The sequence below is a fragment of the Hemicordylus capensis genome, chromosome 4, assembly GCF_027244095.1.
Source record: "Hemicordylus capensis ecotype Gifberg chromosome 4, rHemCap1.1.pri, whole genome shotgun sequence".
In the NCBI taxonomy this organism is placed as follows: domain Eukaryota; kingdom Metazoa; phylum Chordata; class Lepidosauria; order Squamata; family Cordylidae; genus Hemicordylus; species Hemicordylus capensis.
The window spans coordinates 29,691,305-29,835,483 of record NC_069660.1 but is presented as its reverse complement, the minus strand read 5'-3'; the positions used below and the strand labels follow the sequence as shown (position 1 = coordinate 29,835,483).

Here is a 144,179-nt window from a genome sequence, read left to right as displayed (position 1 = left end):
AGCATGGCTTCCTCAAAGGTAAATCTTGCCTCACAAACCTTTTGGAGTTCTTTGAGAGGGTCAACAAGTGTGTGGATCAAGGTGATCCAGTTGACATAGTCTACCTGGACTTCCAAAAAGCTTTTGACAAAGTTCCTCATCAAAGACTCCTGAGGAAACTTAGCGGTCATGGGATAAGGGGACAAGTACATGTGTGGATTGCTAACTGGTTGAAAGACAGGAAACAGAGGGTAGGTATAAATGGAGAGTTTTCACAATGGAGGGAAGTAAGAAGTGGGGTCCCCCAGGGATCTGTACTGGGACCGGTGTTTTTTAATTTATTCATAAATGATCTAGAAGTAGGGGTAAGCAGCGAGGTGGCCAGATTTGCAGATGATACCAAACTCTTTCGGGTAGTGAAATCCAAAAAGGATCATGAGGAGCTCCAGAAGGATCTTTCCAAACTGGGGGAGTGCGCGAAAAAGTGGCAAATGCGGTTCAATGTTGGCAAGTGTAAAGTGATGCACATTGGGACGAAAAACCCCAACTTCAAGTATATACTGATGGGATCTGAGCTGTCGGTGACTGACCAGGAGAGGGATCTTGGGGTCGTGGTGGACAGTAAGTTGAAAGTGTCGACTCAATGTGTGGCAGCTGTGGAAATGGCCAATTCCATGCTAGGATGAAAATAAAATGGCTAATATTATAATGCCCTTATACAAAACTATGGTGTGGCCACACCTGGAGTACTGCGCACAATTCTGGTCACCACATCTAAAAAAGGACATTGTAGAACTGTAAAAGGTGCAGAAGAGGGCAACCAAGATGATCAAGGGCCTAGAACACCTTTCTTATGAGGCAAGGCTACAACACCTGGGGCTTTTTAGTTTAGGAAAAAGACGACTGTGGGGAGACATGATAGAGGTCTATAAAATCATGCATGGAGTGGAAAAAGTGGATAGAGAGAAATTCTTCTCCCTCTCCTATAACACTAGAACCAGGGGTCATCCCATGAAATTGATTGCCAGGAATTCTAGGACCAGCAAACGGAAGTACTTTTTCACACAACACATAATCAACTTGTGGAATTCTCTGCCATGAGATGTGGTGACAGCCAACAACCTGGATGGCTTCAAGAGGGTTTGGATAACTTCATGGTGGACAGATCTATCAACAGCTTCTAGTTGGAGGGCTATAGGCCACCTCCAGCCTCAAAGGCAGGATGCCTCTGAATACCAGTTGCAGGGGAGTAACAGCAGGAGAGAGGGCATGCCCTCAACTCCTGCCTGTGGCTTCCAGCAGCATCTGGTGGGCCACTGTGCGAAACAGGGTGCTGGACTAGATGGGACTTGGGCCTGATCCAGCAGGGCTGTTCTTGTGTTCTTAAGGGGCAGAGCTGAACTCACAAAGGATTTCTCTGTGCCATTTGGATCTTAAGAACATCTCTGCTGGTCCAGCATCCTGTTTCACACAGTGGCCCACCAGACAGCCTCTGGGAAGCCCACAGGCAAGAGGTGAGGGCATGCCCTCTTTCCTGCTGTTGCTCCCCTGCAACTGGTATTCAGAGGCATCTTGCCTCTGAGCCTGGAGGTGGCCCATAGCCACCAGACTAGTAGCCATTGATAGAGCTGTCCTCCATGAATTTGTCTAAGCCCCTTTTAAAGCCATCCAGGCTGGTGGCTGTCACTACACCCCATGGCAGAAAATTCCACAAGATGATTATTTGTTGTGGATAAGTGCTTCCTATTTTGTCGGTCTGAAATCTCTTGGCAATCAGTTTCATGGGCTGACCCCTGGTTCTAGTGTTATGAGAGAGTGGGAAAAATTTCCCATACCATGCCTGATTTTATAGACTGATTTTATATCCCTGCCTCTTGCAGACAAATACAGAAATGCCTGGGGTTGGTGGGGAAGTCAATCATGTTGGTGCCAGAGGGCATGGCTTGAAGGCATGATTCTACTCCCTCCTCATGAATTCATTGAACATGGTGTGAAGTGGGATATTGTGTAGACAGCACTAAACTTCTAAATCTCCCCAGACATATTTTGAGCATAAGTGTGTGCCCTGAATGAATATACACAAGGTTGTTTTTAATTCTTTGTATAAATCTTGTTGGCTGTTTTGTTTTTGTTTGTTGTTTGTTTTTGGCTGATTTCAGGTATGTAGCTTGGGAGTGCTCCTGGATCCCAAACTCACTCTGGTTTCTCAGGCTGAGGCAATGGCCAGGAGTGCTTTTTTATTAGCTTGGGCTGATACATCAGTTATACTCATTTTCTGGAGATAAAACAGACCTTAAAACAATGGTGCATATGCTGGTGACCTCCAGGCTTGGCTACTGTAATGCACTCTACATGGGGCTATCTTTGCACATAGTCCGGAAAGTACAACAGGTACAAAATTTGGCAGCCAGACTAGTCTCTGGAACAACCCGAAGGGACCATATAACACCAATTTTAAAAGAACTGCACTGGCTATTGCTATGTTTCTAAGTGAAATACAAAGTCCTGGTTATTGCCTATAAAGCTTTCAGCGGCTTGGGTCCAGGGTACTTAAGAGAGCATCTTCTTTGTCATGAACCCTGTTGCTTGTTAAGATCATCTGGAGAGGTCTGGTTACAGTTGCCACTGGCTTGTTTGGTGGCGACTCAGGACTGGGCCTTCTCTGTGGCTGCTCTGGGGCTTTGGAATATACACCCCGTCAAAATAAGAGCATCTCTGATTGCTTTTAGGAAGACCCTCAAGGCACACCTGTTTTCTCAGACTTTTAAATAAATAAATAAATATAAATATCTCTGCCTTATTCCCAAATTAGAATAATGAGCAAATATTGTTTTGGGCTCTAGTTTAATCAATGTATAGATCAATTTTAATTCTTTTCTAACAAGTTGCAGTTGATTATGCTCTCTTCTATATGGTGCATCTTTGTGTCCTTGTTTTAAACTAGCAATCCACACTGCACAGCTTCGACCCTCCAGCTTTTGCTGGGCTAAAACACTCGTCATCCCTGACCATTGTCCACTGTGCTGTAGTCCAACCACAGCTGGAAGGCCAAAGTTGTGTGCCCCTGTCCTAAACTTTGGATAAAGTTTGAAAGTTGTTGCTCTTTCTTAAGCATTCTCTTTTCTTTTAATAGCTATATGACAGAAAGAGAGGAGAGCTGGTCTTGGTGGTAGCAAGCATGGCTTGTCTCCTTAGCTAAGCAGAGTCTGCCCTAGTTTTGCATTTGAATGGGAGAGTAGAAGTGTGAGCACTGTATATTCCCCTCAGGGGATGGAGCCGCTCTGGAAAGATTAGAAGGTTCCAACTTCCCTCCCTGGCATCTCCAAGTTAGGGCTGAGAGAGACTCCTGCCTACAACCTTGGAGAAGCCGCTGCCAGTCTGTGAAGGCAATACTGAGCTAGATAAACCAAAGGTCCGACTCAGTATATGGCAGCTTCCTATGTTCCTAGAATATAAAACCCTTATGTGCATTCCAGATTATTGGAAATGTTTAAGAAAGGGATCTATCTACCTATCATCTAAATCCCTACAACTGTTTATTGATCATTGGCCCTAATGACAATGCCTGGCTCCTCACTCGTCCAATATCCTATTCCAAAACAAATGGAGTATGGTCAGAAACAGCCTGGGCATCCATCTTGCAAAAATGGATTTGATTTGAGGGTTTTTTTCTTGATATAAAAATATAATCAATATCTGAGATTGACTGGCGGATAGTGAATAAAAGAGAAGAAGAGAATAAAAGAGAAGAGAATAATAGGTATAGTCCCTTTGTGTTCTGCTCTTCTCCATGCATCTATGGGATGTTATTATTTGACAACAATTTCTCAACATTTTCTAAGAGAGTGATGTATTAAATGCATCGAGAATGGGTCTATTACTCTGTTCATGTCCCCACTTTCTCTTCTCTAAATACATCTAAATGAATAATCAATTGCACAAAAATAAAAGCAGCATTTTGAGGGCCAACTGGGGCACAAATTGATGTGAAAATAACTTTCTCACTTACAATTCTGACTTTAACGAAAATATAGCTATCTTCTGCAACAACCTTGCTTTCATGCACATCTAAGTTAACACCCTATTAAAGCCCTTCTTTTAAAAAAATTATTATTATTACATTTATATCCCGCTCTTCCTCCAAGGAGTCCAGAGCAGTGTACTACATACTTGAGTTTCTCCTCACAACAACCCTGTGAAGTAGGTTAGGCTGAGAGAGAAGTGACTGGCCCAGAGTCACCCAGCTAGTTTCATGGCTGAATGGGGATTGGAACTCGGGTCTCCCCGGTCCTAGTCCAGCACTCTAACCACTGCACCACGCTGGCTGAAATTAATTGCCCCTTTAACATTTTACTTATAAGATTTTGTTTTATATCTTTAAAATGGATCTCTTGCAAAAATACTATATCAGTGTTCACTTTAAAGGGTTCCTTTTAAATGTTTCCCTTTTTATTGAAACAGTCAATCTATTCATATTAGGGGAGGAAAAAACATTTAATTTCCTAAAGATCTATACTAAAATTAATTGTTACACACACATATACATACATACATATATATACACACTAAATCATTCAAACTATCCTTTTGTTGTTATTGGGGAAATTGCTTAACTACTCCTTCCTCGTTCTTGCCCAGTTCTCCTGCATTATTGCTTCTTTAAATCTGTGTGTGAGGAACAAGAAGCATGCATCCACCAATTAAATAAGTTACATTTTGTCATGCGATATTGGTCGTTCTCTGCCCTCTGCTGGTTGTTTGTGGAAAAGAACTCAGACATTCATTTGTAGAGAAATGACTATGAGCACTATCCATGTACCTGGCACTTGACAAAATGAGAGGTCTCTGCCCCAAAGGGCTTACAGCCCTTACAGTTTAGATCAGAGCTGCTCAACTTTGTCCCTCCAGCTATTTTTGGACTACAACTCCCATAATCCCTAGCCAAAAGCCTGGGATTATGAGAGTTGGGGCCAACAACTGCAGGAAGGTAGAAAGTGAGCAGCCCTGGTCTAGATAATGACACAAGGGAGACAACAAAGGAAAGGAAGGGAAATTAAAACATGGGTAAATGGGAAGAATATATGATTATTTCAGTTATAGGCACGCTTAGTTACAGTAGGGCCGGATTTCCCAAACAGTGGTACTTGAGATGCTGCAGAACTACAACTCCCATCATCCCTTACTACAATTTATTATGGCTGGGGATGATGGGGGTTGTAGTTCAGCAAAATCTGGAATACCACTGGTTAAGAGCCCCTGCAGTAGGGTATGGGGATTGAGAAAGTTTAAACATATAATTTTATTGTATTGAACCCCTGGCAGTTCATACAGTGTGAAGTCTATTGAAACCACCAAAACATCTTTTCTGAGGAAGGCTGAAGTTGAGACACATCAGTGCATGTGCACCAGTTAAGTAGTTTTTGTTCTGCGCAGCTGCCCGAGGTCTGTCCCCGCTTTTTCCATTTTGATAAGGTGCTGCCCACTATTTTTCACTTACACATATAGTGCATAAGAACTTAACTGATATTTCTGAAGTGTACCTTGTCTTCAAATTGCTGGCCTGAATGGATTGATCTGCCAGATTGAATTTTGTTTTAAAACACACACACACACACACACACCTATTTATTTACATTTTCATCTCACTCCCTTTTGTAGTTTACAGCAGATCCTACAGCAAGGTGAGTTCAGGTATATGTCACTTAACAGGTATAGATTCTGTGCTGTCAATTTGATTTTGGTGTGATTGCCTTTATTTTATTTACTGCTATTGTTATGGGCTTGTTATTGGTTTTGTCAGCTTTCAGAAAGAAGAGCAGGGTAAAAATATTTAGAAATAAATAAAATGCCACAAATGTTTGACATGTGATGGCTGTTTACACTAGCTGTCAATAATTAACAGTGATTGACAATAATTAACAGTATTGACAGAGAGGCTAAATTCCTAGACATGCTATATGACTGTGCTTTAAAACGGTTGCAGAACCAACCAGAGAGATGGCAACCTTGGACAACCCTGAGTGGTACCCAGGACCTGGTGCGAGATGTCAGAGTTGTAGAGCCATTGGGGAACAGTGACCAGAGTGTGATCCAATTCAGCTTATATGCAAGTGGAGCATTGCCAAAGAAGTCCAACACAGATATGTTGGATTTCAGAAGAAGAAATGTCTCAGAAATGAGGGGGCTGGTAAAAAGGAAGCTGAAAGGAGGGGAGGGTCAAATCACTCCAGAAAGCATGGAACTTATTTAAAACCACAACAAAGGAAGCTCAGTTGGAATGCACACCAAGGAGGTAAGGTGCCACCAAGTTCAGGAGGATGCCAACATGGCTAACAAGTGGAGTCAGGGAAGCTACAGGTGAAACTCGGAAAATTAGAATATCGTGCAAAAGTCCATTAATTTCAGTAATGCAAATTAAAAGGTGAAACTGATATATGAGACAGACGCATTACATGCAAAGCGAGATAAGTCAAGCCTTAATTTGTTATAATTGTGATGATCATGGCGTACAGCTCATGAAAACGCCAAATCCACAATCCCAGAAAATTAGAATATTACATGGAACCAAGAAGACAAGGATTGTAGAATAGAACAATATCGGACCTCTGAAAAGTATAAGCATGCATATGTATTCAGTACTTGGTTTGGGCCCCTTTTGCAGCAATTACTGCCTCAATGCGGCATGGCATGGATGCTATCAGCCTGTGGCACTGATGAGGTGTTATGGAAGACCAGGATGCTTCATTAGTGGCCTTCAGCTCTTCTGCATTGTTTGGTCTCATGTCTCTCATCCTTCTCTTGGCAATGCCCCATAGATTCTCTATGGGGTCAGGTCAGGCGAGTTTGCTGGCCAATCAAGCACAGTACACTGTATACTTTTCAGAGGTCCGATATTGTTCTATTTACAACCCTTGTCTTCTTGGTTCCATGTAATATTCTAATTTTCTGGGATTGTGGATTTTGGGTTTTCATGAGCTGTACGCCATGATCATCACAATTATAACAAATTAAGGCTTGACTTATCTCGCTTTGCATGTAATGCGTCTGTCTCATATATCAGTTTCACCTTTTAATTTGCATTACTGAAATTAATGGACTTTTGCACGATATTCTAATTTTCCGAGTTTCACCTGTATAAAAGGGAGAAAGGCTTCCTTCAGTAAATGGAAATTCTCCTGCCCAAATGAAGAGAACTCTGGCAAAAGAAATGCAAGGAGACAATAAGGGATGCAAAAAAGAGAGTTTGAGAAGCATTTTGCCAGAAGCGTCAAGGGGAATAACAAAAACTTCTTTAAACATATCAGAAGTAGAAATACCTGCCAGGGAGGCGGTTGGACCCTTAGAAGATGAGGGCATGAAAAGGATTATGAAGGAGGATGAGGAGATTGCAGAGAAGCTCAGTGAGTTCTTTGCATCTGTCTTCATGGTGGAGGATAATGACCATATACCATCTCTGGAACTGAGGTTCTCAGGTTTGGAGGTGGAAGGATGAGGTCATTTTGATGTGATGAGAGAGCATGTTCTAAACTTTCTTGAAAAACTAAAAATTAACAAATCTCCAGGGTCAGATGGCATCCACCCAAAAGTTCTGAAGGAACTCAAATGTGAAATTGCTGATCTCCTAGCAAAAATATCTAACTTGTCCCTGTAATAAGGATCTGTACTAGAGGACTGGAAAGTAGCTAATATAACTCTGATTTTCAAAAAGGGATCCAGGGAGGAATCCCTATGAGGAATTCAAAAATACTTTAACAATTCACCAATAATCAGAGGAGTGTCCAATTGCCTTGGGGTTTTGTGGGTGGTATGCACCCCTGTCTGTCTACCACCCACCCTGCTTTTGTGCCCCTAGGTGCTCCACAACAGGGGATATGGACCGGTTCTGGTCCCATTATACTCTATGAGAAAAATAATTGAAAATATTTCAAATATTCATAAAAAAAATCATAGGGGTGTCTGATTGCTTCAGGGTTTGGGTGGTTGTTGGCACCCATGGGTGCTCCACAATAAGGTATAATGGTCTGGTTTGAGTCCCATTATACCCTATGAGAAAAAATAAAAATATTTTTCAAAAATTCATTAAAAATCGTACGAGTGTCCAATTGCTTTGGGGTTTGGGTGGCAGGTACCCCTGGGTGCCAGCTACCATCTTACCAATTTTTGGATGTCTGAACCAGTTCAAACTGGTTCGAATCAAACCACCTCCTGGTTCGGTTCGAATTTAAACCTGCAGCTCGAACCTGATGGCTGGTTCAGTTCGAATTCGAACCTTCGAACTACCCTGGTTTGAATTCGAACCAGTTTGAATTCGAACTGGTTCGCACATCCCTAAGATGGACCTATGGTCTGACTCGGTATATGGCAGCTGCTTATGTTCCCAAAGTAATCATAGCCGATTAGATGAGAGGCATGCTCTCAGAAAATTTAAAGAGAGGAACAACCTGCAACGCTGCACATGGGAATAATAGAATACAGCCACCCCGCGCCAACCACGGGTTTCTCAATCACTGTTTTGAGTATTCATGACTGGGAAATTCTGGCAGGTCTCGCTAACCATGACCTGGGTATCTGCAGTTTGGTGAGATTTTTTTGGCACTTTGGGTTTTTGTGTGTGTGTGTGTGATTTTCGGAGGTAGGGGTGATTTTTGAGGGTCAGGGGGTGATGGGAGGGGTTTCCCCTTCACTGCTCTTACTTACTCGTGGTGATTTGGAGGGATCTCCCCCTATTTTTTACAGTATTTTACAGTCCTTTTGTGACCGTGATTCCCCTCTTTGCCATTGATTTCAATGGCTTGCTAACTGCAAATTCACCAAATGTGAGGTTTTCCCAGAACAGAACCCTTGTAGTTGGCAAGGGATTACTGTAATAGGGAATGGCCCACAGATGCATTTTTCCTTAGGAACTGCACACTAGCCCTATTCACATGTTGTGTTCGGCACTCATGCAGTAAGTGCAGTCTACACTACTGAGATCTGTTTGCAAGTACAGTCATTCACATGTTTTGTGAATGATTCACAGGTTCACTTTTAAAATGAATACAGCCATTCACACAAAAACATATACTTGTGTGCAGACATCTGAATGCAGGTGCACTGCAATGTCTGCATAGTGCTACTATTCAGACATTTTTTGTGTAAATGATTGTACCTGCATTCACTTAAAAGGAACCTGGTTCCAAGCCTCCTGAAATGCAGGATATAGATAGAAACAAGTTTGCCACTGTGGATAACTGTACCTGTCTATCTATCTATCTATCTATCTATCTATCTATCTATCTATCTATCTATCTATCTATCCCTCCCTCCCTCCCTCCCTCCCTCCCTCCCTCTCTGCTTTCCCTTGCATTAGGAAGCCATCAGTGTTTTTGTGACATCATCAGCCATTATATCTATATCTCCATCTCCATCTCAGGCCTATTTGCATACTTACAACCAACAGCCCTAACACTGAAGAAAGAAGGAAAGATCTGTATCTGGGACAGGCCTGGCCTCAACGGGCATTCAGGGGATCAGTCTGGCCAGCTGGTGACTAGATGCAGGGTCTTTCCAGTGGAGGTATCCTGAAGTGCTTTTTCCAGCAATACTTAGCTGGAACTGTTAATATTATCTCCATAGCCAGCAAAGATACTTCTTTTCTCCTAAGCTTTTAACAGATATTTTTAATCTGCTTCTTCTGGCTCCACCATGATAATTTCATATTGCTTTTCTAATTTTTTTTATTGCTGCCATTTATCATTTTATTGCTGTTCATTGTTTCGTCATTATTTTGCTGCATTAGATGTAAAGTAAAGTGGGCCGTTGAGTCGGTGTCAACTCCTGGTGACCCCAGAGCCCTGTGGTTGTCTTTGGTAGAATACAGGAGGGGTTTACCATTGCCAGTATGAGATATTGCCTTTCAGCATCTTCCTATAGTCAGTCAGTCAGTTTTTATTACAGCCATTGGCCAGCCAAAAGATAAAAAACCATCTCCCTATATCACTGCTGCCCAATATAGGTGTTCTCCATAGTCTGGGAAACATACCAGTGGAGATTGAACCAGCAGCCTCTGGCTTGCTAGTCAAGTCATTTCCCCACTACGCCATCAGGTGGCCTTGCTTTAAATTGTTGTTATTACTTTTTGTGACCCACCTTAGAAGCACCTTAGAAGCTTAGAAGCTTTTGGCCAAAAGGCACCTGTTCAAACCAGCAGTTCTCAAACTTCGGTCCCCAACAACCATCACCCCCAGCCAAAGGCTATGGTAGCTGGGGATAATGGGAAAGCCATGTTTCTATGGATGGACAAGTGCAGTTGGGACCCATGGAGAAGCCTTTACTGTAGTATCAATGGGTGAGCTGGGGTTCTCAAATGTGGGCCCCCAGATGTTGCTGAACTACAACTCCCATCATCCCCCACTCACAGTGGCCTTCGTCCTTTGTGGGTGGGGATGATGGGAGTTGTAGTCCAATGACACTGGGGGTCTGCGTTTGAGAACTCTGAATCCTGTGTTAGATAAACACATGCAATGCAGTAAAACGGACCAGGGAAGCCAAAGTGGCCAGCAGCCGCGTCATGCGGAACCAACAAGGGCCGTTCTTGTGGCTGCATCTTACAGTCAGTTAAAGCTCCAGCCTGCCCACTTGGGCTGCACGGCTGCCGCATCCCTGCTCCTAATGACTGCCATTGCTCAGAGGTTCCAGTCGATTAGTTAAAAGAACCAGAGCAGCTCCCACTGGTCATTTTAGCCTTGAGGCCCCTCGGAAAGCGAGCAGTGTGTGTTGCCATTCAATCTTCCTTGGAGGTGAAGACGCCCTTGGTGGTTCTCTTTAGCGCTGGGGCTGCCTGAGGAGAAATTAGACTCCTCTCTGCCAGCTTTTGAAGGGAGAACAAGTCTTATGCTTCCCCCCCGCTTTTTTAGAGCAAGCCAAGAAGAACCAACCTGGGCACTCTTTAGTGGGCAACTGCAGGTCTTGCAAAGCATCTGAAGCACAGGCAAAAAGCCAGCGTAGATTTCAGTGTGATTGAAAGGAGAGCAGAGGCCCCGATGTCCCTATTTAGCAGAGTCAGTCGGTCTCCGTTTTCTGGGATCTGTCTCTGGCAAATCACTGTCCCTATCTTGTCCCTGTTTTCCCTCTTGGGGGTGTTGTGTTCTTTTTTTTCTTTTCTTTCTTTCCCCCCAAAAGAATCCACTCATGACTCTATGGAAATATGAGCATTATAAAGAAATCCTCAAAATCCCTCCCAATATACAGTGGCACATTTAATATAGACCATGTAAACACTATTATTTAAAAGCATAAAATGTACACCATCACCCACTAAAAACCTGATAAAAGTGAAATAAATAAAATCCTACGAAATCCCCATGTTGTACAAATGCTGGTATGTTATATCCAAAGTCCAAAATTATGTGTCTAAAATTATGATGACATTCAATGTATAAAGGTCTTGGAATTTTGATGATTTCTTTATCATGTTCTAATTTACATAGAGTCATTAGTGGATTTGGGGGAGAGGGTTGTCATTTTTGTTTGTGATCCAAATAAGATTGTCTTTGTGTCTTTGTGTGTTTAAACCGCTCACCCCGCCCCGCATGTGAATTGCTGGCTTCATCATTCTTCCAGATTCCATTCCCTTCCCAGAGTCTCTGGAAATTAAAGTGGGTGGGTGGATGCATCATGTCTCTTGTGCATCTGTATGTAGAAACAATGCACAACATGAAGGCACTAGGCAGTGCACAGCATATAGCACATGAAAACCAGTCTTGAGCAATGTATCATAATGGTTGTGGGGGCTTAGTAGTAATCCCTGGTATAAGAATTTGTTGCTGTACTTGTATCCCTATGTTCATCTGCAAAATGTTGGGAGGGTATAGGCTTGATTTAGTTGCCTTTGTAATCCAGAATAATGTGCCCTGCATGCACTTTATTACTAGCTTTCCATTTGTGGGCATGCCTGTAGTCAGAATTGCACACCAGAGGTGCTCGGACCCCAGGGCTGAAGTCCAGGGCCTCCACGCCGCCTGAGCCCCCCCCTGCCCCCCAATCCTCTTTAGTCTGTCCTGGGTGGTGTGGCTGCCATACTGTGCCAGGTGGCCAAGCGTGACTTCTACTTTAGAGACGGGGATGGGGGGAGTGGAGAAAGAAATATGTGGGATGTGTGTTGTGTTTGGGATTTGTGTTGTGGGATTTGTGTTGAAATGTTTCTGCTAATGCATATTTTCGTAAATATACCTGTTTTATATTCTTACATTCTTGTGAGTTCAATTGCTGTTTGTGCCCTCAAGAACTCACATGTTTAAAAATTGTGTGTGTGTGTGTGTGTGTGTGTGTGTGTGTGTATGTAGGTGGATGGTGCTTAACTTGCAGTGGTGTCCCCCCGCCACACCCAAAGACCTTTAGGTCCAGGCTCCAAGATTGTCTAGGTGCACCTCTGACCACACCTCCCAGGTTGCTTAGCCACACCCCCATCCATGGAATGCCACGCCTCCCAGATTGCTTGGCCTCCCCTTCTATTCATGGCATGCCCTGCCTCCCAGATTGCTTGATCATGTCATTCAACGGCATAGGGAGGCTGGCAGCGGCCCATGTATGGCTGCCACCATGGCCCCCAGGCCCCGCCTCCCGCATCTAACAGCAGACGCAGGGGCCAGCTAGCCACGCCCCATGTCTGACGTCAGACGTGGGGGATGTGGTCTCCCTCCCGAATGGGGAGTCTTCAGGAATCAGCATCATTCTCCAAAAGACTATTGGAATGCTTGTGGCATCATTAAAACACACAAACCAAATCTACAGGGCAATTTTGCAGCTCAACAAAGAAATATAAATGTGCCCCTTTAAAGTAATTTTTAAAAAGTGGACAGGCAAGACTGATAACTTATCCAGAATTCAGCTTGTTGAATTGTACATCAAGAATGCAGAAGAGGCCGTGAATCTGGGCTCACATTGTGATAAAAATCCTTTATGACTGTGCTTAAATATGTATGTCACTTATCACTGTGATGCTATAGTGTAAGGTAGAGGTTAGATCTGGTGGTTAGGGGTCCTGGGAAAGTAATTTCAGTGGGATCAAATTGAAATCTACTGCTAATTAACTCTCATGGGGTTTTGAGCCACTGATTTCATCTGTGTTCAGTGGATCATGGTGGAGAGATTTATGAGAATACCCCCCCCTTCCCATATCCTTGACATTCAGCAATACATACCAGGTTGTATTTTACTCAGTAACGTTACATATCATTTGAAGCTCTTTATAGAACACATTCTGGACACATTTGGAGGTTTCTGATATCCAAGTTTTCATGCTCAAATGAATGCATATAGTACCAAACAGCTCATGAAATGGATTCACAATGGATTTGGATGGCTTTTGCATGTGAATAGACACTGTGCATTGCTTGGGAATTGATGCTATAAATGGCTAACAGTGAAGCATCAGAGGTTAAATGTAGCAGGTAATAACATGTCTTGCGCTATAAAGATATGGATGTGACATTGAAAGAGGTAGTTAGCTACTGTCCTATTCCTATTCACAGCTGGTCTGTGAGTCAAAGGGTGCTAAGTAATTTCAAACTGGTTTTCCGATGGGCTATGGGGTGGAGACTGCCTTGGTCGGCTTGATTTATGATCTCCAATTGGCAGTTGACAGAGGAAGTGTGACTTTGTTGGTCCTTTTGGATCTCTCAGCGGCTTTTGATACTATGGAGCATAGTATCCTTCTGGAACATCTGAGAGAGTTAGGGGTGGGAGGCACTGCTTTGCTGTGGTTCTGCTCTTACCTTTCTGGCAGATTCCAGATGGTGTCTCTTGGAGACTGTTGCTCTTCAAAATCTGAGCTTTTATATGAGGTCCCTCAGGACTCCATACTGTCTCCAATGCTTTTTGATATCTACATGAAACTGTTGAGAGAGATCATCTGGAGATTTGGTGCTGAGTGCAATCAGTATGCTGATGACACCCAAATTTATTTCTCCATGTCAACCTCATCAGGAGAAGGCATATCCTCCCTAAACGCCTGCTTGGAAGCAGTAATGGGCTGGATGAGGGATAAAAAACTGAGACTGAATCCAGACAAGATGGAGGTACTTATTTTGCACAGTCGTCACACAGGAAACGATATCGATCTACTTGTTCTAGATGGGGTCACACTTCCTCAAAAGGAACAGGTACACAGTCTGGGAGTGCTTCTGGATCCACACATTCCCTGGATCCCCAGGTTGAGGCAGTGGCCAGAAGCGCATTCTATCAGCTTCAGTTGATACACCAGCTGTGTCCGTTTCTTGAGGTCCATGATCTCAGAACAGTAGTACACTTGCTGATAACCTCCAGACTTGATTACTGCAATGCGCTCTATGTGGGGCTGCCTTTGCTTGCTACTACAAGACCAGCTCTCCTCCCATAGGATTATCTACACCTGGGCTGCACAGCTTCAACCCTCCAGCTGTTGTTGGACTACAACTCCCATCATCTCCAGCCACATTGGCCAATAGTCAGGGATATAGGTGTTTTCCATAGTCTGGAAAACGTACCAGGAGAGATTCGAACCAGCAAACTTCTGCTTGTTAGTCAAGCATTTCCCCGCTATGCCACTTTGGTCTAGTAACAAGCTGGTCTTGTGGTAACAAGCACATCTTGTCCCCTTAGCTAAGCAGGGTCTGCCCTGGTTACAAATGAATGGGAGACTAGAAGTGTGAGCACTGTAAGATATTCCCCTCAGGGGATGGAGCCGCTCTGGGAAGAGCATCAGAAGGTTCCCTCCCTGGCATCTCCAAGATTCCTGAGAGAGATTCCTGCCTGCAACCTTGGAGAAGCCGCTGCCAGTCTGTGAAAACAATACTGAGCTCGATAAACCAATGGTCTGACTCAGTATATGACAGCTTCCTATGCTCCTATGTTAACATAGGTTTTAGATTGTGAGCCCTTTGGGGACAGACATCCATCTTATTTATATATTATTTCTCTGTGTAAACCGCCCTGAGCCATTTTTGGAAGGGTGGTATAGAAATTGAATAAATAAATAAATATTAATAAATAAAATTAACATTGCATTTGCACACATGTTATAGAAGAGTAAGACCACTATATTCAATAGGTTTATGCTTGTATAACACAACTTCTGTAATCAAATGCAAAGTTACTAGCCTGACATATTGTTGTGCAATATGTCAGCTGTTTGTAAATGCCACTGGACTGGCAAATGTGGTGGATGTCTCATAGCATAACCTGTAAATCTCCAATGAGATTGCAAATGTGCTGATCTGCAGTCTCGTGCATAAAAAGCGCCTTAGCTGTATAGACGTTGCATCCACACTAGAGCCATTTCATGCTGCTCAGGCTTAGCTTTTCTGCAAGCAGATGGAGATGGAATTAAAAGATGGTTCCAAATGGTGCTGAATATAGCACAACATTATTTGGCAATGCCCTTGTCCATGGTAGCATTCTTCTATTGCGTTTTTTCAGAAGTAAATCCTGTTCAGCAATCATTTCCTGCAGCTTTCATTAGAAACTTCCACCTTACAGCTTCTGTCTCTAACTGCTTTCTCTTCTGCCTGTTTGTGACATTACTGATGGATTGCTTCTTAACTGGTCTTTTAACTACCTGTTTCCTGTGAGGCAGAAAGTAAACAAATAATTAAAGCACTCTGTAGGGAATGGTAACTGACTAATTAAAGACCAATCAAGGGGCATTTCATCTCATTCAAGGTTAATGAAGGGGCAGTTCAGCTAATTCCTGTGTAGAACAGGAACCAATCAGAAGCAAAAGCTGTAAGGTGGAAGCACCTAATTAAAGGGACAGTAGCCCCGAAAAGCCCAATTGTGCTTTGCCAGTCCACACTAAACAGGCTGGTGCTGCAATTGTATTTTAAGTCAGAAATCTGCCAAGAAGCAGAAGTGGAAAAGGACGCAAGGACAACACAGAAAACACTGAAACAAGTAGGATTGGCATCTACATTTTTTGGATTCTCTATAAAAAGTGAATGAACAAAGAGTAGCAATTTCAGACTCAACAGTGAGAAAGACTCCTGCCTGAAACCTTGGGGTGCCACTACCAGTCAGTGTAGACCAGGGGTTCCCAAACTGTGGTATCCCCTTAGGGGATGGGGCCACTCTGTGGGAAGAGCACCTGCAATGCATGCTTGCATGCAGAAGGTTCCAAGTTCCCTCCCTGGCATCTCTAAGATTGGGCTGAGAGAGATTCCTGCCTGCAACCTTGGAGAAGTCGCTGCCAGTCTGTGCAGACTCTACTGAGCTAGATGGACCAATGGTCTGACTCTGTATAAGGCAGCTTCCTATGTTGCAGATGTTGCTGAAATCACCCCCATCACCCCCAGCTACAATTTATTGCGAGGATTCACACAAGCAGCAGAAACTGGGCTAAGGGAGCCCAGTCCGGTTCCTGCTGCTCATGTGTAGCGGAAAGCCCGCCTAAATGCCCTCCCCCTTAAACGAGGTTAACGAGTGCTGCGTTAACCCCATTTTTGGGGTCACATGTCTGTCACGGCTGCTTGCAGACTCAGTGGACACACTCGGGGAGGGGGGACCTCAGAAATGCACCGCACACTTGCGTGGTGCATTACTGGGGCTACGGGGGTGTGTGTGTGGCACGGCAGTGCTTCCCTTCACCCAACCTGCAGAGCTGCTGGACGAGCCGTGGCCGGACGCAGGAGCTCTTGAGTTCCATGTGATCGTCTTTGGGGAGGTAAGCACTTTCGGGCTTCTTCTCCACATAACAGGGTAGCCTTTCCCACTTGGTTGTGGGAAGAGCTTCATGGTATTGTAAACTCCTGGTGTAGACAATACTGAGCTAGATGATCTGATCTGGTACATGGCAGCTTCCTATGTTCCTAAACTCTATGTAATCCTGCATGGTGAACGACTGACCTGAATGCTCTCAACCATTCAAAGCAGAGGCCATCTCCTTTGCTTCTGGTCTCCCCCATGCAAACATATTTATCCTGCCAGCGTATTGCACCCAACCAGCAGCAGGTGGGTGGTGGCATATTGCTGATTGTTTTCTCCAAACCTTCAGTTTAAATTATTAACTACACCGGAGTCAAAATATTTTCTGTCTGAAGCCGCAGTTTAACATTCCAGCCTTGCCTGTTGTGTTCTCAGCCAATTATTCAGGCTTTTAATCCAAATGACATGTATAGGGGAAACTACATTTCAATTTAAGCTCAAGTTAATAGAAGTGAAAGTGCAGGCATAGTAGGCCAAGCTGATACTGGCTGTTTGATGCTGTATAGATTTGTTTGCATCAGCGTGGTTTTAAATTGCCCTATTTGCATACATAATCAGGGACCGTTTACTTGCAAATGAGGCTGGTACCTTGGCAAATGAGGGCCAAGATGTCTCCTTCACAAGCGCCATCTGATTGTAATGAGAACTGCAGTTTCGGCCTGTTTCTATTAACAGTCATGCATCTGGGGCATTATTTTTATTGTAACTTTCTTCTTAGCTTGCATTTGTTTGGGGTTTTTCCGTACAATACTTAGTATGATCACAACAATATGGAGCAGTTTGGTTTCTTTTAGTGCAGGGATAACGAATCTGATCAAATGAGTGCCATGCCAAAAATATGACATTAGGCATGTCTGCACTACTTAATCAGATTTATACCAGTTTAAGAGGCATGGCTTTCCCAAGAGAATAGGAATTCCCTGATAGAGGGGAATGCCCATAAAGCTAGTTCAAGGCACCAGTGTAGATGTCTATGGGTCCTCCTTCAAACAGCACCACACAATTACGGAGTCTCCCCCAGATGCTGGTGAGGTTCTGTCCTCACCTTCTGCAACTCTTTCGGCTAACCATCTTCTCACTTCCTGTGAGAAAAAGCTCCTTCCTCTGCAAGTGGATAACCACAAGCCTCTTTAGGCATTGCCAGATAATTGTGCATTGCATAGGGAATATATAGCCAGGAAGTACTTGCAGGGGATACATATGGCTTCCATGCATAACATGGGTTGTCTAAATTATTTTTGCCCAACCAGTGCATTTATTCTGGAGAAATCACATTTCCCCTGTACTTAAAAAAAACACCAACAATGTTATTTGGTCATCTCGGAGAGACCACATTACTCCTTTGTTGATGGAGTTACACTGGCTGCCAATAGGTTTCCGGGCAAAATACAAAGTGCTAGTTATAACTTATAAAGCCCTAAACGGCTTAGGCCCTGGGTATTTAAGAGAGCGTCTTCCTCGCTATGAGCCCCAACGCCCATTGAGGTCACTTGAGGAGGTCCGTCTCCAGTTGCCACCAACTCGTTTGGTGGCTACACAGAGACGGGCCTTCTCGGTCGCTGCCCCGAGATTGTGGAATGCGCTCCCTGCTGAGATACGATCCTCCTCATCTCTCGCAATTTTCAGAAAACACCTGAAAACACACCTCTTCAACCAGGCTTTTTCAGCTTTTAAAACTTGTTTTTAAATAGTTCTGAATATTTAATTGTTGTTTTATGATGTTTTTAATTATTGTTTTATGTTTTATAATTTTTGTTTTAATGATTAATTGATTTTAATGGTGTTTTAATGTAAACCGCCCTGAGCCTTTTGGAAGGGTGGTATAAAAGTAGTAGTAGTAATAATAATAATAATAATAATAATAATAATAATAATAATAATAATAATTTTTGCTGGGAAAATGCAATTCCCATCCTAGTATTTTTGGTGTTCCATCTAGAGCATAGTTAAGCATGTCAGATAGTAGAAGAAGCTGTCTTGCTATACCAGACCAAAGGCCCTCCCAGGCCAACACTCTTTCTTCAGCAGTGGCCAACTAGTTGTCTCTGCTGACCCCACAAACAAAGCTTGATGGAAATGACCACCCAATTATTTTTGACCAGCATTTGTTCAGTGTCCAATTTAGCCAAGCAATTCCAATGTCATTCTCATCCTTATAGAAAGCCATCTATTTATTTATTTTTTAAAGCAAGGTTCTGAGCACCAGAGCCAGCCCTATCACGGGGCAGGGTGACGTAGTGCACACAGGGGGCAAATTGGGGGCCAGTTCTCAGGGGCAGAAGAAAGCAAAATGGCACGACACTGTTTTTCCTCTTCCCTTCCCAACAGAAAAGGAAGGGAGGGAGGAGCTATTTGAAAGGAGGAAGGAACTGGGGATATGTGATATTTGATGGGGGAAAGAGAGTTCTCTGTGCTAACTGAGCAAAGAGGCACCTTTTCAAATGGGAATCTCCAAAACATTAGACTTAGACGCAATACTTCATTACTGACCCTCAGCAACAATAGATTATGGATTCTCCCTTTAGAAATTTTTGAGTGATCCCCTTCGATTTTAGAGTATATAACCCACCCATCAGAATGAGTACTTTTCCAGCATTGTTCAGCTTCAACATTGGTTCGCTTTGTCCAGCTCGCCAGCCTACCCACAAATCTTCTCCATTCCATGCCGCTGTTTGTAGGGATTGAGGCGGTGCCTACCCTTGTGACTTTAACCATCCACCCCATTGCAAAGCCCAGATATAGAGTGCATGTTCTGTAAATGAGGGCCAGGGATTCCCAACCCTGAGAATCTCTGGTTCAAAGAGATTGAAATGAAATCACTATTTTTGGGCCCCTCGATCCCTTGCAAGACACTAACCCTAATGTGGAGGTCCCCTCACCAAGCGGATCACCAGCTTCGTTGCCCCAGCCCAGGAAATCTACAACAAAGACAGATAGAACCCCTTGCTGCATTCACTCACCTTTTCCCCTCCTCCTGTCTCTGTCTCTTTCCTATGTTTTACCAGTAAAGTGAAGTCCCCAGCCAAGGACCCCTTAATTGGTGTTTCTTTGATCACGGGCACCAGAGGCTCAGGACCCTAATTAGCCTTTGCCTGCATAAGAACAAGAACCCGTCCATATGCTCTACCCTGGTTAGCACAGTGGAGAACCTTATTCATGAATAGGTTTCTCCAGCTACAATCAAGGTTTGTCTAAATTACCTAGAAATCTCCACCTTGACCTATTTCACTAACACCCTAAATTATAGTGACCAACCGAGGAGAACTGCTCTCTCCTGCTTGTCCTCTCTCTAACCCTAACCTCCCCTCCCTCAAACCTGTGTGCAGCTGCTGCAGACAAAAATCACCTGGAGGCTTTACAGACAGGGCTTCTACCCCGTATCTCCTTCAAAAGAGAGTGTGTGAGTTCACTTCACACACCAGCCAAACCTACCTCAAAGTCCCTTCGAGATCCTTGGACCCACTCCACACACAAATTGGGTTTTGTCTTGCAAATTCTAGCTTATCTTGATGCATTTCCGAGTTTTAAAAATGCTGGTTTTAAGCTACTTTTTCTGAAAACGCCGGAGCAAATAGGGAGAGGCACTGATGTATAATCATTAGCATGATAAGAGGAATACTCTCTTTAGAAATACAGATATAGCCCTTTAGTAATCTTCCTATCTCTCCCCCACATTGGCTAGAAGGAAAACAGAGGCATGTCATGTAAACTTGCATCAAAAGCAAATCTGAGAGCGGAAGGGAGGGGCTGCTTCCCTCAATGCCACGAGTGTGATTCGAAGTGGCTTTGCTCAACACTTACCCCAAAGCATGAAGCCATGTGCAAATAACTCCTTGGTCTAATTTGATCGCACCTGCAGTACATTAACTTGTTTGCCTGTCCCCTCCTTTTTTAACCACTTGGTCCCCCTGATTCATTGTTTTTCTTGTCAATTAACTTCACATCTGTCTCAGAAACCACCCCATGTAGTGTTGCAAAGCTAGCAGCTAGTGATACAGCCAGGAAACTTGCTGGGAGGGAGTCATGTCTTCCAGAACTCAATACTTGCCTCATTCATTTCAATGGCTGTTATCGAATCCCTTGCTTTTCTGTGTTGATCTTCATGCAAGTGGTTGTATTCTATCTGTTGGAAATTCTCTGTGGTGAGAGAATCCCTTTCTCATTATAGCAGAGTGCACAGAAGCACAACACAGCGGAATTTAGTTAGGCATGCATGTATGCTGAGAGTAAAGTAACTTGGAGCCAATTCATAGTTTCAAATCAACATATAAGGCATTTATTAAGGAACTCCATTCTAGATAGGAAAGTGAGGAGTTAGGATCTCTAATCTAGCTAGCTAGCTGGATGCAGATGGATTCTGCATCTTCTCTGCACACATGGTGCAGGGAGAGAGGAGCTTGCCATGTTGCAAGGACAGGTAGGGAAGAGAGAGAGGAAGGAAGTTAATCCCTGAGATTAGCAATCTACATATCCAAAGGGATAGTGTCAGAGCAGTGGAGAAGGGATGACCAATGTCTTGACCCTCTAGCCCTCTGACTTACTAGTCTGTCCTCCACTGTCTGAGACAAGAGACAACGCAAAGTCCTTTAACTTCCAACACTATCAAATACCCCACATTAACAATTTGCTTTGCTAGCAGTTACCATCAGAAATGTATTTTACTGGTTCCCCAGATGAGATGATATATTCTGATTGCTTTTCAAGAAATGTTGAATATTTTGCAGGAGAAGCTTGTTGTCCCCTTTGGTACCATTTTTGTATCCTTTTGTCTGAGCATGGGGTTAGCCCTTGCTGCAAAGGTTCCTTAGTGCACACAAGTCTTGCCCCACAAGTTGTAACAATACCAAGGCAAACCTTGCTTAGCAAAGGGGAGAATTCACACTTGCCACCGAAAGATCAGCTCTCCACCCCAATGTGAAAGAGGTGTACATCGTACACTTGTTATGTGAGTGTTCAATATAATGTGTGATTGAGGTTTGCTCAACCAGGCCTGCTCAACTTCAGCCCTCTAGCAGATGGTGGCCTACAACTCCCATAATCCTTTGCTATTGGCCACTGTGGCTATGGATTATGGGAGTTGTAGTCCAAAAACAGCTGGGGGAGGCCTAAGTTGAGCAGGCCTGCTCTAAACAGACAACAGTCCCCCCTCTTCCCTATGCAGCATTATGCCCCCTCCCCTGCCTGCTGCAGTTCTCTGCCCCCTCCTGTACTGGTCCAGATTGTGCTAATGCCCTCCAATATCCCAGTGCAGACTGTGGCCCACTTCATGGATCAGTCCCTGAAAGGAGAAATTTGAGTCCCATATGCAGACCTTTGCTAATCATTTGGAGAAATTGTCACCACGAGAGGGCAGCTCTTTCCCATATTATGTACATCTCTTTGCTTTTAAGCAGGAAAAGGCAAAGTTGCCTGCGATGCCGGGTACCCAAAGGCTGTTGTAAGTAGCAGAGAACACCCAATAATCCACCAAAGAGGCAATGAAGGGACCTTTTGCACAGCACCTGATTAAGATCCAATATGCAGAGTGGCAGGATAGAGTCAAACACAACAGCTGCAGTATCATGGAACCAACAGCAAGAGAGACTTCCTCCTTGGACCTCACGGAGAAACCAGCCATCAATTCTGATGAAACTGCACAACAGCAGTTCTCAAACTTGGGTACCCAGAAGTCCCAAAGGCCATTGTGGCTGGGGATTATGGGAGCTGAAGTCTAACAACATCTGAGGATCCAAGTCTGGGAACCCCTGTTGCAAATGATTGACAAGTCTGGAAACCAATCATTTTGGAACTTTGGTGGATCCCTGGGGTGAAGCCTTTTGAGTCAGGGGTGGAGCCCAGAACTGGTCCAGAGAGGGAGCTATGGGTGAAATCAAGGATAGTCCAAACCATTTTGCTGCCTGAGCTGAAGGACAATATGACACACCCATCTGTGAGGGGGCAGTGCTTGCTGCCCTCTGTGCCCCTCTTCACACTCACATCGGAGACAACTGATTCACCCTGCCTCATGAAAGGGCCACCCCTGGGGGAAGAGCAGCTGTCCTTCTTCAACCCCAGCAAAGTGACCCCCCAGCGGCTAGTGTCTCTCTTATGCTTCTTTTTAAACAATAAACCTTTTTTGAATAGGAAACTATTCTTCTTACTGGTTTTTTTAAAAAATGGTAAGTGCTCTCAGAGCCTTTTCTCTGAAAAGTAGTAGTGAATAGTAGTAATAATAACTGGCTGACATCCCCACCAACAGTGCAGAGAAGTCCAATGAAAAACGCTCCCACAGCATTTTGTAATCCAGAGTCCAGCTGCAAGCATGGGGTGGGTGTGGTTTTTTGCTGATCTCTCCTTCCACTGGAAGTACTTTTTAACAGCCCTAAATATGTCCCTGATGGTTGCTCAATTCTCAAGGACACATATAAGGGTGTTAAACCACACTTCTGGGGTGGAAGAAGAAATTGATGGAAATATTTTTCTGCAGTATATGCAGAGGGATTAAACACTGTGGATGCACTTTCCACAGAGCACCTCTGCACTGTTAGTGGCGATGTCAGTTGTTGTTGTTGTTGTTGTTGTTGTTGTTGTTGTTGTTGTTATAACTGAACCCTGGGGTTGCTTGACACCCAGGTGACTTTCACATACTGAAAATGCTTTTAACATCCACCAGTCCACCATTAGAGGGAATCAGTATAAGTAAAGAGTGGTTCCCCATAGGCTAATTTCCATTATGTTTAGGATGGGATCATGAATGTATCCCAAAGTTGGTCAGATGATTTTTATTCCTTGATTGGCTGGCAAGCCAAATACTGCCCACCTACAGGAGCAGATGGCGGAAGAACTGGAATAATCATGAGCCATCACATAAGATTTCCAGCCACACAGTAGTAACAGCAGATTAAATCTCCCAGAAAATGAGATGACAGAACAAATCTGGAGGAAGTGTTCACTCTGCTGAAATCCGGTGATCTGATCTGAGTTCACAGTTTGCTTTCCAGGCGATGGACAGCAATGAGGCCCAGTGGAGCCAATTTCCTTGAACTGCTCTTCAAGAGCTCTCTCAGTCCAGACAGCTTTCTGCAAAGCTCTGACAACTTTCTGGTCCTTTCTGGCTTGCCAGTCAAAGTGAAGCAGGCAGCCTAGAGCAAGGAAGTTAGATCATCTAAAATCCCCTTGCCAGGAGTGAAGGTTGCAGTGGGGAAGTTGGCACTTGGAATAGAAATGAGGAGGGAGGTCAATGTTTAAATATTTGATGCTTGATCCCCAAGCAAGGTGGAAAGGGAGATGGAGAAATGGACGTCTTTGCAGCTTTGTTGCAATGTTTCTGATGCAAAGGGGTGGTGGTGTAAGTGTGGCTGCTGGACTTGGTTGCGGCTAAAAGCCCTTCCCTGCACATGCATGCAGGGTCGCCCCTAGGGTTTTGGGTATCCTAGGCGAAGTGTGACTTTAGCTGAGAAGTGCAGAGCTCCGGCTTTACCTGGAGCCAAGATGAATGTCCAGCCTGTTGGAGATCCAGCTCCAGGAGCATCTCGGAGAGCTGGTCTTGTGGTAGCGAGCATGAATTGTCCCCTTTGCTAAGCAGGGTCTGCTCTGATTTGTATTTGAATGGGCAACTACATATGTGAGCACTGTAATATATCCCCCTTAGCAGATGGAACCACTCTGGGAAGAACACCTGCATCCTTGCATGCAGAAGGTCCCAGGTTCCCTCCCTGGCATCTCCAAGATAGGGCTGAGAGAGACTCCTGCCAGCAACCTTGGGGAAGACGCTGCCAGTCTGTGTAGACAGTATTGAGCTAGATGGACCAAGGGTCTGACTTGGTATAAGGCAGCTTCCTATGTTCCTATGGCTTTTTACACCTTCTGTCCTATTGACCACTACAGGCATTAAGAACAGAGATAGTAAGCAAGGCTCTTCCTCTTTGTTTCCCCACTTCTCTCTCTCTCTCTCTGCTCTGGCTTTTGATTGGTATAGACTGATACTCTCAGGTCTCCTCCTCTCATCTTCCTACTTGCTTATTGAGCAAAGAGGCACCTTTTTAACGTGGTGAGTCTCTTTATTTAGGAAGGGGAGAGTAACTGGCCTTATCCACCCCCAGCACAGAACTTCCAGAACTTCCAGTGATGGTTGCTGGTGTCTATTTTATGTTTCCTTTTAGATTGTGAGCCTTTTGGGGACAGGGAGCCAGCGTGGTGTAGTGGTTAGAGTGCTGGACTAGGACTGGGAAAACCTGAGTTCAAATCCATATTCAGCCATGAGACTTGCTGGGTGACTCTGGGCCAGTCACTTCTCTCTCAACCTAACCTACTTCACAGGGTTGTTGTGAGGAGAAACTTAAGTATGTAATACACTGCTCTGGGCTCCTTGGAGGAAGAGCGGGATATCAAAAATAAATAAAAATTAAAAATAAATAAATATTTATTTATTATTTCTCTATGTAAACCACTTTGGAAACTTTTGTTGAAAAATGGTATATAAATATTTTTGTTGTTGTTGTTGCTCCTGCTGCTGCATTTAACTACTTCTTCCTCCCTTGATCTGCTCTTGCAAAAGACATACTGTAAAGTTCAGGGACACAGGCTTTCTATCCAGGTATATAACTTTGTTAATAAGCTTTTGGACTGTAAAGGTCTGTTTAAAGATACTCTCAATGGGCTCGGATCTTCTCATACATGTTTGCTCTGTTTGGATTGGGATCATTGAAAACTTTCCCTACAAGACAGCCCATGCAGATGATCCGTGAATAACTAGCCTGCAGTGGTTTGGAGATACAGTGAGAAAGAGAAAAGAGCCCTTCCAATGCCCTCCCTTCCGCTAACACTGCTCAGTTTTTGTAGCATTAAGGTCGTACACATGACCATGAGAAGGATGGGGAAGGCAGTGGGGAGATGGAACCTACCTTCCTCACAGATGATCGACCATCTCCTCTTTGGCGTGTTGCCTCACACCCACAAAAACTGCACTGCTCCAAACAGTGCAGATTACCGGAGGCTGGGAAAATGAGTCCCGGCCTCCAGAAATACCAAAATGCACCACACAAGCAGCCCAGTGCACTGGGGGATTCCCTCGTGAGCTGGGTGAGCTAGGTGTGCAACACTGTGGGCACTCAGGCTGCACGCAGCCCCAACACACACATGATCCCATACCTCGGGTGAAGGGCATGCGCGCACCCTTTAACCCAGGTTGAATGAACTGGCCTGAGTGCAGTGTGCAGTATGCATGTGCATAAGTGCGCATGCGAGAAGTGGGAGAAGCACTGAACTTATTTGTGCAAAGGATTTTTGATGATTGAGCCCCAATCCTGGTGCTTCACACGGGCAGCCAAATGCCCAAGCCTGAGTTTGGCTGCTTGTGTGAACAGCCTCAATGTTTTTTCCTCTCAGTTCTTTCTCCTGGACCTGCAATAGTATCAAGCCAATAAGTTCTTCCATCCACTCTTAATTTATCCTTTATGGGCACAGGAGCCTCAGAACAAAGTGGAGCTCCACACCTGCAATGCTTCCAGCTTTATTTCAGCTGAGGAGGCAGCTCAAAAAGCAGGCAGCCTTGCTAGTGGCTTGATCACAAATTTCATGAACAGAATCTCCCCCCCCCCCCGAATACTCCATCTATAATTACACACACTTACACATTTGATGGTTCTTCAGAAAGTTAAGGCTGAAAACTATTACTTTGTTGAGCAACGTGATGGCATTAGAGCAGGACCTTCTCCAAATCCAGAAGATGAAGATCTCCCGACCCTTCACTTTCATTTTAAATCTCATGATTTTAAAGCCCAAATCAAAATTTTGAGGGAGATGGGTCTCCTTGTTTGAACAGTGGTGTCGATCACTAGTGAGCTGGCCTGAGTGCAGTGTGCAGTATGCATGTGCATAAGTGCGCATGCGAGAAGTGGGAGAAGCATTGAACTTATTTGTGCAAAGGATTTTTGATGATTCCACCTTGAATAATTTCCAAGCAGCAGCATAATGGAGAGTGGGCATGCTTCTTGGTGTGGTGTGAAGAACAAATTAACAAGACTTGCTGTACAGCATAAGATAAGCTTCAAATGAAGATGCTTGGAAGATAAACAATGAAAACGGCTGATAAGAAAGCAATTAGAATTAACTGCTCTACATTAACAAAAAGGCTGCTAATCATTCACCCACCAATAAAGCAGAAAAAATAATTGTGATTCCTCACAAAGAGAACTTTAAAAGCATGTTGGATTTGCTTGGAGACGCTTTTCTTTTGCTGAGGGACTGCTGTGCTGATGATGCAGGTTATAGGCCCAAACAAGAACTTTTTAGGACAGAAAGTGTTGGGTTTGTCAACTGGAAAAAAGGCGCATTGGATAAGTCAGGGGTTCTCAGTCTTGGGTCCCCAGATATTGTTGGACTACAAGTCCCATCACCCCTGCATTCTACCATTGTGACTTGGGATGATGGGAGTTGTAGTCTGATGACAACTGGGAACCCAAACTTGATAACTCTTGGATTAAATCAAGAGCATGTCCAAAAACAATCAGAATATAAACAGTAACTAAGGAAAGATTCACTCATTAAGTCTTCCGTACCCAGATATACTGTACATGGGTGCAAGAAAGAAATCTGTGCTATTAGCAGGGGATTCAAGTAAATACATATAGTGAAACAGAACCATAAGTATAATCCTCTTATATCTTAGTGCAGGGAGAGTAAGAAGATGATTTGCCGTAGATTGGCAGGCTTTCTGACTCCTGATTGATTAACAATAGCAGCAAACTAGGTTGATGAAACAAACAAAGCTTGGGTGAAAACTAGGATTGGATTTGTTGAATATTGCAAGCTGTCTTGCAATGAGTCAGACCATTAGTCCATCTAGCTCAGTATTGTCTAAACTGACGAGCAATGGCTCTCCAGAGTTTCAGACAAGGGTCTTGCCCAGACCTTTCTGGGAGCTATTCACACATGGCTCCATGCTTCCGGGGGGGGGGGTGTAAATGTTAAGCAAAGCCACTTCATTACACTTGCGGCATTGAGGGAAGCAGCCCCTCCCCTCTGCTCTCGTGTTTGCTTTTGAGGCAGATCCACATGACATGCCTCCATGTTTTCCTTATAGCCAATGGAGGCTGGGGGGCGATTTCTAAAGCCTATATCTGCATTCCTAAAAGATTGTATCCCTCTTATCATGTGTTAATGATTCTACCTCAGTGGCTCTCCCTAATTGCTCTGGAGCATTTTTCAGAAAAACCCATTTAAAACCAGCATTTAAAAAACCCAGAAATACACCAAGCAAAGCTAGAATTCGGAAGACAAAGCCCGATTTGTGTCTGGAGTGCTTCCAAGGTTCTTGAATGGACTTCGGGGTAGGTTTGGCTGGTGTATGAACGCACACACTCTCTTTCGGAGGTGATTCGGGGTAACAGCCTTGTCTGTGAAGCCTCCTAGAGATGCCAGGGACTGAATATGGGACCTTCTACATGCAAAGCTGATGCTCTCCCACTGAGCTACAGTCCCCTATATGTGGGGAAGAACTATGAATTCATTTCTGGTAGTAAAAGCAAATCCCTGGGCTGAGCATGTGCTGAGAGGCACTGTGTTCCCTAATGCTGACGATGTGTCCACTCCACTGAGTCAGCTGGTAAACCTTGAGGTTCTAGTAAAAAATAATAATTTGCAAATCTGAAGCCTGTCTTACCCCATCTTAGCAATGCAGATGGGATTTTGTCTCTTCTTGCATCAGCGCACACCACTGTAGAGAAAACATCATGTGTGAAGAGGCCCCCTCCTAGTAAATCAACTTCCTCACATTTTACAGCACTGGACTGAAAGTCACAGTGGAGCCTTGGGGTGAACCATGTTTACAGGTCTCCCAAGAGTCTGTTTGTATACAGATGGTGGCTGATGTGCTGTAATGCAGCACGCACACAGTTGCACAAGTACACTCTTGCACGCATGCAAAAAATGTGCAACTGCAGCGCCAGAACAGCCATGGTTGCAACCATGTGCAACCATGGTTGCGCAATATTTGCTTGTGTGCCAGGGCCATCATTAGAGGGTGGCCCATGGGGTGTGGGCCCCCAATGGATTGCCCAGAGCCCCAAATCTCATCAGCCACCTCCCTCCTCCATGACCTCTTCCAGAGAGGAGGTGCAGCAGTGGAGGCAGCTGCGCAGAACACTGGAGAACTCCAAGAGCCCCCAGCTGCTTCCACCTTCAGAGGTGCTGGATTATAATAGAGATTTTAAAAAAACATATGTAACTATTCAGGGGAGGGGTTAGAATGATTGAGTTAATGATCAAAAGGGGGGCTGTGGGCCTGGATCCTTTATGTACCTAGCAACACCCCTGGTATGCGCAAGTATGTAAGAATGTGTGTGGCAGCATGGGCTGCTAACATTTCCGAGCTCTGGAGGCAGCACTGCAGGTCAGACACACTCTTTCTTCTGTACAAGCCCCATTGAAGTGAATGGGAGTTGCAGAAGAGCACCACTCTTTTTGTCAGCCTTGGCCAACCCACTCTGTACGTGTGGCTGAATGAGAGGACAGACTGCTAAAGTGGGAGGATGGACTCATCACCAGTGTTCCCTGTAACAAGAATTTCCAGATGTTGTTGACTACAACTCCCATGATCACCATTCAAAGGCCACTGCAGCTGGGGATGATGGGAGTTGTAGTCAACAGCATCTGGAAATTCCTGTTACAGGGAACACGGCTCACCACTTCATTCTGCAGAGGGTGAGGGTTAGCAGGTCCCCCTGCTAACTGAGCAAAGAACAGCTTTTTAAAGTGGTGATTATCTTTATTTAGCAGAGGGAGAGTAACTGGCCCTATCCATCCCCAGCACCATCTCCATCTCCAGTGGCTGTTGCTAGTGTCTATCTTATGTTTCTTTTTTAGATTGTGAGCCCTTTGAGGACAGGGAGCCATTTAATTTATTTTAAATTTATTTATTTACTTGTAAAACGCTTTGGGAACTTTAGTTGAAAAGCAGTATATAAGTATTCATCGTATTTGTATATCTTTTTAGAATGCCCCTGTACTTGAAATAGGCCCTGCAAATAGATACCTAGCAAGGTAAGTGAAAGATTGGCCTAGAGCCTTTCACGCCGTTGTGCTAGTCTTCTCTTCGTGGGGAATTCTTCATCAGAGGGCATATTCAGAAGGGGTACACTCCACTCCACATCTCAAGCAGTACAGTCGATTCACCCACCTCAGTGTAGTACCACCTCATGTGCTGTCTGTGAAGATTCAGCCCATGTCCACTTGGTTTAACAGGCTTTTGTATTATTATTTCTTGTTTACACAGTCAGACAGGTGTTATTGACTGGTTTGTTTTATCCAGACATCGAGTCCTTCCCAAGGACCTGGGATGGCTGAATTTTATTGGCAGTTGTTATAGATATCGTCACAGAATATAGGCTGTTCCCAGTAAAGCTGCTTTTTGTAATTGGCTGATGGTGATTTCTGTGGCCCCTATGGTGTTGAGGTGCTCTTCAAGGTCTTTTGGAACTGCACCCAGGGTGCCAATTACCACTGGGATTATTTTGGTCTTCTTCTGACACAGCCTTTCAATTTCAATTTGTAGATCTTTGTATTTGGTGATTTTTTCTATTTCTTTTTCTTCTATTCTGCTATCCCCTGGTATTGCTATGTTGATTATTTTGACTTGTTTTTCTTTCTTCTCGACTACAGTTATATCTGGTGTATTGTGTGGCAGATGTTTGTCTGTCTGTAGTCGGAAGTCCCATAATATTATTACATCTTCATTTTCTTCAACTTTTTCAATTTTATGGTCCCACCAATTTTTGGCTACAGGCAGCTTGTATTTTTTGCAGATGTTCCAGTGTATCATCCCTGCTACCTTGTCATGCCTTTGTTTGTAGTCAGTCTGTGTGATCTTTTTACAACAGCTGATTAGGTGGTCCACGGTTTCATCTGCTTCTTTACAAAGGCAGCACTTGCTGTTTGTGGTGGATTTTTCGACTTCTGCTCTTATTGCATTTGTTCTTAGGGCCTGTTCTTGTGCAGCCAGTGTTAAACCCTCTGTTTCTTTCTTCAAGTTGCCATTCTTAAGCCATTGTCAGGTCTTGGTGATGTCTGATTTTCCACTTATATTGTGCAAATATTGACCATGCAATGGCTTATTTTTCCATTTTTCTGCTCAGTTCTTGACTTGTTCTTTCTTGTAGGCCTGCTTTGTTTGATTGGTGTTGAATAGTTTCTCGTTATTGACCATTTGAAGTAAATCTTCTTCACTGTCCTTTACATATTCTTCAAGGCTTCTTTTCTCCTCCTCTACTGTTTGACGGACTTGCAGCATTCCTCTTCCACCTGAGCTGCGTGGGAGGTATAGCCTATTGACATCACTGCAGGGGTGCAGAGCATGATTGATGGTCATGATTTTCCTGGTCTTACGATCTAGCATCTCTAGCTCTGCCTGGGTCCAGTCTATTATTCCTGCAGTGTATCTGATAACAGGTACAGCCCAGGTGTTTATGGCTTGTATGGTGTCCCCATTATTATTTTTATTGTATGGTGTTCCCGTTATTATTTCTTGTTTACACAGTCAGACAGGTGTGATTGACTGGTTTGTTTTATCCAGACATCGCGTCCTTTCCAAGGACCTGGGATGGCTGAATTTTATTGTCAACGTTGTTTCTGTTATTATAGATATTGTCGCAAAATATAGGCTGTTACCAGTAAAGTTGCTTTTTGTAATTGGCTGATAGTGATTTCTGTGGCCCCTATGGTGTTGAGGTGCTCTTCAAGGTCTTTTGGAATTGCACCCAGGGCGCCAGTTACCACTGGGATTATTTTGGTCTTTCCCCCGATGTTGTTGTTATTATTATTATTATTATCAGGGGCGTAACTACTATTAGGCAAGGGGAAGTGTCTGCCTGGGGACCCCCACGCCTCGAGGGGCCCCCCATAGGCAAGTCACATGTGAAGTGTGTGTGTGTGTGTGTATCAGCGAGGGGCCCATTTTAAAATTTTGTCTCTGGGCCCACTCCAGCCTTGTTACACCCCTGATTATCATCATCATTATTATTAATTCGATTTCTATACCGCCCTTCCAAAAATGGCTCAGGGAGGTTTACACAGAAAAATAATAAATAATAAGATGGCTCCCTGTCCCCAAAGGGCTCACATTCTTTAAAAAAACACAAGATAGACACCAGGAACAGTAACTGGAGGTACTGTGCTGGGGGCGGACAGGGCCAGTTACTCTCCCCCTGCTAAATAAAGAGAATCACCATGGTAAAAGGTGCCTCTTTGCCCATTTAGCAGGGGAGCAGTATTACTGCGAGCAGTACATCAGAAAAGCAGAAAGGAGCTCCCAACACTGCAGCCAACGCTGTAGAAACCAAAGCATGTAAGCTGTGGTGTTTTTGGTTAACCCATTCCTTGATCCATGCCAGCTTTTGAATGGGGCTTTAGTTACTTGCATTCCAGTCCTGGAGTAGAGGCAGAGCTAACAAACAGCCAGCAGCAAGAGCACTGAAAAGCAGTTTGCACTTCTCTCCCTTTACATAATATTAATTAATTAATATAATATTAATTATATTATATTGTTATATAATCAATATCAATTATATAATGATGATATTAATATAAATATTAATTAAACTATTAATATTCCTGATTCCACTCCACTGCCTTGTCCTTGTGTTCCTCTAGATTCTACATGGGTATCTATTGGACAGGATTCGTGTCATTCCTGACAATGAGGAACTCCACCCTTCCAAGGTCACTACATGCTTGTGCATGCATATCTGCTATTTATTATGTAGTATTATGTAGTCTCAAATTTGAGTCCCCAGGAGGCTTTACAGACAGGGCTACTACCCCGAATCTCCTTCAGAAGAGAGTGTGTGCGTTCACACACCAGCCAAACTTACCCCAAAGTCCATTCGAGATCCTTGGAAGCACTCCAGACACAAATTGGGCTTTGTCTTCCGAATTCTAGCTTAGCTTGGTGTATTTCTGGGTTTTTAAAATGCTGGTTTTAAGCTACACAATTAGGGAGAGGCACTGATGGAGAATCATTAACATGATAAGTGGGATACACTCTTTTAGGAACGCAGATATAAGCTTTAGAAATCTCTCTCCCATGCCGCCGCCCCCCCCCCACACACATTGGCTATAAGGAAAACACAGAGGCATGATGTGAACCTGCACCAAAAGGAAACCCAAGAGCAGAAGGGAGGGGCTGCTTCCCTCAATGCCGGCGAGTGTAATTTGAAGTGGCTTCGTTCAACATTTACCCTGCAGCATGAAGCCAGGTGTGAATAACTTCCATATGCTGTTGTAATACAGCTCCCATAACCTCCAGCCACAACAGCCTTCAGCCCTAGGGTGTCTCATGTGTTAGCCCTGACACTTTTGTCCATTGTGGATGGGGATGATGGGAGTTGTAGTCCATCAACACCTGGCATCCCAAGTTTGAGAACTTCTAATATAGTCCTTTTAAGAGGAAGTAGTTTGAAGCTACGTGCTCTCCCATCACTAGGTTTCCTTGTTCATCAAGATCAATTTTTATTCAAACCACCTGTGACCCCCTCTCCTGAAAGTTAGTCAATTTCACAAAAAATCTTTTCTACGAATATTTTCTTAGTGAAATTGGCTAATATAGAAGCTGTTTCTGATCCAGTCTAATCAGTTTCACACCTCCATTGACTTATTATCAGCCTGGAGCATTCTGTTAAATTAAAATGGTAACGCTAAAAATGGCTGTGAGCTGGAGCGACTCTAGAAAAACCCATTTGAGGGAGCAAAGAACACTACTAGAGGAGTGAGGATTTCACTATATGTTACATATTTATAGCGTTAAGGTAATTAATGCTTGTTAGTTTATTTACCTTATTAATGAAGCTTGCTTGACATTTTCAAACTTACTCAGAAAAGGAGTCAGATTCCTCTTAGAAAATACTGTCTTTTTGGATTAGGCCAAACTATCCAGTCCTTTTTCCATGCTACCTTTCTCTTCCGTTCCTGTCCAAGACCATGTGGCAGGGAAGCCTGGCGTGGGGAGAGAGGAGAGTACCATACCAGCTGAAAGTTGCAGGGGAGATGACCTTGCCCCTTCCCTGCAGACATGGTCTCACCCAGTCCAGGTCCTGGCCAGGAAGGAAGTGAAAGGGTTGACCTGGCTCCTGGGGGGCTAGAGGAGCTTCCTACCTTCCTGGCTGTGCTGGTTTCTGCTGCTTGTTCTGGGATAGAAGAGTGAGGCTTCTTTAAACAAGAGAGACTTTTTAAAATCATTAATCCAAGCGATAGGAGCACAATATACTATGATTGCATTGTTTGACACTTTGCTGCCAAGTTCCAGTCTGGTGGATAGATGAGTGAAAGGGGAAGTGGGAAGTATTCCAGGAGAAGTGCCTCCTACTCCTTGCTATGTGTTTGAGTCACCCTTGGCCTTCAGCTTTTCTCGTACTTTCTTGTCAACCATTTTCTCACTGCGTGCGCACAAGTGAGCCAAAGCAAAGCACCTTCAACAAATGGAAATCAATGGGAACGGAAAGTGCTTCTTTTTGTCAGGATTGTTCCCTTTCTCTCACATAAGAGTCGAGGCATCCTCTTGGCAGGTTTGCTCTCCTTGACCATGATGCTCCATAGAGTTAAAGGTCTTGGCTTTCTCTCTCAGACAAGGCATCGTGTTGACCTTCTCTGCCATTTATTTAAGGCTACAGCTCTTTAAAAATGTATAAATGTGGGAATGGTGGTGGAACATAATAGGACCTCAAGTTTGGCTGGCGGTGTGGTTTCAGCACTACGGATGGAGTGACAGGCATCAGCTGCAGAGAAAAGACCTTGGCATCCAGCCCTCTCCGGGGAGTCTCATGCATTATTAGTGTCACCAGAGCGAAAAGATGTTCAAGAAGGAGACTTCTAGGAAGGTTAAACCTACACCGTGACTTATGGTAGGACTCGGAGAGCTTTTTCTAACACGTCTCTCAGAGTCTGAACCCTAGACTTTGGAAGCATCTGTTCAAAGAGTCATTTGTGATTTTTAAAAAAGGGGGTTAACTGATGCAATGTCTGTATCAAATAAGACTTTTAATGAAAATTCAGAGGGAAGGGAAGAAAATCCACTCTTAGTATTACCACATCTAGTAGCTCAAGGTTACTTTCTTTGGATCACACAATATAGGCCCTTTCAGACTAAGTTTGCTTCACAGGGGGAAAGCAAGGATTGCCAGCTTCCAAACCAGCCTCCAATAGGAACATTGGAAGCTGCCTTATACAGAGTCAGACCCTTGGTCCATCTAGCTCAGTATTGTCCACACCTACTGACAGCAGCTTCTCCAAGGTTTCAGGCAAGAGTCTTTCCCAGCCCTACTTGGAGATGCATAGGAACATAGGAAGCTGCCATATACTGAGCCAGACCATTGGTCTATCTAGCTCAGTATTGTCTTCACAGACTGGCAGCGGCTTCTCCAAAGTTGCAGGCAGGAATCTCTCTCAGCCCTATCTTGGAGAAGCCAGGGAGGGAACTCGAAACCTTCTGCTCTTCCCAGAGCAGCTCCAACCCCTGAGGGGAATATCTTAGATCACTCACACTTCTAGTCTCCCATTCAAATGCAAAACCAGGGTGGACTCTGCTTCGCTAAGGGGACAAGTCATGCTTGCTACCACAAGACGCAGAAAGCAGGTACTCTGCCACTGAGCTACGGACCTGTCCCCAAATAGTAGCCGTTTCATCTGCAGCAATTAACAGATGATCATGTTCATCTTCATAGTGCTAAACACAAGACTCCTGTTGACACATTATGTTTAACTCATGTATCATCTATGTACATGATCTGTATGCACATACAGTTATTTGCACCTTGTGTTCAACGTGCATACAGTAATACACTTTGAGGGGGGATGTACTTGGGTTAATTTATAAAATAAATGCATGACGCACACACAAAATACACATGCATATAGATGTGTGTACACACATACAACATAATATTGAATAGTGCTAAAATTACCTGCTGATTTCTGTAAACTTAAAAGCACAAAAGCAGACCAGCTGTTTTTTTAAATTCTCATCCGTTGGCAGCCCTATGGAGAACTGCAAACTCCTAATGCATTGTTCATTGATATATATTCTTTTTATTGTAGCAGTTTGGGAAACCTTCACATGCACACACTAAGCCTTGGAGAACCAGTTCAACAAAAATCTTGGTTAAAGAACACTTTGGTTCTAATAGATGAGGCACTGCTTTCTACCATGAGCTAGCAGCTGAACTGAAATGAAGGACCCATACAGTAACTAAATGGAACTATAATATCTAGCTGTGCTTTGCCTCGTGGCCAAATCCCTTAATGGCTACTTACAAGTGAATTCTGCAAAGGTCCCTGGCGACTTCTACTAATATTTAAGGTATTTAAATATTAAATTGTTATAATCCATTCTTTTAACTTGTTATAATCCATAGGGCCATATAATCTCAATCTCAATTTGCCTTTGAAATTATAAACTTGCCTAAAGCCTCCAGAAAGTGGTCTTGCGGGGGGAGGGGAGGCAGGGGAAGTAGACAGTAGACTTGGAACATGTGCAAATCCTTGAGTTCTTTCTGGGTGGGTAGGAGAGATGCTCATGCATCCTTCCACAGCATTGAAATCCTTCCACACCATTCCAGGCAACCAATGCACTCCACCTACTTTGCTTCACACTGGCTGCATTCACCTGTAACAAGAAACCAGAGTTTAAGGGCCCCCCAGTTACAATTTGTGTACATTTGAAGGCGAGCAGCGGCAGTTCCAACTGAAAACGAACCCATGGTTTCACTCCCCAGACTCTGATTTGTATCTTTGGTTTGTAGTGAGGTTCCCTGCCTGGACCTCCAGTTTAGCGGTGTCAGCGTTACATCCAAAGGTGGCACCACATTCTGCCTGTTCTGCAACCTGAGTAGAGAAAAAGCTCCTCCCTCGCTCCAGCTGCTATTGGCTGCTGGGGCTGTCCTTTAGTCAAGAAGGAAGCCCAGAAAGCCAGTTCCCTCTGCACTCTGCAGTCTTGCTGACTGCAGAGAGTGTGCTCCCTGTTATGTCCAAATGTGGACGGGAGAGCAGCCGGAAGGGGGAGTGGAACCGCGGGTCCACTGAACCCGTGGTTAAGCATGAATGCAGCCACATCCTTCCCCCTCCTGGTGAGCTAGGGTGACTTTCCCTAATTGTGTGTGGGGGTAGTGTGGGGGAAAGTCTGCAGCACCCCTCTATGTGTTGCTACGGGAGTACCATGGGTTTAGCAAGCATGCAAAGTGGAAATGCTATGTTATTGTTGTGTGGTCTTACCATGAGTCTGTGTAGTTGCCTAGAATTTCTTAGTCTATTTGTCATAGGGGTTACCCAGAAGCTGATTGTATAAGCTCTCAGCCGACCGAAGCAGGCAACTCACCCCTCTGTTTAAGTTGAATTCCTGGGCTTGCCGCCATGGAAACACTCCAAGAAGGAGCTCTTGGAAAAAACCTGAGAAGTTAGAGAAAGTCACAGGTCTTACCTAGTAATCATATTTCCATATTCATATCCTTCAGTAATCCATCCCCTGGACTTTGATCTCTATTTTAGAATGTATTGCTTTAACTTGTTTTAATGTCTTAACTGTTTTTTATTCTGTATTGTAAGCCGCCCAGAGATGTCAGTTTTGGGAGATATACAAATACAGCCATCCCTTGCCAACCAGTATTTTACCCACTGTGGTTTTGAGTATATGCGTATGGGAAATTGTGACAGGTCCTGCCAATCACAACTCGAGTATCCAACTCTTCCTGGTGTCTGAGGTTGAGGCAGTGGCCAGAGGTGCCTTTTATCAGCTTCGGCTGATATGCCAGCTGCATACATTTCTTGAGATAAATGATCTCAGAACAGTAGTACATTTGCTGGTCACCTCCAGACTTGACTACTGCAATGCGTTCTATGTGGGGCTGCCTTTGTATGTAGTCTGGAAACTGCAGTTAGTCCAGAATGCAGCAGCCAGATTGGTCTCTGGGTCATCTTGGAGAGACCATATCACTCCCAACTTAAAAGATCTACACTGGCTGCCAATAAGTTTCAGAGCAAAGTACAAGGTTTTGGTTATAACCTATAAAGCCCTAAACAGCTTGGGCCCTGGGTATTTAAGAGAATGTCTTCTTTGCTATGAAACCTACTGCCCATTGAGATCATCTGGAGAGGTTCATCTGCAGTTGCCACCAGCTCATCTGGTGGCTACTCAGGGATGGGTCTTCTCCATTGCTGCCCGAGGTGTTGGAACACACTTCCTGCTGAAATAAGAGCCTCCCCATCTCTTACAGCTTTAAAAAAGGCAGTCAAGATGCATTTGTTTACCCAGGCTTTTAATTAGACATTGTTTTAATTGTGTATTTATAGTTTTAACATTTTAAATTTTAATTGTTGAAATGTTTTAATCTTTTTATTGGTTGTTTTTATTGTTTTGTTGTAAACCGCCCAGAGAACTTGCGTTTTGGGTGGAATAAAAATGTGTTAAATAAAAAATAAAATAAAGTATCCATGTTTGGTGAGGGGTTTTTTTAATAGAGATTTTGGGGGGTTCAGAGGTTCAATCTGCTTATCCCTCATGGTGACCCTTGTTGACCTTGCGGTCCCTTGCCAATTTAAATGCCTTTGAGTGATTTGGGGGAGTTCAAAAAATTTCCAGAGGTTCAACCTGCACATTCTTCTTGGTGACACTTGGCGATATTACAGGATTTGGAGGGATTTTTAGCAATTTTGGGGGGTATTTTTTCCTTTATTTTTAGGTCTTTTTGCAGTCGTGATTCCCCTAACCCCCTGTTTCCCATAGACTTTAATGCCTCACCAACAGTGAATTTGTCAATGGCGAGATTTTGCCAGAATGGAACCCTAGCGGTTGGCGAGGGATAACTGTATGCTAAATAAAAAGATAGATTATCTATCTATCTATCTATCTATCTATCTATCTATCTATCTATCTATCTATCTAATTTATATGCTGTCTGTGATTGAGATATATGTATGTTTGTGTGTGTGTGTGTATACACACACACACGCACCCATACACCATTTTCTCTTTTGTATACAGAGTTCTGCAGTTCTCTTTTAAATAGACATACAAGACATACATACAATGGACATACACTATCTATCTATCTGTCTGTCTGTCTAGGTGGTGAGATATGTCTATTTTGAACTGTGAACCTCCAAGCATAAGGTCATCTGCATGTCCTGAAAATAAAATAAAGCTCTCTAAACTAGTGGACATGGTGGTTGTTTACAGTAAACACTTTCTGGAGTTGCTGGGCGCCCACCGCCCAAGACACTCTGCACACACTAACAATATGAATGCCATGCAATTGGGGAAAGGAGCCCCAGTGTTCCAGAGCAGGGGAAGGATGCGTGTTCTCAATACGCACATATTTTTCTCATGTGTGATTGAGTTGGCAGATGAAGTATCATCTGAACCAGCCCAGGCTCCCTTGAGTAGCTTTTCCATCATTACCAATCATCTGAAGAAGTCCAGAATTGTAGGACGAGTGGCTTACATGGTTATGCCACCCATGGAAGGGGGCTGCAGGTGTGCTGCTGCCCCCATGTGAGCCCAAACCACCTCTTCACATCTAGTGAGCTCGCAGAGCCTCCATGACTCCTCCAAATGCCATCAGAGTTGGAGCAGCCCTGCTCCCCTTCTTCCCAATAGGAACAAGGCTGCTGGCTGCAGCTCTGATGCAATTCTTAGGAGCCCCAGGGGCTCTGCAAGTTCCCTTGATGCAAAGATGTGACTTGAATGCACATGGAGGAGCTGTATGTGCATCTCCCTTCCATGGGCAGCATGATGCACTGTTTGCAATTATTGGTATCGCTAACACTAGCCCTGTCTGGACATTGTAGAAAAGGTGCTTGGATGTGAGCAGAAGTGCCCAAAGCAGGGCCGGAAGTCCCAACCCAGCCTGTCACTCTCCCACTCACTGGGCCACTCATCTTTACAGTGGCATCTGTCATATTTGTAATCACAGACGCTTCCGTGCTTGGGAGGCTGCAATGCCCCAGCCTCCTGATCACAGAAGCACCTGCCAACATGGATACAGCCTTCACTTCTTCAAATGCCACTGTAATTGTGTGTGGTACCAGTGGTGGGGGGAGAGGTATGGGCTGGGGCGGGACTTTTGGGCCCACTTTAGGCACTTCTTCTTGCATACAAGCATCTTTTCTATAATGTTTGAATAGGGCTATTGTGAAATGTGAAGAATATAATTACAAGGTCTCATACAGACCTACTTGTTAGTAAAGTGGGCTTGGCCATGGCCCGCTGCTGACTACAGGAGGTCCTTAAATATTGTGGGTACATTTCCCGTGGTTTTGCCCATTCACAGGCAACCACCTTCTATACAAATTCAGTTGTTGAGGGGGAAGTCTTGGTCATTTGCAAGTTTTCCGGTCAGCAAAACCTCACTGCTGCCCCCTAACTACTACTATGCGCTAACTGAACCAGTCTGCATTTGTGAACCTGGATCAGCCCGCACTCCAGCCGAGATGCAGCATGCACTGTGGGCTACTCCAGGAGGTTCAAAGTTTTAAAATCTGCTCTCTCGCCGCTCCTCAGCTGGTGCACAGAATTGGATATTTAAACTTTAAATCTCCCAGAACAACTCGTGCATAATCTGAGAAGCACACAGCCTTCTCCAGTGGGTTTAAAAGTTAAAAATCCATTCTCTTCCACTTCTCATCTGGTACCTGCAAGGGACATCTAAATTTTAAATCCTAGAAGCAGCCTCCACACTTCTGAGCTGGTGTGCAGGGAGATTTATTGTATTGCATTGTATTGTACTGTACTGTATTGTATTGTGTTGTATTGAACATATTTTTATAGCATCCAAAACTTACGTCTCTGGGCTGTTTACAACAAAATAAAAACAGAAAATAAAACATTAGTTAAAACCACAAATAAGAAATTTAAAACACAACAATTTAAAATTTTAAAAACAATATTCTAAAACAACATTAAAACAATTAAAACAATATTAATTAAAAGCCTGGGTGGACAGGTATGTCTTTAAAGACTTTTAAAAAGCTGTCAGAGATTGGGAGGTTCTTATTTCACTAGGGAACACATTCTAAAGCTTCGGGGCAGCAATGGAGAAGGTTTTTAAGTGTAAAAACCCAATCCTGCACCAGCTGAGAAGGAACAGAAGCCTGTTTTTTGGGATATGTGTAGTACTTGAACATCATGGGTTCAACGTTAGCAAAACATTCCATGGATATTACCCTGAGATTTTTGAGGGCCTCCTGTATACACTTGGGAGCAAATAATGTGTGAAATGACCCTGAAACCTATAAGATCTGTGATGATCATAAGGTTAAGATGATATCTGCAGTTAACGCTGCAAAGAAAATGATGTGAATGCCACGCTTTTTAAATATGTACAGCCATACCTACCTGTGCACTGGAATAATTCCGCTGACACCAATTCATTATTTAAAACTGTGTAGGCAGGATGTAAAACTGCCCTAATGAAAATATATTTGAGCAGGAGAATAAAAGAGGCACAGCTAGATTGATTACAATTGTACATGTTAAAATGTTTGAAAACCAAACACGACGAAGAAATGAGAATTTGTGTACTGCACATGCAGTTGTAAGAGACTGGTATATTGCAGGGGCGGAGCCATAATTGAGCGGATGTGTTCAAGGAACACGAGCCGCTCACCGCCAGGGGCTGCCTTCCAAGCTGCTTCTCCCCAGCTCTCCAGTCCATCCCACTCGCTTGCTCGCTGCCTTCCTGGAGGCTCCTAAATCTCCAGGAGCCGCAGTGGCAGCTCCTAAGGTTTCCCTGGTTGCACACTGTGGAATCCAAGGGAAAGACTCATGGTATGCAAGAACAAGGCAGCAGAATCGAGAATATTAATAGTCGAATGAAACCGATATCATGTACAGAGAGGTGAGTGCAGATGGCTTTTCCAGTGCTCTTGCTACTGGCTGTTTGTTAGCCCCACCTCTACTCCAGGACTGGAATACAAGCCCCATTCAAAAGCTGGCCTGGCTTCAGGAATGGATTAACCAAAACTGCCACACTCACTATAAAAAGTCAGGGTCCAGTGCTCCAGGCCCTGGCAATTCCCCATTCAGCCATGAACCTCACTGGGTGACTCTGGGCCAGTCACTTTTTTCTCAGCCCAGCCCACCTCACAGGGCCGTTGTGGGGATAAACATAACCATGTAGGCTGCTCTGGGCTCCTTTTGCAGGGGTTGGGGAGTGGGATATAAATGTAAAAATAAAATAAATGCATATGCTTGCAAACATGCTTGCTACATTCACACTTGACGATGCCAGGAACTGATGTCATTAGCCCTCATTGGCTTTGCCAGCACCAGTAAGGGAGAGCAGGCAGGCAGCTGAGTCCCTGAGTCCGCTTTTTTTTTTTTTTTAAGGTGGTGCCTATACTGCCGCAGGTTAAAAGGAGAGGGGGACAATGTTCACCTATGGAACACAGACCCCTGCAGACCTTGGCTGACCAATGCATGTCCTACAAAGAGCAAATCTTTGCATCATTCTGTCTTTCTGTGTAAATAGCTTTGGGGACCTTTTTTGGTGGAAGGGCGGTCTATAAAAACAACAGCAATAGTGACTACTCTTAACTTGTTTGGCTTGCAGAAGAACAGCTTGTGTTCAGTTCTGGACCTGCACAGTTCAGAGGCGACCGTTGAGCCCAGAACAGCTGCCTCGTAACCGTGGTCTGAGTCAAATTACTGCTCAGGCAGCCAGGATTATAAATTTCTGCAGCAGTGACTTTACAATGGGATCCTGTTTTTCTCAAAGAGCTGGAAGCAGTGAACGGCTCAAAGGAGAAGACAAAGGGCTCCCATCTTGTGCACCATACCTGATGGGCGAAGGATCTGTGGCACCCATTATGGCCCCAGATTGATTAGCTTGTCTGTCATAAAGTGAGCTTCTTTAATACACTCAAGACTGTTTGCTGCTTTTCTGTCTCCAGGTCCAGGGATGTGGCTTCCTAGTACTTTGTTTGCATCGGCCTGAGACAGCTGGAGGACCAGATCGATTGCTTTCTCCCAGTGGAAAGGCGGCAATGCATTTGGGGAGATGAGCTCTGGTGATTTGGGTGGGAGAAAAGGTGCAGGGTGAGACCCAGGAAATGGAAGGGCCGGCAAGTCAGACAGAGAACTACATGTGAAGACTGCTAATGCCACCCCAGAGCATCTCAGCACATAGGGTTGCCACTCTTTTTCCTTGACTGATGTTTTGTGCATGTCACAGCTGCAAAACCATCAGAAATCCAATGGGAGAAGCTCCTCCCATCAATACATCACCTTTCTGGGGAAACCTGCAATAGCCAAAATTCAGGCTGTGACATTTCTGTCAAAAGGGGAGGATATCTGTCAAGGAAAAGGTGGCAACCTTATGTGCACACTGTTCATTAGATAGATAGATAGATAGATAGATAGATAGATAGATAGATAGATAGATACCAAAATGTCTTGCCCACTTATTGTATCGTGTGCGTGTCTGTGTGTCACACACACACACACACACACACACTACAATAAGTGGGCAAGACATTTCGGTTTCCACCATATATATATAGTGGAAACTGAAATGTCTTGCCCACTATATTTCTCTTTTTGTTATATTTCATTATAATAAATTTATACTGGTCTTTTTGGTTAACTGCATTCTTTCCAGGATCCAATCCAGATAATACTTGTAAGGAGTTCTGTTTGCATCTTTAAACATTCTCTCCCTCCCTCCCTTTATACATATACATATATGTATAGATATGTATGTGTGTGTGTTGTGTGTGTGTGTGTGTGTGTGTGTGTGTATCCTCTCTAATAAAACGCTTGGTGTCTGTCCGTGGACGGACACCAAGCGTGCGTTCGTGCCTGGCCTTTTCTGGGCATGCGCTGCGCGCATGCCCAGAACAGAGCAAGGGACAAACAAACTCCAGGACCCGGCGGACATCTTGGGCGGCCAGAAGCGGCCTCCCCGAAGAAGCCGGGTATGCGGCGGAGGGGAGCACTGGCCGAGGTGCGGCCAAGGTGGCGGTGGAGCCATGGCCGCGGCCTGGCCGCGCGGCGGGGGAAGCCGGCTGAGGTGGTGGCGAAGCCGCCACCGAGGCCTGGCGCCGCTGCCGAAGCCAGGTGGCTTGGGGCCCTTGCCCGGCTGGGGAGACTGGCTGCGGCATAGAGGCTGGCAGCGGCGGGAGGGGGAATGGCGGCCGGGAGGCCCGGAGCACTCACTAGCGCCCGTTATTCAACGGGCCTGCATTTACTAGTATATATATATATATTTCCCTTGGTCATGCTGGAATGTGACACACATAGCTGTTTTTGAACTACAACTCCCATAAGAGAGCCAGCATGGTGTAGTGGCTAGAATGCTGGACTAGGACCGGGGACACCCGAGTTCAAATCCCCATTCAGCCATGAGACTTATTGGGTGACTCTGGGCTAGTCACTTCTCTCTCAGCCTAACCTACTTCACAGGGTTGATGTGAGGCTCTGGGCTCCTTGGAGGAAGAGCGGGATATAAATGTAATAATAATAATAATAATAATAATTAATAATAATAATCCCCAGCGACAGTGGCCAATAGCCAGGGATTATGGGAATTGTATGCCAACATCTACAGGAGGGCCGAAGTTGAGCAGCCCTGGATGAGGACGGAGTACTAGGGAGATAGGAGCAGGTATGGTTCTCAGTGGCCAGACTACTGAGCTGCAGCCCCTGTTTGCATCGGACTCTTCCTCTGGGCAGGTGTGCAGACTGGCCTCAAGCAAGAGGGCAAGCAACGAATTGTGCTATCACCTCATCCCTCCCCCCCGCCCCAATAAAAGCAGTTTTACATAAGAAACTGCCTTATACTGAGTCAAATGTTTGGTCCATTTAGCTCGGTATTGTCGTCACTGACTGGCAGCAGCTGCTCACGATTTCAGGCAGGGTTATTTCTCAGCTCTACCTGGAGATAATACCAGGCATTGAACCTGGGACCATCTGCATACAAATAATGTGTTCTGCCACTGAGCTATAGCCCCAGCCCCAAATAGGCTAGCCGATCTTTGACTGGATTATTAATGCTATCCTTAACCCTTCCCCCCTTTTCAGTACAAAGCCTGTCCTTTCCCCCCCAACTTCCTCAAAAAGGAATCTCATGTGATTTCAGATTGTGAGCCACTCCGGGGTGGGAAACCTTGCATTTTTCTATCTTTTAAAAATAAAGATGGAGATGGTGCCACCCCCCCCTTTTTTTGCATGTGGTCACTCTATTTGGGGGGGTGAGTTATGGTCACCAGAAGCAAGTAAGTAGGAGGCAGCCTCTGGTTCCTGGTGAGTATGCACTCCCAGCACAAGCCAGGACTTCTGCTCATTTTTATGCCACCCAAGCCTGGAAAGGTCAGGTCCCCTCCGGCATCTGACATTCTCTGCTCTTCAACTCAACGTTTCAAATATGGGGTGGCCAGAGCTGGCCATAGGGTTTTCAGTGCCCTAGATAAAGTATGTCTTTGGCCACCTCCCCCCACATTCAGTTACAATTATATTCTATTTAAAAATGTTTCTCCCCTCAAAATTATTTCTAAAAGTTATGCTTTTAAAATAGTTTTAATTGTTCTTGAGCTTTATTTATTGTTCTAAGTTGTGCACACCGCCTTGAGATCTAGGTGTTAGGCGGCTTATAAATGCAATACATCAGGGTTTCTTAACCTTGGGCCCCCAGATGTAGTTGGACTACAACTCCCATCATCTTCAGACATGGCCTTTGTGGCTGAGGATGATGGGAGTTGTAGTCCAACTACATCTGGGGCCCCAAGGTTAAGAAACCCTGCAATACATACTAATAATTAAATACTTTAATAAATATGCTGTAACATACAAGTGGTGCACCGGGGAAATGCTTGACCAATAAGCAGAAGGTTGCTGGTTCAAATCCTCACTGGTACTATTTTGGGCAGCTGAGATATAGGAAGATGCTGAAAGGCATCATCTCATACTGCACAGGAGGAGGCAATGGTAAACCGCTCCTGTATTCTACCAAAGAAAACCACAGGGTTCTGTGGGCACCAGGAGTCAAAATCAACTTGATAGCACACTTTACCTTTAACATACATAATATAATTTTAACTGAGTGTGCAAAGGTGGGGGACCACCAAAGTAATACTTGGTAGGGATGTGCAGAGCCGGTTCGGCCACAAACCGGACTGCCATGAACTGGGCCGTTTCGAATGGTTTGATTGTGAACTGTTCCAAACCTAGGTGGCCAGATTTGGCTTTTAAAAAGCCAGATTCTGGCTAACGGCCCATTTGGCCCACGAGCATATCCCTTGGGTTCTGGCAACTCTGTTCCAAACCAGTTTGAGCTGGTTCGCCGAACCGACCGGCCCTGCTGATTGGTTTGACTGAACTGGTCCGCATACCTGCAATTCAGTCTGAATTTGGCCCAGATTCAGACCGAACCACACCAACTGGTCCGTGCACATCCCTAATACTTGGTGGCTGGTGTGGGCAGGGGCAGGCGATAGGACAGAGTGGAAAGCAGATTACACCTTTAAGAGTCTGCAAGGCTGCTGCCTTAGGCTCACTGTTGTCTGGGCTCACTGATGTCTGTGCATGCCCTGCCCTTGCTGCTCATGAATGCCAGTCACTTGAGAGGTCAGCCCAGCAAAGCTTTTTACAAGGCTGACCGCACAACTGGCCAACACACAAGCACATTGGCTGGCTGGGTGGGGTGGGTGGCATTCTAGACACAGGGTTGGGCAGTGGCGTGGGATGGCAAGCAGAAGCATAATGGATTTTGGATTTTTCAAGGCATAATCTTCCTTCCTCACTCCTGCCCCAGCTGCCCCGCCCCAACTGTAATGCAGTGGGTGGCTATTCACTGTGGGGGGAGGGACATGAGGCAGTGGCCCCCCCCGCTCCCCCAAGAATTGGTGTCTTAGGCGATTGCCTTGGTCTGCCTAGTGGATGTGCCCGTCCTGCAGGAGGCAGAGAGGACCCGACGTTGTCAGCCTGATATTTCCGAGCTTGGATGACATGGAGATGAGCGGAAGTTGGGGCTTGTGACACGAGTGAGTAATTGCCTGGAACTGGAGGCTCCCTGGTGCTACTCATTTCCCACTGTCATCCGAGCCTACCTTTTCTCGCTCTCTCCCCCAAAGAATGATAAAAGGCTATCATGAAATAGTTACACTGGGCTGCCGATACGTTTCCGGGCAAAATACAAAGTGCTGATTATTACCTTTAAAGCCCTGAACGGCTTAGGTCCAGTTACCTTAGAGAGCGCCTTCTTCTGCATGATCCCCACCGCACGTTAAGTTCATCTGAGGAGGTCCATCTCCAGTTACCACCGGTGCGTCTGGTGGCGACTCAGAGGCGGGCCTTCTCTGTAGCTGCTCCTGGGCTATGGAATGCACTCCCAGCAGAAATCTGTTATTGAGTTCATTATTGTCTTTTAGGAGAATCCTTAAAAACTATCCATTTGGCCTGGCCTTCCAGACTTTTAAAATTGTTATAAACTGTTTTAAATTGTTTTAAATATTTGCCCTGGTTTTCTGGGGCTTTTAATTGTTTGAATGTTTAATTGGTTTTATTCTGTTTTTATAATTTTGATTTCAGTTGTTAACTAGTTTTAATTGTTTTTATTTTGTTGTAAAACTCCCTGAGCCATTTTTGGAATTTATTCAATATAAATAGAATAAATGAATGAATAGATAAATAAATAAATAATGGAGGAACTGGAGCTATATATGCAGTTGGATGGATGCTCTGGATTAGTTGGTTCCTACCAAAGAGACTTTGGCCTGCAAGGGGCTGCTCCTTTAAAAGGATTATCCTCTTCAATCATTTCTCAATGTATGGAGGAAGATCCGGTTGAATGATGTAAAGGAATAACCGATCTGTGATGAATGATTTTAAGTCTTTCCGTTAAAAGGTGGAGTGGTTCTTGTACTGTAATCCCAATTAATAGCAGCCAGGACAAAACTTGGCGGGGTGGTATTTTTAAAAAGCAATTAACCTTGAGTAAAATAATTGGATTAGGGATGGCCAACCTTTCAGAACTTTTTAATGTCTCCCGCACCTTAAGCATTGAGGTATATAAGGGCATTTCTGCAGGTACAGCTGCTTTTCCAGCCTGGGATGTAACAATCTGAACTTATGGCGGTGGGAGGGGGGGAGAGAAAAAGATAGGTTGGCCATCCCTGTACTGGGTAGGGTTGCCAGCATTCCCCCCTCGACCAACAAGGCTGTCCTGCACCTTTTACAAATGTAGACCAGGCAGAAATCCAGCAGGTTCAGCTTTCATTACTCCAGACCCTTTTCAGGCATTCATTAGTGTACAAGGAACCTAATGTGGTGGGATTTTGCAGTGGCCCTGGCAGGCTCCAGTCAACCAGTGTTCATAAGAACACCTGTAGAGACCACCTCACACATACATCTGTCTGTGCAGGGAGACCTTTCTGTAGCGATTCTAATGAATGCATGTTGGTTAGGGGCACAGTCTACCCCCCCCTCCGCCTTGCATAGATTCCAATTGTTCCTATTTATTAGGGACAGTCCCTATTTTCAGGAACCTGTCCTTGACAAATCACTGTCTCCTTTTTTGTCTCTTGGGGACGTCTCCTTCAGTGTTTCCCTCCCACTCCACACAAGTTGGTAGAAATGTCATTCTTCGGGATTTAGCTCCCTCTCCAGAGTCTGTTCTTATGGTAAAGGTAAAAGTAAAGTGTGCCGTCAAGTTGGTGTCGACTCCTGGCGACCACATAGACCTGTGGTTTTGCTTTGGTGGAATACAGGAGGGGTTCACCATTGCCATCTCCTGTGCAGTATGAGATGATGCCTTTCAGCATCTTTCTATATCGCTGCTGCCCGATATAGGTGTTTCCCGTAGTCTGAGAAACATACCAGCGGGGATTCAAACCGGCAACCTCTGGCTTGCTAATAAAGACATTTTCCTGCTGTGCCATTAGGTGGCTTGGTAGGAAGCATTAATTGTCCCCTTTGCTCAGCAGAGTCCACCCTGGTTTGCATTTGAATGGGAGGCTACATTTGTGAGCACTACAAGATATTTGCTTCAGGGGATAGAGCCACTCTGGGTAGAGCACTTGCATGCCTGCATGCCTGCATGTGGAAAGTTCCAAGTTCCCTCCCTGGCATCTCCAAGATAGGGCTGAGAAAGACTCCCACCTGCAACCTTGGAGTTCTTACCAGCAGCCAGGTTGGTCTCTGGGTCATCTCGGAGAGACCACATTACTCCTCTGTTGATGGAGCTACACTGGCTGCCAATAGGTTTCCAGGCAAAATACAAAGTGCTAGTCATAACTTATAAAGCCCTAAACGGCTTAGGCCCTGGGTATTTAAGAGAGCATCTTCTTTGCTATGAGCCCCACTGCCCATTGAGGTCACTTGAGGAGGTCCATCTCCAGTTGCCGCCAACTCGTTTGGTGGCTACACAGAGATGAGCCTTCTCGGTCGCTGCCCCGAGATTGTGGAATGCGTTCCCTACTAAGATACGATCCTCTGCATCTCTGGGGAACACATTTCTGAATACACATCTCTTCAGCCAAGCTTTCTCAGCTTTTTAAAACTCGTTCTGTTTTAAAATTGTTCTGACTATTATAATTGTTGTTTTATGATGCTTTAATTGTTAATTGTTGTTGTTTTATGCTGTTTTATAATTTCTGTTTTAATTGTTAATTGATTTTAATGGTGTTGTTTTAATGTAAACCACCCTGAGCCTTTTGGAAGGGCGGTATAAAACTTTAATCATACATACATACATCTTTGTGAAGACAATACTGAGCTAGTTGGACCAATACTGAGTTAGAAGGATCAATGCCTCTGGGAAGATTCTGGGCTTTCCAGAGGCATTTGGTGGGCCATTGTGTGAAGCAGGGTGCTGGACTACATTGGCCCCGGGTCTGATCAAGCAGGGCTTTCCGTATGTACTTACATACTCACACAATGGTCTGACTCTGCATAAGGCAGCTTCCTATGGCTCTATAGTCATAGTCTCTAGAAATGAAATCTCCTAGTGAATGGATGGATGCTTTGTGTCTCTGGTGCACTGGCATGGAAATGGGTACACAACCTTATGGAATGCACAGTCTTCAGCCACCAGCAATACTGGGTGGATGGGGGGCTTGGGCAGTAATCCTTGGCATGAGAACTGATTGTTACAGCCTACCCATGTTTTCATCTGCAAAATATTGGAGAGCGTGGACTTGTCTCATCGGCATCTATCTCATCTCATCTGGAATAATGTAGTTGCCTTGCATCTTATTGCCTGCTTTCCATTTGTGGCATGGTTGTAGTCAGGCTTGTATGCCCTGCCTCCAAGTTTGCTTGGGCATTTGCGTTTGCAGACACTTTCCAATTTCCTCAATGAAATGCTGGAGAGTACATCACTGCACCCAAAGACTGGGAGGGAGCAGGATTCTACTGGAAGAGAGATTGCCAGGTGAATTGCAGTTGCCGACACAAGGCGTAGATTCCAGCACTGCACGTGTGTGTGTGTGTGTGTGTGTGTGTGTGTGTGTGTGTGTGTGTGTGTGTGTGTGACTTGGGCTTGGCCTTTTCGTTCACTCAGGCCTTTTAAATTTTAAATTTTGATCTGATTTTATATGATTTTTTTAAAAGTTGTTACATTGTTTTGCATTGTATTCTTTTTTATTTTCTTTCTCCTGCCCCCTTTTTGGTCTGTTATGAAATAATCTGTTGTGTGTTTTTGTCTCATGTTTTAATGTTGTGTTGTAAGCTGCCCAGAGAACAATTTGTTATGGGGAGGCTAGCAAATGAAATTATTTATTTATTTATTTAACATATTTTTATACCACCCCAAATTTATGTCTCCGGGTGGTTTACAACATTGTTGTTGTTGTTGTTAATATTTTAAATTCTATTTACCCACCGTCTACCAGATGTTATTGACTGGATTTGGTACTTTAATTATCGGGCCCTTTCCAACGGTTTAGGATAACTAAAGAAAAATTAAAGATAGCGTTGTAGTATTCGTGCTGTCCCGAGTAGTGTGGCCTTCTGTAGCTGATGTGTTGTAATTTTCTTGATGCCCAAGGAGCTGAGATGGCATTCAAGTTCTTTTGGTACTGCACCAAGGGCACCAACAACTACTGGCACCACTATTGTTTTCTTTTTCCAGAGCCGCTCAATTTCAGTCTGAAGGTCCTTGTATTTAGTTATTTTCTCCAGTTGTTTTTTGTCAACTCGTCTAGGCCCTGGGATTGCAATATCAATTATGAGAACCTGATTCTTCTCGATGACTGTCAGATCAGGTGTGTTGTGCGCTAAATGTTTGTATTCTAAAATTCCAAAGGATTTTTGCCTTTTCATTTTCTGTGACTATTATTGTTGTTGTTGTTCAGGGGTGTAGCTATAATTGAACGAAAGGGTTCAAAGAACACGGGCCCCCAGCTCCAGAGGGCCCTCCGGCTACATCCCTCCCAATTTTCTTCATTATCTCCCTCAGTCTGGGGGGCCGCCAGAAAGAGGGATGAACACGGGCCCCCTCTCCCCCTAGTTACGCCCCTGTTGTTGTTGTTATCATCATCACCACCAACATCATCACCATCGTCGTCATCATCATCATCATCATCATCATCAATACTTCTGGGGTTCAGGGTCGTGGAATAGTTCTCCCTCCCTCCCAATGTCTGGAAAAGCAAACACCCGCTGTGACTTCGAGGCATCTACCAACGTATTCCAGAGAGCAGCCAAGTGTGCTGCACAGCAGCTCTAGGGGTGAGCGCAGCAGATGATCTCCTATTAAGATCTGCCAGCCCAGATGGCCTGTTCTGCTTGCTGATTCTGGAGAAAGCAGCAAGCAGCACTTGCGTCTTGCCCAAAAGCAAACAGGAGTTGTCAGCTCAGGAGTTTGCTCCCCTGCCGGATATTCAAGTGGGTTCATTTTATCAAGGCTCATTGACCAAGGGTAATTATGATGGCCCAGCAGCTGCAGAAGGGGCCATAGACTCAGGCTCGTCGCTGTTAAGGGAGCAAAATGTACGGGGAGGTGGCAGAGGAGAAAACGTGTGCCTGATGAAGTTGCAGCCGGAGCCAGGATTTGCGGCTGTAAGGCTGAATCACAGGGCCATTCTGATCTGCCGGAGATGCAGTGGAGCCACTGCCATGCAAAACCTCAATACAGTCTGCACATAGGAAATCACTGACCACAGGAGATCCTGTTGATGGCCCAGTGGAGAGAAGAATTGGGACAGCAAACTCACCAGGACAGTGGACATGACAGCCCCTAAGAGTCTTCTCCGACCCGCTTCAAAACTGGCCCCTTGGTATTACGGAAGAACTACGGGGGCTGAAGTGGCAAGGTAGACAACTGGAGCATACAGAGGCGGATTATGCATTGTGCCACCCATAGACAGCCAAAGATTTGCTGCCCCAGGGGCAAGGGTTCCTCTTTACAAGTACAGGGCTTGGGGGGAGGGGAGGAGGAGTTAAGTATATTTAAAAAAAACTTGTAAAACTGCTGCTGCGTGGTGGTGGTGCAGCGGGGATGGTGGTGAGAGCTCCTCCCACCTCCCAAACTGTGACAGTTGAGGTTGAGCCAGCGAAAAAGCTCCTCACAGGGGCCAACCTTCCTTCCAAATGACCCAGATCGGGCTGATTTAATGCGCAGTGGCCTGAAATCAGCTCGATCTGGGGTTATTTGGAAGGAAGGCGGGCCCATGTGAGGAGTTCTTTTGCTGGCAGTGCCCAACCTCACCTGTCACGGTGTGGGACAGATTACCACACAGAGTGCATTTGAAGCTCTATGCTCAGGCAATGTGTGCAGCAAACAAGTGATTCTTTTCTGCCCGTATTGTATCTGCAAGCTCACGTCCAGCAGAGTTGTTCAGGGTTGTGAGAGGGCTAATATATGCCCCTCCTTCCTCGAATCAGAATTTGGAACCATCAATTACCCGCTGAGATGTTTTTAATGAGTTCTTTGTGGATAAAATCTCTCGTATTCGGGCTGACTTAGACTCAGACCCCACAATTATTGCAGAGTCTAATGCAGAGGTGTCCAGCAGCTCCTCTTATGTGGTTATGCTGGATCAGTTTCAGTTTGTGACTCCCGAGGATGTGGACAGGCCGCTTGGAACAGTGCGGCCTACCACCTGTTTTCTTGACCTTTGTCTGACATGGCAGAGGAGTTGTTGTAGAAGATGTGGTAGATATAAATGCTTCTCTGAGGGAGGGCAGGATGCCTCCTTGCCTTAAGGAGGCAATCATTAGACCTCTTCTGAAGAAGCCTGCACTGGATCCCTCAGAGTTAAGCAACTTATAGGCCTGTCTCCAACCTTCTGTGGCTGGGCAAGGTAACTGAGAGGGTGGTGGCCTCCCAGCTTCAGGCAGCCTTGGAGGAAACTGATTATCTAGACCCATTTCAACCTGGCTTTCAGGTGGGCTATGGGGTGGAGACTGCCTTGATTGACCTGATGCATGATATCCAATTAGGAAATTACAGTGGGAGTGTGGCTCTGTTGGTCCTTTTGGATCTCTCGGCGGCTTTCAATACTATGGACTATAGTATCTTTCTGGAGTGTCTGAGGGGGTTGGGGGTGGGAGGCACTGCTTTGCAGTGGTTCTGCTCCAACCTTTTGGGCAGATTCCAGATGGTATCCTTTGGAAACTGTTGCTCTTCAAAATCTTTACTTTTATATGGTGTCCCTCAGAGCTCCATATTGCCTTCAGTGCTTTCTAACATCTACATGAAACCTCTGGGAGAGATCATCAGGAGATTTAGTGCAGAGTGCTATCAGTTGAGTCCGCTCTCTCTGCAAATCCCGTGCAGGCTCTCCACACTGCTCATGTGGAGAGCCTCACTGCCCCCTTTAATACCCACCACATCCCTTTAAATCTCCACCTCAAACGGAAATGGGGAAGGGGGCTATAGCTCAGTAGAAGAACATCTGCTTTGCATGAAGAAGATACCAGGTTCAATTCCTGGCATCTCCAGGTGAGGTTGGGAAATCCTCCTACTTGAAAACCTGGAAAAGCTGCTGCCAGTCTTTGTAGACCAAGGCCGCACAACTCTGGGCCTCCAGCTGTTGCTGGACTACAAGCCCCATCACCCCACTATTGGACATTGTGAATGGGGATGATGGGAATTGTAGTCCAGCACCAGCGGGAAGTCCAGAGTTGTGCAGCTCTGGTGTAAACAGTAGACTTGAGCCCGAAACGGCTCCGCCACATTTCAGCGGTGGTGGGCTTGTTCCCTTAAGGGCGGGGGAGGGTGCACTCACCCCTCCTGCCACGTTCCCCCCACCAGCACTCCGTTGTTTTAAAGCCCCTGGGGACAACAGCATTCCTCCCTGCCGCCCCGTTGCCATCATTGACTGGAAGTGGCCCGAAGTACCGGCTGCGCGTGCGCCCGTCACGTGTGTGCACATGCACAGCAGACGGGCACACACGCGCATGCAATGGGCGCATGTGTGCCCGGTACTTTCAGCCACTTCCGGCTGATGAGGGCAACGGAGCGGCAGGGAGGAACGTTGCCGCCCTGAGGGGCTTCAAAACAACCGAACATCGGCGGGAGAAATGCAGCGGGAGGGGTAAGTGCAGCCTCCCCCGCCCTTAAGGGAACACACACACACCCCCGCCACTGAAATGTCAAAATGGCCTCGGCTGCTGAAATGTTTCGGAGGCCTCTGCAATGGCCTCCGAAATGTTTTGGGCTCAAGCCTAGTAAACAGTACTGAGCCAGATGGAGCAGAGCTGGTCTTGTGGTAGCAAGCATGAATTGTCCTCTTTGCTAAGCAGGATCTGCCCTGGTTCCCATTTGAATGGGAGACTACATGTGTGAGCACTGTAAGATATTCTCCTTAGGGGACGGGGCCGCTCTGGGAAGAGCATCCGCATGCTTGCAGAAGATTCCAAGTTCCTTCCCTGGCATCTCCAAGAGAGGGATGAAAGAGACTCCTGCCTGCAACCTTGGAGAAGCCACTGCCAGTCTGTGTAGACCAGGGATTCTCAACATGTGGGTCCCCAGATGTAATTGGACTTCAACTCCCATAATTCCCAACCAAAGGTCACTGGGGCTGGGGATTATGGGAGTTGAAGTCCAATAACATCTGGGGACCCACATGTTGAGAAGCCCTGGTCTACACAGATGGACCAATGCTCTGACTCAATATAAGGCAGCTTCCTAGGTTCCTATGTAAGGTATTGGTATAAGGTGGTTGGTATAAGGGGCTTCCTTATACTTGGTATAAGATGGCTTTCTATGTTCCTATGTAAACAAGGCAACAGTGACTCCTTCTACCAATTCCCTGCAGTGTCTAGGTTGGAAAGTGGCAAACCTGTTGCTTAATGCAAGCAGGGTTCCCAGCTGATCAGAAAAACAAACAACTGCACAGCCTACTCCTGTGCCTTTAAGACCAGCTTGGTGTGTGGAAGTCAGAAGATGAAGCTTTCCCCCATCCATGGGAGGTAATACCTGCTAATGCCAGGTTTCCCAACCTGTGGGAAATTTATTGTGGCTGGGGATGATGGGAGTTGTAGTTCAGCAACATCTGGAGGACCACAAGTTGGGAACTCCTGTGTTGGCTGTTAAAGGCAGAGCTACAGAGCTGCAAGTTGGAAAGCTGACAACCCTAGATCCAAGAGCTTCTTTTCATTGGCTACTTAGTATGCGGTTAGAGATGGAGAAACTATTCCCATATCAGCTGCTGGAATGAGCATTTGGGCCATATTGGGGATGGAGGGAGTAATTTGTGGAGAAGACGGATTTTTCTCCCAGCTTAAATCACGGCCCCGGCCCCAGTCCCACTGACAAATGAGCTGTCCTCCCCTCTCCTTGATGTGGTGTCATTAACGGAGGAGATTGAAACCTTTCCATATTCTTGTGCCCTGAAGGGACTTGCATTAGCAGTTATATTAGTTCGGCAGAAGGTGGAGTGCGGCAAACAGACTCACACTTAATTGAACCAGTGCTTAATAGGAGTTTTGCACGAGCAAATTTATTTGAAAAACATACCATTTCTGCACGACAATTGAGTTCTTAAGCAGAGAAATAGAGGGTTTGGTGTTTTGTTTTGTTTTTCATGTGGCAGGGGTGGGTGGTGCTGTGGAAGTCACAGCTGTAGCCCTTGGTAGTTCTGTGGTAGCCACTGGGTAGTCTGGAGTGAGGTATTCAGGTGTTGGGGAGGATTTCCAGTATTTTGAGGGTGTAAAAAATGCTTGCAAACAGTTGGAATTAGTTTTTTTGCCTGCTTGCTACCCTGATCTAAGAGTTTGTTCTTGCATAGCACCAGTAAGGGTGGAAGCCCAGAATTTTGTGTCTAACCTGGCCTCCTGTTGTATGGCAGTCTTAAAAACATGGCGGCTGGTTAAACATCAAAGGTTGTGGTTGTGCAAAGATCTGCATGTGCACTTTGTTGTTGAACACATGGGCCCAGCACTGGGTTAAGGAATGTCAGGGTCCTGAGCTAAACCATAATCTGGGGTCTCACACCTCTCCTCTCTCTGTCTGGTCACTGCCTTCCTGTTATGTGGCAAGGATACAGCCACCATGGGCTGAATTTACAGGTACAGTTTAATACCTGAATTTACGGGTACAGTTTCATCAACCAGGCACAGGGAGAAAGGTAGGCACATGCTCCACACAGAGGCCTAAACGACTCACTATGCTAAGCATACCGACTCATATACTGTGCAGTGCAACATGGCGGTCGGGGCACTACCTGTGTTGCTGTGCCCATGTGAAGGTGTTGTGCTCAGTTGCCCATGGGAATGGGATGCTCGCTGGAAATAATGGGTGTCTTGTTGCGCAACTCTATTTGCACAACTTTACATTGGAGTGGAGCAGCCCTCGCAACACCATCGATGGTGCAGACACATGTGCAGCAGCACAGGCAGTGCCCCAATCACCTGTGTTGCACTGCACGGTATGTGAGTCACTATTGGCTTGGACGTGCATAACATTCCTTTGCTAAACAGTAGCTATGGGAGGGATCCAGACTGAGACCACAGAATTGGGGAAGGGCTTCAGTCCCTGATCTGGATTCCTTCCCATGGCTGCTATTTATCCTAGGAGGGAAATTCCCATTGGGGCCAGATCACGACCTCCTCCATGCCATGGTCCCAGTCTGGACTGGACCTCTCGCTGCTATTTAATAAAGAGAAACTTAAGCATGTCAGGGCCAGTGCCGTGTTTAACACAACACACAGTTAAACCCAATAGGTTATCAGGTTACCACCTGGAGACTGCCTTTGTACCTTTAAATCTGTCCCTAGACCAAGACGTTTTAGAATTGTAGCTTTTTTCACTCCCCCACCCTCTGCAAACATTTTGTCTGCTCTCTTACCCTACTTGGAATCCTTCTGGCATTAGGAATCCGCGGAGGGAAGAGGACAAATGGACCCGGAGAAAAATGGGCAGCAGCATGGCTGCCTACTCTCCCAGTTCAGTGCTGGACATAAAGTCACAAAGGGGAATTTCGAGGTGGCAACCTGGCAACCTTATCCACAGAGAAGAGGGTTGCCACCTTGCTCCAGTCACGAGACACAGAACCTTTGCAGGCGAAGTCATTTCCTCTGCATCGCTCGATGCCAGGCAAAGCTCCACCCGCTCCACTCCTGCGTCTCAGCTGCTTAGGTGGCATCTCTAATTCTGTGGCACTCTCTAGTAATTTCATGACAGCGCTGGGCTTCCTTGATGCCTGGGCTCTATTCTGTAGCCGAAGTATGCTATTGGTGAATAGAGCCCTGTGTATATTACCCTGTGGACCCTGGTAAGACACATTATGGCAGGTTAGGTTGGCAATGTGCGTGCAGCTTTGCAGATTCTGGGCGGGCGGGCAGGCTTCTTTGCACATGCTCATGCTTGTCTGGGCATGACGTTGCAGCATCTAGGTGCACCCATTGGCATGATAATCCTGGAAATCTGGGACAATCGGACGTCCCGTCCCACCTTGCTCTTTGTTCCACTCCCATCATAGATGGTAGGCTAGTTACACCAGCTTAGCTGAGCTCACCAGTGGACCAAGGCGTCTGCCACCTTTTTGCATGACTCATGCGTTGCCATGCTAGCTAGAGCTACGGCCAGTATTTTCTTGGCTCAAGGATAATGCATATACATATAGAAAGCTCCTTCCACCTGGATGGATCCCAAAGTGCTTTACAAGCCTCAGAGCGACTGGCTGTTTAAAAAAGAACAACACAAAGCCACAGCCGTCGCTTTGCAAACGCTGCAGAAGTGCAGCCACTTCTGGAGTCGGGTGCAGTGACTGTCCGACAACCCACCGCAACGCTACATGCTAGTTTTAAGGACAGCAAGCGAGGAAGAACACGCTACCCAAACTGCACAAGGGGATTTCAGGTACCAAGCATCTACAGGGCAGCTAGGAATTCGATGAAGACGCCGGCACGGATACACGAAGTGTCTGCGTTATTGGTCTTTCTCTTTCGGCCTAAATGAGACTAAAGCGTGCGAGGAACATCATATAGAGAACAGCTCGGAAAGGGAGATACAAAGCAACCATAGCTAGGGGGAATTTCTGCTTTTTGATTCCGTTTCCTTCAGAGGTGAGTAGGACAGGTGGCTACTTGAGCAGTCACTTGCTATGCCACATAGGGCAAGCAGGCAGACCCAGGGCCTGGCTCAGACAGAGCTGGGTCCAGGCCGTGGGTTGCCAATGGACCTAGAAGGTTCTGGCCTGGTTTACTCCTGTGCCTTTAATTGCAACTTGATCTGCAGAAATCAGCAGAAGGAGCTTTCCAAAGCATGATCACTTACTAACGTCGCCAGCTTAAGCTGCAGTGAGAGGCACAGACACAATAGTTGGTTGAAGACCCTGACCTTATTTTAGCCGCAGAGATCTAGGTCCTAGTTAACTTTTACATTGCAGCTGTACTCACAAATTCTGACTGATCTCAGCCATGAAGCCCCACACACATAAAACCACATTTGAGCCCTGGATGGCAGCCACATGCTGTAGCTTTGGTTGTCCTCTAGATGGCAGGCACACTGACCAATCCAAGAGGATCTTTTGTAGAACGTCACCCCACATGTAAACATTGATAGAAATTTCTAGTTGCATCCAGAAACCCAAAGGGAGGTTTTGGTTTGCAGTGTAGGCAGGCTTAGGGTCAAATTAGGGTCCTTCTAGATGGGGGGTGGGACGTGCAACCTGAAGAGCTTGCACACAAGTTGGAAGCAAAAATCTACTCAGCCACCAGATACTTTCACAGGCTTGCATCTTCTTTCTCAGCAGGAGCTCCCAGGATGGTCACATGACCAGTAGGGACTTCCTGCAATTTTGCAGTGCTACCTGATGGCCATTTGTGGGCAATCCATGATGAAAATCATGTCTTTTGGAATGACAGTACTGTAATAGTACATTTCTTTTTATCATGGATTGCCCACAAATGGCCAGCAGATGGCACTGCAAAGTTGCATGAGGTCCCTGCTGGTCATGTGACCAGCCCATGAGCTCCTGCTGAGAAAGAAGATGTGAGCCTGTGGAAGTCTCTGGAGCAGTGTTCCCTCTAACAGGGATTCCCAGATGTTGTTGACTACAACTCCCAGCATCCCCAGCTGCAATAGCCTTTGCTTGGGGATTATGGGAGTTGTAGTCAACAACAGCTGGGAATCCCTGATAGAAGGGAACACTGGTCTGGAGGCTGGTAAACTTTCACTTCCAACTTTCAGGCAAGGTCTTCAGGCAGCACTTTTCTTGCAGTCTCAAAGGACCCCCCAGACCAGATGTTACATACTTCATTCTCTAGTTGGGGGTTTCTTTTAAAGTTAAAACAGCAGCCTTATAAGGGCCCAATTTGGACTGGGATTGCGGTGAAAAAGTAGGAAGTGTGTACTTGTTGAGGGGTGGAATTTTCAGCAGGAGTACAGCACAGAAGTAAAAGGTTAAACATCTGCTCTCTCAGTGGTCCCAATCCAGATCGTGCCTCTGTACGGCTACTATTTTATTTTTTTTTACTTCAAAATGAACCCATAACTAGATAGCAATGCACTTAATCTCACACCAGGCTTGGCCCTTGGAGAGAAAGCATCTCTGTTTCCAATAGTGTTGCCAGTGTGGTGTGATGTAAATGGGGCTTCATCTAATTCCTGCCTCAGTTGCCAGCCACAATACAGCTCACCTCGGGTGCTCTGACAGGGTCCACAGCCCTGTTCCTGAAACCTTTCCTGCTAATCAAGTGCATGCAGCTGATGCCTCACTAATTCCCCCCCCCCTTTGCATATGCCAGTTGTGTTTTGCTTAAATACTGTTTTTGCAAAGAGGGTGCAGCAGCACATTAGCCTAGCTGGGTACTGAAATGGCTAGCAAATGCCCAATGAGACATTGCACAAATGGCTGGCCCTCAGTTGGCCCTGCTCTGGAACACAGACAGTCCTGAGGAAAAGGAACCACAGGTGTGGTGCTGACCTAAACAGTGCCCCTCTGCTACAAAGGGCAAGGAAAGAATTTCCTGGCCCCATCCTCTTTGATGCACACAGGTTGCCTTGTCTAGTTGATGTGTTCCCAATAGCAGAAGCCATGTGGTATCTTTGTGTGCTCCCCCCCCCCACCGCCCTTGTATCCCTTCATCTTGTCTTCCTTGGATATCGCTATTCCTCTGACATTATCGCCCCTGTGTAGAGAAATGCTTCACTGAAGCAGAGGAGATTACTTGCCGACAGTGACACGCTTACAGATTTCTTGCTCTGTGCCCCAGTTAAACAAGAGGAAAGCACTTCAGATATTGTCTGGGTGTTTTTTCCTTCCCCGGCACTGACTCCCACTGAGTAGGTTTTTTTCCTTTGTTTCTTTGTTTCTTCTTCTTAGCCTTACTCATAGCTGTATAAACAGAATGGATTTTATCAAGAGGAAGCAAAAGTGGTTAGCTTTTAGTGGTAGAAGACATGCTATGCATGCAGAAGGTCCCAGGTTCAATTCCTGGCACTGCCAGTTAAAAGACTCTCTGGCGGCAGATGAGGGGAGATCTCTGCCCAAGGCCTTAGAGAGCTGCTGCCAAAGTGGACGGTGCTGGGCTGGATGGACCAGTGGTCTGGCTCAGTATAGGGCAGCTTCAGGTGCGTTCACCTTGATATCCCGTGTTGGTTGGCTTCATTTTGCCTCTGCCATCAGCTTGACACAAGATTTTGTGCAAGTCCCATCTCTGGTCTGGTGCCCCAGATTTGTACAAGGGGGGCAAGTGAATAATGTCCTCCTCCGACGAGTCCATTATAAAAGGCCCGCTTTGAGGTCAAAGTGGTACGCTGATCTTCTAAGCACCCTCACAGAACATTCTATTTGATGGTCTACAAGGAAAGTACAGTTACCAGCTTTTTGCTTCCTACGGAGAACAGCAATGTCTGTAGCTGGAGAGAGGGAATCCAGGAGAAGCAGATGAGCATCCGATTACAGAATACAGCAAGACAAGTCATTTCACCTCCACTGTGGGTAGAATATAGAGCAAAGCCATTATAACAGCAGCTGTGGGAGCAGCTCCTTTCTTTGGATGGCTCCTTAGAGAGCAAACTGTTTCGCCATCCCTTTGTTCAGTGTTTCAATATGTCCCCCCCCTCCCCACATCACCCTCCAGGGCTTTGGGATGAGCTGCACGTTCTGGAGTGGAGCAGCCCAACGGCTAATGATACTGAACAACTGACGGAGCACGCCGTGGCAATGAGCATCTCATTAACCAGCAGGGTGGGGGCAGAGGGAGAGGCAAGCACACTTTGACAATGACTGGAAGGCTCGGGGTTCTTTTCTCTGTCTTCCCTCCCTGCCGGTCTCCTTTGCAATGACACTGAGCAAACCGCATGATCTCTCTGTAACTCAACTTGCCCGCCTTGCCAAAAAGGGCAGCAAAATAAGCCCGCCTATCATGCGGCAAGGATGCTGGGAGTGGTGATGGATTGCTGACTGCAAGGCAATTTTGAAAGGGTCCCGAGATGTGTGGAGCTGCAGAGGAGTCTTATTATTATTGTGATCATGGCGGAGGTGGGGGCAGTGGAAGTGAATGATGGATGCAGGAGGCAGAAGGATCTTGGACTGGCTTTTGCACAGCAACCTGGCTCCATGGTGTGACTCTTGAGCACATGTCAAGAATGTAAAAGATCTGGGGCCCAGGCCCACAGGGCCTGACTCAGGCCCATAACCCCCCATTTTGATAATTAAACCTCTTCATGCTCTCTAAAGCAGGGGTTCCCAACTGGTAGTACTCCAGCTGTTGATGAACTACAACTCCCATCAACCCCAGCTACAATTCATTGTGTATGGGGATGATGGGAGCTGTAGTTTAGCAACAGCTAGAGTACCACCAGTTAGGAACCCCTGCTCTAAAGGAATCCAGTACAGTTTTTGAAGCCATTAATCACAATGCATTCACCAGTGTCAGGCAGCACAGAGGATCAGGACACTAAAGAATTAATCTGGGGCATATGCCCAGCTGGCCCAACACTGTCAATGCCCAGTTAAGAACAGTGGCTAGTGATACTAGTGTCCTCCCTCCTCTGCCATTATCCTCCTCCCTCCTCTGCCATTATCCTTGCCACTGGGCTATCTGATTGGGGGCTATCAGATAATATATCACTTTGTGCTCTCGAGTTGGCTTTTATAAAACACTACCAACTGGTAGTGTAGTGGTTAGCATGTTGGACTAGGACTTGGGAGGCCCAACTTCAGCTTGAAGCTCACTGGATAACTTTGAGTCAGACACACTAATGGAGGGAGGCCAGCGGTGGCCCCACCCACCTTACCCCCTACATTTGACATCAGAGGCATGTGGTTAACCACACTTGACGTCAGGCGTGGGGACGTGAGCTAGCTCCTGAATGGGGTGGCATGGCCCCATTCAGGAGTTAGATTGAGGCCTGCACTGCATTCGCAGCGCAGCCAGAACAGCTCTCAGGGAGAGCTGCTCCTGGCCATTTAACTACCAAATGGGGCTACACGGTCCCATTTGGGAGCTAAGCCATGCCCCCCCACATCTGACATCAGATGTGGGGGGGGGGGTGTTGGGGCCACGAGGCATGGCCCCTGTGGGGCAGCAGCCCAGGTTCTTTGAACCCAGTTGCCCAACGGTGGCTACGCCCCTGGTCAGACACCATCTCTCTGCCTAGCTTGCCTCATAGGGTTGTTGTGAATATAAAATGAGCACGGTGATAACCATTTATACCATCCTGCACTGTAAAGGAAGGCTGGAATTCAAATATAGAGATTAGTAAAGGATGGTCAATGAAAGCACCGTGATGGTATAATACTATTACCCTTTCTTGTCCTGTTGGGAGCTTTTTTCATCCCAGCCGTTTGAGAACTCTTAGAGTTTTGCAACCCCCTTCTCACTAGGGATGTTAGGGTATGTCCCACAGAGTGTTCCCTTTAACAAGGATCCCCAGATGCCATTGACTGCAATTCACAGCATCCCCAGCTGCAACAGCCTTTGGCTGGGGGTGATGGGAGTTGGAGTCAACAGCATCTGGGAATCCCTGTTACAGGGAACACTGGTGCCACAATCACCATTTTACCGACCGGGAAGCTGAGATGTTGAGAAATGTGCTTGCTATACTCATCACCACATTTTAATAAAGATGGAGCCAGGAAGAGGGTCCCAAATAGTGTTGCCTCACCCCTGTGATCACTGCAGAGATGGAGGATAGGAAGATCTGCAGAACATTATGTTTCTGCTGTGTTTAGAAGAGTGTTTCTCAAGCCATTTGAACTTGGACCACTTTTAGACTTACTCTACCTTCTGAATCTCCTAAATTGTCCCTTCCATAGGCAAGCACTCAGAATTGTTGCACCCAGATAAAAAATGTGCAGCTCACTGCTGGGTATCTGAGGACAGGGGTACTAATCCTACACTAACATTAGAGGGGGAAGTAGAATAGGGCATCTCAGATACCATCCTAACACCAGCCAGTCAGGGAAGGAGGCAGGAGGAGAAGCTGCTGTGACCAGCAGATCCCACATGTTCTTTCCCTCTCTATAGCTTCTGCCTGACATCCTAACAAAGCCCTTGCAGGATGTCATGCTGTCACAAAATGCTGGTGCAAGCTGGTGGCACAACGTCAAGACCTTGTGTTCCAGACTACTGCTGTGTAACAGTTGCGCAAATGTGGCTCACCTCATGTATTTTACGGGGAAACTGTTGCACAAGAGCACTAGAGTGCTATAGCACTCTTGTGCAACACTGCAAATCCCCACTTTTGAAGTGCAACAATGTTTGCAGTCGAGCTATTTTGCTCAATATGCAAGTGCGTCATCCATCAGTCACTCTGTCTCTGGTGCTTTGCACTTCCACTCAAGGTGTCTTGTACTCTCCCTTCCTTTCTCCACTGGAGGACCTTTCCCACAGTTGGAAAAACACAGGTTTAGGGTCTGCTTTATCCCATGGCCTGCACTGAGGATCGGCTGGAAGCAAAAATCCTAGTGCGAATGTGAGGGACAACTTATCCGCTCTCGCCAATCAGTGCTCCCTATGACAAGGAATCCCAGATGTTGTTGACTACAACTCCCAGCATTCCCAGCTGCAATGCCCTTTGGCTGGGGATGCTGGGAATGGTAGTCAACAACATCTGGGATTCCCTGTTACAGGGAACAATGGCCCCAACCCCAGCCTAAGCACAATCTTAACATTATCAATCTGGGGAGAGTTAAGGGGTAAAACAACTTCTCTAGTTACAGCTCCACAATGTGGTAGGTATTAATGACTTCTCTAAACTTTCCTTGTACTCTGCATTCTACAATTCAGCCATAATGTGTGTGCCTCTCTCCATTTATTTTGGTAGCCTGCAGTTTTGTTGCTATTGTTCGTACGCTATTTCAGTTTTTCCGGAGGGCACCGAGTTCCATTTCTCTTCTGTGTTTTTTTCACCCTTTTCAATTTGGATCACACCGTTTCCATAGCTGACTGAATGGCTAAGTATATCGTACCCCCACATTTCTCTTCCAATTTCTTGTAAGAAGTGACCAGCATTTTCCACACGGACTTCTTCTCTCGACAGTCTGGCAATATCTGTGTTCCATCTCTTCATTTGAGCATAATCTTTAAAGATTTTGAAGGATTCCTTGACTTTAAGGATTCCCTTATTTAAAGCACACTGCATTCTGTACAAAGGAAGGACTGTCTTGCATTTTGTTTGTTTGTTTAAGAAAGATAATCTTATAATAGGTCTTTGCTGGCTTATCTGTACCTTTTAGAGGGTGAAGTACGAGAAACAGAACATTACGCAGTGTTAACCAGAAAGAACATTCTAGACTGTTGTTAACAGTGACTTGCTTTTGTCTGTTTTAGCGAAGCTGCGTCAATAGCAGTTTAGCTGGTTGAGAGTAGCTATTACATAGTCATGATCTTTCTTGGGAAATTGGTTTGTTTGTCTGAGCCATACAGAAATAAATGGGATTGTTCTTATTGACCTCAGGGGCCTTGTCATTCAAATCTTCAACAACATCGCCATCTCTGGCCCCTCCACTCTAGGGAACGTCCTGCCTTCTGGTATTGTCAAGATAATTACCAGCTGCTGAGTGAGCTAGTAGGAAAACCCAGACTTGCATAACTCCAGTCCAACTAGAAAATCCTTGGAGTCCAGGATTTTCTATGCCTTTGGTGGCAACATAATACCTTCTTGCACAGCATGACCTTCCATTGTAACTCTCCCCTATAGAATAGGCCTCTATTTGTAGGCTCTAGGTGGTTGTCGCTTTCTAAAATACCGATGGACAAACACAGAAGCAGCCTTATTGAATGCTGTCATGTTCAAAGCCTTGTAGACGTTGGAGTGCTCCATTTCCCCACGATTTGTCTGTGAGGTAGACAGGTGTTATTGCACCCCAGATACAGATGGGGAAATGATACATGTTTACTGTATGGTTTCACAGCCAATCGAAGGCGATAGAGTTCAGGGCTGGAGCTTGATTGGTTTAGCACCTCAGATTTCTTAGCTTTCCACCCTGGGATGCCTTTTGAGAGAGCTGTGTTCCTTCACTTAAAAAAAAAAATGTGGTGGTGGGGAGGGAGGAGAAAAGTAATTGCAGTCAGGGTCAGCCCTAGGGGTTTTGGCACCCTAGGCCAAGTTGGACTTTGGTGTCCCACCAGCCAAGAAGTGCAGAGCCCTGGCTTTATCTTGAGCTGTGAGGCTACTCATTTGCCGGGCTGAATGACCAGCCCAAGTGGGTGACCAGTGAATGACTAGTCCAGTGGTTCCCAACCAGAGTTCTTCCAGATGCTGCTGAACTGTAACTTCCATCATTCCCAGCTATAATCTATTGTGGCTGAAGGTAATGGGCATTGTAGTTCAGCAACATCTGGAGGAACCCTGGTTGGGAACCACTGGACTAGCCCATGCTGGTTTGGGGATACAGTGGGAGAGAGTTCCCAGTCTGTTATGAGGGTGGCGCCCCCCTCCCAAGAACTGATGCCCCAGGCAACTGCCTAGGTCTGCCTGGTGGATGGACCGGCCCTGGCTGAAGGCAATTATAAGGATGTGAGGTGTGCCTGTACTTGCTGTTGGGTCTGTGCAAGCACAAGATGAATGATATTCTATTTTTTAAAGGAGCATTACGAGGCAGAGGAGAACCCACTTGTGATCCTACTGCAGACACGAACACCCTGGCTGCTTGAGCAATTGTACCCGCCTGCTGTGCTGATTGCATGGGTTGGCGAAACACGGGTAACTGCTCCACATCACAATGCAGGTTGGTTGCATACATCTGTTGAGCAACTGACCCTCTGCATTGGCACAGTTGCTGACATGGCCTGGTTGGATTCGAACTGAGCACTGTGGCACAAGCAATGTTTGTTCCTGCCTCCAGCATCAACAGTGGGTTGACTGAACTTTAGCTGTGCAACCAAACCACAGCACAGTGCAACGGCACAGGTCAGTTGTACATCTCTGATAAGGAACCAACCCCCAAATTTGTGCCACGTAGCTTAACGGTTGTGGCACAGTAACAACTGAACGCCCTAAAGGCCTATGGGCCAGATTTTTCACTCTGGCGTGATTATTATTTTTTCCATCAGGTGCAAAACTGTTGGCACAGAATTGCAACTGTTAAAAAAAAGTGGGGCGGTGGGGGAGAGAAATAGGAAATCTGAAAAATGGTGTGAGATTTGCAGTATCCTCTAACCTGCAAAGCATACTTTGGGAACCACCGTACATATGGGAAAAAGATGGAATTCTAGACGGTCATACAATATTCCTGTTGGTCTAGGCAGAAAGGGACCTACCCCTGCCTTGAAACCCTTGCCTCTTGCCATGCTTAGATAAGGTCCTTCACAATATTTGAAGGCAGCACATCCCCGGCCACATTCACAGTCCCCATTCCTGTCTTCTTCCTCGTGACGAGCACCATGACCTGCACGGTTCTCTTCAGACTTGGCCGGCAAGTCGTTCCGTCTGCCAGGATCGCCAGGGGCTTGGGCTTGGGGGTCGTGTCAGGCTTCGGAGTCAGCCTGTAGCACCGAGGATAGTTACTGAAACACTCGAAAGTGTCGGTGCAGTTCCTGCAGGAGCCGCGGGGGTCGGTGAAAGCCGTGGAGAACCTCATGGAAGCTCTACCACTGCGTGTGTGGAAGGACTGGAGGCTGATGACCCTGGGCCGGCTGCAGCAGAAGACCGCACAGACAGCCTGCAACAGTGACAGGTCTTTGGAAAGGAACTTCTGGAAGTTGGGCTTGAAGAGCAGATAAACCAGAGGGTTGTAGGTTGCCGACGACTTGGCAAATACAGCAGAGAGGGCAAAGGCCAGAACTGGCACCTGGCTGGCATCTCCAAAGGCTGACCACATGGCAACGATGGCATAGGGGGTCCAAGCCGCCAGAAACCCAATGCACACAGAAACACTGAGCTGGGAGGGAGGAAGAGCGAGAGAGAGAGAAAACAAACAATCAGTGTGAAAATGGCAGCATCTGGCAAAACCTCAGCCCAGGCCAAGGCTCTAGGACAGGGCTGCACAAGCTTGGCCCTCCAGCAGTAGTAGTTGGATGACTACTTCTTCTACTATGAATATTTATGTACTGCTCTCTTCAACCAAAGTTGAAGCTCCTATACAGACTACAGCTCACATACTGCCTGACTATTGGTCACTGTGGCTGAGGATACTGGGAGTTGTATTCCAAAAACAGCTGGAATTTGTGCAGGCCTGTTCTAGAATAAGGAACTATCAACTTTGACTCAGATTGATTCATTGGTTAACCTTACTCCCCACCTAATGGCATAGCAGGGAAATGACTTGATTATCAAGCCAGAGGTTGCTGGCTTGAATCTCTGCTGGTAAGTTTCACAGACTAAGGGAAACACCTCTACTGGTGCAGCAGCGATATAGGAAGGTGCTGAGAGGCATCATCTCATACTGCATGGGAGGAGGCAATGGTAAACCCGTCCTGTATTCTACCAAAGACAACCAAAGGGCTCTGTGGGTGCCTAGCCCCTTCGGGAGCTAGACTAGGGCTGGCGCTGCATTTGGAGCACAGCCAGGAGCAGCGCTTCCCTGCCTTAAGACAGGGAAGAGCCGCTCTTGGCCACGAACACAGAACCGGCTATCTATCTATCTATCTATTGTTGAATGTATATACCGCCTTTAATTAAAAACAATCTCAAGGTGGTTTACAAAAGTTAAAAAACATACAATAAAATGACAATAAAAATATTAAACTGAAAATATAAAAAACAAACCAAATTTAAAATCTATAAAATACACGCATAAAAACTATACATGGGTAAAAACACATAGAAGCAGCAATAAAAACAATCATGTAAAAGCCTGGATAAAAAGCCAAGATTTAACAAGCTTTCTGAAAACTGTGATTGAGTCCGAGGAGCGAATAGCCACTGGGAGAGCATTCTAAAGTCTGGGGGCAGCAACAGAGAAGGCCCTGTCCCAAGAGCACGACAGCTGGGCCTCTCTCATTGTCAGCACCTGGAGCAGAGCCCCCTCAGGTGACCTTGTCAAGCGGACAGCAACCCATGGGAGCAGGCGGTACCTCAGGTACCTCGGGCCCAAACTGTTAAGGGCTTTAAAGGTCAAAACCAGCACCTTGAATTGGACCTGGAAACGAACTGGCAGCCAGTGCAACTCTTTCAGAATGGGTGTGATGTGCTCCCATTGGGCAGCTCCAGATAAAACCCTAGCTGCCGCGTTTTGCACTAGCTGCAGTTTCCGGATATTCTTCAAGGGCAGCCCCACGTAGAGCGCGTTACAGTAATCCAGGCGCTGCGTGACTAAGGCATGGGTAGCCATGGCCAGATCTGCCTTCTCCAGAAAGGGACGCAGCTGGCGCACCAGCTGAAGCCGGGCAAAGGCACCCCTGGCCAGCGCCTCCACCTGAACCTCCAAAAGCAGAGCCAGGTCCAGTAGTACCCCAAAGCTGCGTTCTTGCTCCTTCAAGGGGAGTGCAACCCCATCCAGAACCAGTAAAATCTCCTCATCCCGATTGGCTCTCCTACTGACCAACAGTACCTCCGTCTTGTCTGGATTCAATTCAGCCCACTTCCAACCCATCACGGCCTCCAGCCCCCAATTCAGGACATCCACCGCCTCCCTAGGATCAGGTGACAAGGAGAGCTGAGTGTCATCTGAATACTGCTGACAACTCAGTCCAAGTCCCCAGATTACCTCTCCCAGGAGTTTCATGTAGATGTTAAACAGCAGGGGGGACAAGACCAAACCCTGTGGGACCCCACAGGCCAGTGGCCACGGAGCCAAGCACTAGTCCCCCAGCACTACCTTCTGGACCCTCCCCTCAAGAAAGGACCAGAACCAATGCAATGCAGTACCTCCGACTCCCATATTCGAGAGGCGGCCCAAAAGGATACCATGGTTGACGGTATCGAACGCTGCCGAGAGGTCCAGCAGAACCAACAGGGACGCACTCCCCCTGTCTAGTTCCCGGTGTAGGTCATCCACTAGAGTGACCAAGGCAGTCTCAGTCCCATACCCAGGGCGGAAGCCAGACTGAAAAGGGTCCAGATAATCCATATCATCCAAGACCCTCTGCAGCTGGGACACCACCACACGCTGTATCATCTTGCCCAAAAAGGGCAGGTTAGAGGCCAGTCTATAGTTGTCCAGGTTGGAGGGATCAAGGGAGGCCTTTTTAAATAATGGTCTTACCACCACCTCATTGAGGCACGGTGGCATCCCAATGGTTTGCCTAATGGTAGCTCCGCCCCGATCTAGAGTGCAAATATATATATAAACTTCCACATGGGGATGTCAAAGGGTGTAGTGAGAGCCAGTGTACAGGTGAAACTCGGACAATTAGAATATCGTGCAAAAGTCCATTAATTTCAGTAATGCAAATTAAAAGGTGAAACTGATATATGAGACAGACGCACTACATGCAAAGCGAGATAAGTCAAGCCTTAATTTGTTATAATTGTGATGATCATGGCGTACAGCTCATGAAAACCCCAAATCCACAGTCTCAGAAAATTAGAATATTACATGGAACCAAGAAGACAAGGATTGAAGAATAGAACAATATCGGACCTCTGAAAAGTATACAGTGTACTGTGCTTGATTGGTCAGCAAACTCGCCTGACCTGAACCCCATAGAGAATCTATGGGGCATTGCCAAGAGAAGGATGAGAGACATGAGACCAAACAATTCAGAAGAGCTGAAGGCCGCTAATGAAGCATCCTGGTCTTCCATAACACCTCATCAGTGCCACAGGCTGATAGCATCCATGCCACGCCGCATTGAGGCAGTAATTGCTGCAAAAGGGGCCCAAACCAAGTACTGAATACATATGCATGCTTATACTTTTCAGAGGTCCAATATTGTTCTATTCTTCAATCCTTGTCTTCTTGGTTCCATGTAATATTCTAATTTTCTGAGATTGTGGATTTGGGGTTTTCATGAGCTGTACGCCATGATCATCACAATTATAACAAATTAAGGCTTGACTTATCTCACTCTGCATGTAATGCATCTGTCTCATATATCAGTTTCACCTTTTAATTTGTATTACTGAAATTAATGGACTTTTGCACGATATTCTAATTTTCCGAGTTTCACCTGTAGTGTCATGGTTAGAGTGTTGGACTAGAACTGGAGAGACATAAGAACATAAGAACAGCCCTGCAGGATCAGGCCCAAGGCCCATCTAGACCAGCATCCTGTTTCACACAGTGGCCCACCAGATGTGTCTGAGAAGCCCACAGGCAGAGGGAGAGGGCATGCCCTCTCTCCTGCTGTTACTCCCCTGCAACTGCTACTCAGAGGCATCCTGCCTTTCAGGCTAAAGGTGGCCTAAAGCCCTCCAACTAGTAGCCGTTGATAGACTTCTCCTCCATGAAGTTATCCAAACACCTCTTAAAGCCATCCAGGTTGTTGGCTGTCACTACATCTTGTGGCAGAGAATTCCACAAGTTGATTTTGCGTTGTGTGAAAAAGTATTTTCGTTTGTTGGTCCTAAATTTCTTGACAATCAGTTTCATGGGATGACCCCTGGATCTAGTGTTATGTGAGAGGGAGAAGAATTTCTCTCCATCCACTTTCTCCACACCATGCATGATTTTATAGACCTCTATCATGTATCCCTGCAGTTGTCTTTTTTCTAAATAGCCCCAGGTGTTGTAGCCTTGCCTCATAAGGAAGGTACTCTAGGCCCCTAGACTGGAGTGCAAATCCCCATTCAGACATGTCACGGGGTGACTCTGGGCTAGTCACTTCTCTTTCCACCTAACCTACCTCACATGATTTTTTGTGAGGATAAATATAGCATGTGCTCCACTCTGGGCTCCTTGGGGGAAGAGCAGGATACAAATGTAAAAATAAATAGAAAATGCAGCACAAGCTGTTCTAAACATTACAGCTGGGACAGGGTGACTGAGTCCAGTATTTCCCCTGCCCTTGGCACATATAAATGCACCATGGACCCATATTTTCAGAACTCCCCAGGAGGAAAATATGAAGATTCTACAGCACAGACCTTTAAAAAATTGTTTCTCCCACACCGATTTCCTGTGTGCCACATGTGGGGTGGGGAGAATGACAAATGCACTAAAGCAGGCAGAGGTATAATGTAACCAAATTTCATCACACTAGGATGATTTGCTCACTCATGTTGCATGGCTGTCTGTCATGCCTTGACAACTTAATTTAACTGTGCATACGCCTTGCCCTCCTGGTTCTCCAGCATTTTATCATCAGTAGATTGGAGGCTGCTTATCTAGAGAGAAGAGGAACTCCAAAGCTTGTTCATAATCCGGCTGGGTGCACTAACCAATTCACAGGTTCAGTTAATTAACTCATTAATTAAGACTGATGCAATTAATACAGACGTGTACAGAATATTCTGAGCTGCAATATGGAGTTTCTTTTCAAAAGTGTGGTGGCCTTTCTCTCCGCCCTTTTTTTTTTTTTTTTTTTTGCAGCTAGATGTCAGGACAGCAGGATAATGCCATCGTGAAGCTATTTACTTCTTAGCTCTGATGGTTTCCTGGTTTTAAAGTAAAGGTGAAGTTGTGCCATCGAGTCAGTGTTGACTCCTGGTGGACTCCTGGTGACCACAGAGCCCTGTGGAGGGGTTTCCCATTGCCATCTCCCACACAGTATGAGATGATGCCTTTCAGCATCTTCCTATATCGCTGCTGCCCGATGTAGGTGTTTCCCATAGTCTGAGAAGCATACCAGTGGGGATTCGAACCAGCAACCTCTTGCTCCCTAGGCAAGTTACTTCCCCACTGCACCATCATGTGGCTTTCCTGGTTTTAGGGTGAGCCTTTTAAAGGCAAGCCAATTTCCCAACCATGGGACCCATGGATTCCCTGCATTCAAGTAGCTCACTTCCCATCTTTGCTGCATTACTCCAGAAAGGAGACCACTTTTGCCCACACTTCACTCTCAAACTGAACTGGATGCACAGGGAACACATAGGAGGGGTCCCTTAGAGAAAGCGGGACTTCCCTTTCATAGCCACAGGAAGGGTAGTGTAGATAATGGAATCATTCGCTTCTCCAGTAGGAACTGCAACAGATTAGCTTGACACCAGCAGTTCCTGGACACGCCACCTACTTAAATGGTTATGTATGTATGTATGTATTTAAGCAATTTATAGCTCAGCCTTCAAGGTAAGCATTTTGCAAACAAACTTTGCAAGCAAAGCTTATAAACAAGAGGTCATTGGTTTGAGTGGTATAGAAGGAAGGAAGGAAGGAAGGAAGGAAGGAAGGAAGGAAGGAAGGAATCCATCCATCCATCCATCCATCCATCCATCCATCCTCAGGGCAGTGTGAAGAATAAAATTCAACCTAACAAACAATAAAAATTCTGGCTAACATGATCTGCAGTCCTCTGGCAATGGAAGAAGGACTGTGGAGCCTCAAGGAACTTAGGGCACCCAATACTTGGTAGGCTTCCTATGCACGGCAGGTGTGCACACACTGCCTTGAGACTGCCACCCAGAACAAAACTCATTCCATACACGGATGAAAAGAAATTAGAGGGAACACTACGCCCAGAGCCCTGTCCACTTGTATAAATATGTTACTAGGGGCTCTGTGACCCTCAAGAACAGGGATAGACAGTCTTGGCTCTCCAGTTACTGTAGAGCTACAGCAGTAAAACAGCAATAAATAATAAGCAAGATCAAAACAGCAGCCCCTGAAAACAATTTCCATCACAGATGAAGATAGGAAGCTGCCTTCTCCCAAGTCAGGCTGTTGGTCCATCTAGCTCAGTATTGTCTAAACTGACTGGCAGTGACTCTCCAAGATTTCAGGCAGGAGTCTTTCCCAGACCTACCTGGAGATGCTGCCAGGGATTGAATGTGGGACTTTTGCACGAAAAGCACTGGCTCTACTACTGCACTGAAGCTACAACCCCGTCATTGGGGATCTTTGGGTCAAGGTCAAACTCTTTTTACAAAAATGAAAAATAACTTGCTGAAACCCCAATGGGAATATGATTATTTTGGTGTTCTGATCATAGGAACATAGGAAGCTGCCATATACTGAGCCATATACTGAGTCAGACCATTGGTCTATCTACCTCTGTATTGTCTACCCAGACTGGCAGTGGTTTCTCCAAGGTTGCAGGCAGGAATCTCTCTCAGCCCTATCTTGGAGATGCCAGGGAGGGAACTTGGAACCTAGATGCTCCTCCCAGAGCGGCTCCATCCCTTATGGGGAAGATCTTACAGTGCTCACACTTCTAGTCTCCTATTCATATGCAACCAGGGCAGACTCTGCTTAGCTAAGGGGACAAGTCATGCTTGCTACCACAAGACTAGCTCTCCTCTCCCTGACTTGTATCATTGGCCAGAGAAAAAGCCACACCGATATTCTTCTCTCTAACTTTCAGGTTCTCAGTTATTTACTGTTTGTATTTTCTATGAAACTTGGGCATGCTTTGCCAAATCATCAAGGGACCTTTGAATAATGATGTGTGTCAGTGTTTCTTAGATGTTGTATTGAGAACGGCTATTCTGCTTTTCTTATTTGTGGACTAAGTTATTTTCCTTCCTTACAACAACCCCCTGGAAGAGCCTTGAAAAGCTTTTGAACTCTTCCTATACTCATCTTTTTCTACACTCTGATGCAATGTACTGTGCTGCAAACAAAAGAATGAGAATGTAGAACGAAAGGAGAAACTGAAATATTGCTAGATAGTCATATGCACCATATCCCCACTTGATGCTACTAAGAGGTGGTTTAGATGCGACACAGAACCTCATGTACAGTTGGGCTCCTTGTGATGTCCTTGAGCCATGGGAACACGTGCTTCTCCCTCCCATTCCAGTGTAAGCATCTACATCCCATCTGGGTTAAATTATGCAGAGGTTGGTCTTGTTGCCTGAACCCATCAACCTTGGTTTATTCTAACCAACTTGCTTCAAATAACCCTAGATTTATAACTCACTTCAAACCTTGGGTACAGATCTTGGGTTCTTTGAAGCAAGTAGGTTAGAATAAGCCAAGATTGGTGGGTTTGGACTTGACTAATCTTGGCCCGTTATAATCTAGATGAGAAGTAGATGCTTCTGTGGGGACTGGAGGGGGAGCAGGAATTCTCAAGGCTTAGGAATGTTATGCTGAGCTTGGCTCTAACTGAGGTTCTACGTGACATCTGAACCACCCCTACCTTTTCTTGACATGGCTAAAGCCACTTTGCAATGCCCAGATGCTCTTTTGGGAGCCAGAAAAGCCAGAAAAGGAAAATTTGCATTTCTTTTGTTTAATCCTGTCTTTCACACACAGATGGCAGCACGTTACACATAGGAAGCGCCTGTGTTTGTCCTCCAGGGGTTTTCAATTTCATGGTGAATCAGTTTGCTACCTAGCAGAGTTGTAGGTACTAAATTATGATGCATGATGTCATTCATGACTTGCCCAGTTGTAACTGCCCCAGGGACTGCAGCTGTGGAGAGATGACCAAAGCTTAGAGAAGGGACTCTAAACCTTGGTGGCTCACACTCTTCTCTTCTCCCATGCACAGGGCTGCCATTTATATATGGTTTTATAACTGGTTTTATGTTTTCATGTTATCATTTATATTTTCATGCTATCATTTTAAATGGTTTTTATTTTTTATTGTGAACCACCCCAAACTGTTTCTAGATGAATGGACTAGATGAAATAAAATAAATAAAATATGGGAAAGGAATAGGTTTCCTCTACCTTTAAGAGATGCCCAGAAGAGGGAATTTCAACAGGTGCGACTTGTCATGGAGAAAGCGAAAGCGAAAGTGCACCTGTTGGAATACCCTCTCTTGGGCATCTCTTACAACCTGATACTTCTTTAGGTAACCCATGGACCATGTGAACAGAGCCACCAGGACTCTTTGGAATGGCCTGTAATAGACTTTTAGAACATAGAAATCCTGAACCTTGCTTGGTAACTTTTTACTGGTCAAGCAGTGAAGAAAGGCATCAGCCTAAGTAATCCTGTTTCACTATGTTTATGCCACATCTTTATGATTCTTCTCAATAATAAAAATACTTGGCAGCATCTAAATTACTCCTGAGTAGTCCTATTGAAATTAAGTGTTCCTATAAAATAACTCCGGAGCAGTCCAGAGGATTAGGTTGAATGCTACTCGCTGTGTTTCAATAAGAGCTATCTAGAGAGCATTCCTGTTACACTAGACTGAGTGGCCATATGGAAAAGAGGTCGGTCTCCTGGTCCTTTAAGGGATGCACAGAAAAGGGCATTTCAGCAGGTGCAGCTTTGCTTTCCTCTGCATGCCAAACCACACCTGCTGAAATGTTCTCTTCTGTGCATCTCTTAAAGGACCAGGAGACCGACCTCCTTTCCATATGGCAGTGTCTTTTACAAAAGACTCTGGTTACACACTTTTTTGAAAAAGGGCTTCAGGTTCAAATTAGCAAGGGGAGCCTAGAACCTTGGCTGGAACAGACAGGGTGGTCCCAGATCATAAAGCAGCTCTTTCCTATACTTGGTGCTCAATCCGAGGCAGTGAAACAGTCAGTAGCAAGTTGGTTGTGACAGCTGGTGAGAAAAAAGTGCTTTACAGTAAGTTAAAGGGACCTTTTAGTGCTCAAATCATAGCAAGAGAGAGAGAGAGAGAGAGAGAGAGAGAGAGAGAGCGAGCGAGCGAGAGAGAGCAGCAACAAAGAAGAGGGTCGAGCCAGGATGCTGCAGTTGAAAAGGGTAGCAAGGGCCACCCCGAGAGCACAGGACTGTATTTACTTGGAACAAACCAAGACTAGCTTTGTTCTTTGAGGTTAGAAATCCAGGGGGAGACTGGACTTAAATTCAGAGTCCTCTTCCTTTTGGATAAATACAGATGTAACCTAAATTTAACTTCTATTTTTTAAGAGGGTCATCTTAAATTCAGAGTCTTTGTCTATTTGGGTAAATACGGGATGCCAGTGCAGGGCGAAGAGGGGTAGCATCTAGGCTGCTGAGGCAATGAGGGGGGGAACACACAGGGAGGGTAGCAAGGGAGGCAAGGAGGATTTGCTGCCGGAGGCCATTGCTTCACCTTGCCTCATGGGAGAGCCGCCCCTGTTCCAAAATGGGAATATTACTTCCCTTACCTTGACAATCAGGGTATGGACACTGCTGGTTTTGCCCCGTGGCGACATGTGCCTCTTGACTGCTCTTCTGGACACTTTCACAGTCCAAAGGATGAGGGAGTAAGAGATGAAGATCAGGATGCAAGGGATGATGTAGCAGAAGACAAAGAGGGCCACGATGTAGAACTTGGCTTCCCTGGTGGACGCTTTCCACTTGATGCAGCAAGAAGTCCCGTATGGCTCCGGTCCATAACTGCCCCAGTCAGCTAGAGGAGCTCCTGCAAAGATGAGGGCATAGAGCCAGACACACACTAGGAGTGCACCAGCATATGTGGGAGAAAACTTATTGCCTAGGAGAGAAAGAGAGAGAGATCGTGCCAGGTCAGAACTTTTCCAGATCATTTAAATATTGGGTTTCTTTTGAAAAATTGAACTACTCCTGAGACCAAGGTAATGGAGTTCCAGTAGAAGTGTGTGTGTGTGTCGGGGTGGTGGTGGTGGTGGTGTCCTATAATAGGGATGGACAACCTGCCTACATTAGGTCTCCATACCTTTAACAGTTGCATAGTCAAGAGCATTGTTGCAAGCATGGCATTTCAAGCTCCTGCAGCAGCATTATAAAACGGTAGGTGGTCCCTGCTAAAAAGGTCCTTAATGTTAGATGTTTGGCATCTCTTGCCTTTAGAGAATCAGAAATTCAGGAAAATCAAGGCAGGTATACTAAGAGAACCTGATGGAAGTTTACTTTTGTAGTGTGAGTGTTACATAAAGAGGCCATTGTATCAGTGCTCAAATTATTAGGGTTGCCATATGGAAAACAATATCCTGTTCCTTTAAGAGATGCACAGAAGAGGGCATTCCAGGAGGTGCAGCTTTTCTTTTGCCTGCATGACAAGTTGCACCTGCTGAAATTCTCTCTTCTGTGCATCTTTTAAAGGAACAGGAGGCCTATCCTATTTTCCATATGGCAGCTTTTTGGGAAGAGGGGGACATTGGCCCCTTAGCTGCTGGCTTCTGAAGGCTATGGGGGCGGGGCATGATTTGCCCAATGCTGGGGGCAATGAGGGCATGAGGCTTGTGGACTTCATTAAGGTCCCACCCAGCTTTCCTCCTATAATTGGAGCACAGCATTGTGTTCATTAGCCATGCTAAAAATGGAGAGATGTTAAGACCATGATCTTCATTATTTTCATGGCGAGGGCCACTTGTTCCATGGAAAGGAGGGAGGAGGAGGGCAGTGGCAGTACCAGGAGCTTCCCCAGACAGCAGGCTTTACTGCGAGTTCAAAGTTGCCCCCCAAAACCGACGCAAAAAGTGGATTTTTTAACCCCGGATATAAATCAGGCTGCACTCTAATGCACAATGAAAAACCCAAATTGTGTGTGAAGTGCTCCCTGATCGCTTGCAGGGACTTCAGAGTAAATTTGGCTGATATGTGAACAGACAGCTCCACTTCAGAGGAGAAGCGAACTAAAAGCCGGGTGTGAAAAACTTTTGGCAGTGGTGGTGGTGGGGGGGCAGAGAGCAAGCAAGAAAGCGAGGAGGAGAAGGGGAGAGAGAGAGAGAGAGGGAGAGGGAGAGAGGGAGAGACCAGCACAGTGGCAGTATCAGAGCTGGGAGGAAGAGAGAGAAAGCAAGGCAGAAGAGGAGAGCAAGAGATAGAGAACATGTGCAGTGGCAGCAGTGGTGGGAGAGTGAGCAAGAAAGTATGCTGGGGCAGCAGGAGGAGGAGGGGAGCAAGAGAGCGGATGGGCCAGTGCCGTGTTTGCTGATCAGGATGAGACAATATTGGATCTTTGAATATATTATTATTATATTGTATGTGTATTATTATGTATGCTTTAAATTTTGGTCTATGACCACAAATAAACATGATGATGATGATGATGATGATGGCCAGTGCAGTGGCTGCAATGGTGGCAGCAGCAGGGAGAGAGAGGCAGGAGGTAAGTGGAGGAGAGAGAGAGAGAGAGAGAGAGAGAGAGAGAGAGAGAGCGAGAGAGCGCACCTGTACAATGGCCGAGGGGCTAGAGGTGGGGGAGGGGAGCCAGGGGCCACCAGTGGGCCTGCCTGTTGGCCTTGGGCTGTGCAATGAAGAACAGTGTGTTAAGAGTGCATTCATAAATCACAGAGAAGTGGGAGAAATTCATAAGCTTCAGAAATCATTTGAAGGTGCACATCATTGAAGGAAGGATCTGTGGGTCCCATTTTGCACATTGCAAGAGAAACAAGGAAAACAGAAACATGAATCATTAAGAGCTGGCTTCCCCAATTTAAGTGCACTAGTAAAATTAATCTCCAGCTTTACTGTATATAAGGACTATCAGTCTAGCACACTTTTCTGTACTTCTGTTCTGTGCCTCACGAGGGACATGAGTGTTCTGCTTAGTGCTGGAGAAGATGCAAGTAACTGTGAGATTTTATGTAAGGTTTTTTTTTAAGCATGTGTATGCAGATGTGGAGAAAACAGCCACTCTTATTTCCTTGTCCAAGCCATTCTTTGTGAAACCTGAAATCTGCTTTGCATTTAGTAGCCTATCTAAGTCTGCATTGTTGGAGATGCAACTCCGGCATGTGATCAACTAAGGATGTGCAAATCCATTCAAAAATTCATTTTGAATTCAAATCAAATTTGAATCAATTCGACTCGAATCTGGGTGATTTTAGTGATTTGAATTTTAATCAAATCAACCCTTAAAAGGGCAATTCGAATCAAATTTGAATTGAATTTTCAAAATACGATTCAAATTTGATTCAAGAGCCATTTGGCACCATTTAAAAACCATTCAAGCCCCCTTATTGGTTTTAAAAGATGCCCAAACAGGGTCACATCAATTTGAATTCAAACTGAATTTTTGGACCAGCTTCAAATTTGATTTGAATTCAAAAATGTATTTTCGGAATTCAATTCGAAATCTAAATGAAGCAAAAAAATTCTTTTGTGCACATCTCTAGCATTGACTCTTAGCACCATCAACCCTATTGACCACTAGGGGCGTTAAGGGTAGAGCTACCCAGTAAGGGTATTCCTCCTCTGACCATGCTTTCTCTACTCTACGTCCCCTTTATTAAACTGATAGTCTCAGGTTTCACTTTCACCTGAGAGAGAGACTTTTGCCTTCTCCCCTTCCCCCACTTCCTGTATGTAGCTAGCAATGAGGCATGATAGGTCTTACCTATCTCCCTGATGGATTTCCTAAATAAACTACTTTATTTGGAACTTTAACTCCATGAGGCGGGTCTCACGATCCATGAGACCCGCTTTTTGCAAAGCTGCAGGGAGAGCGGGCTCGGGCTAAGCCCGCTCTCCTTGCAGTTGATCGGGCAGGGAGCCCTGGGCGGCCATATCAGCCGCCCACACGATTGCTGGCTCCATGACGGAGCTGGGGAGCTTGGGGGCCGCACAGCCCTCAGAAGCCCCAGTATGGGCTTTTTGCTTCCCGGTAGGGGGTCTACTCGCCTGAAATTTTATGCTGTTTATTCTGTCGAACATATAATACTGTCAAATGCTGAGTCAGAGCATTGGCCCATCGAGCTCAGCATTATCTGCAAGAGCTGGTACTGGGCCTCTAAGGTTTCAGAGAGGGGTCTTTCCAACTTAGAGCTTCTGTATGGAAAAGAGGGCAGATCTCCTGTACTAGGGGTGTGCATTTTGGAATTTTCTTGTTTCAATTTGTATCCAAATCGAAACATCCCCATTTTGTTTTGTACCCCAATTTTCTGAATCCGAATCAGCCCTGTTTTGTTTTGTAGCCAAATTTTCCAAATCCGAATCCAAATCGATTTGGATTTTTTAAAAGGGTCCCAGGGCAAAAAGAGTGGGTGGTGGTGGTAGTGTCCAATGGGTGGAAGCTAGCAGCCAAATTTCAAAGGAATTAGGCAAAGGGCTGATTTTTTTGGTGATTTTTTTTTTTAAGTTTACACATCTTTAAGAATTTTCCCTTAGGGAATAATGGGGATTCCAGCAAATGTATCGCTTCAAATCAAGGGGAAAGGGATGATCCAGAGCAGAGTGTGGTGGGTGGTAGTGCCCAATGGGGGCAAGGAAACTTCCAGAATTATTTCAAAGGAATTGGGCAAAGGGCTGATCTTTTGTGATTTGTTGAAGTTTATGTGTCTTTAAGATTTCTCCCATGGGGAATAATGGAGGTTTCAGCAGCTCCATAATTCCACTTGGGGGGCACAGGGGTTGCCCAGAGCGAGGGGTTGTGTAGTGCACATAGGGTGCCAACCACCCCCACACCCACAAGCCTGTGGGGTACTGGGTTTTGTTGTTTCTGAGGTGTTCATTGTAGATTCTCTGGTAGCATATGAGATTTTCAGTGAAAAACAAGAATCCACTCTCATATGCTACCAGAGAATCTACACTCAGAACACCACAGAAACAGCAGAACCCAGCACCCCATGGGTTAGCAACCCTTCCCCTGGCCAATGTGGGGTCACTAAAGAGTTGGAAGAAGCAAAAGAGCCAATGGGGAACAAGGAGGGAATTGTCAGCAGGTCAGCCCATGATTTAGGTCACTGATCAGAAGGCTGGAAGGGTGGGAAATTCAAAGAGATGTCCAACACAAAATGGAGACTGACTCAGAAATCTCCACAAAATGGAGGTCCGAAACAACAAAACTGTTTGTAGCTGAAACAGGGACGTTTTGTTTTGTATACAAAACTTTTGGATCTGGAAAATGGGTGTTTTGTTTTGTCTACAAAACACCCGAAACAGGCTGTTTTGGGTATAAAACGTTTTGTATCCGAAACGTTTCGCACATCCCTATCCTGTACCTTAAGAGACGCACAGAAGAGGGAATTTCAGCAAGTGCAGCTTCTCTTTCCCTTGCATGACAAGCTGCATCTGCCAAAATCCCCTCTCCTGGGCATCTCTTAAAGAAACAGGAGACCTGCCCTCATTCCCCAAATGGCAGCACTAACAGTGCATGCAACTCCTCACCTCCTTGGGAGAACTATCCCCCAAAGTCAGTGATTCTGGCTGTTGTATGGACTCACTTTTCCTAGCCAAGAAGGATTCTGTTGTTGCAAACTCTATCCTCAAAGGAGCTGTTTCTACCCTCCCATTCTCAGTCAGTGTCATTATTTGGAATAACTATTATTTTCAGTTTGTGTTTCTCAGAGAATTGATCTCGGGAAACGATAACTAACAGTCTGCCAGGGGAAAAGATTTACATTTTAGGTCTTGAGATTTATGTCATTTCTGAATGACCTTTTTCAAAGAGCTGCTGGAAAAGCACTATTTGCATGCGCGGCCTCCTTCCTTGCCTTTTGCAGAAAGCTGGAGCAAACACTCTGACAAATAGCCCTCTGAGCACGAAACTGCATATTTACACGCACACGCAGAGCCGCACTGGCAAATATTTTCAGAAGCCCTTTGAACACATTACCTTTAATGTCAGGTCTGATAGAAAGCTTCAGATGTGAAGGCCGTATTATCCTCTCAGTATGCAAGAGTAACTTCCATTTGCTTCAAGATGAGCGATCATATGGATGCATCGGCCCCGCCTTGCCAAGCAGTGCAGGCCATATGGACGCTCGCATGCGACAAGGAAACACTGACGTCCTGCCCTGTGATGTGCTTTTATCTGTGCGATGATCAGAAGCGGTTAACAGGGTACTTGGAGTCGGGTGCTGCATGGACAGATCAGCAACGTGTTGATCAAACTCACTTTTGCTTTGATGTGATATGAAAAGGGAAGCAGCCTGTGCGGGAGACTGGGGGTGTCTGGGAAAGAGAGCCTTTCCCATAGGGGTGTGCATGAATCGATTTTCTTGATTCAATTTGTGCCCAAATCAAATCACCTCTGATTTGTTATGTGTCCAAATCTGCCCCCCAGAATCACCCCAGATTCAAATTGGATTTGATTTGATTTGGATTTGGATTGATTCATACCACTTATCAAGGTCCTAAGGGCACCAAATCTGGGTGGTAGGTAGGTCCCCGTGGGCGCCACTTACCACCCAAATTTCAAGGCAGTTGGCCACTTGGTTGATTTTTCTTTTAGGTGGTTTTTTTAAAAAAGTTTTTACTGATTTTGTCTATTTCTGCCATAGGAAATAATGGGGATTCAAAGTTGCCCTATACTAACCCTAACATTGATCCTCAGCTTTCATTTTTTTAAAAAAGCTAAGCTCTAGCCCTTGTGCCAACTACACCCCTTCCCCCCCACCTGAAAGGCAGTGGGGTACTCAGTTTATTTTTTAGGAATTTTTGTAGATTCTTTGGTGTCTTCCTTACACAGCTTCATTACTTCTGTTCATTTTGACCCCACTGCTTTGCAAGTGGGGGTGGGGAATTAGTGGCATCCCATGTGCCAGCTACCCACCAACCTGCAAGCCACTGGGTATTCAGTTTATATTTCAGGAATTTTTGAGGTGTTTAGACTCTTTGGTGTGTAATGAATGTAAACTCGAATCTAGCCAATGGACCACAGGGGCAATTTGTTCTGTCTCCACATGAATCAGCTGGATTTGGGTACAAAGCGATGTGTACACAAATCGATTCGCACATCCCTACTTTCCCAGGCCACTCCGGCTATGTCTATGGAATTCTTCATTATATTGTGTTTCAGGGTGCAATATAAAACTACTAGTAGATAAGAGTGGATTTTGACCAGGCAAAGTCATTTTGCGTAAAACAAGTTATTTACAGTTTCCCCCCAGCATATTCTGCTGTACATACAAACATAGGAAGCTGCCATATACTGAGTCAGAGCATTGGTCTATCTAGCTCAGTACTGCCATCACAGACTGGCAGTGGCTTCTCCAAGGTTACAGGCGGGAATCTCTCCCAGCCCTATCTTGGATGCTAGGGAGGGAACTTGGAACCTTCTGCATACAAGCTTGCAGATGCTCTTCCCAGAGTGGCCCATCCCCTAAAGAAAATATCTTACTGTGCTAACATGTAGTCTCCCATTCAAATGCAAACCAGGGGAGACCCTGCTTAGCAAAGGGGACAATTCATGCTTGCCACCACAAGATCAGCTCTTGTGCATTCAGTGCATTCAGCTTCCTTAAGTGGCAGAATTGTTTATGCAAAATTTGGTGTCTGTAGGTAATCGAGAAATGTGACTTTATTTTGAACAGACATCCACAAACAAACTCTTCAAAGAACATACTAGATACAATTTTTATATATGTCAGGGTTTTTTTCCATTAATGTGCTTGCAAAAAGGAAGTAAAAGAACGGTCTGACATTTCAACTTCAAACATAATTCATTTCATTGAATTACCATATACGACAAACTTCAAAATGACCTCTTTTTAATGCGTAAAGGATATTAAAAATTACTTACAGATTTTTACACAAAACATCTCCAATATAGAATGCTACACATTCCACACATCTATTATAAGTGGGATTTAACTAAATGTTGTTTCAAAGTTTTATGTGCTGTACAAACAACTTTACCATTAACTCTGTGTCTACTCAAAGTTTTCTGTATCTGCCATGCAAATCTATCTGTTACAAAAGGTACTTTTAAAGCAGGCCATCTTTTCACAAACTTTACACCCCTACTCCTGCTTACTGGAAGTTTATAACCATTAACCTGAATAAACTCTTCCGCCTTTCTCCTAGATGTCACAAGCTGTTTGTTAGATGACACACTTCTAGCCCCTTGTATTACATTCTTAACTATCTGCTCCTTTAAAATTCTGAGATGTGTTGAATTATTGTTCATTAAAATCTCCTTTTTCATGGGCTTTCTATACCACCTAGTTAAATCCCAGTTGTATGATAACAGAGGCGAAGGTTCTAGGATGAGGGTTGTAAGGTGAAGGGGGTAAGTGTATAAAATTGAATGGACTGGGTCTCACGATCTGTGAGACCTGGTTTGGGGCTGTGAGCGGGGAGGGAGCCCTGGGCGGCCGGATCAGCCACCCACACGATTGCCAGCTCTGAGACGGAGCCAGCAGGGGCTGGGGAGCTCGGGGGCCACACGGCCCCCGGAAGCCCCAGTATGCCCTGCGTGAGTGCTCAGGGCATACTGGGGAGACCCCCAAGCTGGTAGGTGGCTTTTTGCCTCCCGATCGGGGGTCTACTCATGAGTAGCCACGGTGCAGAGCCACGCCGTGGCTACTCACAAGCAGATAGCCCGGGTTTGTGGAATGCTCAAACCCAGGCTAAGGGGTGGGCTACAGGAGCGGGTTAGCAGCCGAGTCTGGTGGTTCTGACGATCAGCAAAAATCGGGCTAGCGGAGGCTAGCTCGATTTTTGCTGATCGTCAGAATAGCCCCAATGTGTGGAATGTGCAGTGTTCTATATTAGAAAAACAGGAAGACCACGAATGAAAAGATAGCAAGAACATCTGGCTGATACTACAAATATCTGGCAACTACAGATATTTATATATCGCTTTTCAACAAAAGGTTCCAAAGCAGTTTACATAGAGAAATAATAAATAAGATGGCTCCCTGTCCCCAAAGGGCTCACAATCTAAAAAGAAACATAAGATAGACAACAGCAACAGTCACTGGAGGTACTGTGCTAGAGGTGGATAGGGCCAGTTACTCTCCCCCTGCTAAATAAAGAGAATCACCATGTTAAAAAGGTGCCTCTTTGCCCAGTTTATAATGCAGCATTATAAAAGTCGCACAAAACCGTGGGCAATACATACCAAAGAAGAACACAATGGAAAAGTGACCGAAACAAAAGTATTCAGCATTGGCTGAAGGGAATTGAATAAGATGCAGAGGTGTAGCTATAACTGAGCAGATGGGTTCAAAGAACCTGGGCCCTCCAGCTCCTGATGGCCCTCCAGCTCCACCCCTCCCTATTTTCTTCATTATCTCCCTCACTCCAAGGGGCCGCCAGGGAGAAGGCAAACACGGGCCCCCCTCTCCCTTAACTGTACTCCTGATAAGATGTAAGATCAAGGAAGCAATTTTCATAGAACAACTGAAACCAAATATTAAGGATGAGATGAAAGAAGAAATCCTCTATAATAAAAGGCTAAAGTGTGCACCCGTGTCTCTGTGCCCGTGTCTTTCTCAGCTGTTCTGGGCATGCGCGGAGCGCATGCTCAGAACGACCGAGGAAGATACGGCCGCAGAGACACGGGCGGCCATGTTGTGACCGGGAGGAGGAGAAGCGGCCGCCGCCAACGCCGGGAGGAGAGTGTGGGCAAGGCGGCGGCGGAGGCCGCGGTGGGGTGACTGACTCTGATGGCGGTGGCGGGAGTGCAGGCGAGGCGGCGGTGGCCGCAGTGGGGCGACTGGCTCCGATGGCAGCGGCTGCCACGGCGGGAGTGCGGGCGAGGCGGCGGCGGCAGAGCCGCGGCCTCAGCAAGAGGTGGTGGTGGCCGCGGCGGGGCAACTGGTCCCGATGGTGGCGGCAGCCGCCACAAGGAGACTGGGCCCGCTGGCAGCGATGGCTGCGGCCGGAGGACTGGGCCCGCTGGCAGTGGCGGCCGCATTCGGCCCCGCGGGAGACGGGGCGGCGGGGGCGGTCTACTAGCGTTAACTAGCGTCTACTAGCCTGTTAATTTAATGGTCCTAAAATAACTAGTGAGATATATTGGTCACTGAAAGAGTTAATATCTTCTCAGAAAAAGGTCTGCTCTCTCCTCCCTCCTGTGCTAGCTATTGTCTTTTTGCTGCTTTCTGTTCTCAGCTTCTGTATTTAAGTGCCTTCAGCTGGCATGCTAAATGGAGCATTTAGGATTGTGTATTACACCAAAACGTTTGCTCGGTTTTGTTTCAGCTTACATGTTTTGTATAAAAATCTGTAAGTTATTTTAATATCTTTTACACATTCAAGAGGTCATTTTGAAGTTTGTTTTTTGGAGCAGTGCAATGTGTATTTCATTGCTGGTATATTGTCTATCATATGTGGTAGATTTGAATCATAGGAAATTTGAATGAGTGTTAAAAACCTGTTCAACAATAAAAATTATTATATTCAGAATTTCTTCTTGAAAACATCAAAACCTTCACCCAGCATATTTCTGTGCAAAAAGTAAGTAGTTCATTCAGTTAATTTGAGTGGCAGGCTTGAGTATGCAAGATTTGGTATCTATAGGTAGTTGGGAAGTATGACTTTCTATTGCACAAACAAGCTCTTTAAAACATATAATAGATGGCACCTTGAGAAAGCATCTTTTCTAGTTTGTTCTTTTTCAACAAGGTTCCCCCCATTTGTGTCTTCATATCATCATCACCACCACCACCACCACCACCACCACCCTTTATTGCTCTAGCCCTGTCTTCTTCAGGGTAAGACCCAGGGGCCAATGGCTGGCCCCATAAGCTTGCCCAGCACTGGGGTGGGGTGGTGGGGGCTCCTTTAAGGGAAACAGAGCCCGCTTGAGTCCCCTGCATCATCTTGGAAGGCATGCACAGAGGGATGGGAAATGCAGTCCTTCCCCGTGTTTTCCTCCTAGAGCTCTTAAGAGAGGGCTCTGTCTCTCAAAGGGTGCTCCCAACACTGGGGAAAGCACAGTACTATGCAGAGGTCAGTGCAGTAGCAAATGGTTCTCTCATTGGAGGGTGTTGGGTTTTGGTGTTTTTTTTGCCAAAGTAGCTTCCACTTGAAAAATAGTGAAGGCTGAAGATCACTGCTCTAGCCAAAGCCTTTGAAGAATACATACATATATACACATACACAAAAACACCTCCCACCAAACAGATGTAAAATAAAGCACTTAAGAATCATGAGACACAATATTCAAAACCAATTCAAAGGAATGCCATAGCAGTCAACTGCATTATCTGCAATAGCTTTTGCATCGATTTGTAAAGAGCAAGACCTTATGAATCACAAAAGTATCCAGTCATCCAAAGACCTTTGATTTAAAATGAGAGTTAAGATGCTTTCGTTTTTACTTGTGTGCTCTCAAAAAGCCCGCCTTAACTTCCACGCCATATAAGCTGTAAAGACTTTGTACTGTCTCATATATTATGCTGCTTTATAAAGAGCTGTTCAACAACATTTAGGATCTCAGTTAAAGCATGCTTTTTGTTGGGGCAGTAATAGTCTATTATAAGTAATTATAATTTAGGAGAACGTCTTCTTCACCCTGAGCCCCATCGCCCATTGAGATCATCTGGAGAGGTTTCTCTCCAGCTGCCATTGGCTCATCTGGTGGCCACACACGGACAAGCCTTCTCCATTGCAGCCCCGAGACTGTGGAATGCGCTCCCTACCAAAATACAAGGCTCCCCATCTCTCACAACTTTTGAAGAGCACTTGAGGACTTATCTCTTCACCCAAAGTTTTTAATCTCACTTTGGTTTTGAATTGTTTTAAGGTTTTTATTTTCTGTGTTTTCACCTGTTTAATGTCTTTGTAAACCTCCTGAAGATGAAAGTTTGGGGTGGTGTACAAATTAGATAGATAGATAGATAGATAGATAGATAGATAGATAGATAGATAGATAGATAGATGAAAAGTAATAAGGGATAGTAGCAGTTAAGGATAGTTAAGGAATAGGCTGAAAATTATATTGGTTTGAAGACTGTGGCCAAGGGACCTACAACTGGACTAGATATAGTTTTGTTTATTTTTTTTTAAAGACATGTTTGGCCTTTTTGTGCACTTGGCTTGTTTGGCTTTTGAAGCTATATTTTTGGAGCTTTAAAGAAGTAGGGAGAAGATCCTGGATATAGAGCCGAAAAGTAGCAGAAGAGCAGAGCTTTTATATAAATGCAAATCAAACGTTTTTGTATCAGAATTTCTTTCACAAAAGCCAGTTTGTGCTATGTAAGCTGGAATTTCTTTGCAACCCCTTCCTCGCCTCCTTAAATCCTAAAGTCTCTGATCTTCTAAAGGCTTAATTAAAAAAACAACAACCCCACAACCCTAAGTCTTCAGACATATGTAGGGGTAACATTTCTTTGAAACTAAGCAATTAAAGATATGCTGAGATTAGTCATTTCCTAGCGGGAAAATACACAAGTGCATTAGAGAAAAGATAAGCTTGTGGGGCCATGAAACTGCATTCCACAGTCATTGGGAAAACAGAACCTAAAATTGCAGAAAGAGGAGAGGCTGCTTTTTGGCTGCCAGTTAATAGCTGACGTTAATCTTTATCTCTCCCTCCACCTTCTCCAGTAATTTCTGCAACTATGAAGAGCGGTCTCTTAAGCTCCATGGACCACGTTGGCTGTACAGCCCAAATGCCTCAATGTGCATTTTAAAAAGCTAGATGTTGGCCTTAACAAGGTGTGTGTGTTGCATTTTTGTATGATCCCTCCTATTTCTTCTGCTGATGAGGTAGTTCACATAAGCACTTTGCATTTGTGTTTAATCTGGATGGGGCTGAATTTCAACATATTTTTTGTCAGGTGCTGGGTAGGAAGATAAGTGGGGAGATGACGGGTCACAGGCTTGCAGGAGCTGGAAGTCATTCCTTCTTTGGAGGAGGAAAAAGATGCTGCTCTTAACCATTTGTACAGCACATTTCATAAGCAAAGTGTGCTGCAATCTTTTATCTGGTTGGTTCTCACCACAATCCTGTAAAGATGAACTGAAGTGGGAGGGAAAGGCTCAAAGGGCCAGCTCAAATGATACGGCTCAGCAATATATGTGAACACGAAGGGGTGCTCTGAGAGAGTGCCCATCAGGATGGATGTCCCTAGGACCTCCCAGCACATCCCTGAACCACGCATGAGGGTTGTTCAAGCAAACAGACCCTAAACATTAGGGATGTGCACAAAACTGGTTTGACTGGTTTGGTTTGAATTCGAACTGGGTTCGAACCGGGAGGGGGATGGTTTGGTTTTGGTTTTGCTCGAACACCCTGGCTCGGTTTGAATTTGAACCAGTTCAAACTGGTTCAAATCGAAACCCCAGTTCGGTTCGAACTCGAACCAGCAGCTCGAACCCAATGACTGGTTTGGTTTGAATTCGAACAATCAAATCAAACCAGTTTGAATTTGAACCATCAAACTGAACTGGTTCGAATTCGAACTGATTCAAATTCGAACCAGTTTGCATATCCCTACTAAACATGCACTCCAAATACCTCTTCAAGTATTTGGAGTGCATGTTTAAGAGAATGCCTTCTTCATTATGAGCCCCACCACCTATTAAGATCTTCAGGGAAGGTTCATCTGAGGGTGTTTGCCGGCTTGTCTGGTGACGACTCAGAGGCAAGCCTTCTCTGTCGTTGCCCCAGAGCTGAGGAATGCACTTCCTGCTGATATTACAGCTACTCCATCCCTGTTGACCTTTAGGAAACTGCTGAAGACACATCTCTTCAGCCAAGTGGTTTTTAGCTATTTTAATTTGAAATTTTATATGTTTTAAATTGTTTTTAAAATCCTTGGTTAGTTTTAATGTTGTAAACTGCCTAGAGACTTCAGTAGTGGGTGGTATACAAATATGCGACATAAATAAATAATATTTAGGGCCCATTCAGATGAACGCCCCCCCCCCAAGTGATTAAGGGGTGTGCCAAGGGGAGTGTTGGGCTTCTGTGGAGGGCTTCCCAATGGGTGCAGTCTTGGCATGCCCCTACCTGTCCACACATGCTGCTGGGACATATTGTTTGAACTGGCACAAGGTGCCTGTGGCCTTTCCAGCTGTAGCAAAAAGTGGATGTATGTTACTTGTGTTTTGAAAACAATTCGCTATGGGGTGGCCATACTCTAATTCTTATAAGTCAGCATAGCATCCTGGTTAGAGTGTTGGACTAGGACCAAGAAGATTTAAGTTTGAATCCCCATTCAACCATGAAACTCACAGGGTGACTCTGGGCCAGTCATGTATCTCTCAGCCTAACTTATCTCACAGGGTTGTTGTGAGGATAAAAATAAGCATATACACCGCTCTGAGCTCCTCGGAGGAAGACCAGGATATAAATGTAAAAAATAAATAATAAATTATTAAACTACTACTACTACTACTACTACTACTACTACTACTACTTGTGTTTCTATTTTTCAGTGCAAGTTTCACTCCTAAAAATGAACTTATACATTCTTCCTGTGAGTCAAAGCAAGAACTCCATATGCCTTGGGAGTCCCCAACTTTCCCCTTTAGACTTTAAACATTTAGCAAAAGAAGAAAAGTGACTTGCATATCCAACTTTTCCTGCATGCTGAACATATGAAGTTGGCTTATAATGAGACATATGGATACTTAGCCCATTGATCTCTACTCTGGCAAGCAGGGACTCTTGGAAGTGTTGGGTAAAGGTCACTTCCAGCCCTGCTTCCAGGGGTTCTTGGAGGACATGCCAGGATTGCTCCCTTGAACTTAAGCGACTCCAGTTATAGAGGTAAGACTGGAAAGAATCCTTTCACAATTAATTAGATTAGCTATCTAATGACCCCACTGCCCATAATACTTAAAAGCTACACAAAGGCCACATTCTACCACTTACCAAGAGAGAGATGGTCTCTCCAAATGTTCAGCTAGGGATGGGTCCGGACCGGTCCGGAGGCCATTGTAAAGGCCTCCGGACCGTCTGACTGGTTCCGACCTGGCCGGTCCGGTCTGGGTGGAGGGGGTTCCTTTAAGGGCGGGGAGGGTTTACTTACCCCTCCCGCCGCTTTGCCTCCTCCAGCGCTTGTATTTACTGTAGAAATGCTCCTGTAGAAATGCTCCTTGAAATGAAATGTAGAAATACTGTAGAAATGCTCCTTACTGCTCCTCAACGCAAAAGGTTCCGACAAGCCTTCTGCGCATGCGCACGCGCACGCATGCGCGAGCTTTACATCTCCCCGACGCCGGAGGCCCAGTCTACCCGCCAGCAGGGGCCGAGGCCGGGTAGGCCGGGCCTCCAGCGTCGGGGAGACGTGAAGCTCGCGCGTGCGTGCGCGTGCGCAGAAGGCTTGTCGGAGCCTTTTGCATTGAGGAGCAGTAAGGAGCATTTCTACAGTATTTCTACATTTCATTTCAAGGAGCATTTCTACAGTAAATACAAGCGCTGGAGGGGGCAAAGCGGCGGGAGGGGTAAGTAAACCCTCCCCGCCCTTAAAGGAACCCCCTCTGCAGTGGCAGACCGCAGCTGTGCGGTTCCGTGCACACCCCCATGTTCAGCTTTTGTGCAAGTTTAAACATTCCATCTTACTCCCCATACACATACTGCAGCAAGCTCCCATGCTTCTCCCTAGCACAATCTTATCATTGAGCAGGGACCTCACACAATGTTTGCAGTGCCACCTTCTGGCCAACTCTGAAGAACCACCCTTCTTCATTACTACTTTCGTGATGAATAAGGAAAAGAGTGGGTTCTTTTCAGAATGCCAGAGCTGATCAGCAGATGGTGCAGTGGAAATGATGCAGAGCCCCTGCTTAGAGGATAGAGTGCCTGGTTGAGATCATAAATGCTTCTCTGAGGGAAGGAAGGATGCCTCCTTGTTTAAAGGAGGCAATTATTAGACCTCTTTTAAAGAAGCTTACACTGGATCCCTCAGAGTTGGGCAATTATAAGTGCAATCTCCCATGGCTGGCCAAGGTGACTGAGAAGGTGGTGGCCCCTAAACTCCAGGCAGTCTTGATTGGAACAGATTATCTAGACCAGTGTTTCTCAACTGCTGGTCTGTGGACCGGTGCTGGTCCATGAGGAGTTGAGTGTCGGTCCATGCTGGTCCATAAGGAATTAACCCCCGCAAACAATTTTGAGCTGGTGGGGGCCTCTGTGCTGGGAGTTCTCCAGAACTCCTTCCTAGGCAGGCAGCCCTTGCTGCTGGGATAACATTCATTTTGCTTTCTCAAATTGAAACGCAATCCCAGCAGCGAGGGCTTCCTGACTAGAAATGAGCTCCAGAGAGCGGTAGCCCCACTGACTCAAAATTGTTGTGGGGGGGGTGCCTGGGGGTGGAGGGTGACCCCTTAACTAAATGCTGGTCCGGGAAACTGTGTGCAAAGCATGTACCTGTCCATGACTCCAAAAACATTGAGAAGCACTGCTCTAGACCTATTTCAAACTGACTTTCAGGAAGCTTATGGGGTAGAGACTGCTTTGGTCAGCCTGATGGATGGTTCCAAAGGGGAATTATCAGAGGGAGTGTGACTCTATTGGTCCTTTTGGATCTCTCTGTGGCTTTCAATACCATCCTTCTGGATCGCCTACAGGGATTGAGTGTAGGGGGCACTGCTTTGCCATGGTGCTGCTCATACATCTCAGGCAGATTTCAGAAGGTGTTACTTGGAGGCTGCTGCTCTACAAAGTGAGAGCTTTTGTATGGTCTCCCTCGGGGCTCCATTTTGTCTCCAATGCTTTTTAACATCTACATGAAACTTGCTGGGAGAGATCATAAGGGGATTTGGTGCATCAGGCAATGGCATAACCTCCCTAAATGCCTGCCTTGAGGCAGTAATGGGCTGGATGAGGGATAACAAACTGAGACTGGATCCAAACAAGACAGAAGTGCTCACTGTAGGAAGCCGCAGTTCAGGAAATGGCAGAGATCTGCCTGTTTTGGATTGGGTTACACTACCCCAGAAGGAACAGGTTCACAGTTTGGGAGTAGTTCTAAACCCAACCCTCTCTCTGTTTCCTCAGGTGGAGGCAGTGACTAGGAGTGTTTTCTATCATCTTCAGCTGCTTCATCAACTGTGCCCTTTCCTGGAACTGAGTGACCTTAGGACAGTGGTACACATGCTGGCAACCTCCAGGCTTGACAACAGTAATGTACTCTACCTGGGGCTGCCTTTGTATGTAGTCCGGAAGATGCAATTGGTGCAGAATGCTGCAGCCAGATTGGTTTCCAGGATGTTCTGTAGGGACCATATTACTCTGATTCTAAAAGGTCTAAATCTTATGTATTTATTATTTCTCTGTGTAAACTGCCCTGAGCCATTTTTGGAAGGGCGGTATAGAAATTGAATTAATAATAATAATCATGATGATGATGATTATGATGATGATGATAAGACCAAAATAATCCCAGTGGTAATTGGCGCCCTGGGTGCAGTTCCAAAAGACCTTGAAGAGCACCTCAACACCATAGGGGTCACAGAAATCACCATCAGCCAATTACAAAAAGCAGCTTTACTGGGAACAGCCTATATTCTGCGATGATATCTATAACAATTGACAATAAAATTCTGGCATCCCAGGTCCTTGGGAAGGACTCGATGTCTGGATAAAACAAACCAGTCAATAACACCTGTCTGACTGTGTAAACAAGAAATAATAATAATAAACTGACTACCAATAGGTTTCCAGGCAAACTACAGAGTGCTGGTTATCCTATATAATAAGATGCTTGGTGTCTGTGTCCGTGTCTTTTCTGGGTGTTCTGCGCATGCGTGGTGTGCGTGCGCAGAACACGGCGAGGGAGACACGGATGCAGGCACCGGCCGCCATGTTGGCCAGGTGGCGGAGAAGCGGCAGGCCGAGGAGAAGCGGCCACCGCCGACGCTGGGCTGGGGGAGGAGCGGCGGCAGGCCGAGGAGAAGTGGCTGCCGCTGGGCGGCCGCGCCGCCGCCGGACAGCCGGGCAAAGCAAGGGGGCAGCGGGGGAAGCCGGGCGAGGCAGCAGCGGCCCCGGATGGCGCCAGCCCCAGCCGGAGGAGGCGGTGGGCCCGGGCGGGAGGAGGTGGCGGGGGAGGAGGTGGCGGGGGAGGGCGGAGAAGGCTACTAGCGCCCGTTAATTTAACGGGCTGAAAGATACTAGTTGCCTATAAAGCCCTTAACAGCTTGGGCCCATGGTATTTAAGAGAACCCCTTCTTCACTATGAACCCCGCTGCTTATTAAGATCTTCAGGGGAGGTTCGTCTGAGGGTGCCACCAGCTTGTCTGGTGGTGACTCAAAGGTGCACCTTCTCTGTGGTTGCCCCAGGACTGTGGAATGCACTTCCTGCTGAGAATAGAGCTGTTCCATCCCTGTTGACTTTTAGGAAACTACTGAAGACACATCTCTTCAGCCAAGCTTTTTAGTTAGTTGGTGTTTTTATGGATATTTTAATCTGGTTTTGTGTTTTAACTGTTAAATTCTTGGTTTGTTTTGTTCTTGGGTTGTTTTATGCTATAAACCTCCTAGAGACTTTGGTAGTGGGCTATAGATATAGATATAGATATAGATATAGATATAGATATAGATATAGATATGATTTTGAGGAGCAACAGTCTCCAAGGGACACCATCTGGAATCTGCCTGAGAGTTAGGAGTGGAACCAACGCAAAGCAGTGCTTCCCACTCCCAAACTCCTCAGATGCTCCAGAAGGATACTGTGGTTGATAGTACTGAAAACTGCTAAGAGATCCAAAACATCCACCAGGCCGACCAAGGGAGTCTCCACCCCATAGCCCACCTGAAAGCCAGGTTGAAATGGGTCTAGATAATCAATTTCCTCCAAGACTGTCTGATGCTGGGAGGCCACCACCCTCTCAATTACCTTGCCCAGCCATGGAAGGTTGGAGACAGGTGTATAGTTGCTTAACTCTGAGGGATCCAATGCAAGCGTCTTCAGAAGAGGTCTAATGATTGCCTCCTTAAGACAAGGAGGCATCCTGCCCTCCCTCAGAGGAGCATTTATTATATCTACCAGGCCTTCTACAACAGCCTCTCTGCCTAATAGTATATGCCATGTTGGGTAAGGGTCAAGAAAACAGGTGGTAGGCCACACTGTTCCAATCAGCTTGTCCACATCCTCAGGAGTCAGACTGAAACTGATCCAACCTAACGACATAAGAGGAGTTGCTGGTCACCTTCACATCAGACACTGCAGTAATTGTGGAATCTGAGTCTAAGCTGGCCCAAATATGAGAGATTTTATCTACAAAGAACTCATTAAAAACATCACAACAGGTAACTGATGGTTCCAAATTCTAATTCAAGGGAGGAGGGGCATGTACTAGCCCACTCACAACCCTGAACGACTTTGCTGGACATGAGCTTGTGGATGCAATACGGGCAGAAAAGAATCATTTCTTTGCCACATGTGCTGCCTGAGCATAGATCTTCAAATGTGCTCTATGTTATAACTGGTCGGATTCGAGTCGAGTCTTTCTCCACTTGCGCTCCAGTTGTCTACCTTGCCCCTCCAGCACCTGTAGTTCTTCCGTTTACCAAGGGGCCAGTTCTGAAGTGGGTTGGATTTATGTGTATTTATTCAAAAGACTTATATTTCATCTATTTTCAAAGTGGAATTCAGGGCAGCGATCAACAAGGAAATAAAAAATCCATAGAACAATAAAACATTTAGGCCATATAATAAAACAGGAGCAGAATAAAACCAGTCTAAGTTCCTTAGGGACTGCCTGAACAATCCTAGACCCAAGTAGACTATCAACTAGAGACAAGTTGAAGAACTGACTTGCAGGGGTTTAATACTGCTGTCCCCTTGCAGATATTGGCCTACAACTCCCATCATTCCTGACTTCTGGCCACTGTGACTGGGGATGATGTCCAACAACAACTGGAGGGCTGTAGTCCAACAACAGCTGGAGGGCCGCAGATTGAGACTCCTGAACTATAAACAGTTTGAGAGCAACTTGGGCCACAGCTTTGTGGTAGAGCATCTGCTTTGCATGCAAAAGGTCCCAGATTCAGTCCTCAGCATTTCCAGGTAGGACTGGGAAAAAACCCTGTCTGAAACCCTGGAGAGATGCTATGCCAAGCTAGATAAATTGATGATTTGACTAAGTATAAGGCAGTTTGATATGAACATAGGAGCAGCTAAGTTGGTACTTTTTATTTCTCCAGTCCAAATAGTTATTTTCGGAACCTTTCCAGTGAATAGTTGAGTTATTAGAAGAAGTCTAATTTGTCCTGCTGTTCTTCCATATCTGGAATTTGCAAAGGTTTAAAATATTCTGGCTTCTCTGAGCTATCAGCCTTTTCTTGAACTGATTGTGAAGCATGAAGAGATAGAAGAATAACCCAGTCGAAAGTAAAATACAATCTGCCCGGGCCATTCCCAGATGGCAAATTTACTTTGCTTCCCCACAAGAATGGTGGGTGTGCATTCACACATTGGGAAGGATTTACCTTGAAGTCCCTGAGGGATATCAAGGTGCATTCCATACATGATTCAGGTTTTCCCCAGTACATTGGAGCTTAGCCTGAATTATGCCTGTGATAAAAAGTTCCACTTTCTTTGACGGCTTTTTTGTATGCTTCGAAGTACCTCAGTGTTTCTTCTGAGATGTATGGAGGGGCCATAGTGATAGAGCGCCTTTTCTTAAAGCCTCACATTTCTCTTTTTAAAAAAAACACAAAAAAAATTTGCTTGGTGATCTTGTGGAACATTGTTCTAAGCACCTGCACGGTGCATTTTGTTTTGCTCTTTTAATAAAATGTATCTCTTTTTTGAAAAGCCTCCAGACTCTGTTTGACTCCCAGTGGTATTTTATGGTGAACATAAGAACATAAGCAGGCTTTTCTTAAAGCCCTATTTTTTGCATTTTTTTAAAAAAAAATTGCTTGGTGATCCTGCGGAACATGCGGGGCTGATGCATATGATGTTCTGTAAGATCACCAAGCAAATAAAAAACAAATAGCAAAAAGTGAGGCTTTAAGAAAAGCCTGCTTATGTTCACCATAAAGTACCACTGGTATACCCTACACGGACCTGAACACTGCATGGCATGAATGGTGCATGGAAAAAAAAATTGGAAGGAACCTACAAGAACCCTATTAAAAAGCCCTATGTGAATGGCCCCCAGGTTTTTTCAAATTATCTTTATTGTGCTTATATGTGGCTAATATATCATAACTCAGTCCACTTTACCCCACTTAAATTCACGGTTAAGCTCACTATCTGGGAACGGTCCTGCTGAAAGAGGAAATGGCCACCATCTGTAATGGAAAAGAAGATCCACCGTTAACCTGTTTAGAGATGTGCAATCCTCAGCTGGCCTATAGCAGCATCTAGCTTGCTGTCCGATTATAGGAACATGGGAAGCTAACTTCTACTGAGTCAGACCATCAGTCCATCTAACTCAGTATTGTCTGCACTGACTGGCAGCAGCTTCTCCAAGGCGTCGGGCAACCGTCTTTCCCAGCCCTACCCAGAGATGCCAGGGATTGAAACTGGAACCTTCTGTGTGCAAAGCAGAACCTCTACCACTGAGTTACGGCCCCATCCACAAACTCTTTCACTGATTTTCCATGGCAGGAGTTCCCAATATCTTGAGTCCCCAGATATTTTTAGCTCTCTTCACCCCCCCCCTCCCGGTGGCTGGCCATTGTGGCTGGGGATGGTTGGCAACCCCTACTCTATGGGGCTGTTTTTTCTCTCTCCAGGTGGGACACTGGAACAGCCACTTAACTCTTTCTCATTAATAATGAGAAGGTAAGTAATGACTTATGCAAAGGAACATAATCAATTCAAATTAAATTCTCTCTACAGAACAAACAGCCTCTTGAGTCAGCCTGGGCTTCCCCTCAGGTACAATGTATATGAAATACATTGCTGTACATTACTGGAGATAAACAAGCAGTGTATCATCCTTAGCACACAAGATGGATGCCAACATGCTGGAATTCATATACTGATGCGATTCATTCTAGCTTGGTGCCGAAAAAATTTATTGGACAACATAACCAGTGGAATTTGGTGGCAAATCAAGTCACTTTCCTTTATTTGTATTATATTTCTATTTCGATCACAGTTTGGGCAGAAGAAGATATATGCTACTTAGTTTCTCTGCCTAAATAAGAACGTGAAGGTTAAGTCTTGTAGAACAATGCACAAGCAGAATGGGTACATTTGGAACTTCCTTCTTTTTTGTGGGCGTGGTTTCTGGAGTAATAATGCCCGAGTGCAGCTCTCAGCACTTGTAGATTGCTTAGTTTGTTCCCGGAAACCAAACAGTAAGCGAAATATCTGGAAATTATGGTAGAACTTCACCTCCATTGTTTATCCGTTTTCTTCCATTTGTATCAGGTTAGTTCACAACAGAGAGTCAGTGTGGCTGATTTCCCCCCAAATGGTAACATCAGAGGGTTGGTTCATCTGTTAGTGACTAGTCTATCTCCACAGGCTAAATATGTGTGCACATGAGTGCCCACCCCACTTGGTGCACAAGGGTCCAGCCTTTCCCTAATTGTTTGGGGGCCAGTCAAAACAATCCTATGAGGCAGATTAGGATGAAAGAGAGTATAGATCTGGGCCTCCTGATCAGAGTGTGGAGGGGTGTGTGAGTGATTTTAGTTGCATAGCAGCAAGAGAAAGGGAATGCTGAGAAATGTGTATCTTTCACTATGTCCATAGAGTTCTTCTGCAGTGAAGACACGGGGCATGGGCGGGGTGAGAAGACCAAGGCAGAGGGCCCAGGGGGCCCATCTACACTTCTTGTTCCAGTGCCCACTTGAACCTGGTTGTGCCCTGAGTTGTGGTTCTGGGTCCATCCTGCTTCTATCTATGTGGGCTGCTGGTCAGTTTTCAGAGGTAATTCATGTTATTTGTTTGTTTCTTTGTTTGTTTATCAAATTTGTACACCACCCCAAACTTTCATCTCAATTCATGGTGCTAGTTATCACTAGGTCTTCTCTGTTGCCACCCTGAGACTTTGGAGTGTGCTCCAAATTTCCTTGCTGAAAGAAGCTTTAAAAGGGTCTTTAAAGACACCTTCATTCACCCAAGTTTTTTAACGACAATTGTGCCTTTAAGTTTTTTCAATATTTTAATGTTTGTTTTAATTTGTTTTACTTTAATAAAACAGATTTTATTTTAATTTGTTTTATGTTGTTGTAAATTGCCCAGAGACATAAGTTTGGGATGGTGTTAAAATAAAATAAAATAAAATAAAGGGCTTTAAAAACCACAATACCTGCAGGGCAGCATCCCACCACATGGAGGCACTGTTGCTCACGGGAGGGCATATTTTATTTATTTATATTTATTTTTAATTTACATTTTATATTCCACTCTTCTTCCAAGGAGCCCAGAGTGCTGTACTACATACTTAAGTTTCTCCTCACAACAACCCTGTGAAGTAGGCTAGGCTGAGAGAGAAGTGACTGGCCCAAAGTCACCCAGCAAGTTTCATGGCTGAATGGGGATTTGAACTCGGGTCTCCCTGGTCCTAGTCCAGCACTCTAACCACTACACCATGCTGGCTCTGCATATGCTCTGCATTTCAAAAACATCCGAGGTAGGGTTGGAAAGATCATCCGCTCCAGCTGTTTTTCCGGAATCTGCCCCGGGCCGTTCCCAGACAGGCGATTTTACTTGGCAGGTGTGCGTTCACATATCATCCAAATTTATGCCGAAGTCCCTGTGAGCTATTGGGAAGCACTCCACACACGATTTGGGGTTTTCATTGTGCATTAGAGCATAGCCTAATTTATGTCCAGGGTAAAAAATTCCACCTTTTGCGCCGGTTATTTGCACAAATTTGAAATATCCAATATGCCCCATAACTCACAGTACTTCACCCCTCTTAATCCCATGGTAAAGCTTGCTGTCTGGGAAAGTCCCTGGTAAACCACTGTCCCTATTTTGTCCCTATTTTTGCCTCTTAGGGATGCCTTGTTCAAGTTTTATCACTGCTCGATGCTAGAGATGTTATTTTCCAGGATTCAGCACCTTCCCCAGAATCTCTAGAAACTAAACCTCCAGGAGGATGGGTTGATGGATCGCGTCTCTAATGCACCTGCATGATAATGGCTGCTCAGCATTAAGACACTGACTATGGAGTGCACAGCATGTAGTGGGCGGAAGGAGTGCAGGGGAGCAGGGGAGCTTGGGCAGTACTCTGGTGTAAAAATGGTTTGTTGCAAGTGTATCCCTTCCCTGGTTTCATCAGCAAAAAATCAGAAGGTATGGGCTGGCCTCAGCCACTGCACTAACCAGGAATCATATGCTGGGCATGTACTTCATTACCTGCTTTCCATTTGTCGCATGTTTGCAGTCCGAACTTGCTTGGCCACGCCCCCTACACATTCACAGGCTTGTTCCTGTTGGTGAAATGCTGGAAAGTAATGAAAGACTCCTACCTGAAATCCTGAAGAGCCACTGGCAGGCAGTGTAGACAACACTGAGCAGGGGCATAGATACCACTGGATGAGGGGGGACACATGTCTTTGGGCCACCGAGGTGCAGGGGCCACCAGGGCACCCACCTCCCTCCCTCCCACACTCAGCTGGTGAACAAAGTGCTCCTCAGTGAGAAGCACAACACATGGCCCCTCCCCCACTCCCAGCTAGTGAGCCCTTGGTTTTCTGGCTGGGTGCTTTCTTTCTCTCCTTTACTCCGAGCGACGGAGAGAAGGAGAGCAACCAGCCTGCAAACAAAGCATTTGTTGGCTGGGAGGGGCTAATGCGCCACGTGTTCCCCCCTGGTGCTGGCCATGCCTTCTGATGCCAGCACATGGGGCATGGCTGGCGCACAGTGGTGGTGGGGGCACAAAGACAGGCAATGGGCTACCCTACGGCCATTGCCAAGCTCCCTATACCCCTGACACTGAACTAAAAGGACTAATGGTCTGACTCGACTTCCTCGGTTTCGTTCTCTCTGTTCTGTTCTCTTGAGTTGTCATTTGAGGTCCCTTTGCCGTCTGAGGTTTATAGTTGATTGGGATACATCAGAGGATTGTTTCTGTGGTGGCGCTCGGCTTGGAGCCCTGGAGGTTCGGTGCTGCCCCCACTTTGCAGACTGGACATGCCTTATCCCACAAGCTTTTATTCTGTCTGCCTGCTAACTTGGTAAAGAGGCACCTTTTAATGTGGTGATTCTCTTTATTTAGCAGGGGGAGAGGAACTGGTCCTCTCCACCCCCAGCACAGTATCATTCCAGTGTGTTGCTGGTGTCTGTCTTATGGTTCTTTTAGATTGGGAGCCATCTTATTTATTTATTTATTATTTCTCTGTGTTAACCACCCTGAGCCATTTTTGGAAGGGCGGTATAGCAATCGAATTAATAATAATAATAATTAATAATACTGCATAGGATTGTTTTGTTTTTGGTGCTGGATGGTTGTCAATGTTCTAATGTTTAGCTGTTTTTAATGCTGCTTTTTGTTTCTGGGGGATGTTACTTTTCTTGTTGATTTTAGTTTATCACTGTTCTATGGCTGGGAATATGTAGGCTGCCTTGAGCACCTCCAGTTTGGTGGTGGAAAGATGGGATATAATTACTGTTTCTGTGTATATGAATAAAATGAATTCACAGGGAACTGAAACAGATCAGCTCTAAAGGGAGATCCCTTAAGTTCTCAGGTTCTGCAGTTCTGTCCATCAAAATGCTATTTTTTGTAAGCAATTTTAAAATAATATAATTGGAAGGGACCTTGGAGGTCTTCTAGTCGAACCTCTGCTCTGTGAAGGAAATTGCTACAGCATCCCTGACTGAGGGAACGAGGTACCTTAAAAGTAGTGATTATCTTCTATTTAGCAGTGGGGAGCAACTGGCCCTATCCATCCCCTGAGCAGTTGCTGCTGTGTCTACCTTCTTTGTAGATTGTGAGCCCTTTGGGGACAGGGAACCATCCACTTTTGAGAACTCTCACTGAAGTGTGTGTGTGTGTGTGTGTGTGTGTGTGTGTGTGTATATATATATATATATATATATATATATATATATATATACACACACACACACTACTACTAATTTACTACTACTACTACTACTAATAGTAGTAGTAGTAGAAGAAGTAGTAGTAGTAGAGTAGTAATCTTGTGCATAAACCCCACCGCATATTAAGATCATTAGGGGAGGTCTGGTTGCAGTTACCACCAAGACATTTAGTGAAGACCCAAAACTGGGCCTATTTCTAGTATCATCCCAGGGCTCTGGCTCCCAAATGAAATCAGAACCTCCCCATCTCTGGCTGTTCTTAAGCGACTCTTGAAAACACACCTGTTTTATCAGGCTTTTAGTTAATAATTTTTTAATTGATGGTTATTTTAATTTCATTTATATGGTGTAAGGTTTTAATTGTTGCCGTTTTTTAATTTGTAAACTACCCAGAGATTTTATATGAGGTGGTATATAAATATGATAAATAAATAATAATAATTTAAAAAATTGATGGCTGTCCCAGCCTCTCTTTGGAAACCTCAGGTGAAGGACTGCTCACCACTGCACACGACAGACTGTTCTACTGCCCAACAGTGCTTACGGTTAGAAAATTCCTCCCCATCTAGCCTGAATCTGTTTCATTGTAATTTCAACCCATTGGTCCTAGTCCAGTGCTAGATAGTCCAGAACCATGGGGGACAAATCTTCTCCTTCTTCTACATGACAACGCTACAGATATTTATTTTACTTATTTTTTTACATTTATATCCCACTCTTCCTCTAAGGAGCCCAGAGCAGTGTACATGGTTATGTTTATCCTCACAACATCTCTGTGAGGTAGGTTAGGCTGAGAGATATGACTGGCCCAGAGTCACCCAGTGAGTTTCATGGCTGAATGGGGACTTGAACTTAGGTCTTCGCATCATCTCATACTGCGCGAGAGATGGCAATGGTAAACCCCTTCTGCGTTCTACCAAAGACAACCACAGGGCTCTGTGGTCGCCAGCAGTGGCTGACTCAATGGCACAACTTTACTTTTACTCCCTGGTCCTAGTCCAATACTCTAACTACTACACCACACTGGCTTCTTTGAAGACGGTGATGATATCTCCTCTTAATCTTCTCCTTTCCAGGCTAAACATCTCTGTGAGGTAGGTTAGGTTGAGAGATGCGACTGGCCAGGAGTCACCCAGTGAGTTTCATGGCTGAATGGGGACTTGAACTTAGGTCTCCCCGGACTTAGTCCAACACTCTAACTACTACACCACACTGGCTTTTTTGAAGACTACTACGATACCTCCTCTTAATCTCCTGTACAGGCTAAACATACCCAGCTCCCTTAACTGTTTCTCATAACAGCTGTTTCCAGTCCCTTCACCATCTTTGTAGCCTCCCTCCGAATCCATTCGGGTTTACCAATGTCCTCCTTAAAATGTGGTGCCCAGAATTAGACACAATGTTCCAAATGACGTCTGACCAAGGCTGCGCAGAGTGGAGTAGGGTTTGACTTTTATCTTAGGAACATAGGAAACTGCCACATACTGAGTCAGACCATTGGCCTCTCTAGCTCAGTATTGTCTTCACAGACGGGCAGCGGCTTCTCCAAGGTTGCAGGCAGGCATCTCTCTCAGCCCTATCTTGGTGAAGCCAGGGAGGGAACTTGAAACCTTCTGCTCTTCCCAGAGCGGCTTCATCCCCTGAGGGGAATATCTTGCAGTGTTCACACATCAAGTCTCCCATTCATATGCAACCAGGGCAGACCCTGCTTAGCTATGGGGACAAGTCATGCTTGCTACCACAAGACCAGCTCTCCTCCTCTTGCATCCTCATGAGTATTTATGTCCCTCTTTCATGATGTAATGGAACAAAAATAGTGCTGAACTGGCTGCTGAGAGGAAACAAAAAAATAAAAATGCCCTGGTTGCTGGCGGTGGTGAAAAATAAGTTGTCCCCCGCACACCACCTCCCACCGTAATCATACATCTTAGGACTTATAGTCTGGACACAAAACAGCAGACAGGATGATGATTAATCTACATATGCAAATGAAAAGGGAAAATAGGTAGCTGCTGTATTATTTTTTGTGCTAATTACTGCAATCTCAAACGTTTGATGAATAGGCTCCCTAATGGAAAGTCCTCCTAGGAGAGTTGTTGCTAAGAGATTCATGACTTGCCTAACCCTGTGAAAGAGTCACCGGGTGGGGAGTGTCGGGGTGGGGTGGGGGGGGTGAGACAGAGAGGCAGAGAGATTTCGCAAGAGGAGGAAGAGGACGGGGCATTTCAGCCACACGTCCTAGCACCTACCATACGCCGGATAACAGACCTTCAAGCAGCACACCGTGCTTAGTGCCGTCAGGCTGGTGAGACTACAGAGGCCAAAGAGAACTCCGCAAAAGGCATAGAAGGTGCACGTGGCATGGTTGAACAGCCACCTGGAAGGGAGAGATAACGAGGGGGAATAATTGACCTCCTCATAAGGCATTCTGTCGAAGGCATCCCAATCACAAAGAAGGGCTTTCGCCGCACTGGCTCACACAGTAATGCGAGCATTCGCTTCTTCAACATCATCCCAAGCATAGGACAGGGCATGCGTATATCTGCATTATCTATATGCATATACAAGAACTGCAGCATCCAATCAGTCTGTTGATTAAAAACCATATAACTGATTAAAACAGTCTCCCTGATTAATTGGGCAGTAGCTTCTTCTTCTTTTTTTTTTAATGGTCAGCATCCTGATCAATGCTGTGCTTATGCAGGGAGCAAAGTTGCACCAGTACAAAAAACTGCATGCTGTCCTAAGTTGTGCTCTTGTGTCAGAGTTCCCTAAGGAAGAGGTTTCAAGGCACAAACACCACCTTGTTGTCAAGAGTGGCTCCGGGGGGGGCAAGCATCCCCTTAGATAAGTCGTTGCCCCCCCACTTGCCCCCCATATCTGTTTCAGAAATCTAATATGTGGGGCACAGCTTTCCCACCCATAAATGCACTTTGCACCTTCTGTGCCCTCCCCACTTCAATCTTTTTTCTGGTGCCACCACTAGTTGTGCAAGCACACAAATATATTTGCACTTGCATGACACGAGCTGGGAATGCAAGCTCAAGACTTGGCACATCTGGCAAGCACAACATCCTAGCAATAGGAACATAGGAAGCTGCCTTTTACTGAGTCAGGCCATTAGTCCATCTAGCTCAGTATTGTCTACACTGACTGGCAGCAGCTTCTCCAAGGTTTTAGGCAGGAGCCTTCCCCAGCCCTACAATTTCTGAATGGAATACAAGCAATATCATTTGTTAATGCAACAAATTAGTCAATGGCTCAAGCTACCTGTGTGCAAAGAAGGACGGTGTGGCCAATGGGAAGAGGGTCACAGTCATGCCAACATCGCTGATGGCAAGGTTCACAATAAAGAACTCAGCAGGCTTCAGGATGGCTCTCTTCCGATAGGCTACCAGGAGGAGGAGAGCGTTTCCAAAGAGGGACACTACACCTGAAGGGGAAAAGAGGCAGAACCCATTGTGAAATTCCATATTCCACAGTGTTCCATATTCCATATGTATTCAGTCAGTGAGAGACTTTGGAAAAGCCCCAACAAGAGTATGTCTTATTTACCCACCATCCACAGATACTAGCGAGCTGCATGAAAATCTGTACGAGGACAGGGTCACAACCCATAAGTATTAGGGCTGTGTGTATCAAATTGGAACAATAATAGGATTCAATGCAATACAGTCCCTATCAGGGAATTTTTCATCAGAAATGATTCCGATGAAAAAGGCCCCCGATACTGAAAACAGATTCAATGCAATGCTGCATTGTAACAGCATTGCATCTAACCTATTGGAGGATCGGAGTGGGGTGGGGGGCTTAGCTTTCCTGAAGATCCAGCATTCCCCAAAGAAAATGTCTGCTCGGAAGACAGCTGCAGTGGCAGAAATTCAAATCACCATATCCCTCTCCATCTTCTCGCCCCAAAATGCACCAGGGAGTTATTTGCACTTGGCTTCAGGCTTCGGGGTAAACATTGAGCGAAGCCACTTTGAAGCACACTCGCAGCATTGAGGGAAGCAGCCCCTACCCTCTGCTCTCAGGTTTGCTTTTGATGCAAGTTCACATGGCAGGCATCTGTGTTTTCCTTCTAGCCAATGGGAGAGGGGGAGAGTGCTCCTGCAGAGATAGATCTGCATTTGTAAAGAGAGTATCCTTCTTATCAAGTTAATGATTCTATGTCAGCGCCTCTCCCATTTGCTCCGCCGTTTTCAGAAAAAGTAACTTAAAACCAGCATTTAAAAAACCCGGACATATGTTGAAATAAGCTAGAATCCGCATCCCAAAGCCCGGTTTGTGTGTGGAGTGCTTCCAAGAATCTTGAAGGGACTTCGGGGTAAGTTTGGCTGGTGTGTGAATGCACACACTCTCTTCTGAAGGAGATTCGGGGCAGAAGCCCTGTGTGTAAAGCTTCCAGGAGAAGAAGCAACATCATAATGGGAGGTGAGCCGCCACAGATATGGTGGCTATGGGGTCAGGGCAGTGAGGAGAAAGGAGGGCTGGTGGTATGGCTGTGGGGTGGCTGCATTCAAAACACAGCTCACTGCCAATGCTTCTGCACCCCTGGGTGAGAAGATGGGGTGGGTGTGGAGGGAAGCCAGCAATTTGAATTGCGGCCACTACGGCTGCCTTCTGGGCAGACACTTTCTTCAGTAAATGCTTCATCTTCAGGAAATGAAAAACCCTGCCCCCGTGCATCGAGCCAATACCGATGTATTATTATCTTGATGCAGTCTAGGGGTCCTCGATGACTGAATGCATGATTTGATCACTACCGAGATCAAATTGATACTACAACCACCACTGCTACAACAAATACTTATATACCACTTTTCAATAAAAGTTGAAAAGACCAAAGCGTTTTACCTGGGAAAACAAACAAGATGGTTCCCTTTCCAAAAAGTCTAAAAACAGTCTATAAATAAAATAACCATAAGGCAGACATCATCAATGACTGGAGAGGAGCTGTGCTGCTGGAACTGGATAGGGCCCGGCCACTTGCTAACCGCCTGCTAACTATAAGGGAATCGCCACTTTGAAAGGTGACTCTTTGCTCAGTTAGCAGGGATACTGATCCCATTCCTGATAATGAGTGATGCATTGATCATTAATGCATTTATGTAGAGCAGGATCCTGCTCCTGTTTCTTCCCTCTCACACCTCAGCAGGCTCTCTCACCCACAGGGTCATAGCTCAGTGACCAAGCATATGCTTTATTTGCAGAGCATCCCAGGTGCAATCCTCACCATATTCAGGCCAATGGACATCCAGAGTCTGGTGAGGACTCATAGGAGAGCTATGGAACACACTTCCTGCTGAGATTAGAGCTGTTCCATCCCTGTTGGCTTTTCGGAAACAACTAAAGAAACATCTCTTCAGGCAAGCCTTTTAGCTAATTTAATTGGAGATTTCTATAGGTTTTAATTGTTAACAAAAAAGTGGTTTGTTGTATTGCTGAAAACCACCTAGAGCAGGGTTTCTTAACCTTGGGCCCCTAGATGTTGTGGGACTACAACACCCAGAATCCCCAGACATGGCCTTTGTGGCTGGGGATTCTGGGAGTTGTAGTCCAACAACATCTAGGGGCCCAAGGTTAAGAAACCCTGACCTAGAGACTTCAGTAGTGGGCAGTATACAAATATATTGAATGAATGAATGAATGAATGAATGAATGAATGAAGCTCATGTGCAGCCAAGGAAATGAGCGTGTAGAGAGCTGAGTTCCAGACTAAAGCATAAGAACATGAGAACAGCCCTGCTGGATCAGGCCCAAGGCCCATCTAGTCCAGCATCCTGTTTCACACAGTGGCCCACCAGATGCTGCTGGAAGTCTACAGGCAGGAGTTGAGGGCAAGCCCTCCCTCCTGCTGTTACTCCCCTGCAACTGGTGCTTGTGTGTGTGTGCGTGCGGGAGGGGAGAGGTTTTCACCAGTCTCCCCTTTCCTTTGAAGTCTTCTGCACAAATATGTCCTGCGGGGACATATTGTGGCACAGAGCGCTTCAGAGGGAAGGGGGAGATCAGCAAAAATCCTCATCTGTGCAACTTTAGTTTGGAATGCAGCACACTGGGCATTTGCTTTTCAAGTCTGGATTTCAGCCACTGCCAGTCAGGACACACAATTCGGAATTAGATTGATTACTGGCCTGACTCCATATGTTCATAGGAATACTCATTTCTGATAGAGGTGAGAGAGCAAAACATGGTTTGCTGCAGAAAAAGATCTTGCTCAGGGTATTGCTAGGTACATAAAAGATCTGGGGCTCGGGCCCACAGCCACCTTTTGAGAATTAAACTCGCCCAAGAATAATTAGGGGTTTTTTGGGTTTTTTTAAAGTCTCTAATGCTATAATGCAGCACTATGAAAGTGGAAGGAGCAGAGAGCTGGGTGAGGCTGGTAGCTGTCTCCCATGCTCTGTGCAGAGCTTCCTCCACTGGAAGAGGCCATGCAGGAGGGACATGGTGGATGAGATTTGGGGCTCTGAGTAATTCATTGAGTAATTTGATGAGATTTGGGGCTCTGAGTAATTGAGTAATTCAGCCTGTACCCCATGGAGAGGGGAGCTGTTCTTGTGGTAGCAAGCATGACTTGTCCCCTTAGCTAAGCAGGGTCCACCCTGGTTGCATTTGAATGGGAGACTCCATGTGAGCACTATGAGATCTCCCCCTCAGGGGATGGAGCCGCTCTGGGAAGAGCAGAAGGTCCCAAGTTCCCTCCCTGGCAGCATTTCCAAGATAGGCCTGAGAGAGATTTCTGCCTGCAACCTTGGAGAAGCTGCTGCCAGTCTGTGTAGTCAATACTGAGCTAGATAGACCAATGGTCTGACTCAGTAGATGGCAGCTTCCTATGATCCTATGACCACTGCCTAATAGCTTATTACCTATAAAGCCCTAAACAGCTTAGGCCCTGGGTATTGAAGAGAATGTCTTCTTCGCCATGAGCCCCACCGCCTGTTAAGATCATCTGGAGAGGTTTGTCTGCCATTTCTGCCAACTTGTTTGGTGGTTACTCAGGAACGGACCTTCTCCGTTGCTGCCCCTGGACTTTGGAATGCGCTCCCTGTTGAAATAAGAGCCTCCACATCTCTGGCATCTTTTAAAAAGGCACTGAAGACACATTTATTCACCCAGGCTTTTAATTAGATTTATAGTTTAAATATTTTTAATATTGGGTTTTCAATGTTTTCAGTGATTTTAATGGTTAATTGATTTGATGTTTTAGATGATTTTAATTGTAAACTGCCCAGACACACAAGTTTTGGGTGGTATATAAATATAATAAATACAATAGATAGATAGATAGAGAGAGAGAGAGAGAGAGAGAGATAACACCCCTGCTGCTCAGCACCAACTCTTCCCTGCCTCTCTTGTCTTTGTGGCTCCCCACCTCCCACCCCACTGCCAGCACTGGTATCAAAACATATGCTTTATCATGGTGCAAGGCTCTAATCTGCACAGGTATCCCCATGCAAACTAGACAATCCCCAGAAGTGCACTCATATAATGGAGGTTGCTTGTGGAACACACAAGCACAGAGTTCGAAAAAGTCTCCCCGCCAACTACTGATGTTTTGGCATGATGTTTATCCATTTCAGTGTTTACTTTGCACCTTTTTAAAATGCTGATGAGGATATTTTAAAACTTTGTGTGGAGAGTGGATTTGCCACTAGGGCTTAGCCAATCAACCTTCTGCACAGTCTCAGATAGCCAGATAAGGAGGTGATTTACTGTATGTGCATTTTGAATGGTAAACCACCCTAGGTGCCCATTCGATTTTTATACCACCTCATCCAAATGGCTCTAGGCGGATCACAAATATAAAAACAGTTGGAAAACAAATAAATGATTCATCAAAACAAAATTAAAAACCTGTGTAAAATCACTCCAGTATGAGAATTCAGGTAGGAAGTTTCCTGAGAGTTGGGTTCACATGGGAGATGGCTTTTGCTGCAGCAGCTCCAATGGCGAGGAGGGGAGGGAAGATGTTTTGGCCTTGGGGTCAATTGAGAGAGGAAGCCAGAGACTTGAAACTGGCCTGGCAATTGGGGTCAGAGATCAAAATGGCATCTCCATTTCCATTGGCTATGGAGTCATGACTTCTACTGCCTACTCTGAATGGCCAGGATTCTCAAATCCATCTCTCATTGGCCATAGATATGACCATCAGCTCCCCATTAGCTCTGCCTGCCTTCTTTCTCCCCACCCCCTTGCCTTGCAGTTAATTTTCCAATGAGGGTTGCCTCTTCAAATGAATGATTGAATGAATGATCTCTCTCTCTCTCTCTCTCTCTCTCTCTCTCTCTCACACACACACACACACACACACACACTGTCCATCACTAAGTCCAAATGTCCGATGTGGAACATGGTGGTGCTGAGTCCTTGCGCGCACGCGCGCGCACACACACACACACACACACACACACAAAATTTCCAAGGGCACAGTGTTAAGTTATTCATTGAATATTAATATAATTGCTCCCAGCTAATGTCAGTGGCATTTTAGAAGCATTTTAAGTCAGGATAGTGCCCACAGTGAGGAATCTGGACTGCAGAATCTGATGGTTCCTAACGAAAAAGGAACCATGCCAGCAAAAATGTAACCATTTTCAAGTAAGATTAGTTCTACCCGTTTGAGATTGGTGATGCCCAAATATTTTTCCTGGCAATCTCCTTCCTATGGATCTGTCTTATTCAATAATATATTGTGTGCACAAAATAAACGTGAGAAAGAACATCATGAAGATTATGCCAAATCCCACTGAAGCTGCAGGGAGAAGCTGCTCTTTTGTTTGAACATGGCTGAGACAACAGTGGTAATTAAAATTTAATGCCCAGGATTTTCCTTTTCTATTAAGTCATGCTAATTTCATTTAAAAAGAGTTTTCCTATGTAACCACAAAGGAGGCCCTGATTACTCGAGGGGCAGGTTATGGGATATTGGAATGACTTCCTAATAGATTAGCTTGCAAATTAAATCTTATGATAACAGTAACACGCCAAAGATTTTGAATGGCTGCTATAGCTGCATTATCCTCCCCCAAATCCTCGGCAGTGCCAGCTCATTCTTAAACAATGCACATTTGAGAGTTGAGTGTAAATCACTTCAGGTGAAAAAGTGGGAATATATGTTCTTGTTTCTGCCCCTCTCCTTGATTTCTACTGCAAAATAATTTCTGATTCCTTTACTTGGAGCTTTATTATCCATATCCACTAGGTTTATTATCTTGTAACCTATTTATTAGCAGTGCACAAAGATTGCTGAGTTGGGCTTTCACAGTCCCATGACTTGAGAACTCTCATGGAATGGCTGGAAAAGGTCTGAGGCAGCTGTTCTCATTGGAAAGCGGTACAGTTTTGTTGCTTCCTTGTATCTTCATGAGCAAAGCTGTAAAGGCAGTGATCTATCTCTAAGTGTTGCTGTAAAAATGAATGCAATCAGATTGCGAAGTACGTTAACTGCATTTACACACCTTTATCCTTGAGTACCTCAATTAAAGGACAATTTTCACAATGGGGAGAAGTAAGAAGTCGGGTTGCTCAGGGATCCGTACTGGGACCAGGGCTTTTTAATGTGTTCATACATGATCCAGTAACTGGGATAAGCAGCAAGCTAGTCAAACTTGCAGATGACACCAAACTATTCAGGATGGGTAAGTCCAAAAAAGGATTGTAAGGAGGTCTAAAAGGAGCTCTCTGAACTGGGCAACAAAATGGCAAATGCATTCAATGTAAAAAAAGTGTCAAGTGATAGATACTGGGGTTAAAAAAACCCCTCAGCTTTACATATACAGTACACGGATGGGGTCTGAGCTGTTAGTGACTAGGAAAGGGATTTAGTGGTTGTTGTGGACAGCTCCATGACTGACTCAGTGTGTGGCAGCAGTGATGTGTGAACCAGCTGGAGGTTGAGCTAGTTTGCCATTGAACTGAGCCTGTTAGATGGCTCAAACTCAAGCCAAACAGGGTCTGGTTCAGTTCGGCTGGCTCGAGGGTTCTAAATGTTTTGGTTTTTTGTTTTTGTTTTTAATTTAACTCATGGCTGGGTCCGGTGGCCTCTGGCGGGTGCTGCCATGGCCGTGGGGTGTGTGTGTGTCATCGAAAGTTCCCCCTCCCCCACCGACCTCCTCCCAGTCTTCTTTGGGCCGCTTCAGCCCATTTACAAGCCTTTTCAGCCCTCTGCCTGCTCGTGGTGGCCATTTTTAAGGCCACCACGCATGTGCACTGGCCATGTGTGTACCTGGGTCATGACCCGGTCATGCAAATGGCCAGTGTGCAGGGGCAGCAGCCTTTAAAATGGCCACAGTGAACAGGCAGAGGGCTGAAAAGGTCCATAAATGGGCTAAACTGGCCCAAATACTGGGGGGAGTTAGGTGGGGGAGAGGGAACCTTCAGCAGCCCCCCTACTGCCATGACAGCACCCCATGGAGGCTGCCAGACCCAGCTGTAAGTTTTAATTTTTTAAAATATTTAGAACTCCCCCCACCATTGAGCCGGGCCTGAACCAATTTGGCCTTGAGCTGAACTGGGGCCCAGTTCGACATCGAGCCACCCCATAAAACTGATTGTCAGGAAATTTAGGACAGACAACAAGAAGACACTAAACTGTTTAGGGTAGTGAAATCCACAACAGATTGTGAGGAACTCCAAAAAGATCTCTCCAAACTGAGGGAGTGGGTGACAAAATGGCAAATGAGGTTCAATGTTAGCAAGTGTATAGTGATGCACACTGGGGCAAAAAACACCAACTTCACATATACGCTGATGGGATCTGAGCTGTCGGTGACTGACCAGGAGAGATATCTTGGGGTCGTGGTGGTCAGCTCATTGAAAGTGTTGTCTCAGTGCACGGCAGCTGTGAAAAAAGCTAATTCCATGCTAGGAGGGGGGTTGAAAATAAAAATGCTAATATTATAATGCCCTTATACAAATCTATGGTGTGGCCACATCTGGAGTACTGTGCACAGATTTGGCCACTGTATCTTAATAAGGATATTGTAGAACTGGAAAAGGTGCAGAAGAGGGCAACCAAAATGATCAGGGGCCTGGAGCACCTTCCTTATGAGGCTAGACTACAGCATCTGGGGCTCTTTACCCTGGAAAAGAGGTGACTAAGGGGAGACATGATCGAAGTGTATAAATTGATGCATAGAGTAGAAAGGGTAGACAGAGAGAAATTTTTCTCCCTCTCTTACAACACTAGAACCAGGGGTCATTCCATGAAACTGAAGTTTGGGACAAGAGGAAGTACTTTTTCACACAGCACATAATTAATCTATGGAATTCTTTGCCATGGGATGCACTGATGGCCACCAGCTTGGATGGCTTTAAAAGGAGCTTAGACAGATTCATGGAGGACAGGTCTATCAATGGCTACTAGTCTGATGGCTGTGGGCCATCTCCAACCTCAGAGGCACAATGCCTCTCAATACCAGTTGAGGGGAGCAACAACACAAGAGAGGGCATGCACATACCTCTTGTTTGTGGGCTCCCCAGAGGCATCTGGTGGGCCACTGTGTGAAACAGGATGCTGGACTAGATGGGCCTTGTGCCTAATCCAGCAGGGCTGTTCTTATGTTCTTATGTACTTCTTCACATGGTCCGAGATCTAAGATATGATCATGTGCCAATCGTGGTTGAATGTCCAACAGGGCACAACACCCAGTCAATGTTGGGGCCATCACATGATCACTTTACTGGCTTTTACAGAAGCATGTGCACAGCTCTGCCTCCCACCTTTTGGTGGCATACCTAATATCGCCCCATCGTGAGAACCAGCCCATATAGAGAGAGCTGTGAGTTGGCTGAATGTGAAACACCTTGAGGATTCTGTCATCTCCTTCTTGGCATTTGATGTGGATACATTAGCTCAGTGGTAGAGCAGCTGGTTGAATCTCTGGTATCTCCAAGATATGGCTGGGAGAGACTGCCAGTCAGTGTCGACAATACTGAGCTAGATGGCCCAATGGATTGACTCAGTAAAAGGCAGGATGTTCCTGTTCCTATAACGGCTGCCTTCTACAAGTGCCTTTTTACCTCCAGCATGCTCTGTTTGTGTATTTGCAAACAAAACCGATATTACCCAAGTGTCATGAGGTTCCAGTTCTCTCCCATTCAAAACAATGCTGCTCCTCAAACATCTCATTACTTGGGGAAGTTGGGAATACATAAAAAATAATATGATAACAATATCAAGGAAGTTAAAGTGCTATAAAAATGTTTTACGTAGTAACTCTAGCTTTGGTCTATCCTTGCCTCTTGTGACTTCTGCAGCACATTACACTCACAGGTGCGGAAAACCCATCTTACTCACCTCTGCCCCTTCAGAACCACAGGCGGGGAAACAACTACCAAATCCTGCTAGAGAGATCAATTATGTAAATGGGCACATCTGAAGAGGCTTGCTTATATTGATCTGCTTGCTTTGTACAATTAGTTTAGCTGCCAACCCATGAGATGCAAGTACGTTGGCATCATTCAGTACAAAACCTTGAGACATCCAACTTTTGTGCCATTAGAGACTGTGTGGGGCAAAGTTGGCCGTTCCTCTTTCCCTGTAATGCGGAACGGAGAGAGCATAATATCTACCTTCTGCTGAAGAGGTTCCCTAGAGGAAGGCTGCCTTTTGTTAAGATCGACTTTGGAATAAACTGTCGCCAAGAAAGCGTGGATTGGAACTGCAAGGATATTGCCAGACTGGCTCAGGCCATCAGAATGATTGCTAAGGGCTGGCTTGGTGCTCAAGGGCAAAACAATAATTTAGGTTACTGGTGGTAACTAGGTGGCTGCAGAGAAAGCTCATGCAGACTGCGATGGCATGTCAAGAACTGTTCTGCATCATTACCACTATTTCTATCCTGAAATTGCACACACACAAACTTATTCCAACTTGGCACCAGTAGCAACTGCACTGCAAAGCTGTTGAGGAGCTATTTCTTGGCCAACAAGGATGGCTATTTAGAGCCCATGTGAGTGGCACTTTTGAAAGGCATTCAGTGTATTTCTGGATCCTCCAGTTAAAAAGCTTGGAGGTGCTGGTGCAGTCTTTCCCTCACTGAGCCTATGGCACACTGCACCAAAGGGGGTGATCAGTGCAGTATTACTGATTGCTGAGGTCTGCATGATCAAGTCTCAGTCTGGAAGTGTGGAGGAAGGTCCTTTCTTCCTTTGGGGCTCTTCACAAGCTCTTAAGGTAGGACTTTCCCAGACGACAATTTATTTTAATACGAACACAGATTTCTACAAGATGTTTTCTATCAGATCCACATGACATCAAGGGACAACGTGCTCTTTTTCTGTGTACCATCTGCTGAGAAACTGTGAAAGAACTGAGAATGTGTCCCCTTTCAATACTAGTTTCTTGAAAGAGTGTCTCAAACTTTAATCGAAGAAAGCAATGCACCAATGCTTGATTTAAGACTAATCTGCATTACCTACTGTAGCAATCGGCCCCTCCCTTACCCTAAAGAGTGAACTGGAAGTGAACGCTGTCTTGTCTGTCAGGCAGTGACCTTTACGGAACAGCCACTCAGCAGACAGTGACCGGGATTAGAGGGCCTGGCGGCAGGAAGTGAAGGGGGTCTTTGTTCTCAGAAGGAGCCAAGCAGGGGATGAGGGAGGACAGGAGGAAGGCTTAGTGGGGAGTAATGGAGCTTTTACTGCCTCATGGTCAAAGATAGCCTGCAGAATCCTCTCAGGGAAGGAAATCTGCAGATCCTTGAGAGACAGGATTGCCGGAAGCCTGAATCTTCTGCCATGGATTTGGTGAGTTCAGAAGGGAAACCAGGGCTTTGGCTTCAGTGAAAGGTTTAGCCAGGGAACTGTGTGTTAGGCATCCTGTGTTAGATTATTTTGGATTTTGTGCAATGCAAGCCCTTACAACTGGTTTATTGTAAACTGGTATACAACTGGTTTATTTTTTATCTGGAATGTAACAAGCTAAGAACAATGTTAGCCTGAGCCCTTTCTTTCCAACAAGGGGGCTTTTGTATTTTCTTGCATTTATGTTCTATGCAACTGAGTAACCATGATTTTTAAAGTGTGCCACTCCAAACAAACCAGCTGGAGTGCTTTTTGGAAATATTCTTGAAAGTACTGAGTGTCTCTGTTACCTGTAACTGAAGCTGCTAGAGCCTCAGACTGGAGCAGTCTGTAGTCTTTTGAATAAAGTTTTCTCTTTTTATTCTTTGTAATTTCACCTGCCTCTGAGTGGATTTTTAACTCAGGAAAAAGGGGTTTTACTCTCATGCAGACATGCCTCAAAGTTAATTGTTCAGCAGCCTACCAAGTTTGTTCTTCATGTGTAAACTGCATGTGGGAGGTTTTTGTATTTTTCCATTAGTAAATGAGAAGGAGAGAGTTCCCTGGACATTCACCCAAATCCAGGGAGGAGTTGAACTCTGTAATTAGGGTGTGGTGGCAGCATATTTTCTACCAATTTAAGTTTGAAAGGAACAGCCTTTGTTGAGCAAACATGGAGGGAATGAATCAGCATTTTTCTTTCCCCCATGTGGACTTGCTCTGAGACAAAGGCTGGGCTTAAATCTGCCATTCGCCAGTCACTATCCGCTACACCTAGCAATGTGATCTTTTCACATCACCACCATCTTGGCATCACCACCATGGCTGTTCAAGTAAGAGTGTGTGCAGGTCTGTCAGTCCAACAGACATGCCAGATTGACATGCTCTCTGTTGGGCACTGTTGGAGGGAATTCCCTCACAACAGCAAGGAGTCTCTGACAGGTCAAAACTGTAGGAAACACGCCCCCCCCCCCACAGCATTATATTGGAATTCTGTGGATATTCAGCAAGTCAGATGCCTGGACTGCACTAGACTTGCCAGGGGCGTAACTAGGGGAGAGGGGGCCCATGTGGCGCAGTGGTAAAACTGCCGCCCTGTAACCAGAAGGTTACAAGTTCGATCCTGACCAGGGGCTCAAGGTTGACTCAGCCTTCCATCCTTCCGAGGTTGGTAAAATGAGTACCCAGAATGTTGGGGGCAATATGCTAAATCATTGTAAACCGCTTAGAGAGTTTCAGCTACAGAGCAGTATATAAATGTAAGTGCTATTGCTATTGCTATTGCTATGTCCATCCCTCTCTCTGTTGCCCTCCCCCCGCCCCAGTGAGGGAGATAATGAAGAAAATAGGGAGGGGTGGAGCTGGAGGGGCCCACCTGTGTTCTTTGAACCCTTTCACTCAATTATAGTTACACCCCAAGACCTGCACTGTCCCACCCTGCCCTGCCTTCATGGCTGCTGCCTCAGAAAAAACTACAAATCCCAGAACCACCCATGCCACTCAGGGGCCTACAAGGCAATTCAGAGGGTAAAAGATGCCTTTTAAACATAAGCCATGCCAGAAGGCTAGGTGGCTGGTTGAGGTCTTCCTAAAGAGCAAAGAGGACATTGTGCAGCCTGTCTCCAGCCACTGCCCAGGGCCCAGGAAAAAAGGAGGGAAATGAGGACAGGTACACTGATGCATATATTGGGTCTCCAACTGTTCCCAGCCCAATATACACAACCTGAGAGTTGAAAGGGACTGATACAGCCCTTCCTAAATGTCTCACTGTCAGGTCAGATTGGGTCATATCAGATCATGACAATTTGGGCCATGCACGGAACCAGCACCCATATTGCCCAGCAATGCAGAGAGCATCTGGGGTACTAAAGAACTGGTCCGGGACATGTGCCCAGATGGCCTAATACCCTCAATGCCTCTGCCTCTCCCCATAACTGCTGGGTGCCATTTCCCCCCAAGTTCCTTCCATGTCTATCCAGACAGGAACCATAGACTCAATTTTTTGCCCTCACTCTGATGGAATTATCTGAAAGTCAAATCAGAGTGAGGGCAGGAGCAGGATGCATGGCCCCCTTTGCAAACTGTGTGTGTGTCTTTGCATGTATGGAGGAAAAAGGGATAGTGGTCTAAGAATGGAGACTGATAGTTTTGTGGATGTGATCTGAGACAATGCAGAAATGGGGGAAATATGTCAACAAGTCAATTGGCAGATGCCAGGAATGGGATAGGTTGGGAGGGTAATAGCCAGAGCTGTGTTTCTTCCGTGAGAGTGGAGAGAAAGTACAAACAGTGGTATGAAGTACAGAATTAAGCTTAGGCAATTCAGCTGTCTTTTTAAAAAGAAAGCACAAGTTTCTAGCTTTTATAGTCCCATAGAAATGCTTGTCTGTGCATGGGTAACACCAGCTGAAATCTCTGAGGCATGACAAATAGCAGGAGAAGACTTCCAGGGTCTTACACAGCAGCACCTGGCTCCTCCTTCTGCCCTGGAAATCCAGAATCAGTCATGCAAAAGAATAATTAAAAATGTGGAATACATGATACAAAATAAAAGAAATTATGTTGAGCTGTCTCGTTTGCATATTCTATACGAGTTGCAGTACTCAGCTTTTCTTTCTGCAGAATTTGGATTCACTTCATGCATGATTTAATTTTTGTTAGTGCAAAATTCACACAATCCTGATCAGAGGGTGAGGGAGCATATGTATGAGCAAATGTTCTTATATGTAGCGTATGATGTTACACCAATGCCATTGGTGCTTCTGCGTTCAACTGGAAGTGCTGGTGATGATCTTTCAAGCCCCAAGTGGTCTGGAACCAGGTTACCCCGAATGAGCCATTCATGCATATGGACCTGCCAATAACTTGAAATCAGCTGTTGAAGCCCTGCTCTCCAGCCCACCAATAGAAGATGTTCAATTGGCAGACATTAGGGAAAGGGTCTTTTGGGGGTGGCACCATCATTGTGGAATCCACTCCCTAGGGAGATGAGACTGCCCCCCACCCTTGTTCCTTTTTACTTGGAAGCTGAAGAACTTTTTGTATCGGAAGATTTTTTTTTTTTTGTTCTGGAATAACTATTCTTACTGTATTGACAGGGTTTTTTAAAAAAAAAATTGCTGCTGTTTAATGGATTCCATTGTATTATATTGCTTTAACTATTTTGTAAGCTACTTTGTAAATTCATATTTAGAAGTGGTGAATGTGTACGGACGCACACACATCTTGTTAGTACATTCAACTAAGCTTATGGCCCACTCTATTAAATTATTCCTGCGTCCCATTTGGCAAACGGTGGCCTTAAGAATTGGATCTGGGAATGTGCAACTTGGCTGACTGCTTCTCTAGGTCCAGAGCATTTGCCTGATCAGACGCCCAGGTTGATCCCTTCATTTCGCAAGTTATTCTTGCCAGGGGAACATCAATCCCTTTCCTTTCTGACAGCAGTGACCCCTTTTTCAGTGCATCATTAAGCATCTCCAGGAGGCAGACAGGACTGACTCTGATTAATTTCTCCTGCTGCCTCTGGAAGTCTGAAACAGACAAGTCCCTGGGAAAGCAGATGGCTGGGATCGTGTGTATCCAGTTCTTGTTCTCCAGCGATGGTTTTTTAGTCCAGTGCCAATTGGCTGCAGTGGATGCATCCCATTTTTAACTGTGACTGTGATCACGGACCATGAATGCTGGCTCCATTCTCACACCTCAGAAGGAGTGAGTCAGATATATGCTATCTGTAGAATCAAGTGGTCAAGTTTTTCCTGGATTTTATACTACTTCAGATGATGAATTGGCATGATTTCCTCCAAAGAACAAAAATGTACGAAGCTGCCTTCTATCAAGTCAGGCCACTGATATATCCAGCTCAGTACTGTCCACATTGACTGATGGCAGCTCTCCAAGGTTGCAGGCAAGGCTCTTTCTCAGCCCAATCTGGGGATGGCAGGAACTGAACCTGGGACCTTCTGCATGCAAAGCAGATGCTCTACGGCCCCATCCTCAACAAAAAGTCCACACTGCACAAAATATCTCTTCCTTGCCCAGCTCCTTGTTCTGTGACTCAGTAACCTTGTGGTCAGCTTCCCTGCTCTTTCAGTCATTAGGCCTGTACCCTGGCTGGGGTGCCAGCCATTCCTCCTAGCTGAAGAGCAACCCCATCTCACTTATAAGCTCATGGCTCCAGTTCATATGTTGGCAGCAGTGGGACACCCAGAGATGAGATTGGTTTAAGCACTGTAGCCCCTGGACAGCAGCCTCCAATGTTCTTGCCCACAAGCCCCCAGTCAGATCTCACTCCATTACTAGCCACAGTAAGATTACCCATGTCTTCAGCCTACTTGGATCCATCCTATAGCTGGTTAAATTGCTAGAGGCCACTAGTTTCATGGTTATACATTTGCTTCTGGGAAAGATTCAAGTGCTGGTGTTGACCTTTAAAGCCCTACTAGCTGACCCTGCACAGAGCGTCTGTGCAGTTGTGCACTGAGTCTGTGGCATCCCCGCCCCCCCAACACTCTCACCCCCACAACTTTCTCTCTTGCTCTCGCTGCACCCCCACCTCTTTCGCCACACCTCACAACGATCTGCCCCTCCACAACTCTCTCACTCACTCTCATTGCCCCCACAATGCTCTCTCTCTCTCTTGCCGCCCCCAACAATGCTCTCGCTCGCTCTCACCGCCCCCACAACGCTCTCGCTCGCTCTCACCACCCCCACAACGCTCTCGCTCGCTCTCACAGCCCCCACAATGCTCTCGCTCGCTCTCACAGCCCCCACAACGCCCTCGCTCTCTCTCACCCCCCACAACTCTCACTCTTGCCCCCCGCAACACTCGTTCTCTCTCGCTCTCCCCCGCAATGCTTGTTCTCGCTCGCTCTCCCCCGCAACGCTCGTTCTCGCTCGCTCTCCCCCACCACGCTCGTTCTCGCTTGCTCTCTCCCGCAACACTCGTTCTCGCTCACTCTCCCCCGCAACGCTCATTCTCGCTCGCTCTCCCCCGCAACGCTCGTTCTCGCTCGCTCTCTCCCCCCAACTCTTTTCACAGTCCCCCCTCTCTGTCCTCCATCCTTCTATCTCTGTCTTGCAGTCCTTGCTTCCCTGTGCCACTGCCAGGGACTGTCGCTGGCTCACCTGACAGCCTCTGAGCTCCCTGCTCCCTGCCACTTCACGGCACAGCTCAGCCAACTGTCTGCCACCTGCAGCCCCCAGAGCCAACTGTCCAGCTTCTGAAGCCACCCCCAGCCTCCGAGCTCCCTGCTGCTTCACGGCACCAAGCCAACTGTCAAACTGCTTTCCAGCCACCCCGCAAAACTCCCTGCTGCTCCAAAACTCTCTCCCACTCTGTCAGCCAATCGCCTCCTTTCTGCCACATCTCCATGCATGGCCCGTCTTTGAGAATTAATAATATAGTTGAGGCTTGGTCCCAGGGTATGTTGGACCACATCCATTCATATGGACCTGCCAGAGCCCTCTGCTCTACACCTCAGGCCTGCTCATGGACTCACCATTGTCTGAAATCAAGTTGGTGGAGACCAGAAAACAGGGTCTTTTCATTGGTGACCCCTTGCCTTTGGAATGCCCTCCCAGACAAGCATCACCATGCACCCTCCACTCAGGTTTTTTTTTTAAAAAGAAACTCTTCAAGACCCATCTTTTTTAGAGAGGCTTTCTAGTTTTTATTCTTTGTCTGCTTCTAGGTTTTTAATTTGTAAATCTGCTTTTAACTGGTTCCTGTTTTTAACTGAATTTTATTAACTTTATATTTATTTATATTGTTTTATTGCCAGAAGGAGAACTATGAGCCTGAAAGATGCTTTCAGCATCCCTGTGAAGGCTTCTTTACACAGTGGACTGGAAGCAGACAGGGATGGGGGAGCAATTTTCATGTTTTCCCCTCCCTCCAAAAGCAGTGTGACCCTCAGATTTATGCAAGCATATACAAGATTTATACAGATTTATGCAAGCATAGAGGGCTTTTGGAGGGAGGGGAGAGGCGTGAAAATTGTTGGAGATGTGACTCCATCGTCATTGACACTCAACACCAATACCTCCTGTTGACCACTAGGGGCATTAGGAGTAGAGGTAGAGAGTATAGGACCACCCCCATGCTCTCTCTTTGTTTCTTGTATCTCTGTTCTAAGTCTGTCCTGATTGGTAGATTGATCTCCTTAGGACACACTCTTCTTCTGTGCTCTCTCTGTTCATTCTTCTTACTTCCACCATGCGGTACCTGGCATAGGGTGCAGGCTTTCTATCCAAGTTTGTAACTTCTTAAAATAAACCTTCACTAAACAATGGTCTCCAGATCTCCGCCCTGAACTCTGTGCTCATGAAACTGGGGTTCTCTGCTAAATAAGAGGTTGACTCAAATTCTCTACAAAATTGCTCCCCACCTGCCACGCCCAGTCTCTTGCCCAAGAAACTGTCAGTGTGGGGACATTGAAAGCTTCTTGTGGACCCTTCTTGAGGACTCTCTTTCTGGTGACTGAGGGCTGCGAGTTGTATAAGCTATTATGTTTATGAGCTACTCCATGCAAAATTGCACTGGAGGAGCAGGATATACATATTTTAAATAAATAAACTGAAGCTGGGAGCTGTGGAGAAGCATTCTCCTTCCAAACCTGCTCTCAGTTTGGATCAGTGGTGTAGCCAGCGGAAGGGCAACCTGTGTTCCTCCTGCTGGCAGCTCTCCTACATGACGCCCATGCACGCGACATCATGCACAAAGGCTGGAATGGCTGGGATCCGGGGAGCTCAGGCTGGCTCTCCTGAGCTCATTTCCGACCACTGTTTGGTGGCTGGCTGCATTTATTTCCCTTTCCATCCACCCAGCGAGTGAGGGAAGGGGAAATAAATGTATCCAGCCAGCAAACGCTGGCTGGAAATGCAATGGGGGGCCCCCGGAGCAGGCCCTCTGGAGATTGGGCCACGACCCCTTTGCATTTGACATCATGCGCAAGGAGGGCATTGGCGGCCCTTTTCACTGGCAGCCCAAGTTCTTTGAACCCTTCCGCACAATGCTGGCTCCACCCCTTGTTTGGGTTCACTTTCACTCTGACATACCTTTCCATTTCCCCAAGCCTGCGGCTCACTAGTCCCCATTACAAAGTTTCCATGCCTTTGTGGGTAGGTCAGAAGACTAGGACAAACCTTGCCAGAGGATATATAAAAACCCACTGACCTATTCAGAGGCAGGATTTTAATTCCCAGGTGGCTTCAATTGCTGGGTCTTGTGTTAGGCCACATTTCCCTGACACAAGAAGTTGTGGAATTGTGTGACTTGACCCTGGAGCCAAAAAGCAAACTGCTTTGAAGCAATAAAATAACGCTTGTGCAAGCAAACTCCAAGGTCTCCAGAACCTCCCCATGTGAGAGGATGCACCACTAGCTTGAGCTTGGGCTTTTTCCTAGGAATTTGTTGCCTTGCAACTTACCAAAGAGTGCATAGAGGGTCCCAAAAATCAGGTCTTCTCCTTCAGATAAGGTTGACAGGAACGCTGAGGAATTGGAGGCATTTTCCATCTGCAAAAGAAAAACAAAAACAAACACAACCGACAAAGAAACACACAAGGAAAGCAGGGAGCAAAGGCCAGTCAGGATGCATTCTGGTCAGCATGTGGCATGCCTCTCCCCCTGGGGAGCAGAATGGCTGTTGGAGGAAATGACATTTTTGTAGCCAGGAGCCTTTTTGCTGGCTGCAGCTACAGCACAGTCAAGCGCCAGGGCTGTGAGCACATTGCTGCAGAGAAAGGAGCTGACAGTTCATATCGATGGTGGTGCTGAGTTTCGAGCTGTGCGGTGGATTGATAATAGGATCGGCTGGTCCACCAAGCTGTTGGTAATCCCACTTGATTACAGTCTTGTGCATTTAATTACAGATTATGTTGATTAGCTGCAGGGTAATGCCTTTAAAACACACACACAAAGGTACTTTGCAGTCAGGAAAGGCCACTTAGTGGGTCTGGCTATTGTGCTTCTATCAATACTGTTTGATGAGGATGCAGTGAGCTCCTGATCACCTCTGTCTGTGGATGCCCTGGGGACTCTGTTCCAGCTGTAATGCTAATTTACAACGGGCTTTACCAGCTTAATCAGAAGAAAAGCAGTCAAAGATAACATTTGCAGTCAGGTTCCAGGAGGCCTCTGCGGCAGGGTCGGATTAAATGACATGTTCGAGCAAGCTGGCGAATAAGGCCATCGAAGATACTAGCCAAGGGGTGTAGCCACATTGGACAATGGGGGCAAATGTCCTTGGGCTCATAGGGTGAGGGGGGCTGCCATGGCGCCCCTGGCCACTCCCCAGGGCACCCCTGGCCCTGCTCTTTCACCCAGCTGGCAAGCACAGCACTTGCCCGCTGGGAACACAACACACGGCCTCTCACCCACTCCCAGCTGGGTGTCTGTTCTCTCCTTCACTCCAAACAGGAGAGCTGGTCTTGTGGCAGCTAAGCAGGGTCTACCATGGTTGCATATGAATGGGAAACCACAGGTATGAGTACTATAAGAAATTCCCCTCAGGGGATGGGGCCCCTCTGGGAAGAGCATCCGCATGCTTGCATGCAGAAGGTTCCAAGTTTCCTCCCTGGCAACTCCAAGACTGGGCTGAGAGAGACTCCTGCCTGCAACCTGGGAGAAGCCGCGGCTAGTCTGTGTAGACAATATTGAGCTAGGTGGACAAATGCTCTGACTCAGTATGAGGCCACTTCCTATGTTCCTATGATACATATCTGTTCCATCCATTTCAGCAAGCGAGTGCTTCGTTTACTGTCCAGATGTTGTATTTCTCTCTTACACAGAATGAGAGAGAGAGAGAGAGAACCCAGCCAGAGAACATGGCTGCCAACACAAGGGGTGTGACTAGTGTGGGTGGGTAGCAGAGGCAGCAACTTGTCCCTGGGCCACTGCAGAGCTCACTCCATGGCTGTACTAGCCCACAAAACCATCCTGCTAGTCTGCTCACACTCACTTACATTGGTCATTTGTAGTGCATTGACAGCCTAAAAGCAGGAACAAGAGTGAAAACTGGGAGTGTGCCTTTCTTCTGGAAGGAAATAAATATGCCCCACCCACCCATGCTAATGTTAGCTTTTCATCACTCATTCATTTCTGTTTTTCTCTCCCCCACCCCCATTTTCTTTACAGCAGGTTGGATCACAACTCCCACCATCGCCAGCCACAGTGGTCTTTGTCATTGTGCCTGGGCGTGATAGGAGTTGTCACTTTCCTAGTTAGTTAAAGCCACAATTTTCCACCTAGTGAAGTGTCCATCAGCATTCCTCATCTTCAGTACTCTACTTACCATGATGCCTCTCATCTCCACAAAACCTGTTGGTTTGGCCTGACCGTCCAGGGTTTTTAAACTGTTTTAAATGTTTTAATTATTAATGGTTTTTAACTGTTTTTAAATTGTTTCGTAACGATTGTTTTTAAAGGACTGATTCATGGGTTTTATTTTTGATGCCGTGCACCGCCCGGAGCTGTTTGGATGGGGCGGTACATAAATGTAATTAATTAATTAATCAATCAATCAATTCTACATGCTTGGAAGCTAAATGAAGCCTTTCAAAACGAGCTGGAGATTGACACTTCATTTGCATTGCACACCAACTGGTGACAACAGCATGGCCAGCAGAGTGAGAAAAGCTGTGGCTTTGACTAACTAAGAAAGCCGCTCATGAAGAGCTTCCATCTTCATCACCCCGTCTGTAAAACCAGGAAACTAAGAGCAAAAGCTAAGAACAAAAGGCGGAGCTACCTGCTTTTGATTGGCTGAGAGAGAGGAAGCTCTGCTTCTTAGTAATTCTGTAACATATAGAGGCTGTTCACACGTGCAGCCAAGACCGGGCTAAGGCAACCAAGCTCGATCTTGGCTGTGCATGTGAAACTGCGGGAGCAGACTGGCTGCTGGTGGTACTGCGGTGGCGGTGGCGGCAAACCCACCTGCAGAGCCAGCCTCTTCAATGGAGTTAAGGGAGCAAGCACTCCTTTTGCCCTGTTTTTTTGCATTGTGTGCAGCGTCCGGTGCTTTTAGCCAGCACTGCTGGGATCCCCAATACACCCGAGCACTCACGTGGTGCATTATGGGATTTCTGGGGGCCGGAGGATGTGTCCCAGCCCCTGACCCTCCGCGCTGTCTAGGCAAGAGGAGGATCGTCTGGACTGGACCAGCCAGGACTGACGGATTGTCTGCAGGGAAGGCAAGTTTGAGCAGCCTTCCCCTCCACCTGCCCTCAAGCCCTTCTCACTGATCATGAGAAGGGGCTCATAGACTAAAAGCTCTAGACAACTATATGTGCTTATGGCTAGACTAAGGCAAAGGTAAAGTGTGCCGTCGAGTCGGTGTCGACTCCTGGTGCCCACAGAGCCCGGTGGTTTTCTTTGGTAGAATACAGGAGGGGTTTCCCATTGCCTCCTCTCACACAGTATGAGACGATGCCTTTCAGCATCTTCCTATATCGCTGTTGCTTGATATAGTACCAGCAGAGATTCGAACCAGCAACCTTCTGCTTGTTAGTCAAGCATTTCCCTGCTGCGCCACTTAAGGGGACTATGGCTAGACTACATTGCACTAATACATTGCACTAGAGCCCCTGGTGGTGCAGTGGTAAAACTGCCGCCCTGTAACCAGAAGGTTACAAGTTCGATCCTGACCAGGGGCTCAAGGTTGACTCAGCCTTCCATCCTTCCGAGGTCGGTAAAATGAGTACCCAGAATGTTGGGGGCAATATGCTAAAATCATTGTAAACCGCTTAGAGAGCTTCCAGCTATAGAGCGGTATATAAATGTAAGTGCTATTGCTATTGTAAGTGCTATTGCTAATATTTATTTATTTATTTATTTATTTATTTATTTATTTATTTATTTATTTATTTATTTAACATATTTTTATACCACCCAAAACTTACGTCTCTGGGTGGTTTACAAAGATTAAAAAGTAAAACATTAACTAAAAACAAAAAAATGTAAAAGCAAGAAATTTAAAACACAATTCAAAATTTTAAAGCGATATTCTAAAAACAACATTAAAACAATCAAAATATCAAAAAAAATTTATAGCTTTTCCACTTTGCATGTGTTCTAAACCCATGATGCCCTTGTGGCAACACACATGCCCTTATTGCACATGAGCAACTGGTGGACAAAAAATAACCAAACTGTTCTCCAGTGAACTGGCAGTACATTCAAAAGAACCAAATGAAAGTACTTATTTATAGAAAAACATAATTTGACTTGTGGAATGCACTACCAAGTGATATGATGATGACAGCAACTAGTTTTTATGGTTTTAAGAAGAATTAGACCAGTTCTTAGGTGTATCCACAGCTAAGAGCCATGACAGGTGAATAGAACCTCCACATTCAGAGGCACGTCTGCTGTTTCCTGCTTGTGAGCTTCCCAGCAGTCTTGGCTAGTCGTTGTCAGAAATAGGATGCAATGAATCTTTTCACACAATACATAATTAATCTATGGAATTCTCTGCCATAGGGTGTGGTTATGGCCACCAGTTTGGATGACTTTAAGCAGGACTTAGACAAATTCAGGAAGAGTAGTCTATCAATGGCTACTATTCCTGATGGTATGGCTATAGGCTTTGCCATGTTCAGAGGCAGGATGCTTTTGAATACCAGTTACAGGGGAGCAACAGCAGGAGAGGGGGCATGCCTTCATCTCCTGGTTGTGTGGCTTCCCAAGGCTTCTGGTGAGCCACTGTGTGAAACAGAGCGCTGGACTAGATAGGCCTTGGGCCTGATCCAGTAAAGCTTTCCTTATGTTCTTATTCACCTTTATTCTGATCTAGTAGGGCTCTTTTCATGTTCTGTAGCCCAACCGAACACACTCTTTTTGAGTACACATGCATAGAAGTGGGCTGCCCAAATCCATAATTGAATTGCAAACAGCAAGCCTCTCTGACATAACTTTGGATTGGTACACCATGGAAGTTCCCGGCTCTAAAAAGGTTTCACATCTGTGAGGCAGAAGTATATAACAACATCCACCGGAGGCAGAGTATACTGTAAAATGTAATCCAAGGCTCAAGAGAACCAGCAGCAACTTTTCCTCTACCTCCAATATAGCGCAAACAGCTTATTGAGAGGCTTTGTGTTGGTTTACTTTCATTAAACCAAAGGATGTGAACTAATCTTTGTTGGCTTCCTAGAACCGAGTCTAAAGAATCTTTACCCGTAAAAACAACTTAATAAGACATCAATGTTAATCTTCAGGCTTCAGCCACGCACATCATCCAACATTATAAAACAAACCTTTTTAAAAAATCAATTAAAGAATTAATTTGAAAGATGTGACCAAGTGTTGATTGGCAAACTTGGAGAACTGGAACATAGCCTTATACTGAGTCAGACCTTTGTCCGTCTAGCTCAGTAGCTCACAATTTCAATTTTTAGATTGTGAGCCCTTTGGGGACAGGGAGTCCCCACCACCATAAACCACTTTGGGAACTTTTGTTGAAAAGCAGTATATAAATATTTTGTAGGAGTAGGGGTAGGTGTAGTAGGAACATAGGAAGCTGCCATATACTGAGTCAGACTATTGATCCACCTAGCTCAGTATTGTCTACACAGATTCGCAGTGGCTTCTCCAAGGTTGCAGGCAGGATTCTCTCTCAGCCTTATGTTGGAGATACCAGGGAGGGAACCTGGAACCTAGATGCTCTTCCCAGAGCAGCTCCATCCCCTAAGAGGAATATCTTCCAGTGCTCACACATCTAGTCTCCCATTCACATGCAACCAGGGCAGACCCTGCTTAGCTAAGAGGACAAGTTGTGCTTGCTACCACAAGACCAGCTCTCCACCAAGTCTCCACAACTCTCCAGTAGTAGTAGTGTCTATACTGACTGGCAATGGCTCGGCTCTTCAAGGTTTCAGGCAGGGGTCTTTCGCAGCCCTTACTGGAGATGTCAGGAACTGAAATCTGCTAAGCAGATGTACTTCTGCTATGCTATAGCCCCATCCTCAACTGGGTCTGGGTCCTGGGAGGGGTTGGTACCCTAGTATTGCTATTGTAGCTACCCATAATCATAATCCCTTTGAAGAAAAGCCATAATTCCATTCCTTAGACCGAGAATGTTTCTCAACCTTGGGTTCCCAGATTATGTTGGACTACAACTCCCATCATCCGTAGCCATAATGGCCTTTGGCTGGGGATGATGGGAGCTGTAGTCCAGCATAATCTGGGAACCCAAGGTTGAGAACCCATGGAATAATTACTTCAATGCAAAGAAAAAAAGAAAAGGAAAAAAAAGGAGCCCATTTCTGCAACAATATCTTCCCATTTTCATTCCAGTCTCTGGTATGAAAATTACTCTGAAGTCATATTAATCCTATTAATTTATTCACTTCGGCTATACTTTCTGATGTACATAGAATGTTTTTGTATGGAGGAGTATACAGTCACGTGAGCCAGTGGCGTTGTTAGGGTGGGTCCAGGGACACAGCCCCCCCCACCTTTTGGAGGGTGCCCTGGACCTCCCCTGCCTTGCTCCCCCACCAGGACAGTAGCAGAGGAGCTAAACGGAGTGCCATTGGCCTGTGAAAAGCAAGCAGGGACGTGGCGGTGGGTGCACACATGCCACCCTCTGGCCGGCTTTTTGCATGCTGGACAGTGGCAGCATGCTGGCATTGGCACTATCAAGGCAGCGGCGGCAAAGGCTGCCCCTGCCCCAGACTCCTGGAGGAACCCCAGATCCTGATATCATGGGCTTCCCAATGCCATAGGCTTGTGACACTCTATTCTAACTGTGCAGGCATGCCAGAGCGCCTCGCAGTTCTCAAGGGCCACTGGGCCAAATGGTCAGGCCCAGCAGACACTACCGTTCCGCCAACCGCCACCATCGGGGGTGGGGTGGGGGAAGCCTGCTTGTCTCACCCACACCCCCAGCCGTGCACATGGCGGCTAGGATGCTTGACGTTTTCAGAGCCATGGTTCGGCGCTGCAGGGTCCTGGGGCAACGGTTGTGGAGTGGCAGCAGGAGGCGCCCCCCCGGACCTTGAAGGCCATGGACCGTGTCCCCAAGGTCCGGGAGGAAGAGCACCTCTGGTTCAAAGCACTATCCTAAGAAAGCACACTCCTTTCTTTCAGGATCTCCTTTTCTGGTCACGTGCTGAACAGAGACCTCGTGTGATGTCCGCAGCTCGACTTGCTGGGCAGCACTTGGATTCCGAGAAGAACCAGGACTTGCCAAAGAAGTATTACTGAAAGAGAATGGGTCCTTCTCAGAATGCAAGCACTGGCCAGCAGGTGGCGCTATGAAAAGGATAGGCAGAGTAGGAAGGAAGGAACTTAGATGCCTATGGGGAGCATGAGTACAGTCAGTGAGATGGCACTCTGAACTTGTACAATTGATTGTCATCAGAAGAACCCAAAGTTTTTGTAATTTCCTAATGGACAGGTATTAAACATCCATTTTGGTAACTGTTACCTATGATGCTGCCTCATACTGAGTCAAACCAATGGCCTCTTCGCTGCATACAGGCAGTAGCTCTCCACACCAGCTCTCAGATAGAAGCCTTCCCCAGACCTCTTACTTAAAATCCTTTAACTGGACATAGCAGGAGTCGAATCTGGGACCTTCTGCATGCAAAGCACATGCTCTGCTACTGAGTGATGTCAACACACAAACCCAGCTGTGAGAAATGCCACCATTCTGCAAGAAACTACTAGCTTAATCTTTTGAGCCGAACCAAGAAACATCTGCCTTATGGTCATTGCCTTTTATTATGCCATTCAATTTCATTATGCGTCAGATGCTCTGGGTAGCACAGTGAATCCCCGGGCCATGACTGACTGTATGGTCCTTGTTGCCAAATTCCAGCTGTTAATTTTTTCCCTCTTAAACCCCACTTCTTCACTGAAATGAGTTCAAATAGAGTGTCATAAAGATTCCTATTACATCTACTGTCACTTTGAGCTTATAAACATATGGAATACAATCCTGGCTGATAACTAGTTTTGCCGAAAGGTCTCTTTGAAGATCAGTGGAGTGGGAACAAATCCTTCTTTCCCCCCTTGTCCTTCCACATACCCTCCAACATTCTGCAGATGAAAATCAGACATAATTAAACATATCGTTTCTGTCTAACTGGGCAAAGAGGTGCCTCTTATATTTTCCGGGGGAAGCTGGGGGGTGGGGGTAGGAAGAGCTGGGTTTTAGAGGAACCGCTGCTAGCAGTAAGGTGCCTTCTCACTGCCCCCCTTAGAAGCCTTTTGAAGGCAGGGTTTCCCCTTTGCTTGTAAGGGGGAATGCTCCCCAGATTCCCCTTTACAAATATAGTTCCTCAACCCCTTGAACTGGTTCGAACCGGTCCATAATGGACCTGACCCAGTTCAGTCCAAACTCGGACCGGCCACCATTTTTTTTAAGGCCAGTCTAGTTTAAGTTCAAACCAGTTGAACCAGGACGGTTTGAATCAAACCCAGTTCGGTTCAACTCACAGTTCTGCATACCCCTAGAAATGTGTAGAACTCAAACCCTCCAACATTTCACCAATGAAAACAGGGACATGCATGTAAATGTGCTCCGTGGTAGGGGTCATTAGGAAGAGGACTAAAAATAAAACTGCTAAATAGTATAGTGCTATTATACAAATCTAGGGTCTAGCCACATTTGGAATACTGGTTCTGTGTACGGTTCTGGTTGCCATATATCCAAAAGAATATTATAGACCTGGAAAGGATGCAGATGATGTCAACCAAGATGACTAAGGGCCTAGAGCAAAGGTAAGATATTTGGGGCTTTTTAGTTTGGAAAAAAGGTGACTAAAGGGAGACGTGATAGACGTTTATAAAAATATGCACAGTATGGACAGACAGAAGTTCTTCTCTCTCACACACAACACTAGAACCAAGGGTCATCCCATGAAACTGATTGCCAGGAAATTGAGGACTGACAAAGGAAGTAATTTTTCACACAGTGCATAATTAATCTATAGCATTCTCTGCCATGGAATATGGTGATGGCCACAAGCTTGGGTGGCTTTAAAAGGGGCTTAGATACATTCAGGGAGAAAAGGTCTATCGGTGGCTACTAGTCTGGTGACTATAGGCCACCGCCAGGATCAGAGGCAAGATGCCTCTGAATACCAGTTGCAGGGGAGCAACAGCAGGAGATAGGGCATGCCCCCTCACCTCTCTTGCCTGTGGGCTTCCCAGAGGCACCTGGTGGGACACTGTGGGGAACAGAGTGCTGGACTGGATAGGCCTTAGGCTTGATCCAACAAGACTGTTGTTATACACTTGCAGGCTGGGGCCAAGTAACCTGAGAGGCATGGCGCACAATTCTGGCTACAGGCAGGAGGCTTTTCAGACAGCAGGAGTTGCCACAGGTTTACCACAAGGCACTACTGAGAGTTCGGGGCATAATCGATACTCTGATGCAAAAAGAGGATTTTTTTTAACCCCGGATGTAGATCAGGCTAGGTTCCAATACAGAGGGAAAACCCAGAATCATGTCTGAATTGCTCTCTGAAATATTGCACAGACTTTGGGGAGGAAGCTGAGTCCTGAAGAATGACAACTCTAGCATGTGAAAACAATTGAATAAGGCATCCCCAAGAGGTAAAAATAAGACATGGGAAGGACAGATTCCAGAACAGGAGCGGAGCCACCATTGGGCAAACGGGTTCCAAGAACCCGGGCCGCTGCCCCCAGGGGGCCGAACCTCACTGTCCCAGACACACATCCTGTGTCTGATGTATCTGATGTCAGAAGCAGGGGGCATTATTTTGCTCCCAAACGGACCGAAATCGGCCGTGCTGCATTGGCCTGCTTTTAAAGGCAGGGAGAGCTGCTCCGGGACTTGCTGCCCAATGTAGTGTGAGCCAAGCTCCCTCCCAAATGGGGCTGTGCAGGGAGGGAGACCATGACCCCGCGTCTGATGTCAGACACAGGGGCAGGGCCAGGGGGCTGCGGTGGCAGCCAAAAACAGGCCGCCACTGGCCTTCCTTCGCCACTGTTCCAGAAAATAGGTACTGTCTCTGCTATTCACCAGGGGTTCCCAACCTGTTCCCTGCCCCAATATTGTTGAACTACAACTCCCATAATCACTAGCCACAATAAATTCTAGCTAGGGGTGATGGGAGTTGTAGTTCAGCAACATCTGGAGTACCATAGATGCTAGCATAGACCAGGCCTGCTCAACTTTGCCCCCCCCAGCTGTTTTTAGACTACAACACCCATAATCCCTAGCCACAGTGGCCAAAAGCCAGGGATTATGAGGGTTGTAGGCCAACTTCTGCAGGACCGCTGAAGTTGAGCAGCCCTGGTGTAGACAGAACCCCCCTGGTCTACACTAACTGGCAGCGCTCCTCCCAAGATTACAGGCATCGCCTACCTGGAGATGCCAGGGACTTTCAGATGCTCTTCCACTGAGCTCTGGCCCCATCCCCTAAGGGGAATATCTTACAGCACTCACACGTAGCCTTCCATACAAATGAAAACCAGGGTAGACCCTGCTTAGCAAAGGGGACAATTTATGTTCACTCCACAAGCCTAGCACTCCTCCCCAGGTCTCAAAAGGCAAGTGGGATCAAGAGAGAACAGGTTGTGCTTCAGATATTCTGGAGGCAAACATGATGCAGCAGCTTTGCTAAAGCTAAGCAGGGATGGATCGTATCAGTGCCTGCATAGGGGACCGCCTGGGCACCCCATGTATGCCGCCTGCATGAGATATAAATCGAATAAATCAACAGGGGGAGATGAGCTTTTGAAAAGGAGGCTTAGAAAAACCCATCACCGAATTCAACAAGGAATGTTTCGTTTTGGCTCCAAGCCTCGTGCCTCTGTATTTGACTGCAAAGAAATTTCTCATTACGGAGTCTAGCAGGGAGGATGGCGAGAAACTAACTTGCTAATGTGTGCGCATAAAAAACAATAAAGTGGAAGTTTGAAAGTTATGTTCACTTTCTTGGAGTGCCTGACAAAAAATCATCATGCTTTATTGCCCTAATTAGTTTTCCTGGTATTTCATGCAAAGGTTCCAGGGTGCTTAGAAAGTTAATAGGGGGTAGTAGAGTGGAACGCTCAGAGTTTTTTCCAAGTCCTCCTTTCCTCTGCTGATAACAAGTGAGTGGGGAAAAATATTTTGCTTGCTGTATAAGAATTGGAAGTTCAGAGAGTGCGGGGGTGGAGGTGGGGGAGTGACATCCTAATATGTTTTAATGGTTGTTAGCTTGCTTGCATCTGCCAGTGACTGCCTGCATTAATCATGTTTTACACATCATCTACTACTAGTATGATGACGACATCAGTGACGGATATTTATATACTGCTCTTCAGCCAACATTCCCAAAGCGTTTTACCTAGAAAAATAAATAATACATAAATAAGATGGTCCCTGTCCCCAAAGGACTCACAATCTACAAAGAAACATAATGCAGATCCTAATCCTGGCCTTATTCACCCCCAGCACAGGACCTCCACTAACTGTTGCTGGTGTCTATCTTATGTTTCTTTTTAGCTTGTGAGCCCTTTGGGGACAGGGATGCATCTTATTTATGTATTATTTCTCTGTGTAAACCACCCTGAGCCATATTTGGAAGGGCGGTATAGAAATCAAATTAATAACAACAACAACAACAACAACAACAACAACAACAACAGCAGCAGCAGCAGCAGCAGCCACTGGAGGAATTCTGTGCTGGGGTTGGATAGGGCTAGTTGATCTCCCCTTGCTAAATATAAGAGAATCGCCACCTTAAAAGGTGTATTTTTGCTCAGTTCTATGTTACACTACAATGCAAGGAGATTGTGGGGAAAAATCAAACCTTTATTGCTTCACAGCTCAGCAGATACATTTACATGCATTCTGCTCTCTATCTAGGGCCAACACTAGAATTATTATAGGGTTCCCCCCTCCCTTTCCCCAGAGTTCCACTAGGCTTTCCTTTTTAAAGTGACAGTACCATATTAACAATTAAAACCAACAAAGCCTGAACCAAACTGGATTACATTTCAATTCCTTTCACATCTGCACTGCTTTGGGAATATTTGTGCAGGACATGAATCCCAAGTGGCTGGGTTTTTTAAAAACACCCCTGATTGCTATATGACAGCACTACACAACTTCAGCCCATCAGGGGAGTAGGGAGCTTTGCAGGGGCTGCTTTGCAAGCGTTGCTTGCCAGCTGGGTACGGGAGAGGGCAAGGGGGTGCCCTGGGCGAGGAGGAGTCTTAGGGATCCCCAGAACCTTGGAGCCTGGGAACAATTGTCCACCTTTGCTCAATAGTCGCTATGTCCCAGCCGCCCATCTGGGATAGTGCTAAAAAAAGAGCTCCTGTCTTTGTTAGAGACATTTTTGGCTTGCTCATGGGCTTTTCCAGACAGTAGTTTACTGCAGATATTTTAAAGCTCCCCCCCCCATAGTTCCTCACAGGCTGTCATGCACACTCCAGACCATGGCTGCACAATTTTAGCAACATCCTGCAGCTGTTGGACTACAACTCCTATCATTCCTGACTATTGTAATCCCAAAACAGCTGGAGGGCCAAAGTTGTGCAGCCCCGCTCCAGCCTACGTTTTGTAGAATCTTTTGTAAATTCCCATGCTTCCTCATAGTGCACTGTATTTCAATGCTCTGGCCATACTTGGAGCACTGACCCTGTGCTATTTTCACAGCACCATCTGCTGGCCAGCACTTGTATACACATACCTTTTCATTACTTCTTTTAATGGACTCAGGATGAACCTTTCAAAATCCTTGCAAAAGCCAAACATGGGCATGTTGGAAAGCACTACACAGATCACCAGCATCCATTATTTGACCATGGCCAGCCTGATACTCTCCAGCGGTTGTTGGACTACAATTCCATAATTTCCAGTTCCAATATATATATATTTATTTTTTAAAAAACAAACAAACCCAAAAAACACCCTTATGCTGTTTTCCTATTCATATTTTCCTCCAAGCCTCTATTCATTTAGGGGATCATGGGGATGTAGCTCAGTGGCAGAGCACCTGCCTTGCATACATGCAGAAGGTCCCAGGTTCATTCCCTGGCAGCATCTCCATGTAGGTCTGGGAGAGACTCCTGCCTGAAACCTTGGAGAGCTGCTGCCAGTCAGAGTAGACCATACTGAGCTAGATGGACCAATGGTCTGACTCAGTATTAGACAGCTTCCTGTTTTCCTATTTACCCTGCTGGAGGGGAGGGGGCTGTATCTTTGTTCTCTTGCTGAGCAAACAGTAGTCTGAGTGGCATGCCGCCATTTTGACAGCATACGTAATCTGGAAGAGAAAGGGTTAAACACCCTCTGGAGGTGGGGGTATGATTGAGTTAAATTATCAAAAGGGGGGCAGTGGGGCTGGGCCCTGGATCTTTTAAGTAACCTGTCAGTAATGGATCTCCCACAAAATGTATAGTTTGGCCTTATGCTGAAAATATGGAATGTCTATTCTGACATCTCTGAAGGGAAGAGGAATTTAGCTTGGGCCGGGCTAGATAAAAACACTCATTGCTCATTTCTTTAGGGAACAGAATTGCTTTTAAAAAAAAAAAAAAACTAGCCCTAATTTTAGGCAAGAAGCACGGGGAAAATTTCAGTCATGGGAAATCAATGTCAAGTTGGGATTAAACCTGACAAATTCCTGATTCCCAATTCTGCACTTAGCTCTCTGGGCCATGCTACTAATTATAGACTTGGATGCAACTTCTTATAGATGCTAAGCTACCTAGAGGATTTTTGAAAGTGCTTCTTTTCACAAGGTGCTGATGACATCGGCTCTCACAGAAGGAGCAACCCCAAATTGTTATCTTGACTTCCTTCCTCCCCCTACTTTTTCAAAGCCAAGCTCACATCCAACACTCTACACAGACAGATGGAGCTAATTACTTCAAGTGGCAAGTAAATTGGTTTGGAGAATAAGTGTATTTTAACGTGCTAATTGGTGCTGAACTGCTGAAACATCCTGCCAATAGATTTCCGTTCTGTGTGCAACTGGACCCTGTACACTCCTCTTCTGATTAGCCTGACCAGCTATTTGGCCACACAGTGACATGTTGGCATGGCTTTTGCCTCTCAAGCAACGAGTATTTATAGTTTTGGCATCTTTGCCTTCCTGCAAACCAGTTGCAGGAGCCAAATAAGAGCAAAATAGGTGACTTTTCAGTAGAAACATACTCCAGAAAGGAGGCTGAGTCAGGAAGTTGCTGAGAATTATTTTAAATGTTTTACGTGTTTAAACAGAGAACAATTTGTTATAGGGTGACTAGATTCTCATGGAGGTTTGGCAGCAGTATGACCAGCAGATGTCACTGTGAAATTATGCAATGCCCAAGACATCACCTGAACGTCCAGTAGATACACGGCAAGAGGTTCTGTTTTCAAGTGGTGTATTTCTCCATCTGGAAACACTTAACGTCTTATGTTGACATAGCTGGTTCTGTAGTAAATAAAGTTACTGGAAAGTCTGTTTATCAGGATTATGTCAATTGTATTTTCTAGTAAAATGTGAATTAATGGAAGAGCATGTCAAATCAGTACACCTTAATTCATGACTTTTAAAAAAATCAATTATCTATATATATAATTCTCTAAGGTGTACCTATGGCTAATCCCATGCGTGGCAGCTCTTGCGAGATTTTCTGGCAGGACAGAACAGAGCAGAGCACAGCAGGGGGAGCCACTCTCTGAGCCAGGCTGCCAAGGAGGGAGGGAGGTTCAAGAGGAGGAGGAGGCACCACTGCAAGCCGGCAGGAGTGTGCCTGTTGGCTCCAACCGCCCACCTCCTAGCAGGGAGGACCACCGAGCAGGCAACAGCACGGGTTGCGAAACTGGGGCTGAAGGGATGGGGGTGAGAATGAACTGGCCGAAGGGATGTGGGGAGGGGGAGAACGAACTGGTTGAAGGGATGGGGGGAGAACGGCTGAAGAGATGGAGACGAAATGAAGATGGGGCAGGGATCCGGATTGGTTATGTGGGGGCGGGAAGACAGGGAGAACTAGGGGTGCAGATGCTCTGCACTGGGTCAGCTAGTTTACTATATTTCCACTGCTACATCTTGACCTGTTGTTGTTCCAGCCATAACCATTGATTTATTCAAAGGATTTGCTATCATTCAGTAAGGAACATAGAAAGCTGCCTTATACTGAGTCAGAACACTGATCCATCTAGCTCCATCTACCCTGACTGATAGTATCTCTCCAGGTTTTCAGGAAAGGGTCTTCCCTAGCCCTACCTGCAGATGTGTGGTGTACTGGTTAGAGTGCTGTATTAGGACTGGGGAGACCCGAGTTCAAATCTCCATTCAGCCATAATACTTGCTGGGTGACTCCGGGCCAGTCACTTCTCTCTCAGTCCAACCTTCTTCACAGGGTTGTTATGAGGAGAGATTTAAGTATGTAGTACACCACTCTGGGCTCCTTGGAGGAAGAGCGGGATATAAAATGTTAAAAAATACAACAACTGGGACTTTCTGCATACAACGTAGATGAGAGTGGCCACTTTTTAAAATTAAAGCCTTTTAAAAAATAAATCAAAATATTATGTTATAGAAAATTGTTGCACACAAATCCTCCTTCAGCAAATAGACATTTCATAGCATTCATTCATCCAAGATGATCAGCAGTGGTTTTTCAACCATAGGAGCTGGGCAGCTCTTGTGTTTGGAAATAGTCATTAAAGATGTTTTCTCCCCTCAACCCACAACCCCGTAAAAGGGATGTGCACGGAACCGGCGATGACCAGTATGGTGGCGGGAGGGGGCATTACCTTTAAGGATCAGGGAGGGTGCTCTTACCCTCCCCCCCCATTTTCCCTGCCAGCACTATTCTTAAGAACAGTCCTGCAGGGTGGCAACGTACCTCCTTGCTGCCCCGGTGCATGTGCATATCACACACACACACACACACACGTGCACCGGACACTTCCAGTCCAACACGCACCAGGGCAACAAGGAGGTATGCTCCGCTCTGAGGGATCATTTTTAAGCTCAACGCTGAAGGAGGAAACATGGCGAGGGAGTAAGACCCTCCCTGCTCCTTCAAGGTAACCCCCTCACTGTCAAACCTGTCAAACCGCCAGACCCTTGAACCAGTTTGGAGGTCCATAAAAGGGCCTCCAAACTGGTTCATGCACATCCCTACTCCGTAGGCCTCCCTACTCTTTCACCCATCCACCAATGTACATTATAATCCAACATGTTATACTGCCCATTCCCTGTTCTGGACGAAGATATATTTCTAAGTGGGAAGTACAGATTTTAATCCTTTCTCATGAGCAAGATCGGGAGAAAGGGAAGTCATTCACACAAATGCTGTGTTCTTTCCAGGTTTGGAGGCTGTGTGTGCTCCCTATTTTTGGTTGTGTGGAAGCAAGTTAGGAGGAAAACCTAGATAGAAGTTGTTGAAGCTCTTCTCATGATCCATGAGAAGAGCTTCGGGGCTGTCTGCAGGGAAGGAGGGTTTAGCTTGCCTTCCCCACAGATGATCTCCAGGAGGTCTCTGGGTGGGCGGATCTTTTAAAAAAGACTTTAGGTACTTTAAAGTACTTTACGAGGATGGGAGTCCAGCATGCTCTGAGGATCCAAGGTTGTAAACCCCTGCTCTAGATGAACATCTGTAAGTAAAGTAAATATTACTAAAATGTAAAAGTCATATGCCTTTAGTCTGCTCCAGAGGTTCAGACAGAGGGAAAACCTAAGCAACAAATCCTCACTTATTTGGTTCTGTTCCTACCTCTCTGGCAGATTCAAGATGGTGTCACTTGGAAACTGTTGCTCTGCAAAGCAGGAATTAACATATAGAGTTCCACAAGATTAGGTACTGTCTCCAATGCTTTCTACCATCTACATGAAATCACTGGGAGATATCTTCAGGAGATTTGGTGCAGGGTGTTATCTATATGTTGATGACACTCAAATCTATTTTAGCATATCAACTTCAGGTAATGGCATTGCTTCCCTAAATGCCTGTCTGGAGGTGCTAATGGGCTGGATGAGGGATAACAAATTGAAATTGAATCCAAATTAGTCAGAGGTACTGACTGTGCAGGGTCAGAACTCGAGAGATGGTTTAAATCTGCCTGTTCTGGATGGGGTCCTAGCTCCAACACTCCTTCTCATTGGCTTGTGCTGCTGTCTGTAAGTCCTAACTTGTCTCTCAAGGCTTTGAAACAATCCGTGGGCAACAGCTTGGTTAGCAGATCTGCTACCATTTGTTCACTTGAACACATCAGTTTTATAAGTCCCTTTTCTTGTGCATCCCGCACATAATAATATTTTGTTTCAAGGTATTTTGTTCTAAATTTAATTTTCTCCATTTGTGAGATCTGGATGCAGCTTTGATTATTCTCAAACATCTCAGTGGGTTTTGGTTCATCTGTGTTGAAATCCAACAATAGTTTGTGTAGCCACACCACCTCTTGACATTCAGATACATATTCTGCTTCAGTAGATGAGAGAGCAACTATTGATTGCTTGCAGCTATGTCAACTGACTGCTCCACCATCATAAAAGAATACATAACCACTGGTTGACTGTTTGATCCTCAGCCCAGTCTGCTCTCCATCCATATAACCTAATTTGGCTCCACTACTAGCAGGCAACTTTAATTTTAGATGGATTGTCCCTTTTAGGTACCTACCTAGTCTCTTTACCGCAGTCCAGTCATCTTTGCTGGGTGTGCTTATTTTCCTGCTCAAGATTCTCACAGATGCAGCTATATCTGGTCTTGTTATCATAGCTACATATAAAGGTTTTCCAGTCGCTCTCCTGTACTCACTGTTGTCTGGCAGAAGTTCATTCTCCTCCTCCTGTTTTAGGTAACCTGTTTCCATAGGTGTACTCCTTTCTTTGGCCTCTGTAAGTCCCAAATACTCTAGAAAATCATTTATTTTCTGTTTTTGGTTAAGCAAATAGCTTCCATCCTCTTCTCTCTCTATGTGTGTCCCAAGATAGTGTGAAACAATCAGGTCCAAGTTCTTTTACTTCTATCTCACTATTCAGGTGCTTTATTATTTCAAGGCTATCTTCTCTATTTTCACAACAAATTATCAGATCATCAATGCAAGTAAGTATATAGGACCATCTGTTGTCTTTGAGCCGAGTACAGGCAAGGGTCAGCCCTTCCTTGGGTAAATCCCTCATTGACTAGCAACTGGTTCAATTTGACATTCCAGACTCTTGCAGCCTGCTTTAATCCATAGATATTTTTCTGCTGCTTACATACAAGTTTTTCTTTACTAGGTTCCTCAAATCCTGGAGGCTGCTTCATATAAATATCTTCTTTGATGTCTCCATGAAGAAATGCAGTTTTCACATCTATGTGATTAATTTGCATTTTCTTTGCTGCTATAATGCTTAGGAGTGTCCTTACTGAGGTGTGTTTTATAACAGGAGCAAATGTCTCATCATAATCTTCCCCATATATTTGCAAGAATCCCTTTGCCACCAATCTCGTTTTGTAACACTGGACATCTCCTTCTGCATTTTGCATAATTTAAAAAAGCCACTTGCACCCCACAGTCTTTCTTCCCTCAGGTAGTTCTGTGAGTGTCCATGTGATATTTTTGTGCAATGATTCCATTTCTTCTTTCACAGCTTCCTTTCAGTATTGTGCTTCAGTTGCAGGTAAGTTATCAATTTCATTCCACATGCTTGGTTCTTGAAACCTTTCTCCCTTTGCAATGTAAGAAAGTTTCTTAGGAAGAACTACTTTATTTTGTTGTATTGAACACTGCACCCTTTGTTCATCATCAGTATCCTCTTCTGCTGAATCGCTGCCAGGTGTAAAATTTAAAGTAGATCCTCATTTTTGCCTTGATTCTTTCACCAACTGAAAATTGGGCTCTAAGTTTGGCAGTTCACTAGTGGTTGGTTTTTCATTTTCATTGAAGTATGCCACAGTGCATATTTTAATTGTTTCTGTGGCAAGATCTAAAATCCTATATCCTTTATGTCCTATGAGATAGCCCGCAAGTATTCCTTCCTCAGATCTACAGTTGAGTTTGGTCCTCTTGGCTTTTGGTATATAGGTGTATGCTTTAGGCCCAAACATTCTGATGTGACTCAAAGTGGGCTTGTTGCCATGCCATAACTCATGTGGCATTATTCCTGTGGCCTTTGTTGGCAATCTGTTTTTCAGGTAAGTAGCAGTCATCACTGCCTCTCCCCAAAATTTAGTAGCCCAACCAGCATCTACAAGCATGCATCTAGTAATTTCCATAAGGGAACGGTTCTTTCTTTCCACCACTCCATTTTGCTCCAGAGTATAAGGAACAGTCTTTTGGTGTTCAGTGCCCTCCTCCTTTAGGAATCTTATTACATCATTCTCAGTGTATTCGCCACCATTGTCAGTGTGGAAGATCTGTGGCTTTCTCCCAAACTTGTTGCTCACTCTTGCAACATATTCTTTTAGTCTTTCTAGTACTTATCCCTTTTCACTTAACAGGTATGTATATGTGTATCTAGAATAGTCATCAATAAAAGCAAGAACATATTTATTCCCTTTATTTATATTTATTCTATAGGTCCAGAAACACCACTATGAATCAGATCCAAAGGATGCTGTGCTTCTCTTTCTTTGCATGGCAGAAAAGCAGGGCGTGTTGCTTTTGCTCTTATACAGCATGCACACTTTGATTCAGTGCTGCAGGGGGCTTATTTTTAGACCCTTTACCAAATCCAACTTTTCAGCCTGACATATCATTTTGGCATCTCTACTGCCTAACCTTCTGTGCCACAAATTCAGACATCCTTTGTGTGTGTATTCCTTCATAGTTTTGGCCTTTCCAGTCACACATTCTACTTCAAACAATCCATTCTCATGTAAAACTGCTTTCATAAGCAATTCCTGTTTATGAGTAATGAAACAGTGAGGCTTTACACATGAGCAGTGTGTAGAGCCTGGGAGGGTTCAGCGGAGAGAGCAGACTTAGCCCACTCTCCCTGCAGATGATCAGTCCAGAAGCCCTGGGCAGCCAGATCGGCTGCCCACATGGCTACCGGCTCCATCACGGAGCCAGTGAGGGCTGCAGGGATCAGGGGCCGCCTGGCCCACAGAAGTCCCAGGATGTCCTGCACAAGTGTGTGTGTGGCATTCTGAGGGGACCCCCAACACCGGGAGGCTGCTTGTAGACTACCGGCCGGGGGTCTACTTGTGTTGGCGCGTACGACAGCGGCACACAATTTAAAAAACAAGGTTAATGGAGCACTCATTTAAGGGTAGGCTAAAATTACAATTAGGCGGTCTAGCAGCCTTGGAACCACCAGGCTCACTTGCAAACCCGGTGGTTCCAACGATCACTAGAAAGTGGGCTAGGCTCCCTTAGCCCACTTTCTAGTGATTGTGGGAATAGGCTCAGCCTTTAAATTTTACTTTGTAGCCCCTTTCTGTAGCATATTTGACAGACATCAGACTTGTTTCTAGAGTAGGCACATACAAAGCTTCTTCAATTGTTAATCCAATGGTTTCCCCCTTTCTCCAGTTTGCAGAGCAACTGTGCATATCCTTTCCCTTCTACATGCATCAGTTTTACATCTGCCAAATATATAGGGATTTTACATCTTGTATCTAGGTTTATAAATCTCTCCCTTTCTCTAATCAGGTTGTTTGTAGCACCTGAATCAATGAAAATGCCACTGCTGAATTTCTCAGACTTAGCTTCCAAAAATTTATCTCTTCTTGCAAGGTGTATTGTTTGTTTATTAGCTTTAGTCCCTGATTGCTTGTAAGTTCTGTACTCTGTGTTCCCAGATGACTCACTCTCTTTGCAACTTTGTTTTGCTTGCCTTTTGTCTGCAAACTCTTTATTCTTGGGACACTTATTCTGCAAGTGTTTTGGGCTTCCAGAAATAAAGCATTTCTTATTTCTTTGCAAGGTTCTAAATGCATTTCCTTCACTTTCCTTTGGTTGCTTATCATCCCTTCTGCGCAAATCAAAGTCCTCTAGATGGTTAATTACAAATTTTAAGTCTGCATTCTCCTTGACTTCCAAGGCACTGGCCACACTATCAAAGTAATGTGGCAAACTATTCAACAGAAATCCTATCAAAACTGCATCTGACATGATTACTTCATGAGCTTGCAGTTGCCTAGATATTTCTAACATTTTATTTATGTGCTTGAACAGTCTTTCTCCTTCTCTAAATCGTTTATTGCTCAGTTTTCTTACTAGATGCACTTTGGAAACCACAGACTTCTTTTTATATAATCCCTTCAGAGTTTCCCACATATTCTTTGCATTTTCTTTGTCTCTTAGATGCACTAAGATCGGGCTACTCACTGTCAAGCAAATCATTCCTGGTGCCTTTTCATCTGCTCTGTCCCATTCTTTATACTACTTTCCTGCATCTGCAGGATGCTGGGTGTGCAGAATGCTGCCAAGCCCATGACTTTTGAGGAGCTTCTCCATCTTGAAAGACCAGAGCTCATACTCAGAACCTTGCAACTTTTCA

General features: G+C 45.6%; 1 protein-coding gene across 1 annotated transcript; it reads right to left on the bottom strand.

Annotated features, from left to right (window-relative positions):
• Window positions 1-66,840: 66,840 nt before the first annotated feature.
• On the bottom strand, window positions 66,841-123,297 carry LOC128325052 (opsin-5-like). The gene is made up of 5 exons (XM_053250422.1): window positions 123,210-123,297; window positions 105,262-105,424; window positions 104,241-104,368; window positions 76,588-76,916; window positions 66,841-67,428 (listed from the first exon to the last, which is right to left on the bottom strand). The coding sequence occupies exons 1-5, from the start codon at window positions 123,295-123,297 to the stop codon at window positions 66,841-66,843; spliced, it is 1,296 nt and encodes a 431-aa protein (XP_053106397.1).
• Between the last annotated feature and the right edge of the window lie 20,882 nt (window positions 123,298-144,179).

Bases quoted from the DNA above. Each gene is read 5' to 3' on its own strand.
- LOC128325052 (XM_053250422.1), bottom strand. From the start codon at position 123,297: ATGGAAAATGCCTCCAATTCCTCAGCGTTCCTGTCAACCTTATCTGAA. The intron at 105,425-123,209 runs GTAAGTTGCAAG...TTTCCCCTTCAG, and splicing joins GACCCTCTATGCACTCTTTG to GTGTAGTGTCCCTCTTTGGA. The intron at 67,429-76,587 runs GTAAGGGAAGTA...CCTCCCTCCCAG, and splicing joins TCCATACCCTGATTGTCAAG to CTCAGTGTTTCTGTGTGCAT.